Raw genomic sequence first — 144179 nt, 5'->3', positions numbered from 1 at the left:
GGAAAGAACTTATTCTTAAAGGAAAGTAAGACTTTGCTTTCCATCTCACCAGGGCTTCTTGAAGAGTATGCCAGCCTGTCCTCTTCCATCACAAAGAGGGAGAAGTCCATAAGAGCCTAAAGAACTACCTAAAACAAAGTTTACACTTTTCTCAGATGTGTTTGTCTTACTCAAGAAGATTAACACAGTGCAAATATGTTCTTTCTTCATAAATAGTGTCTTTCAAGTACCCTGTTCAATTTAAACTTTGATTGTCTCTTTTTGCTTCTGCTGCTTGTAATTTAAAAGATAAATACAGCCATGCAGTACCCAAACAAGTGTCAAGCCCATACTGAAGAGTGTGTTGAGTGCTACGCTCAGAACATCATTAAAAACTCCCTTCTTTACAAATTGCCTCAGTTTATTTTCCGAGAAAAGTAAAAGCTGTAATAAAGGAAGTGGTATGGAAACTAATGTTAGCAGAACCACACTTTCATTATTATCTGATATGTAGAAGCTCTCACAGTAACAACAGTTCACTTCCATATTTAGCCCCATCAATTTTATATTAACACAGATGTTATTTGCAAATGGGAATGAGTGCAAGTTTTACCTCCCTTTCTAGCCATGCCCATACACCTAAACAGAATGTATGTGGAAAGACAGTGATTATTTAGATTCATGGCTGCGCTGCAAAAATTCATGAATCCCAAAATCCCCCAAAGTCCCCATCTGCTGAGACCTTGCAGCAAATACACACCAAGGGATCTCCAGGCATTTATTAAAAGGACATTTAGAAGGGCCATGTTGCATTGCAAGGGTCAGTAGGGTGCACTAACATCATGAACACGTGTGAATAATGGAAAGCACCCATGAGAAGTGACAGAACTCATAACGTAATAAAGGAGAGTTCAGTTAATTTTTAGATGGGCAGGAATGAGTGTATATTAGAAACATCTTACAGACAACAAAATTAACGCCAAAATCATGTCCCAGATAGTTTCCATTTGCAAGCTGGTTTTTGTCTTTTTTTTTTCCCTGATACTTCTTGATAAATAGTGATTTATGTCCCACACACAAATTACACATTTTTCTCTCTGGACTACATACACTTATAACTGTTCCCAATTGTATTATTTCTCATATAAGTGTTAAAAAATTCTGTGTTATCTGTGGCTTCTGCACCCATTCCCAGGGGGCAGTTAAGACAACACAAGCTGTGCTACACTTTAGTCATAAGGAGGTGTGATAAAAGCATGATTTGTCTTTCTGGTTAGCACCATCCTTCCCACACTTCTCCTTGCAAGGAATTCCCCTTTGCCTCCATCTGTGGTCCAACCTGGAAATTCAATGCAAGACCCTTAAAAGAGGAGCAAATAAAATGCTTCCTGTGGCAGATTATGGTTGTGCCTGCCATGGCTCTGATGCAGCCAACAGACAACACAAATTTCATTTTCACAAATTTCACAAATTGCTAGTGCAGGCAATTAATGACCCTGCAGTGAATCACAATGAACACTCAAGAGAAATCTGGAGAAGACTCTTTCCAACAATTTCTTAGCAGAAGCTCGTGTGTGGCATTGCAGGCAGATCTAACAGGCTCAGTTTAAAACAGAAATATCTTTGCATCTCTGGCTGGGACATATCTGTCACTTGCCAGGTGTAATGCTGAAAGTCTTGTGTTCCTGGTTCTTCCATTTCAGTGCCTTCAGCAAAAGCTTACACTCACCAAATAAATAAATAAATTGAAATCCCCCACGAGGTCTTGTAGTGATTGAGAGACAGATGCATAAATGTTTTGGTAAGAAGTAGATGAAACTAATGTATTGCTAAAAAGCACACTGGGAAATCCAAACTAATGATCTGCACAGAGGTGAGAGACTGATGATACAAACAGCTAAACTGTAGGGAGATTAAGCAGTTTGTGTAACAATGAGCACTGAATATCTGAAAGGCTGCACAGAGATTGGGATCACATAGTGAAGTGGCACAGGGAAGGCAGCAATGAGGTCAGCAAAGGCAGCTCAGGGGTAAACTCTGGCCTGGTGTCCAGTTGCACATAGTAAATGTATGCTGGCTTCTCCTCCAGTTCAAGGATGGTGTCTCTGTGAGGAGCCAGTAAATGTGTTTATGAGGAACATTTAGAGTTTGCTCACTGGATTGCTTACAAAGGGGATTCTGTCTCTTACTGGCATTGGCATTTCTGTGAGTCACACAGATTAGTCAGCTTAATGGCTAGGGATGCCAATTAGCTTTTGGACCAAACCCCAATGAAGTCAACACCACATCCACTGCAGAAAAAGCCAAAACTGCCATTGATTTCAGTAGTGACAGGTGTTTCTCCTAGCAGGCATCTCTGCACTGCAGTGGGATCGTGCTGAACTGCCTGCACCAAGGAAAATGTCTCCTTATGTCCTCCATTCCCTCTGCATGGAAGTGAACAATGTGGGAGAACATCCATCCACTTGATTAATAAAGGAGGTTATACAATACAGACTCCAAAAACCAAAGCCAGATAACAAAAGATGTTACATGGATGAGCAAGAAAGACTCCAGAGCTCAGCAGGACCCATGTGCTGCATTTAACAGAAATTATGGCCAAACTATGGACAGCAAACCTTCACTCACATGGAGATTGTGGAGTCATGGGATGGAGAAGACCAAGGAAGCATTTGAATACTTTCAAGCTTGTTGAATGTTTGGAAGAGACACCAACAAAACTAACAAAAATCTCTTCTTATTAATGTACAACTTTGAGCTCATCAGAAAGAGCAGAGAAAAGTTTGCTTTATTCTGTAATGTAGTAGCAGAATTGTTGCCAGAATAACAAATGGAATTTAAAAAAAGGTAAACTTTAATTTTAAAAAAAAATCTTAATTTTGAAAGTTATGTAACGCAACTATTAGTATTGATTTTGTGTCTGGTTTTGATACTACAGTTATCTTCAAAATTTACCCTTTTCTTACAATAGCTTCAAATACTTTGAAAACTTCCTATGAAAGGAGTTTTCATTGAGGGAGAAAAAGCAGATATCGCTCTAGAGAGAGATAGTGAGAGATAAAGGACTTACGGCAATTAGAAGAACTGCAAAAATCAACTGAGTATAATGGTACTGACTTGTAGAGGCACTGTGGATAAACATAAGGAACAGACAATAGAAATACTCAAGGCAATATGAAAATCTGTTAATTAACTATTACCATATAACATAATTAAATGAGAATAACTTTATGTTAACCACTGTAGTAAAGAAAGGGGAGAAAAAGAATATTCTGAAGATGCAAAATATTGAAGATGGCCTTTCAAAGAATCCCAGGAAGACACACACAAAACACCCTACCCTCTTTGCCATTAAGGATGTGGAACTCTTCAAATTTAATTCACATTTTGTTTGATTTTTACTTTGGAATGCGTCTCAATCAGATGAAGCTGTTCGGCTTTGCATGAGAGCTGCAGAGAGTCGTGGTAGTCCCTGGTGGATGCTCAGACTAGAGAATAGTTCTCCTTTCTGTCTGACTCTCTAAATATTTGAACAGCTCGAGTGAGAATAACAAAGGGGTGAACCCCAGAATAGTAATTATCTTTTAGTATTCACTGCAGCTGGGCAGTCCATTGGGCATTCATTTAGGATGTGAAAGACCTGGGTGCTCAGGTTATGTCATGAGGCAAGGTGAGAAAGGAAGCTGCTTTCCCCACCTGTGAACTTTATCTTCAAGTTCATGACAGTCTGAAGACCCAGGGCAGTACCTAAATACCTAAAACCAGGGCAGTAGCTAAATATTGAGTTTAGGGAATTTAACCTAACAGAGTATTCAGGAGTATCCAAACTGCATCATAGGACACCCTGGTCAATATTAAAAAAAAAACCCAACCCTCATCTGTGGCAGCTGGTATTTAATCTCTGCTCCACATATTCTTTCTCTCACACACAAATACGTGTAGTATGAAAAAATACCCATCTGAAGGCAGTAAAATGTAGTAGCAGAGAGCTTTTCCACAGCCATACTATTTAAATACGCACTTATTCACAAAATTTAAGGCCATACATATAACTGTAAAGACTAGAATTACATAAAGGACAAAAAAAACCTGTACTGATGTCAGGGGAAGGAAGGGTACCTTTAAGACACAGAATTATTAAAGTATTAATTTTTCATAATTCTGGACAGTCTTTTCCAGAAGAATTCAGAGAATGTTTTTTGAAGGTTGAGGAGTTGCTCTGTTCATCTTCTTACCCATTCAAAAAATTGTGTGAAGTATTCATAATTTTATTATTCATCTTTTGCTATTACAGGTTTTCTTACTGCTCCAGCTGCTGAAGCCATTATAAGAAAATATGGCTTTCATAAAGCAGTAAGTTTTGTGCTTTGTGGCTTTGCTGGAAAGAACTGAAGATTTGTCCAAGTGGTGTAATGTAGAGGGATTTTTTTTTCTCTTTTTCTTTTAAGGTGTTTTTTTAGTGCCTTCAAGTAATGGCTTTTTAATGCAAGGTATTAGGTGCCATGAGCAAGGGAAGCATCACAGAGATGTTTCTTAACATGACAATCTAAAACACACTGAGGCAAATCACAGAGGTCAAAGTCAATTCAAATTCAAATTAAATTCTTATAAGGCCAAGCAATCATGCAGCTGTTAATTGTTCATCACGTGGCTGTTTCTGTTGACATCTGACTCTTTTTCTCTGATCTCAACCCTTCCAATCTGGGTCAGTTTAACCACTACAATGTTTCACATCCCTGGTTGTTCTCACAAAAAAATTTAGTGTAACACTGCAGAAGATGGAGTTCACTCAGTCCTAAGAAGCTAAACCCATGTCTGAGCACCTGTGCTGGTTATACAGGAATTGAGAGGTTTTCTCTGTGTTCCCAGAGCACAAGCTTTCTGCTGATAGAGCTTTAGGCAGCTGATGCAGGTACTTTACCTTCTGAGCACTAAGAGATTTGAAGACCTGGTGGTTTCCAGAGCACCACTTCAAATCCCCTGCAGCATCCTGCTTCTGTCAGAGGCTTGCAGACCATGCCAGCAACCAGATTTCCTCAGCTCTCCTTCCATCAGCCACAGAACTTCCCTGCTGGAATCTACCACACTTCCAAGCAATAACAGAAGAACACCAGGATATAATTTCATCAGCTACTGAACAGATTTCAGGATGATCTTTTGCACATTCTGGAGTCTCAAGTTAAATACAGACTCAGTGTAAGAAAAAATTAACCTCATAAAACACTTGATGGGAATTACAGCCTTCTCAATGACCTTTTAGGATGTAACCATATTTATTCCATTTTACACTATGTGTGTATAAAAACTTTGGTCCTTTAAAAAGCTATTTTTATCAAGGCTAAGAAGATCCTTATCTTGCATTTTCTTCATCATGGGATAAGAATCAAAATGGATCACACACAGTTGTAAAGGATTTTCTGCTAAATATTGTATATTGCTGTCATGCTGAATATTCTGGCTATGTACTACAGTTAAATCAGTGGTGTCCAACAAGGTTTTGTTTCAGGATGATGCTACTTGGAACTGTAGAAAACAGTGATGTATTTTAATGAGAGATCCTAGGCTGGTGTGTTTAAAAATTACATATCAGAGTAGCTGAACAAAATAAGCAGGACCGTGTTTTGCTCTCTCCCTTCAAATGCAAGAGTTAAAAAGATGTCCTGGATGGGAAGGCTGGACTCAGAGCAGTGAGTCAGACTACTGCATTACAGGCCTTTTCCTGGTTCTGTAAAAGCCATCACCCCTGTCACTACTGGGGCGTTATCAGCACAATTCTCATTAACAGCCAGATTGGCATAAAATCCATTATTTCACTCAGGCTACTCCAGTATGACCTACTCACATATGCAGAGATCTGCATGATCACTTCATTGATCTGTCTGCCTATTTGTTTCTCGTTCAATTTTGACTGAAATCTGTTAAGCCTGCATTGATTGCAATGGCAGCTGAAGAGTTTTATTAAAAGACAGGGAGAGAGATAAAACCCCAAAACAGCTGAACCTCATCATTTCACACACCCCTGTAGCCTTCCCAAGCTTCATTGCAGAAGACTTACATGCATGCTCACACAGGCTTGCAATAACAGTGACCCTGAAAATCATGCTATTATCTTACCTGGGGAATTTCAGTCACCTAAAGCACACAATTAAATGGAACTGCTGTTGATGTACCTGTTGCTTCACATTTAGAAAGAAATTAGTGTGCCATGACAATCCCCTGCTGGAATGTGATTTTTGCAAATGCTTTAAAATTTGGGACAAACACATGAGAAACATTAAATGCTCTAAATCACAAAGGAAAGTAAAATTAATGCATATTTGACATTAGTAGCTACCAAATCAGAATGGCTACTTGTACATCTCTAGAACCAAATGATAATTTCCACAGGGTAATGTCATCCAGGGCAGGCATTATAAAAATGGAGAAAGAGGCAGTTGGGTGTACAGAGGAATCTGAGAAAGATCCCCCAAACACCTCAGCAAATAAAGAGTTCCAGGTAAGGAGATTCTTCCTTTGTTTTATGCAGGGAAGTTGGAATAATGTTAAGTTCTAATATTCTATTTCACAGAATTAAAAAAAAAAAAAAAAAAAAAAAAGCACCATGGGCTATTTTAGCTGTCAGATAGTCAGAGACTTCAGCTACCCTGGATTTATTCCCTCCTATTAAACCCTGGTTTTCATTCATCTATCCCTCTGGAACACCAGCAGAGGTATTATGCCATGCCTGAAGCAAAGTAACAAGCCTGCTTTGACATCAGGCCATGCTAGATGTGTGCAGCATTGAACAGAGGCTTGTTCAAGCTGTACACTCTTTTTTGTGGAAAATACTTGCCTAAGTGTTTCCTATTTAGCTCTCCTTTCCACAGACAAGTTTCAAACACCACTAGTTGAGGAGCCAGGATCATCACTCTAACCTCTTGCATGCACATTAGCATATCAGTGTGCAGACATTGAGCACTGCCATCTGGAAGGATCAGACTCTTCCCAAAGCAGACTTTGCTCCAGCATATTTATATGAGATATGCACAACAAGTGGGAATGTAAATCATTGCTTTTAGCTTGCTTTATTTCAGTCTTATCAAGTGTCTAAGAGTTGTCAGTCTCAAAACTGAAATATTTTTAGTATTAGTTGTACAAAACATATTTTGTGTTTTGGCTCTCCAGGATTGGAGGAGTATCATCAACTTGATGGGGTATTATTCAGATAGAATGAAGTTATAATGTTTGCTTTTAACTTGCATGCCCACATTTTTTTTTTCAAGGAAGAGACAAATAAAATGAGTATAAATCAAGACATGCTGAGAGAAAATTAATTTATTGGAATTTCACTGACAGTCTCATCACAGATATGAATTTTAGGAAGAAAAACTCATTATTTTGGAATTTATATCGTAAAGATCAAAGAATTTCACTAAATACTATTGAAACATTACTTGCAAATAATTTTTAAGTTCTATGATACAATACTTGATAGGTACCTAAAATGCTTTGTAACAGATTAATAATAATGATACAATGCTCATCACAAAATTTTTAGTGACATTTATTCCAGTAAAATATACTTGGTCAAACAAGTTATTGTTTGAACAGCAGACAAATCTCAGAAGGTTTTACCAGCTCTGGTTTCACTGTCAGCCTTGCTCAGCACCCTGGCTGAGTACTCATTAACTGGATCTTTGGAACAGAGTGATTTAACATACAAGGATTATGATACTTTTCTACATGTGGCATCTCTAATGGAGCTTCAAAACTTTTCACACCTGTTATTTTAAATCAGAAGGTCGGGCTTCCCCCTACATTTTTTGGGATGTGAGATCACCATAAAAAAGAATTTTGATAGGGGCTGTTAGAGACACCAGATGATTTGTACAGCCTTTGTTAGATACCATTTGACAGCTCTTAGCCAAGCAGTTCATCTGCTGTTGGTACTCAGATATGCATGAGCAGGATTCTCTTCAGGAAACACACTATAATTCAAATCCCTATTTTAGGTTGCAACAAATATGAGTTGCTGTACATGCCTGGAGGTTTCCTCCCTTCTGTTGCCTATTTCATGCCAAAAGGGTGCTAGAAATGCACATCTCCAAACTCAATTATTACTAGAGAGTTTTAAGGCTAGGATTTATTTTTCTTTTGTTGGTTTTGGTCTTGTTTTGTTAAATTAGGACAGATGATAACTTCATTCTGTTTTGTCTGTGTAATCCTCTAACAGTTCCACCACCTGAGCACTGAAAAGTGCAATCTGCTCTGTCTCTCTCTCTCCCTCTCTATCTAGCCCATTCACACACACACACATACACACACTATTTTAAACTATTTTATTAGAGCTTATAACCACTTGCATTGACGGTTTTGGCAGAAGTGCACTGCTGGCAATCACTCTGATAAGAAATGACTTGTGATTGTGGTAACGGCAGTGACATGTGAAGGTAGTGACAGCTCTGAAGTCTAAAGTGTTGATTGAAAATATGCATTTCAAAGATGCAAATTTCCAAAACAAGTGACAGTTGCTGCGTTGGAAGTAATTGATACAGCACTGCTTACCATTAGAGCTGGTCGAACAGCAGGATTGCCAGTTCATTGGGAAATTATTTTTTTCGAAGCTCCCCAGTAAATGACCCGTCCTTTCAGTTGGTGACATGGAGTGTTTGTCCATTTTACTGCTAACAGCAACAGTGGAGTGCATTTTAAAAATTTACTGAAGCTTATCAGGGACAGACAGGGTGGTTTGAGAGATACAGCCCCTTTCAGAGCCTGGCTGGCTGAGTTCTCCCCTGCAAATTGTGCATCTTATTAGTGCCCAGTAGGGTGATGGCCACAACCCCCTGCTTCCTGCTCCTCACTTAAATCTCTTCTGCCTCATGTCTCTTCCTGTCCCTTGCTTGTGTTTTGCATTCTTCTGTCAGTGTGGCTCAAAGCAGAGACTTCATGTTATTAGAGCTACACATGCCTGTAAGCATCTGTGGACTATTTTGTGTCTCTCTCAACTACCATAGCTTAAAACTCCCTCAGGTCCTCAGGTGATCTAAACTGGTCCAATTCCACAATTCTGGCCCATGTAGGTAGCCAAAGTACCAAATTTCCCAGGTGTTCTGCTGTCTGGCATGTTTCTTTTGTCCATCAGAGGGACTGTTTTGTGCAGGCTGTGGAGACAGACCTGCAACTTCTGAGACTCTTGTGACATCAGAGACTTTCCTGGATGGCACTTTGCATAGATATAAGAGATTTTCATTCTCTACTTTCCCAAGAAATGGCTTTTGTTCATTTTTGCTCAGGTATGTGTCTTACATGTTTTTCCTGTATGAATATTGAAAACAAAAGACACTAATAATAATTTCTGGCCGTTGCATGGTGTAGAAAATCAGTCTGGAATTGGAGATACCTGAAAGGGCAACTTTTAACCCAACTGGAAGGCACTCAAAGCATCTGCTACATGCTACACATAAACTATGCTTTCCTATATCTCACTGTGCAATTACAGGCAGCAAATGCTGGTTCACGGAAGGGCAGCCACTCCCATCTGTCTTCTCACTTACAACTCTTCAGGTTCTGATGATATTGTGATTTCTTAGCCCCAGCAGAGTGCAGAGCCTCTCATCCATCGGCAGTAGCTGTCAGTACTGGAATCAGCATGGGTGCAGCAGTAGAAATGTTACAAGAAGCCTTTTCTTCCCCTCAAACCCCACAATCAATGTGTCACTGCAGTTCTGTAGCTGGCTCCTCATGGCCTGGGGAAGGCAGTGTCACAGCCATCGTTAGTGTGTCGATGAGCAAGAGATGCTCCTGGAACTGCTCTGACCAGTGGCTCCTCCTGCAAATGCCAATCAATCATTTTTCCCATTTTATTTCAGGCCTCTTTCTGCCTTGGCAGCATTTCTAGCACACAGGGAACATAAATGGTTGGAGATGATTTAGTGTGATAAAGAGAAATAGTTGATTCAATCGGTACAGGGTGCGTTCTCAGGCACTTTCTGCAGCAACATCAGAGGAAGTAATTGCACAGGTGGAAATGTTCCCTTATGTCCTGCACATGAGTTAAAGAAGAATGAAATACTAAAGCTGAATATGTGCCTGAGGTGTGTGTCAATTTACCCGAGGAAAAGAGAGTAAAGATGTTTACAATATTTCACCATTGAGACCAAAATATCAAGAAATATCAAAGTTATGTTACATTCCTGGCATTCAACAGCCAGTTATTCTGTATTATGCTATATTATAATTTTTTGTAATTATTGATTTTATTAAAGATCCAGTGGTTCTCCCACTATGGTCCAAGCCAGCTTCCTGGGTTAAACCATAGCAAGCTTCTTCTTAGTTATGAGAGATTTTGAACAGCCAGCAGACAGATATATGCCAGACAGCATATCTATTTACATGTTAGGATCTAAATTTGCTGAATACAATACAGAGAACAAGATTAAATAACATGTTCTGAGAGTATTTAACCGTTCCACAGTTGGATTGAACATGCATAATGCACACAAAATACGATCTCTGTGTAAAGTCCATAAATTAAAATAGGTTTCCCTCCTTTATCTTAGATTATTACTATCATCACATATTCTTTATAAAGGATATTCACGTGAATGTAACTGAATCCAATAACCTTTTAATGCAGTTCAGAAAGATCATTTTCAGATAGATACAACTGGATAAACGTCCATGTACCAGCTGTGTAAATCTATAGCTGGTTCCTTGGGACTTGTAGCAAAGCAAGCCACTTCCTTCGTCTATGAAATGCACTTTGAGTTTGGTCATTTAACACAGTCTCAGCACATGAACAATACCCAGTTCTTCCCTGTACTGAAGAGGCTTTGAATCACTATATTCAGATGCCAAAAGCATAGACATCGCTTTCAGTCACAGAAAAGAGTCCCAGGATATGCTGCAGATGTTCTTAGAAATGCTGGGTAACAGTGTGGGCTGTGTCTGCAATTTCCAGGACAAACTCTGCTCTCATTTACATGCACATGTGCACTTGCAAAGAAAGACAGGTCAGTGTTTTCACAAGTGAATTTGAGCATCAAATTGTTTTCAAATGGATAAAATGTCCTGCTGAGTCTCTGAAAGCTGCATGTTGCATGTGAACTGCAGGAAAAGGTCAACCTATGGACATACCTTGCCTTTTTTTTTAAACTATTTGTTTACTAAGCAGTTCCAGGATGTAATCACACCTTTATGGTAGTTATCATAGGGATAATCCCAGCTGTGTAATCCTAACTGCCTCTTAATTTTGCTGGCTGTTTAAATACAATGGCACAACGATATATTTTTGTAGCCTTCAGTACCAAATGCAAGGTAATGCACTGAAACCTGCAACACACTGCTGGAAACAAAGCTGTTCCCAAATGTTCTTCTCCAGCATGAATGTGAACATAATTCCCCATCTACAGCATTAGAGGTTATGCATAACCTCATCCATCCATGGACACACACAGGAGAAATGGGCAGATATGGACAAACCTCGTTGAAGCTGCAATTTGCAGTCAGGTATTCAAGGTGTGCTGTGCATGTTCATAACAGGCTCTGATGGAGGTTATTATTCATGCACAGCTATTCCTTCTAAGATTTATGTACACACACAGGTGTCTGGAATGTGCAGCCCAAAGGTCCATGGGTATTGCAAAGTCCTAGCATGTACCTGCTCAAACACGTGTACACCAGTACCTGCTGTTATAGAAGATTTCAAAAAGGATGCATATGAATTCCCAGATTAATATCTCATCTTCATTTATGGGGTTACTTAGAAAGAAAATCAGAAATGAGATCCACTGGGCTGTTGAACAAATTCAATTGAAAATGCCTGCACTTGCTTTATGTGCTTAGCATTACAAGTAACAGCAAATCAAGAAATGAAAGCAGTATGCTTATGAATGAGAGAACAAGTGGAAAGTTTTTTTGATAAAACATTTTTCCTCCAAAAATGCATATTAGACTAAATTATATTTTCCAGAAATATATTGCTTTTGGTACAATCCAATAAAATCGTCAAGATTTAATTTTAATTGAGTTGAAAATATATCATTTTTTCCTCAGAGAGATATCAAACTTCTCAAGTCAGTTAACATGGATTCCTACATCCACCTGTGCAAGCCTAATGTGTCAAGAGAAGGAAGTCTTCTCATGGTTTGGGTTCCTATTCCTATTCCTATTCTTCATGGGAGGTACACCCTGCTTCAGTAAGCAGCTTCTATAAGTGTTCTGCAGCACATCCCAGAGGATAGGTTTTTCTGGAAGGCTGGCTTAAGTAGGAATACTGTAGGGAGTTTATGAATGAAGCTTTACGAGATATCTCAGCGCCTCAGATATATGAATTTCATGGTTTATCTGGATCAGTATTAAATACCTTATTTCCCATTGTCATCCATGAGTGAAGTCTTTCAAATGACAACCCCTGAAGCACCATGAGCATCCCAATATGTCAGAAATAGCTTCCCAAAAAAAAAAAAAAAAAAGGGTGAAGGGAAGGGAACATGCCCAAATATTGCAACAGTGGTTTGTGAATTAACTTTAACTCTTGATGTAAGTCCAGGGGATACTGAGGTAAAATTAACTTGACAGCATTTTGTTGTCTTTTCTCTTACAGTAGTGAGTTCCTTAAGGTGATGAGTAAAATTTTGGTAAATAATTTGGTGGTTTCACTGGCAGGATTTCTCACAGGCATGATCATTGTTACACGCTCACTAATGTTAAATTCTTGTGAAGTTTAAAACCTTTGAAAGTGTATTTTTATAAGCAAAGCCACGTTTTATGAACTAAAGCATATTTTTTTGTGGTCCCAGGCTGCCCAAACTTTGCCAGTATAAGATTCTAGAATGTTAGTGGAAATTTGCTATTCTTTTTAAGCAAGTCACAATTTTCCTCTAAACTCTTCACCCAGAAGTGGTTGATGCAATATAATGAAGCTATTTCTACTGGTATAAGTAGATTTGCCTAAATGCTTTTAAGTCTATAGCCTCCATACAGGATAAATAGGAACAAGAGCAAATATAATGCACAGATATAAAATTATTTACCTCTTATATAGAGGCAATATCTTTTTTTCTTTTAGCAGCTATTGAGAATTATGCATATATCAGTCAGTCTGTGTCTAGCCTCTGTTCATCATCATTAAAGTAAATGTTCTACCTTCTATATATTATTGGTAATAGAGACTGTAATACATGCATCAGTATTTAGGAAGTTTCTGCAGTGTCGACTTTGTATCCCAATGCATTTTATAAGTGGATTTATGTATCATAAATCTATGAAACAAATGCATGCAGAAACACATTTCTGAATTTATTACTTCATTAAGTTAAGCTTCAGTAAGGTTGCTGAGGTAAAGCTAATATCAGGGCATGCTGTATTGTACAGGCTTTCTAGATTTTTCTAAGCAGTAGAAATAAATCACAGAAACATTTCTTGCTCTGTTGTGAAGGCTTATGGGTAATTACCAATGTGGCCATTCTCCCAAACCCCAACGTTTTAGGATTACTTCTATATTTCATTTTCAGCACTAAAAATCTTTCAGTAGCAATAAAAATGTTAAATCCAAAGAAAAATCTAACAGCCCATAAAAAGAAACTGATGGTTTTGTGGTTTTGGTTTTTTTTTAAAGCAGTCATAATTACTTAGAATTTTGCATTTCTAAATCTGCCTTTTTCGTTATGGAGATGGAGATGGGCCCAATCAGAAAGCTCCATATTCTGCAGGGGCCTTCTTCCAGGACCGCAAACTGGGGCCAAAATATACAGAAAAAGTAATAAATCATGGTGAGGAACCAAACTGGTACTACAGTTCCACAGGGAAAGAAAAAAAAGGAAAAAAAGAGGCACTCCTATGTCATTGTTCTGGACACGAATTCTTAATTTTTAAAAATTTTTAGAAACAGCTAGCACCTTGAGGAGAAAACTTGCTTTGTTTGAATTTGTCATCTATGAACATCATCAGCAGAATTGATGACCATGTTGCTGTGACTGTCACTACACACCTGGTCTTGCAGTCAGGGTTGTCAGAATAGAGCCAACATTCCTGGCACGTATTTGGCCAGCTCAGAGCAGAGGCAAAGCTCCCCAGGAATTAGGCATACCTCATGCAGAATATCTCCTCTTGGCCAACTACATTCCAACCTTTATTTTATGAGTTCATTAGTAAATAAAGCAAACACACAAAAAAAGGGCTGAATCCCACTTGTAAAACTAGTCTAATGTGAATTAACTAGTTCATCTCCTTGTTAATTCATTCATGTCGTTTCTAATTTGAAAATTCATAACTTGTAAGTTGTAACTTGCAATTCGTAACTGAGCACCTGTGAGAAAAATAATTACCCAGCCAAGGGTGAGAGTGCTCATTCTTCCTCCTCCATCCCAGAGTGGTGTGAAGAAGGACCAGCAGAGCCCCGCAGGAATCCACATGGTGAATTCCTACTATCTCCCTACTCGTTTCCCATGGGCAACATGGACCATTAGTTTATGGAGCAGAGTGGGTCTCATGCCATATTAGTCGTCGCTGTTGAACAGCTAGCAGAGAGAGAGAAACTGAGGCTCGAATGTGTGGTGAATTGTTCTAAATTTATTAATTAATTCCAACTTATATAGACTTTCAAAGATCACTCAGATTGGGCCAGTTCAAAACCTCCCCCCAGGTTGATTGGCCAGCTTGAATCATTCATATCTTGAGACGCTGTTCCAACAACATCCAAACTTTATTTTTGTTTATAAAACACAGGAAGAAGAGAGAAAGATTTCTCACAGGAAAGGTCTGTGCTCGCCACAATTAGTTAGGAGAATGATCCCACAATCTTGTTCATGTTGTTCCGTGGAGTCCACAGCTGGAAAATATATATATATAATGGCAAAATGGCATAATTCCAGTTTTAAATATTGTGTGGAAACATGCTTGACAGCTACTTGAAGACTTTAGCTCACTATTAGATGTTATCTGCATTTCTAATAGTAGATCTGTTTAAAGAGAAATTAATCAGGTTTTTTTCTGGTTTTGTGCTTTTAAACACCCAACATAATATACAGTTGCATTTTGAAGATCAAGAAGATTACAACTATTCAAGGATATCCTGTTTATCTTTCTGTCCTTGGAGACAAAGTTATCAGAAGTTATGGATGTTTGTGAATTATCAAAAGAAAAATGCCTGTAATGAAAGTTACAGAAAAGACATGTAATGAGTAAGGAAAAGTAATTTAAATTCAAAAGAATGAAATTAGATTCCATAATGAAAGATGCTGTCATATTATATGGCAACACTTTAAGTCACAAAATGACAATATATTCTTACTGCAACAGAGTGATCTGAATTGTGAAGAAATGGAAAATATTTAAAGGAAAGAACTGTGCAAATGTGATGATTCATCATGTTTCTTTTTAGATAAAGACATAACTTTGAGCTTTGAGAAGGAACTGATGGTTCTCTGCTTATCTTTCAGTTGGGTTTTTTTGACAGTTACAAATTTGACAACTTTTAAATCCTGCTTTCTACAAAAATCAGAAGATTCTTCCTGCAAACTACTTATTAACCTACAAGAGATTTCTGCACTAAATGTTTTTTGCTTGCTTGTTTGTTTTATGTCCTACACTATTACTTGTCTACTTTTAATGGGATATAACATTAGGAAGATGAATTACATGCAGGGTTTGCACAGCATCTCAACACAGTGTTGCATTTGAGGCGACATCTATTTTTAAGTACAGCGTTGCATCTGAGTATGTTCCACCTATGAAAATGTGAAGCCACTGAAACCCTAAAAGCTGAGAAAAGATGGAAACAGGAAATCAGAACCTTACTGTCCAATTGGAGCCTCTCTTTCCCAGGGAAAATTCACTGCCAGTACAACGCAAGTGGTTTGGGTAAAAGAGATTAAATTTCTGATAATTCAAAATTCTCATGTTTAAAGAGGTTTTTGTTTAAAAACTGTTCAAAGAAACATTATATTAGGACATACAAAGACTAAAGAGGCTACGTGTATCTCATCCCATTGCATCCAAACCTAACTGTTTGGTCCAAACCAAAGTCTCTGGCCTTTTGGAGAGAATTCCATTGATGTACACAATTTAATGTAATACATGTAGAATTATGTATTTTTAAAAGCTACATTAGCATTCTTCAGCAAGAAACTCATGGTGACAAACCATCACCATACCTTCCAGTCTAGGTAATGCAGATTATAGTAAAATACCTCACCTAGCATACAAGCTGATGAAACCCACACACATACACTTATTTGCATGAGAAGAATGTAGCACTTTTAGCTGCAAAGCTCTCTGTTTAATATCTGTTTTGCCAGCACCACTGAAGCTGGAGTAGTGAAGCTAATTGAGTTAGAAAAGTATGCAGGATAAGGAGGAAGCTGACCTCACAGGGTCCGCTATCCTGGTGGAGCTCCAGATGATGCCCCATGTCAGTATGATTTGGAGGTGAAAGGGGGGAAGAAGAACCCAATTTAAAAAAAAAAAAAAATCAGTCTCCCTAGGGACATTTTAATTAGTGTTTATTCAGTGCCATGTGATTTGGTGTGAAAACAGCTCCTTCAGAATATGGTTGTGTTCACCTGTATTTCTTTCCCTCTCTATCCTCTTTTTCAGGGCTGTAGACAAAACAGTCCCAAAGTAGAAAATAAAGGAGCAAGTGGAGGACAAGGATTTAATGCCATCATTATTGTAATTATGTTTTAAGTCTTCATCACATTAGCTGTTCTAAAACATTCATAATGAGGACAAGAAAAATACCAATACATGCTGTATTCCTAAGGCCATTGGGTTTGCTACAAGCATTGCAATGTGAAATATTATGGACTCTGTCATACAAGAAGTAGTCTGACTTGAAGATCAACTTCACCCCATGGCCTTAGAAATTAGGTTTTTCATGAATAAACAGAGTATTTTGATGCTAATCACCTGTCTCACTGATCTGTAAATGGGAACTGCAGTTTGATCCCAGATGTAGGCAGCAATGCTGAAGTTAAGTGCTGATTTGCTGACTTTACAGAAAAAATTTAAAATATTTTTGTATTCCTAGCAAAATAGTCAGCAAATAAATAATCTGAGCACTAGCTCTAAATATAAGAAGATGTAAAAGGCAGAGTCTGAGTTCTGTTGCCTGCTGTATTTTTTATTCTGTTGAAGAACTTGTAGTAAAATTTGCCTCAATAACTAATTCTTTCACTTATTGTTTTTTTTTTTATTTTAGTGAATGATAATGAAACTAGGATATTTATTTACTAATGTGATGTGGAAGAAGCATCACTATGCTGTGACAATTTGTACTAAGGTGCATATAACACCAGGACATGTGCCCCAGTACAAAAGTCAGCTGATATATATAAAGCCAGATCCTGTACGAATGAAGAAAAACTTTTGTTAGTGAAAACTTGCAACATTTTCTTTGTTATATGGCACCCAATACTGAATTTTTACAGCTGTTTATTTTAGTATAGCAGTTTTATTTACAACCATCTTAGCTATCAATACTAATACTTTTTCTAAACATTGATTTAACAAACTATGATTACAGACAGAGATGTTTTGTAGGTTTTTACTGTAATCTAATCAGCTGATCTAAACCAGTAGGCTGACCTGCAAAAACATGCATGGCTTCATATGTTGCTCATCAGTGCTGTGTGACTAAAGATTCTGCTTTCTATCCCACAGCAAAAGGGCTTAGATTTGCAGAATATAATTTACTAAGATGAAATGTCTTTTAAATTTCACCACATGATCTAGAGCTGGTGATGAGAAAGAAATATGGAGGCTCCACAATTCTTGAGAATCTATAAAACACTGTGCCGGCTTTAGCATTTATCAATTTTTAACTACTGCTACAAGGCTCCAAGCAATCAATTATTTCCCAGCTCAGTGAGAGACTCAGAGCTATACCAGATAAACCAGAAATCAATTTTACTGCCTTGTGGCTGGTTGCTAAATATGTTTCTCCATACCACACTTAAAAACAAACAAAGTTAGACTTTTTAATTATTTTTTTTTATTACAGACATGGCTGAATTTCCTTCATACTTCACTTGATGTTTCAAATTCAGAAAGGGATAAAGCTTATCTTTTTGGGGATATAGATACATCGTCCTTTTATTATTGCTTTCTAAAGAAACAGAGGAACAGATCTATTCTTTTTCATTTTTGAGTCTGGTAACGTATCTGGGAACTATTTTTCATAGTGAAGGGTCTCTTGGCTCTTCCTGTATATCACCTTCTGGAGTTCTCTGCCATGAGGGAAACACTGGATTGGTATAAAGGGTGCAGTGTTCTGCTGAGGAACCATGGGAGATATGATGGAAATTATCAGCATGTTTATCAGCATGAAAAGTAGTCTCCCCCAAGAATGAGCAAAATCTTTCATGATATCTAAAGAAAATTTTATAGGTGCTTTTATTATTTTTACTTTTTTTACTTTTTAATATTCTTTATTGTTGGAGAAGTCTATAACACAGAAGGGCTCCATTCCTCCTCTGTTGTGTTTATCAGTTCACATGTACCTTTGCCTAACATCCACTGTAGCTCCAAGGAGACTGGTTTTGCATTAAAAAAAAATAAATAAACAAAACTAACTATTTCTACTTTTGAAATATTTGAAACTTCTGCAACTTCCAAGAAGTGTTCTCTCTATTCTTTCCCTGTTACATGAAATGGGAAACACTTGTGTATGTGGCTGTACTCAAGTTCTAGTGGATTCTTGTCACTCCTGCATCATGGAAAAACATGGAATGGTCGAGGTTGGCAGGAACCTGTGGTCCAACCCCTTACAAAACCAGGACCATGTCAAGGCAGGTTTTTAGTATATCCAAAGATGAGTATTCCATCAAGCTCTCTGGGCAACCTGTGCAGCTGTTCAGCCACCCTCACAGTAAAAGGGTATTTCCTGATGGTGAGATTAACCTTCCTGTGTCTCTGCTTTTATCCATTGCCTCTGGTCCTTTCCCTAAACACCCCTAGAGAGCCTGGCTTCACCCTCTTTGCACACTCTCTTCTAGTATTTCTATATGTTAGAAAGATTCCCACTGAGATTTCTATTCCACGCTTTTTTAGCTTCTCTGTGAGGCTCTTACAGGACACAACATTGAAAGCCCTCTTAAATCCCAGGTAGCCAATATCCATTGCTCCACCCTCATCTAGTAGGCAAAGCATTTTCTTTTTGAAGATTACATGGGAATTGACCCTTTGCATGTGAATGTTGTATAAAAACTTTAAAACGTAGAGCATATTCTACTTTTGCTGTCTTTTACAGCATTTTGCAACTGCTTTTTGTCAGTATCCAAATAAAAATATTTAAAATAAAAAAATGTTAAAAATAAATGTTAAATGTTAAAATAAAAAAATCACTTAGTAGATGTCAACCTGCATGACACTTTGCCTAAAAAATATTCTTGTTTATTTTAAATTATAAAAATAAGAAGGATGGGAAAAGGACAGACCAGTTTCAAAGCCTGCGAAATTCAAACTGCTTGATATACTTATTTTTCTAGTGAATCCTTTTCTGTTCTGGCCAGCTCAACCTGGACAATGTCTAAGGCCAATGACATTTTGACCAGCAGTGAAAGCACAGTTGACCATTGGTGAGGAGTGTGTACAACTGTAGGAAATATTTTCACTGGAAATGAGTCAAATGTTTGAAGCAATAGTGCCCTGAACTCATTTCAAATGTAAACTGGGCCATGCTCAACTCTTTAAGCCTGTCTAATCAGGAGATTCATGCCCACTACAGGGTCATTATCTACCTCAGGAAAGGCATCAACCACATGTTGTTTGCCTGCAAGTGTTCCTGCAGCACTTTGCAGGGAGAACAACCCTGCTCTTACCTTTTTACAAGCTGAGCCACTTGCCTATCAGCAATAACTCATTTGTATGTTCTTTCCACTCAGCAAATACATAAACAATCCCCCTCTGGTCTGACTTGTAAAGCTATGTTTTGAGGCTTTGCCATCATATTACAAAATAAATTTATTTTCCTGCATAAATTTTTACCTATGAAAACTTTATTAAATAACTGAAATACAGAGTCGGAGTAAAGAGCTATCTATTTATACTTTTTCAAATGTACAGAGAAGTGGCTTAAATTGCTTTATGCAGCCTGTACCATATTGCATTTCATTAAAATTTAAAGTAAATACAGATGATTTACAATTTGATGTATAAAACCTTTTTTTTTCTCCCAGAGAAATGTATATACTCTTTTATCAGATTTCACACTATGTGAAAAATAAAGTCTTTCAGTACATTGTAACCTCACAGTGCCAGTGGCTGTGGCTGCACAGTAGTTCGGCTGTGATGCACTGCACTACAATCTGAATAAGGCCACCAAGGACAGAGGTTTCAGGGCAAGAAAAGATGACGTCTCTGACAGCATTTTTCAACCTGGTTGTTCTCACAAAGGGACTGCAGAAATATGTGCATGTGAGAGCAATAATTTTTATAGAATCATAGGATCATGGAATGGTTTTGGTTGGAAGGGGACCTTGAAGATCATCTGGTCCCAATCCCCCCTGCCATGGGCAGAGACACCTTCCACTATCCAAGGTTGCTCAGGGCCCCATCCAACCTGGCCTTGAAGATCTCCAGGGATGGAGCATCCACAGCTTCTCTGGGCACCCTGTGCCACTTCCTCAAAACCCTCACACAAAGAATTTTTCCCTAATATCCAATCCAAACCCAGTCTCTTTCAATTTGGAGGCATTTCCCCTTTCCTGTCATTACACACTCTTGTAAAAAGCCATTCTCTATCTTTCCTGTAACTTCACTTGTGGTACTGGAAAGCCACAATTAGATCACCCTGAAAACTTCTCCAGGCTGAACAATCCCAACTCTCTCAGCCTTTCCTAGTTAGAGAGGTGCTCCAGCCCTCTGATCATCTCAGTGTCCCTCCTCTGGACTCACTCCAGCAGCTCCATGCCCTCCCTGTGCTGGAGACCCCAGAGCTGATGCAGCACTGCAGATTTTATTCTGAATTGGTTTTTTTCCCGCATGCCTTCACAGTACACATTTGTCTGTCAAAGAAGACTGAATATTTTAACATCGTAATATGTTAAGAGTTGCTCTTCATGCCTCTTAAGGAGAATGACCAGTTCCAAACTTTGTTAGTTTGTTTAAATCACACTAACAGAAAAAAATCAAGAGTTATTCTATTAAAATTAGTCATTTCTGTATCAATATTACATAAAAAATATTAGTTATTATTTATTAGCTGAATACGCAGACCTACAACCTTTAATAGCATTTTATATCACACATAACCTGCATAAACCAGAACCTGGGAAAGTATTCTATACATACACATGAACAGTCAATGGAGAAGGAAGAGACTGAATAACAAAAAAAATTACTTGTTATCCTACTCTATTTAATCTCCTTTACTGGATTTCATATATAAATAAAATCTATTTATTATATATATATATATATTAAACAGAGTGGGTCTGTTTAAATTCTGCCCTCACATCTGTGCAAACTAATTTTAGAGAACTAGTACTGTGTGAGAGTAAATGAAGGCCTAATTTCACCCAGGATGACCACATTGGATCAGATTTTAGGGACATGGAAATTCTTCACAAGCTTTAATTCCATCCAAACAATTTTAACCAGTATATGGTAATTATCTGAAAGTTTTACTTTGCTTTTCTTTTGAGCAGTTGGTGTGATACACTTGTTTACAGAAGACTTCATTAAAAGTTATTAAATTGGGAAAAAGGGGAAGCTTTTCCATCAGGAAACATTAAGCTTGATAGTGAAGCATAGAAAAGACAAGAACTTGTCACCTCAGCTTTAAATCCCCTCTGGTCTGAGTGAATCCACTACAGCAAGCAGTGCACATGGACACCATTTGGGTCACATTGTCACCTCATCTTTCTCTCCCACAACCCTAAATGGCACAAGGGGCGCCAGGCAGGAACTGATGTCCGGGAAGATCCACCAGAACACGAGGAAGAGTTCTTTACTTTGCAGTAACCAAGCACTGGCACAGATTGCCCAGAGAGGCTGTGGAGTCTCCCCAGCTGGGGATATTCAAGAAGCATTTGGACACCACCCTGTGCCAGTGCTCTGCATGACCCTGCTTGGGCAGCGAGCTTGGACCAGATGACCCACTGCGGTCTCTTCCAGGCTGACCCATCCCGGGATTCTGTGATTCAAATCAACTCAGGGGACAGAGTTTGTTCACCCAATGAGAAGATAACCACCTCTGGGTTTTATCTCCCTTATTAAATACGTAATTCTATGCCTTCTTCTCTTTACATGATTAAAATCCTGTTACAGAATTATTAATTTCCTCAAGGACTTTCCACTATATTACTTGTTATTACTGGTTCATAAATACACATTTATTTTGCAACACCAGACCATTGCACTATTTCATAGAAACAGTGAAGCACAAAAATACCATATTGCTTTCAAAAATGGAGCTAATACAAAATTCATAAGGCCTGTGTTTGGAAAAAAAAAATTAATATTTAATGTTAAAGAGTAAAATACACTTTTTATCTTTTATTGGCTTGGATAAAATGGAGTTTATTTCCTGTCACAAAACCTCATCACATCTGCAATTCAGGACCATGTGTCAATCTAGGCTCACATCAAATGACCTAGACTGCTCTGGCATGGCAAAATCGAGTGGCCTCAAGATGGAACCACACAATAAAGGGATAATTCAGGCTGGAAGGACCTCTCTGGTATATTCTTCAGTTCAGACCAGTGCCAGATCACAACAAAAAATGTTGTGATTTGCTCAGGATCATAAAGGACCATTGTACCACAGGTAGAGCAAGTAATCTTGGGCAAACATCAAATTATGATAACTTCCCTTTGTGAAAGTCTAGTGTATTCACTACATGGGACCTACAACATCATAAAAAGTTCTTGGAAATATTATTTTGGAAATCAGCTTTGATTCAAGCCCAGATAAAGAACATCTTCTGCTATAAGCCATACAAATGAAGTGCAGATGAAAAGACAGTAACATAAATTCTATTAAGACTATTGTAAATTATTATAACCTGCTTTTAACAGCTTTTTCTTATGTTTTGTTTCTGGTTTTTTGCAAAGTTGAATTTCCATTATATTAATTTCCATGTGGCTTATGAACCATTTGGGACCTCAAAAAAACCTCTTCACAGAATTTTGTTTCTTTTTGGACAGTATTAACCTCAAAAATACTGATTTCTGTCCTTCAGCCTTTCTCTACAATTATATGGACAAAAAAAAAATCTGGCAAATAATGAGAGGTAAAATGCTTTAGTTGCTATTGCTTGCAAACTCAGTCCCTCTAAACAAGGAGACTGAGACTGAAAAACTCTTTTTAGGCTCCCAGATTTGAGCTGGCTAGCATTGATGTTAAACAGCATTGTTGAGAGCAGTAGCATCCTGTAATCATTTTAGGACACTGGAAAAACAGGTCAACTATGAGGAAGGAAGATTATTTTCCAAGGTGGGCAGTGGCATTGGCCTAAAGCCAGAAAGATAAGGATGGGGTTGTAATTTGCATGTTTTATTTGGAAGCTCTACATTGGGCTACTTCTTAATTAAGCAGTAAATTCTTTTACCCGACAAGGATGAAATTGGCTTTGGACTGCAGCAACAGTGTCTGGTCAGTGGCAACAAAAATGCATGAAAAGCAGATTTTTCTGGTGGGGCTGACTCAGCCTTACTTGTGTATGCAGGAGAGGAGAACGCAGCAAGTGTAAAGGAGATGAACTTTGGGGAGTTTTCCCTGAAAAAAGAACAAGGGCAAAGTCAAAAGATCAACTTGGACAGCTCCAATTAGACTTAAAAGGGAAATATTACCCAATTTCATATAGTATCCCTCAGATTAAGTTGCTGTCACACTTCTGTATCAAGAGATTGGGTTTTGAGTCAGCACAGCTCTGTAGGAGGTCTCAAGAATTCAACCAACTTCCACACACTGTCTTGGTGGGTAACTTATCCACTGACCTTGCTCACCTCTTGGGGAATATCATTCCAGAGACCAACCTAATTTACAGCCAAAAAAAAGAGGTAGACAATCACAGAGAGAAAGTGTGCATAAATTAATTTGAACTAATCTGCAGCAAAGCTCTCAGAGTTCAAGGCAATGGAAGAGATTTTAATTTTTATTTATTATATATGTGTATGTATGTAATTCTTTTGGTAGGAGGGATCTAAAAAACTCTATTTCTTGAGAAGAAGGAATGCACATGTACCTCTGTATGTTAGTGCCAATAAAACCACACTGGATTACTACTGCTATCATGCAAGAAAACTTGAAAAGAGAGTGTGTACAGTCACCCACTCATCTATTTTTAATGTTTCTGTCTGCTGTTAAGTCTTCTGGCAATCTACATCTCAAAAAGGAGAAAGTGCATTCAAGAAAAGGACAAGGTGCTTTCCTGCTTTTTTTTTTTTTTTTTTGACATATCAAATCATTTTTCCTCTATCAGCCATTGAAGCAATGAGGCTTCCACCATTAATCCACATGTTCTCAGGTGAGAGCTGCCCAGGCCCTGGAACAAAGGGACTTTTCTGGCTGAGCTCCTTCTGGTCATCACCACTGCCCTTGATTCATGGCAGAGATATCATGGTGCTGATAGGAAATAAGAATGTGGAGGAATGTTGGCAGTTGAAAACACCTTGTAGGGTTGAAAACCAATTCTATGAAACAAACTTCAAAGAAACTTCCAAATTCAGACATATCAGTTTCATTTATAGTGCTTTTTGTGGGTTTGTGGGAACTAATCTCTTCGCCTAACTAGATTTGTATGAGCCTTTTCTGCTCCGTGTGTTCGAACATACCCCCAAGTCAAGAAATATCTGTATTCTTTGATTGCTTTTAATCTCAGTTTTCCAAGAGCTGCTGAAAAGATGCTTTGCTTCAGCCTATAGCATCTATAAGAGTCAGTGGTTAAACCAAATTTTTGTCACACCGATCAGTTAAACTGTCAGAGAATTAAAGAACTGACAGGAAAAAAAAAGCAGGAACAGTGTGAGAAAAAATCCATGCTGTTTTGATAGGGAGAGCAAACCGATCCCATGGTATCAACATCCCAGTAAGATAGCACTAAGAATTCCTTATCTACAATAGTCCATCCAGTAATATCGAAGCTTACAAAACAGTCTAAAAATGTCCAGTTCTTTGAACAGTAAGCAAGTTGGAGCAGTAAGAAGTTTAGCAATGACATGGATGAAAAACACCACAACAATGTCTTGAAAAGTGCATACTCTGAATTTAAATTTCTGGGGTTTAAACAGAATAGAAATAGGCAAAGCACAGAGAATATTGTTCTGTACCCATAAAAAATTGGTATTGTGACAATGCTTTGACACCTGTGCAATGAGACCACGTGGATGAGCTCCCCAGCTGCTTTCTGACATATTCCTTGAACTCAAAATTTTAACAGTGCCGCAAGGTCTCCTCATGACCAGTGACAGAACTTGAGGAAATGGCCTGAAGCTGTGTCAGGTTTAGGTTGGATATCAGGGAAAGATCCTTCCCCCAGAGGGTGGTTGGGCACTGGAACAGCTCCCAGGGCAGAGGTCACAGCATCAAGCCTGACAGAGCTCAGGAAGTGTTTGGACAATGCACTTGGGTGCATGGTGTGACTCCTGGGGTGTTCTGTGCAGGGCCAGGAGTTGGACTCAATGATCCTTGTGGGTTCCTTCTAAATCAGCACATTCTGTGATTCTATGATAATTAAAAACTTCCTGGATTTTTATGGGTCTTCAGGTGTTTTCAAATCAAATATAAAGAACAAAGCAGGACTAATTCATACCAACCCTCAATGGCTGGACAAATCCCCTGAAAAAGTATCCCCACCCCAAAAAAATCCCAGAAAATGCACTGAAAGGGGGAGTCCTACAGTGCCAGAAAGTAACATTTACAGAGCAGATCACTTAAACTGGTCTCTTCCATCTCAAAGACCCACTGTTCTGTTTTTTCATTCCTGAGTGGTTGAAAAATTCTTCGAAAGACTCACTTAATCATCCTCACTAGAATACATTGAGGAAAACATTTTCCTTTCAAAGAACCAGGACATTTTAAACCCTGAGGAGATTTCATGGAGTCACTTTGTACTCATCATGCCCCTATTTCCCAAGTATCCCATAACCTGCCTGTGGGACAGGTGCATGTGATAACGGCAATTCAGTGCTTTCTTCTTTTTCTTCCCTTTCCTATCAATAATTTCAGCCAAGCACCTCCTCCAAGACATTAGCAAACATTCCTTTACATCAATCCTCCACCTCTGAACTCTTTTAATAGGGACAAGATATCTTGTCCCAAGACTGGACACCACATAAACACAGGGAATTATGTTCAAAACTGGCTGAAAATCTATGTTATGCTACAAGACAGCCTCATTCCATAGATTATTAGTTCCCATTTCTCTTTGTTAAAGAAAATCGGGTTAATGTCACCAACATAAGTGATGGCTTTTCTGGCTGCTGCATTTAGCTCATGCTGAGTACTTTTAAAGCTACAATTTTCTGGAACATTGTAGTCTCATACCTGGAAGAAAAGCAAATGAGAAAAGGACTAGACTCACAAAACAAGAGAAAAGTGGAGGATAAACCCCGTGGCTGGAGAAAACATGAGATGGAAGTTTTCACCAGTTTCATTTTACTTAACATATTCAGAGATTTCCAGCAAGACAGAAAATCCTTAATCAGTCAAGCAGAGTGTTTTAATCCTTACCTTGCTATAAACATCAATACATCAATCAATCCATTCTTTAAAATGATCTAGCACTTAATAGTAAAGTAGCTACACACACTGTAGAATTATCCCAGCCTATGGACACCAAACAAATGGACAAAATGGTCACACCTAATTGTATAATCAACCAACCTCCACTGTACATATTTCTCCTGATTTGTTTCACCCTTTATATATTTCAGCAAACAAAAGAATTAGTGTTCATTGGCTGCACAGTTCTCTTATTCTATTGGTTATATTAAGTCAGGGGGGTGGCTTTGGTGGTACCAGATGATCAGTTGCTTCTTTGCACAGTTTGTCATAGTGGGAATTTTTTTCTGGATGCATCACCCAGGATGTGATAGAACCTCACTAGACCTGGAGTCAGCACCATCCTGCCCTTCTATTCTGTGCTTATCTCGTGGCAAAGTCCTTTCATGGCAGAGTAACAGTGTTTGAGATGAGCAAGTGTGATCTTTAAGTCCTTACAGTCTCTTGTCATGTTTTCAGTGCAGATTTAAGACCGATGGGGAAGGTAATATCCAAGGACAAGGAAAACCCCTCTAGAATTCTTGGCCTGTCTGTGTTTTGGTAGAGTCACATCACAGCACAGAGCCCCACAAAAATGAAAGCACTAATCACACTCCTCTCAGAGCTGGGAGCTCTTTGGAAGATCCCTGTCACTAATCATCTTCTTGCTTGTGGCTAATACAAACTTCCAAAATAAAAAGAAAGCTAAAAAAATAGCAAGTCTAGCTCAAATTAGGAAAGCACTTTGTATGCTGTTATTTTGATTGCAGCCGTGATAGGAATAGGGGTTTATTGACGTAAGGACTTAGCAGAGAGGAGGATGGCAGATTAAGAACAAATGAAAATGATGCTTGAGAATTGCATTCACCAATCCTTATGAAACAGCAAGACACTGCTGCCTCAGAGGTTTCAATAGTGTCAGAAATCATCTTATGTTTTTACTTAAATATTTTAGGAAAGACTAAGGACAACTCCCTCAACAGCCGTACTCACACTAAGGCTCAGCATCCATTTTTCATAAAGGGCTATATTTTGGGCCTGGCTCAGTGATTTGTGACATTTAAAGAAAATAATTTCAAGCAAAGCTGTGAGGTTTTTTTTCACAATGTCTGTTTGCTAAGCTGAACAAAAGAAAAGCCAAGTTAAAATCAATGATGCTTCCTACTCTCCTGAAAGATAACATGCAGGCAATAAACTACTGTGTGAAATGGTGCTGTCAAGAGAATGTGGGGCCCTAATGACTTTCAGTCTTTGTCATATATATCACACCCCCCTGGAGCTAACAAAGCAGAACCAAGACCCTGAAATGCAGCATTAAAAATCCCCCAGACCTGTGCAGACACCATCCATGGAGAGGAACACCACAGGAAGTAAATGTGGAATTGACATAAAGCCAATTCTACTCAAGGCCTCGTCTGATCCACAACCCCCTTTTATATATTGGATGTTGCTGGTGGGGACTGAAAAGTAACAGGGTTTTTTATTGGAAATCAAAAGACAAAGAGAAAGCAAGGAACATTATCCTGTTACTGTGTGACAGGGGCACACACACAGCAAATAAGGATTTGACATCAGTCTGTAGCTGCTGCAGACAGGCAGGTGAGAAGCAGTTCAGTGCTACAGAAGGGGGTGCAGGAATGAGTATTTGCATAAACTGAAGATCTGTCATCTAGAAGGTAAAAAGGCAGAGGCCATGGCATGTGCAGGGGTATGATACTCTCTTATATATAAGAAACCTTTTTTTTTCTTTTTTTGTATTGGAGTTAAAAGTAAGCTTGATGGAAAAGTTTCTTGAAATAAAAGACCATTGTACCACTAGTACTTCCCATGGACAAATTCATTTAGGGAATCCTTCAACTGACAACAACAGAGAGGCATTTACTTAGACTACAAAGTTTTCAGTTAGTAGTTGTCCTTTTTGTCCCTTTTCTATAAGTCATAGGTGTAAGAGAGATTACATTTCTGCTTTTATTTTCTGCAACAATTTATTTAGCATCTCATATCGTTTCAGGCACAACCTGAAACACAGAAGGGCCTGTCTGATCATAAGGAAATTCTTTTTTCCCTGTGAGAGTGACTGACCATTGTCAAGATTGCCCTGGGAGGTTGTGGATTCTCCCTCCTTGGAGATATTCGAAAGCCATCTGGACCTGGTAACCAGCTGTGAGTAACCTTCCTTGAGCAGAAAGGCTGGATGAGCTCCAGAGTGGGTGCAGGATATATTCTGATTTTTTTAATCTGGTGTGCCAAGTAAGGATCTCATTGATGAATGAAATATTTTACACAAAGATGGTACTGGGCTATAATAGCCTGTACTTGTGTATGTTTGAGTTGAAAATGAGCAGTCTGACGGAAATTTCAAATAAAAAGGTGCTTAGAGTATATAAGATTATATGGAATAAAAGGGAAAAAATGTGCCAGATAAAGAGATTTCTTACAAGCATAGTTATTTTGATACAAAATCTTGAGCTAGAACTGTCACTTTGTATATCTTACCAAAAAAATTAATGCTCAATAAAAGCCTGATGGAACTGCTTAGCAAGTAAATTAGTGTGTCTACTTCTCTTTCTTCACAACGACATTTCAAACCATTATGTAAATATCTGAAAATGCCACAATGAAATTCCCATTATTTATTGTCAAATGTACAGTGAACAGTGGAAGAAAAATATCTTCCTTTTCAAACTGAAATAATCTCTTAGCATGTGCCTCTCCCACTGAGATTACTTATGGAAGTTTTTAAAGACAGTAGGGTCAATTCCAAAGTATTTGTCACACACAATTATGGCTTCTCTCTGAAATTGCAACAAAGAAAAGCTGATTATTATTTCAACATCAATCATCCTGACAATTACAAATATTTGCTCCATAGGGGAAGTGGATGCATCATGTCATATTTATACACAGCTTCATGCTATTGGAAACTTAAGCTGTTAGCATTCTCTCTAGGTTTCTTGTTTACTCCTCCTGTATGAAAATTTTACTAATTAAAAAATAGAAGAATCCCAAATGTACTGCTCATTCAACACAAGTGAAGTCTGAGAATGTGGCTGCTAATTTCTCTGCTGTGAAATCACTGCAGTAAGATTTCAATAACTTTAGTGAAAATTGCATTCTTGGAAAATTCAGGAGTGGTGCAGTGCCTTGCTGCACTGAGGTGTGCCAATGGGAATATGAAGTCACTCAAAGAACCTTAGCTCTCTCTACCTGGGATAAACAATATTCAAATTTCCAAGTAAGAAACAAATTCAAGTTTCCAAGTAAGAAAAAAGTGTCTTTATCATTTGTCCTGGTTTCAGCTAGGACACAGTTAATTCCTTCTCAGCAGCTGTTCCAGTGCTATGATTTGGGTTCAGAATGAGAATGGTGTTGATAACACACTAATGTTTCAGGTTTTGCTAAGTCATGTTTCTCCTAAGGCAAGGACTTTTTTCCCCTCCTTGTCTCATGCTTTTCCAGTGAGGAGGTACTCAAAAAAAACCTGGGAGGGAGCATAGCCAGGACAGCTGACCCAAACTGGCCAAAGGGACATTCCAAACCATAGAACATCATACCCAGTACATAAACTGGGGGGAGTTACCTGGAAGGGGAGACAATCTGGGCTTGGGAAGGCAGCTCTGACATTGATCAGCAATTTCATTTGTTTTCCTTTTTTATTACCATCATTATTATTATAATTTACCATTATTGCTGTATTTTACTTTATTTTCAATTGTCAAACTGTTCTTGTCAAATCTTACAAGTTTTACTTTGATTCTCCTCCTCATTTTACCACGGTGAGGAGGGCAGGAAGGGGGGAAGACACAGGACCATTAAATGAGCTTCTGTGTGGTCCTTAATTTCCAACTGAGTTTAAACCATGACTGGTTTAAACCACTATAATCTGAAATTGTAAACAAAATGTCTATTGCTATTAAAAATACTACATTCATATTGCAGAAGGTCACAGTAAATCTGTCAGGTACTTCAAAAATGCATTCCCATCAGCTTATAACTCATTTTACTACTTTTTTGTAGTGTTTGGCTTGGGACTAATGAAAGGGAGACCCATAAGTTATTGACCTTATCATAAAGGCACTGCACTAGAAACAAGTCAGTTGTACTTTGTGTTTGCCTGTACTAAAATGCTAGCATTACCTGAGCTATCCTTTTAATCTAATCTATGAAAATTTCATTTTCTAACTTCTGAAAGTTCTGATAGCTGAACTTTGATTTGCCAAAATTCACATTATTTATGAAGCAAAACCCAGTGTACAAACCTCAGTGTGAATGCAAAATAAGATTGCCCTTCTCAGCCTCTTTAGCAACCCTGCACACACAGCTTAACCAAATCTAGCACAGAGATGAATCTTAAGCATATTTTCTCTTTTGAGAAGGTGATAAAAGTAAAACTTTTTAACTTTTCGCTTTGCTGTCACAGTCATGCATGGGCTGGAACTCCAGCTCTTCTAGAACTGCTGCAGTCTGGTTTCTTATTTTGGCTCCCTCATCATGGGTCTCCTAGACTGCTAAAGACAAACCAAACCAGATCATTTGGCATTAATTCTGATCTTACAGACTATCTGAATACTCTTTAGAACTATGAAATACAGTAGCATACAATTGGAGTTTTGTTGTGTTTGTCAACTGTGGGACTAAAAAAAAATAATACACTCCAGCCACTTTAAACTCTCATATTATTATATCATAATATATAATATTATATATTATTTATGTTTATTATAACCAGGTATGTACCAAGCAAACAAAAAGGAAACACAGCATTTATGCATTTAACAGTGAACATTACACAGACTTTTATTATTTCTAATATAGGTTATATTTTACTTCAAATATGAACACTGAATGCCTTCATACACTATGCAAAAAAGCCAAATTCATGATAGAATTTCTGTTCCTCCAAAAGACCCTTTTGAGACAACTTTAATGAGACAGTCTTCTTGTTAATGCTTTCATGTGGAAATATTCCCAGAATACATGCAATGCACAAAATCTAAAAATAAATAGCTTATTTTAAATTCTGTTTGGTAGATAAATATTTCAAAAGTTTTTAAACATTTGTCTTAAACTGATTGTCCAACCCTCCTCCCTTCCCCTAGCTGGTTCCTCACACCAAAGAGAACATCTGCCATCAGATATGTGATATGAAGTGAAGACATTTAGGCACCTCAAGATGTTTATTCCCTTTTGAGACAATCTCCTTATAAAAAGCCAATGATTGCCCTAAATCTGCAGGTATCTGAAGTGATATTGCTAAAGTAATAACCAACAAAATGTAAAAAACCCCCAATAAACAAACAAACAAAATTTTTAGAGGTTTAGATGGTTCAGGGATCTCCTGTATGCTGTAGAGATGTTTTTATACTACAGCAAGTGTCTCATATGAATCAAGAAATATACATCAGTTTCAGTTTCATTTTCCTGTTTTTCAAATCGTGGGAGATGTCACAGACAAATCTAGTTAGGACTTGAACTTCAGGATTTTCATGTTGCTCACAGGTATTACAACACTGGATGTATATTATTTCTTTTCTTACCACATTTTTGTTTTAATTTGTGTTTATTTTAAATTTTGCTGAACGTAAGGAAATGGGGGAAAAACCAAGCTCAAGCTCAAACCCAGCTATTCAGCAGGACTTTGTAATCCATGGATAATATAGAAAAGATACTGTCCATGAGAATAAAATAGTTTGCTGAGAAATTTTAAATCAGAACGAACTGCCAGAAGAGCAACAATCTCTTTTAATACTGGAAAAAAAACCCATCAGAACAAAGGAGAGGGATATGAGGGAAATAGGAGCAGTTCCAGGGACACATAGTGCTCTGTTATCCTAATTGTTCTGCTTATTGTTCTGTAAACACTCCATCAAATGTTCTCCATGGTTATCAAGCATATGTTTTGAATGCACTCTGTGAAAGAATTAGAAGCACATGCTTCCTTTTCTATTCACAGAAACATGCCAATGTTCATCTTATTGTCACAGCCTTGCCAGAGCTGTCCTTTGGCTGGACACTCAACCCTGCAGCTGTCTTGGCCCCCAGTCTATCTGACCTCTTCCTACTCAGCTCCCCTCTGCTCTTGCAGGTTATAAGGCTGGCGCTTCTTTAAGCCTTCCTTGCACCTTTTCTCTGCCCACCTTCTTTCCCATCACCACATTCTGCAGACCCTGAGCCTTGCAGCTCCTTTTCCTCATCTATTTCTTCTGCATCTCCACCAGGGATTAAGGATGGTCTGGGTTACAGGTGCAGGACAGCTCTGGCTTCAGGGGGATCCATCTGCACCCAAACTTGGCCAAGGATTTCCTTGGTAAGATTTTGCCTGAATTATTTCCCTCTTGCCCTAGGCAGGGATGGCAGAACTGGTTCTGCCACAGAACTTGCAGTGCACATCAGACCCAAATGCACCTCCTGCCTGGCTAGAAACACTCTGAGGGGAAAGAAAGGACAGCTAAAAACATTGGAACAGCTACTGACATGGGTTAACAAAGCAGGGAAAAAATCTGTGGACAAAATGGAGTTTGCTTTCTATTGCACATTCCACTTGCTTTTTCTGTGGACACAAACACAACCTGCTAGCAGCAGGTTTTATCACAGAAAACCTCATCAAGAAAAGGATTTGGGAGAAAATCCTAAAACCCACTTATATCTGACCCAAAATTCATTTAGTCTTTATGCTCTTTATGCTCCAACATTTGCTGTTCCAAAGTACTCTATGGAAAGGCCATCTAGAACAAATGTTCCCTTCAATACTAATCTGATGAGGAAATATAAAATGTCCATGAATAGAAAACCCAGCCTTGAAGGGAATTTAAAATAGCTTCTCCAGACCACCACTTGTCCAGAATTCAAATATCTCAGTCTTATTTCTTTTTTTATTAAAGGTTTGAAAATATGTTTTCTTCAGATGATGGACATATAGGAAAAAATAAGTGTTCCTGGTTTTCACAGGGGAGAAAAAGGTCTGCTTCCATCTTCCAGCATAGAAAATAGTGTTGCAGGGAAGAACACATTAAAAGTAAGTTTAAAATACTCTCCTTGTTTCTGTATTAACCAGTTGCTTGTCAGACTAATGTGCAACCACAGGAATATTTGACAGCTCAGCTCCATCCATGGGCAGCTGCACAAAACTGGTAGGGAAAGAGGCAAAGGAGACCCTGAGCAGAAACCAGACTCTGAGCAGGGTCATTCTTTTCTATTTCTCATGCTTCTAATTTATAACCCAAAACACAGAAATTTAGAAAAGGATATAAAACAATTGTAGTATCTCCCTAGAACTGTTTGTGTAATATATGCCACCCAGTGCTACAGTCAGTGGCAGGAAAACAGTGAGCTCTGGTCTGACTAATTTTCTTAATAGCTTGGAAATTCCTTCTTTAGTGCCACCTCTCCTTTTTGAGCAAAAATAATAACATTTCCATTTAAAAAAATACACACACAAAACCACAAAAAAACCCCAACCCTGAAAGCAGAATAACTTGGGATCTTAGTTAAAACTTTAAAAAAAGAGAGAAAAAAAGGAAAAAAAATATGCTGTCCATAAGTCAAGTAAGAAAAAATACTTTTTTCTTAGAAGAAAAAAAAGAAAGTGGTAAAAGCACAGTCAAAAAACTAATGCAAATTACTACTCTGAGGTCCTTGCCTTTGTCTGCAAACAAATACTATCTTTGCTCAAAAGTACTGTGCTTATATGAATATTATTTAAAGTATAAAAATTTTGATAATGTAATGTTATAAAATATTTCTAAAGTACTTATTTTAAAATTAGTTCCCCAATATGGGGTTTTACTGATAATTATCACAGGTTATGATATTTACAGTTTCAATATTGTTGGAGGGTCTAAATAATATGGTCAAGGCTATTTCATGATTCTATAAATCAAGGATTGTTAACAAAACTCAAAGATAAAGAATTTTTCTTTTTAAATAACATAAATTTTGTGGTTGATTTGATTAAAGTTTATACAATAAGTTGAACTATCACTTTTAGTACTTTTAGCACTTTTAGCAAACCCTTTAGTAAGTGTGTTTGACTTAGACTAGACCTTGCAGGAATCATCAGCAATCATCAGCAAGAAATCATCAGCATCATATGAGGAAGGAAACTTCTTGAATGATGACATAAGTTGCAACATTAAAGAAGGACAACAGCATACATCCCAGTTTTTGAGACAACAGGACATGAATTAAAAATTCGCCTCTTCCACATGATAGTGTGACAGAACAAAAAAGGTTTGACACAAAGAAGACACACAGAAAATCCCTTTCACCACAACATGAATATCCATATAATTCATTTATTATATTTTTTTTCCTCCTTTCTCTGGATGGGAACATAAAACTCAACTTTACAACAACCTTCCCACTTTGTGGGGGCTAAGCCAGGCACACTCCTGAGACTGATGGGATATTTTAGGGCTCTCTGGCAGCTCTCTCCCTCGCCCAGCAATGCTTGAGGGTCCCACTGTAGTATGGAGACTTTACAACCCAGCCTAAAAACAAACTCCATAAAATCAAATATTTAAAAAAATAAATGATTCACAATGTTTATTGTGAATTGTAGTAAGGAAAACAGTTACAGGAAAAAAAAAGATACAATTCCTGGAGTTTTCCTGGAATTTCTCTGCATTAAGTGTCCATGCCAACAGTGACATGAGAAACAATTTAACTGACACCTACACTGGATGATTCACATAGGTCACAAATAGCACTGCTGTTTGCAAAATAAATAAAGCCATATACCAAAATAGACACAAATATGTGGGTTTTTTTTCTAGAAGCATCAACTCTTATTTTACATTGGCAATAACATCACAATGAAATCCATGTCTGTAGCTCAGATGGACATAGTGGAAGTTAAAGGCACTCAGTACCTTGCAGGACAGCACTATATGACACTACAACAAAGCATGATTTTTTCCTTTGTTTTATATAAGACTTTACATCAATGTGTCATTAATCACAAAGTTACCTGTTCTAAGATGAAAAGTTGTTCCACAGTACACAAACTGAATAAACTCTCTGCATGTTTTGTTACAAAACTGAATGAACTCTCTGCATATTCTGTTGTATCTCTCTACTGAAATTTCCCTGCTTCTCTGGATCAGTGCAAAGCCATATTAAAAGACACTGATTTGGTGACAAGATGGTTTTTTTCTGAAAAGGCCCAGAATGAGCAATGCAATTGCAGGGCTTGTCCTCCACTGGCAAGCACTTAACTAACATTGCACAACTGATGTGAAAACTTCATCTCAAAGGAAGAAAAGTTTACACACTCTGGTCTGAATACTTCTGTGGGCATTAATCTGGAGCTTCTCCTTCAAGAAGTATCAAATATTGTAATTTTTTTTCAGTTTAGTTTGCTTCCCTGTAATAATGGAAAGGAAAGACCAGGAGATCAGACAATTAGAGTGTTATAGTGATAAAATCCCTATAGAAAAGTTATTATTTCCCAGTTCTGGGCACAAATCACCTGCTTCCAAAAATAAAAAAAAAAAAAAAGAAAAATAAAAAGGAAAAGAAACAAAAGAAAAAAAAGAAACAAATGCCCTTGCAGCTGGTGGCAGTGAACTTAACAGAAGCAGCTACATCAGCTGCCATGACCTTCTCACAGTAAGCAGTGAAAAGGGCATCCAAAAGCAGTATAAACCATCTGCTAACCCACCAGATTACCGCAGTATTAACAAAAAGGCTCACCACGGATTTTCCAACTCTTTTTTTGTGGCAGGGAGAAAATAAAGCCCATGTTGCTGACTTGTGACTGTGTCACCTGTGGAGCAGAACACTGTGGAAGAGTGGGTGGCTACCACATCACATGGAAAACGCTGCAAGAAGAGTTACCCCGAGGTTAAGGCATGGATTTTGTAACTGCAGAGCCCTCCAAACATGATTCCATCTTTATCCTCAGTATGACCATGGAGTGCAGGCTGATCAGTGTCCATACTGCAAGCTACTGCTGGAGAAAATAAAGAGATGATAAAGCAAATATTTACACACCTAGCAGAAAGATATCATTGTATATATTCCCCAGTTTATTCTGCAGGTAGATCTGTGAAATAAGTTCAGTGCAGGCCCCAAAAAAGAGGGACTGCATATATGTGTTATTACTCAGGTTAGTGCTGTAGTCACAATGAGGAGAAATATCCCATTAAGTTTTTTGGAAAGTTGTTCAGAATGCAGCAATTGGTGTTTTGTAAAATAATTAGTGAGTTTGGGGTTAGCAGATTAGTTCTAGATTTGTGCCATGGAGATAAGATCAAAATTCACCAACATTCATTTTCTTGTGGTGGAAGGAGGAAGACAGGGTGGCTCTAAAATACTAACTATAAATAACAGAATATTCAAAGACATGGCAAAGGCCAAAATGTATCATTTATATCAATGGCTATGACACAACTGACGGAAAAAACAATTTGTCCCTCACTTTGAGCCCATCTGGATGGCCTGTGGAGGGGAGAGGAACCTGAAAATCACAGGAGCTTATTGGAGACTCATAATAGTAAAAGTGCAATGTTTGTATCTAAAATATCACGTGTTTTGAGTGCAATATTTATATATATAGATTATGTAATGTTTTCAAGAGGCCATTACCATCATGTCATTTCAAGCACTTGCAGAAGGAGTTTAACATTCAGCAAAGCCTCCATTCATCCCCACAAGTTCCATGGAGCATTTTATTCCCTCTGAAACCTCCTGTAAAAATGAATATTTATGTTAGAAAGGCAGGCAGCAGTTACCCACCCCACATCTGTGTTTCCTCTTGTTCCCAGCAGCCAGATCCAGACAGCCAGAGGTACTTAATAAAAACATTTAGAAAATACAGGTTTTCATCCTAGTAATTAGCCATCAGCATTCTCCATTTCAAGCCCTCATGCTCAAGGAGAACTCAGACCTGATGTCTCCTCACGACTTCAAAATTTCTCCTGGAAGTTGCACGTGGAAGGAAATATCCTGTGCTGTTTATAGGTTGTGATCTTAACAAGCTCATAAACATGTCTAGGACTGACTATAATTTATCTTGATTTAGCAAGTCAACGAGGATAAAGTGTTCAAAATAACTACTAAGTGGTCCTCCAAATTTCAAAGGTCAATTTTGGTTCCAAAAAGTAGTGGAAATTTTAAAGAAGTGTTGGTTTTTCACTGGAAATAATGATTTTTAGGGACAAAAACAAAGGCGTGCATTTCATACTAGCATAAACACTGGCATATTTCAGCTTTACATGCAGATCATGGAAAAAACTGCAATTCAAACACCATTAACCTTCACTTCTATGATACCATATTTTGCTTGTAGTAAAAGTCACTAATATACTACTGCTTTTGTAATTCTAAACATTAAAATATCTGAAGTCAGGCACTAAAAACAATCCTGAGCTTTCATTTGTCTGGATATTTTAAATGTATATTTTCATTCCTTTATGTTTTCTTTCTGACTTTTGAACCTGCATGACACACATTTTCCAAAGGTTCTTTGGCAGCCACAAGAGGAGATTTTCAGATGTTTTAAAATGAAAGTTGAAAGGCTTTCATGTTCCCATGCCTCCAGGAACTCATGCTTTAACAAACACATCAAATAGGCTGATGCTCATTATGGCAAGGTAAGTTTGTTGTTATACAGATCATAAAACACCTGCAAGAGGCATCTACATAATGCTAATATCTTGCTTAGATTAAAAAATACAAGTAGCTCTGGCAAAGCTTTTCTTCTTTGGTGTATATCCAGGTATTGTAAATCATACACTGTATGGAGATTAGCAATATTTTGGCTCTGCAGGATATCTTCTCATGACAAAATACCTTTCCAGGTTAGTATCAGGGAGACAGTAAAATCTGCCCTTGCAGATTGTGAAAAACAAGATGCCATTAACCATTTGTTTCATTGTGAAAACTTTAAGAACAGACTAAATGAAACATTTATTTTGAAACCATTAAAATAATACAGCATAGGAAGACAAAGCATGGAACAATGAAAACAGTTAAGCATTTCTATGTAAATTAAATTTATGCAAAACATGCTAATTGAGTGGCTGAGGATGGCCTAGAGACCTGTGTGCTCTACTATTGTGGCAAAGTTGGCAATGTGCTTTTGTTATCCGTACTAATATATCATTTTTCGAGCTTCAAGAGCATAAGTTACATTGAAGTTTCAACAGGACCAAAGGGCTCTAGGATAAACCCTACATTAATTATCACTATCAATTGTTTGGGAAATATGTGGAGGGCGGGGTGTGTGCAGATGTGCTCAACTTCCCTGGATTGTCTCAATTTTAACAGTGTGAAAAGAGCAAAGAAAACATCCTTCTCTGTAGTTTGGAGCAAAACCTTTGTTCAAAGCCACGAAAATCTTCCAGTGGTTTCCAAAAACGGGAATTCAGCAAGTGTTTGTTATGACTAGGCAGGGTTTGCTACATTTTTGCCACAATGAACAGAAAAGAGGCAGGATTACAGCAGAAGCTTTGGTGAACAAGGGATTTCATCGCACCTTTCCAGTCTCATTAGCTCAGCTAACAGCTTCTGCTTGTTAAGAGGCTCTGTGGGCAGCAGCAGCAGCAGCAGACAGAGATCCTGATGCAGAGGTACCTGCAGAGACCATGGCTCAGGCTGTCTCCTGGGCTGGAGATGACACTGCAAACCCTGGCTAGGGAATGTTCCAGTTATTTTCATTTTATTCCCATTTCATTGTGATTTTGTTTCACACACAGGCCAGTTTCACACCTCTAAGGCTCGCCTTTTGTACCACAAAGGAAACTGAAGAATTATCTGTCATATGCTGCTTCTACTTACATCCCTTTAACCCCCATTCAGGCAGGGTCATAAAGCTGTGAGGGGAAAAAGATGCCCTTCATGTTAGCAGCCCTCTGTGGCAGACTTTTCATTTGCTTCTATATTTAGTCATTTTGAGCAATAATAGAAACCGAAATTTCACTTCCTGGAATGCAGTGGCTGAAACATTTGAAATGTTTTTGCTGGAGGGTGCTGCTAGGACTTTGTGTGCTTTTTCCCCCTTTCTCTCCCAATCATGTACCCATTTCCTGCTGTACTGCATAATGAACATGAAATGTGTTTTTGAGGGATATACAGTCAACAAGCAAAACCTCCAAGTTGAATAATGAAAGCAACAACACCTCCATAGCTGTATGTACTCATGCATTGCCTTTGCTCTGCCACTGAACACAAAATCTGTTTGATTAAAGGAGGTGGATTTCATGAAGTCCCACTGTGGTGCAAGGCTGAGCTGTGCAGGAAAGCTTTGGGGGTTCAGCAGAGATATCTACACACACTCTAGCACAATGGAGGCTGTGTTAAAGAATTAAGGAGTCACAGAATCACAGGATGGTTTGGGCTCGAAGGGACCTTGAGGAGGTCATCTAGTTCCACCCTCTGCCTTGGCCAGGGATGTCTCTCACCAGACCAGGTTGATCAAAGCCCCATCCAGCTCAGCCTTGAACGTTTTCAGGGATAGATTATTGTCCACCACTTCTTTGGCAACTGGTTCCAATGCCTCAACCAAATAATTAATTTCTTCCTTATAGTTAATCTAAATCTACTTTCTTTCAGTTGGAAGCCTTTCTCCCTTCCTCTATCACTATATGCCCTTGTAAAAATCTCTCACCAGAGTCCCAGTAGAAAATCACAAGAATAAGGGAACAGATCCGTTTTTCCAGAACTGGATCAGTTAGCAACTTAAGCAAGCCTCTGTTGGGTGGTGCAAAGGGAGAAAATTTTTACCTTCTCCAGACAGTAAAAGTGACTGTGGAGAATATATTTCTGTAGTAATAGTTCTTGTCCTTTCTTGGACATCTGAGTCAGACAGCACAAATTTTCTTTCTTCCTTGAGCTCTCCATGGAAGACCACCTAGGAGCTACAAAGCAGATACAATACTAGCCATTAAAAAAAAAAAAACCAAAATTACTTCCACATACCTTCTCCACATTCACAGCACTAGCTGGCATGGAGAAGTTTAGGTTTTTCCTCCTCATGGGGGGGTCATGGCAAACCTCCTGCACAAGAACTGCATGTTCTCGCTGTGTAACAGCTGCCAGCTGACAAGATGTCACAGTTCAGGGGACAGTGCCACAGTTTCATGTCAGTTTGCATAATGTAAAATAGCTAGTAAGAAAGGAGAACATGAGTGTGCCACTTAGACAAAAATCTTCATGTGAAAACAAGGGTTGGCAAACCACAGTAGCTATTACAATACAATATTCTCTTACCAATTTCCTTCTGCAAAACTGAACCTAGAACCAATGCTGTAGTTACAGGCTGAGCTGCATAATCTGAGCTTGTCAGCTTGCTGTGCCTTGCTGCCTGTGGCTTTTTCCTTTTCTCATGCCTGAGAGAAGGAGGATGATGCACCAGCCAGGTTTCCAGGACACATCATCCAAGAAACTGGATCCGTTCCTTTCAGTGCCAATGGGACTGGAGCAAACCATGCAGACCAAGCCTGGAAGTGACAACAGGAGCCAAGACATTTCTAAATATAATTTTATCACTGGGACCCTCAACAAAGATAGTGGGACCCCCATTAACAAAGATTGCTCTCTGTGCTCCAATGTCCAGTTTGTACCATGGGCAAGAAAGCAAGTCCTACTTCATAGATATATTGGGGAATTTAATACATTAAAGATGAAAATTGTGATGTATGTACCGACACAAGTTTCATGTAGCAAGGCTGAGGTAAAATAGACGTAATTAAATTTGACACCTATATACAAATCTCATAGTGTGTGTGACAAACAATATGGCACTGAAGACTTGCACTCTTTATATTTTTTATGTGCTTATCTCTGTGAAATATTAAAACGTTGCTCAGACATGAGTCTAAAACCTTCCTGTTTGCTCTCACTTTATACTTCCTTGATTGCTCACAGCAAATAGCTTGTCTGGTTTACATATTTTGACTTGTTTTTGTGAGCACATGTGAGCACATGAAAACACAACATTGAGTCAAAACTTGCCAGGTCCACATGCTGTTTTCAGAGTGAAAATGCACGTGGCCAGCCTGATCTCCTGCTGTGCTGAATTTTATAGTAATATCTGTACCTCTTTTAGGTATTTGTTACTCACTTGCATGAGCTTTCCTCATGGCTGACTGTTTCAATTTTAACGCTGAAAATTCCTCTCAGGAAAAATCTCCATGGAGATTTTAACTATCAGGATAAACACCTTGAATCAACCAGGATTTTCAAAATTTGGGGTAGTGTACAGATCAGAACAATGTGGTACTTCTTTTTCCTTTTTTTTTTCCCCTTTCTTGTGAGAATGAATTGAGTTCTGTCCTTAAAACTGCTCAGACTATTTTCAGCATGTAAATGATCATCCCTAGGAGTAATGAGTTCATCTAATTAGTTCTTAAATTCAGGAAATTATGTGTCAGTGTGTCCTACACTGTGCTTCAAAGAATAACAGACTTGTGTTTTGTCACCTTTTTTATTGCTTGTATTTTTGTTTGGGGGTTGAGGTCTTGAATAGCTAGTCCAGATTTTTTTCCCTGTGATATTACAGAATCATTTAGGTTGGAAAAGATCTTTAGGATCAGTGAGTCTAACTGTTAACCAAGCATTGCCAAGTCCATCATTAAACTGTGCCATTCCAAATGATCACTTCTCATTTGAAGAAAAAAACAAAGGTTGATCTTTTGCTGTCACCAACTTTCTACCAATTGGAAATATTCGATGAAAACAATGACTGATTAAAAAAAACCATAATTAGCTAAATTATTAAAAAATAGGAGGAAAATAGGAACTCTCTTGTCTGGGAATTTTTGCCAGAAAGAAACAGTCCCTAGGTTGGATTTGTCTGAAGGGTAATTACCATTCCTTTATCACTTCTTTGCATTTTGACAGGTGCAAGGGTAGTGCCTTTGACAGTGACCCCAATTCCTTACACTGCACTTCTCTTAAGCTTTACATCTGCATGGGATCATTTTCAAGATGGAATAATGAAGTAGCAGGCTTAATTATATTTTGCGAATTTTTACCTCATAAAGTTACCACCCACCTCAGGAAGCAGAGTAGACTGAATTGGTTCTATAAATCTTGATAGTTTTAAGGTTTTAGTTATTATTTTGAATTCGTGAAGTCTTAGAAAGTTATTTACAGTGGGATGTGGTGCCTAAAAATTCCTTTTTGTGTTCCTGAAGACTGTAAGCAAACAAAGAATTGTTACAATCTCATCTCTGCTTTGATAGAATTGTAAGTGTTGTCCAATTCTGCCTTTGCCAAAATCTTCTCACTACTCTGTATGTGCTCTGCCTTTATTTATATGGGAGGTAGGCAGTGATCCTGTCTTTCAGTATGGAAAAACTCTTGTATTTATCACCTTGAAACCTTTAAAAATAACATGTGTTCTTGATGAATGAAATGGGGGGGAGAAAGAAAAGAAGAAAAAGGAAGAAACAAAAGTCATTCAAATTTTGTCTTAGAAAAAAGCAAGCCCAAATCAAAATGTTTATAAAATTACCACATTTATGATGCAAATATGTAAATAAATACAAAATCTCACCAAGGGAACCTTTTTCTACACTGATTTAGGAATCTCCCACATTTTAACTACAGGGGTTTTGTGCTCTATGGTAATAAAGGAATGTGGAAATATTAATACAGTTGGGCAGAACGGGATTGACCCTTCTAGACCCAGGATGAAAATCTCCCAAATGTCACAAAGAGCCTTCTATGCCAACTCAGTGTGACCCTTCTGGTGTTTGGTGAGCTGGAACTGTCACTCTCTGAGGATTTTCCCTTGGACTTTGTTCAGGAAGGAAAATTAGTCAAGGAAGATTAGGACACTCCAGACTGCAGAAATTGTCTGAAAGCTCAATGAAAATATAAACTGACCTGGTTTTTTTCAGATTCTAAGAAAGAAGGCTGTGAACTACTGAACACAATTCAAAGGGAAGAACTGATTTTTATCAGTTGATGTCTCCAAACAAAAATTGGGTACTTTTCCCCAGAATAGTTTTTAATCTGACACGATTTAGTGGTAAAATAAACAAAATATTATCTTTTATGCCAGATATTAGACTAGATATGCATCCAGTTTTCACTGCTTTGCCATTATCTAAGGATTTCTGAAGACAAAGTAACTCATTGTGAGATGCATCATCTCCCATCACTCCGGCAGCACTCAGGTGCAAGTCTCGCATTAACACTGATGCACAGCTTGACAGTACATCCAGAAAAACTGAACTGTCATTAAAACTACTCCCAAGTCTGTAGACAAATGAGTGACAACCAGATTTCTGCAGCTGAAGTGCCCAGGTATCTTAGAAATCCAGGTTAATGATAGAAAGACGACTTTTGGAAGGTGCTGACTAAGAGTGAGTGGCAGCTCCTGATTCTGGAGTTCTGAGTCCTTCCCCTTTCTGGTAAACTGATGAGATTCCATTCAAGGCAAGGGAGTCAGAGGGGGTTTTGTTGTCATGTTGGGTTTTTTTTTTCTTTCTTTTAGCAGTCAAAAAATTGTTGAAACAGTCATTTTCTTCTTACTGTGCTTTATTTTTATCTGACAGTGTAGCAGCAGGAACTCAGGGAATCAGTGTATTACTTTTCTTTTTACATGCTACCTTATATAGTGCAAGTTCCCTGGGATCTGATGGTATTAAAAAAAGAGACAGGGAAAAGAGTCAATGGGACAAGTGACAGAGGTCTTTACTGAAGGTGACAATTTTATCTTGTGCATGAAAAATGATTTGAAAGTTCTCAGTTACCTGAAATCAGCATTTGGTGTCTGCAATCCCAACAGACACATGCTATTAGATCCTGGGAGGAGCAAGAATATTAGTCCTCAACACTGAATAAAGCAAATTCATAGGCAGTTTTTAGGATGGCACTGAATTCAGTTGAAAGGCAAGGCTTGATCTACCAGCCTCAGCTCTGACATATGATGAAGAGTAACAATTTCTGGACAATTCTATCATCTGCCCCACTTCCATGCCCAGCCCCTACTCACTTGGGCTATTCAGAAAACTGTTTGGTTTACAAACACCTATGAAAAATAAGATACTGGAGCATTGATTAGTGATAATCCAGTGCAAAACTAGTTCATCAGGTGCAGAAACATTTTCAAACCTGATGAAATTGTTAGCTTGCAGTAGAGCAGACAGATAGATTATTTTTTATTGCTGCAGCACTAAGAAAACTCAATGTGAACAGACTTGTTTTACATGGATAAGTTTAGGCTATCCACACTCCGAGCGCTAAATGTCATCCTTTTTGTCCCAGATAATAAATGAGAAAAATGTTCACGTTTCAGCACAGTAAAACCATCATGTAGAGAGTACAGAGTGGGCTGGAAATGATGACTTCTGTAATTAAGCCAATACCAATCACACAGGAAAAGGGAAATCCTCCCCTTCCCTGACTGTGCTAGTGGTTATGGATGCACTGGTTTGAAAAAGGCTTTGTTACAGGAAAGCATTAGGACTTTGCTCCATAGGATGATACATTGGAAATATGGCCAGCTCTTGCTTTGAAGGCAAGGTCAAATTTCTTTTTTATGGGGTAAGATTAAAGTGGTTGTGATTAAGTTGCCATTTCAAAATGAAGCCTCCTGAAAGGCCCCTGGTTTTTTTTCAGTATAAATTTAGATCTCACACAATCATGGTAAGCTCTTTCTAGCACTTAAATTCGGCGAGATTCTGTGCTGGAATTTTGAAATCCACTTTTCATTTTCAGTGTTCTGGATCTTAATAGACTATCACAGCCGAAACTTTCTAACATCTGGAGTCTGGAAGGGAGAAAATTGTCTTAATCTATATTCTAATATTTCAGGTGTCTTGCTGTGTATATCTTGTATTGATTGGCAATCTAGATATAACTATGCCTATAACTAAGCAGTATAGATGGATAATATTGGAGAAAATATTTTAAGAAATAACACCATGTATACATATTGATATCAATAACACATACTGATTATTCATTTAAATCACATGTCCTTCCCGTGGCCACTTTCAGCTTCTGAATGGCTAAGGCTTACTCTGAGCTCTAGGAAAACTAAGGTCCTGACCATATTTTTCGATCTGGAGTTTCCTTTTTTCCTTCTCTAACTTCTATAACTCATTGGGGAATGAGTGGCATGGCAAGTTGTTCAAGTGTCCTAGCATTTGAGCTAAGCAGATTAGTAAATGCTTAAACTGCCATGCATGACTACTATTCATAAATAAAATATCTCAGTGTGTTGGAAAGGATTGCTGTTCAGGACTCCCAAGTTGTTCCCTCCCCTTGGCTTGTGAGCACTTATGTCCTGGAGAATGAGTCCCTCAGCACTCAATTGTCTTCAGCATTTTTGCTAAAAATCATATTTTCAGGCTTGCCTGAGCAGGGAAGAGATTGCACAGTGTTCCACAGTGAGAATGAGAGTGCTGACAGAAAATGGGGCAAGGCAGTTTGTGTTTAGTAGGATGAATATTTGTGCCAGGGGTTAGTTTGGGGCAAGTTCCGTGCTGGAAATTCACACTCCACCTTTCTGTTGTTCTGATGCACACAAGAAGCCTGGAGCCCACAGACAATGAGCAAAGACAGATTTCAACCCCAGGTAGATTGGTCTGGATATGGGGATGTTTCTCTTACAAACACAACCTCTTTAACTGAAGGATTGTCTCCTAAAGAGCTGCAGCCACAGGTGGCAGACAGCCTGGGGCAGTCAAAGGGAGTCAGAAGAAGAGCCTGCAGTGATAAGCAAAATGTGAAATCCTAAATGAAAGAGAAAACCAAAAGGTTCAAGGGATGAAAGAAGTTCCAGCTAAGCTGTGTACAGAACAGTAACTGCTGATATGTCTATTTGAAGAAAGCATTCCTCACGTGGAAGATTTCTAACAGTTCAGGCTAACAGAACACTTGCAACTTTATCCCAAAGCACAGAGTGATAATTATTATTTCTCTTTGTCTTGAAATGTTCACGGGTATTTATGTAGCAAGAGCTACTATCATCACAAAAAACACCTCCCACATGCCATAATACACAGACTTTTTGAAGACTCCTGATGGTTGGAGCCTGTCATTCACACCCACATATTTGTGTATAGTGAAAGAACATAGGTTATCATCTTTGCAGAACTGAAATGTTCAGTTGTTTACCCTATACAATGCAATTCCTGATTAAATATAAGGAATCCAAAACGTACAATGGACTATGTCATTCAGATAATTATGTGTGATTTTTTTATATTTGGGGTATCTATTAAAAGGGTAAGGCACAGATTTAACTTCAGTGTGGTACCATGGATCATATATACAACACTTGAGACTCAATATTCAAGATGATTAAACGTTATTCATGTAGAAGATTTGGTCTCTAAAATTTAACCAAAAAATAATTTAAAACACGTCAATTAAATTTGAAAGAATCTTTTTGGTTAAATAACTACCTTCTATTTTTTATTAAATTCTGTGTTATCTTAAAAACACTTGTCTATCAGTTGCATTTCTGCACACTCTTGTGTTCAAATTAAATGTAGACACTTTGCTGATTTCTTAGCAAGGCACTTACATGCCAAATGAAATCCAAGCAGACTCTTATAACCCCAAAGTACTATCTGGTACTTTGTTCTTAGCCAAGAGCAGACAGATGCCCTTTTCACCAGTGATCTCTACCTGACTGCCAGGACCACACAAAAACATGGACAAGAAGAAGGAAGCAAAGTAGGCTCCAGGAAAGTCCTAACAACCTCTATTTTCCATTCACTTTTTGTTTCTTATGTCTCAGATGATGCAGGTCATTGATTTCAAGACCTTTTTCTCCACTCCTAATTATTTTTTTTAAAATGCCTAACTAGATGGAAACACTTCATAGGGTTGATTGCAGTTTAACTTTGTTAGTGAATCCATTTCTTGAGTCATATAATAAACTAAAGAGAGAGAGAGAGAGAGAGAGAGAGAGAGGGCTTTTCTTCCATGTAGTCGTCAAACATGGTAACTGCATGACATTTTTAAAGCATGAATTTTAGATACTGGCAATACTAAGCCTGAGCCTACATCTTTGTAAAACTGCAATGCCTTGTAAAACCAGTATATTTCTATGCATATAAAGATTATATAACCACAGACTGTGCCTTTTCTTGCTACTTTCTGAGCGTTCAGCATCTGTGACAGGAATTTGGTCTTGAATTTCATCTCTTTTGTAGGAGGAGCATCTTCAAGAAACCCTAAGGACCCTCGAGGTGGCACTCTGCAGTGAAGCTCTCCTTAGCACAAAGGCAGCACAGGCACCACCCTCTCCACCAGCCACCCAAGCTCTTGATGTGGGGAAAGGAGGAGCAGTGCCATGACTGGTTGCAAATCACTGGGACCTCGAATAATCCAAGTGATATAGAACTGCCTTCAGGCTCTTTCTACTTATTCTGGGGATCAAAGGAGCATCAGTATTGCTCAGGGCTATATTTTAAATGGTGTTTAGATGCTGTAAGATTCAAGTGGGTGCTTAGCAAGGCTGAAAAATTCGCCTAAGCATCTGAAGCCCATTAGTCTCCTGGTTTTCACCCGTAAACCTGTGCACTTTTGTAAAATTTCCCTATAAAGATATTGCTTTGAGTGGGTGTAGGTATTTATTATCACTCATGTACCTACCCTTCCGAAGCTTTGTTTCTGGCTGCTCAGCTTCTGCTCAAAACCCTGAGTGTTTCTGTCTTTCAAACCAGTAAAATGGTGAGCAGCTAGGAAAACTGATGCCCATTATGTTCAGCTGAACAGTCAGAAAGTTAACATGCTAAGAAAGACTTGTCAACAGAAAACTATGAAATTTGTTTGCTCAAGCTGGCAGCTATAGCAGACATTTCTGAATCTAATGCTGAAGGCAACCATCTCTCTGAAATGTGATGTCATGTATGACAGGAGCAGTGTGACAGACTTTCAGGGGGAATATTAGCCTGCCAGTTTTACCACTGGTAGCAAATTTGTGAGAGAGGAGGAAAATATTAATATTGAATACTTATAAAGCATTTACCTGCTTAACTGTTTCTTCTTTTGAATGCCATTCAAGAACTGAAGTGCAGTTTCAAAATGTTTTCAACATGTCACCAAAAAGAAAAAAAAAAAACACCAAAAAATGGAGAAGTGTCAAATCTCATTGCTAAGGACCTGAGCCACCTGGTCCCTTGGGAGCAGAGATTAAGCGAAATGAGTAGGAGACAAAGAACAGCATACAATTTCATCTGAACTTCAGAACCCAGCAGCTCTATTTTGCAATTTCAGATAAGTACACACAGTGCTGTATTCAGTTATAAATTGCTTTTCCACTTTGTTTAAACTACATGGAGAACAGATCTACGCTACTCGCCTACATTCCAATCAAAGTCAACTTTAGTTCTTTCCTGCTCGTTTTGTGCTGCACTTCTGCAAGCAGTGCACAACATATTCCTGAGTATCTGATTGTATTATATTTCATTTTTTATATACATTTCTAGGCCAGTCACAAACAAATACATAAAATGGTGCAGTAACACTTGGTGCAAACAATGTGTCTTTGAATGTAACAGCTACAACGTCGATATCATAAATTATGTGCTGTGTACACAACATTTGGTATTTGTCAAGGCTTTGGTACTTAGGTGCCTATATTAGGATTAATATGTTTCAAGAAAGCCGAAATACTGCAGCAATTAATCAAGTTTCCATAATTAAGGTAACCTTGATTTAAGTAAATTATCCTTAAAGCTCTCAAGAATCAATGGTTTAGATAAAACTGCTAAGTCAGTAACTCTGTGGTCTGTAGCTGGATTCTTGGAGTTGATTTATGGAATAATTTCCATGCCTTAGTCCTCCCCTTGACACCTTTAAAATTCAAATGTACTCACCAGTGCATTCAGCAGTTCTGCAGGGGAAAGCCTGGGAGCCAACCACCCACCTGTAAGGGCTTCTGCAGGTCTGGGCTTCAGCACCAGGGACTGCACAACGTGCTCAGTTCCCTCCTCTCATCTTCTTCCCCATGTGCTTTTTGAAAAAAAAAAACCACCTCAGTGTCTGAACTCATCAGCAAACTCCTAATGGATTTCAAAGGGAATGGAATTGGGTCATACAAAACCATCCTTTGTGTTGAATCTGCAAAAATGTTGTCCATCTCTGGAGCATCTTAGACATGCAGGGGAGTCAGAAATATTTAAACTTTCTATCATGTCATTTAAAATAACATAGGTATCTGTTTTAGGTTATTTAATCAATGATGTGGAATGAAACTATCTAGGAAAACAACCATCATATCCTTTCAATGGAAAAACAACTGGAAGAAAGGAGAACTAGGGAACTATTTTTTGTCAGATTGTACTGCATTTGCTTGGTAAATCTCCAAAAAGAAATGCAAACCAGGGACAGGAGAAACAAACAATAGCAGCCTTGAAGAGATGTGGTGGGAAAAGAGTCAAGGGAAGCAACTGTTGAAATGCTTTCACAGAGAGCAGAACAAAATAAATGCATGGAAGACAAAGTGAAACTCTATTCTACAGAGAATCTAGAAGGTGTTCTGGAGACTGTTACAAGTCTGGTTTTAAAATGTTTGTCTTGGTGGTGAAACACAGAACACACAAACAGGTCATGAAAGGTAGGCATTCTACAAGAAAAACAGAATGTCAGTATGATCTGTGGAAAACTTTTCTTCAGGAATTTCCATCTTCAGGCTTATAAATGTGTATTTACTTTCAAAGGTGACATTGCTGGCCAAATTGTCAGAAGCTGACCTGTAGTGCCACAACTGCTGACACCACTGTTCCACCAACAAGAACTCAGCTGTCACCAAACAATTCATGAGTACCAGATCCCTTCCTATTCACACCCACTGAACTCCAAAAATTAGGAGGAAAACAAAATGGAATATAAGAGCAGAAGCTGTGGAAAGCAGGATGAAGTGCGAAACACTTCTTTTTATAACAGCAGCGTTGAAAATTTTCCCTTTTTCTTTTTATAGAGATGTTTGTCCAATGAAAACAGAAGGAATATAGTTTTAGGGAAACCTGGACCCAATCCAAAGTCCATTGAATTAAACACAATATCTCCTATTGATGCCCATGACCTTTGGCTTGGGTCCTCTGTATGAGAAGTGAATTTCCTGTGAGGAATATCAGCAGGCCATGTGCACTAAAAATACAGCTAATAATGCTCTCCCAAGAAGGAGGAAATAATAAGGGAGCTTGCACAAACAGGTTTTGATTCAACAACACTCCTGCTTGTGCATGGAAATCAGTGGTAATGGCAAAGGAGATAGCTCACCTTCCTTTCAGCCACACTGGAACGCATTGCTAACATGAATGTAACAGTTAATGAGTTGATGGCATCAAATATAAATGTGAAGCAAAACTCCCAAGACTTAATCAGAATCTTAAACTTTCTTTGGAATCTAACACCAGCTCCTTATTTTATTTTTTTCTTTGTATCTAAAAGTAATATTCATGCCAAAAGAGCAAAAAGCAGATGCCTCTTGAATTCAAGTCTGTTAGAAATGTCTCTGCCACATTTGGTGTCTAATGCTGCAGAATGCATAAAAATAATGTGTTTGCATTTTTGACAGTAGATTCTAAAATGTATCATGAAGTACTTTCCAGGAATATCCAAATACAGCATAACAAATTTAATCCTGAAATAGGATTCACAAGAACAGATCTCAATAAAAAAGTCCTGGTTTGTCAGAGAAAAAAAGCCACCAAGAAGTAACAAGCTTAGCTTCATGATCCTAAAGTGCCGCCACTCTTCTGAGTGGGGTTCATCAATGATTTACAAGAGGCATAATAGACAACAGGTATATATCTCTTTATCTGTAAAAAAACCACCCCAAAAAACCAGGAAGGAAATAAGAAAATGACTGGGTATTGGCAAAGAAGAAAATATTTCTTTTCATGTGAGCATTGCTGTGAACGGAGTATCAATGAAGCAGAAAGGTACCCCTAGGTAAGAAGAAAGGCTAATTAGCAGAACAGTGAAATGATAAAATGAAAACGAGATCACCAAAGCAGAATGGAAGTAGGCAGGAAGATATTCAACAAGGTAAAGCCCAACTGCAGCACTTAAAGTTCAATTTATGACTGATATTTTAGCTGAATTGAAAAGCCTGCTGAGAGTGAGATGAAATGGTAATGCTAAAATGAATGAGAGCTTTCTATAGCAAGGGAATCCTCCTCAGCATTCGGAACCACAGAGGACCACACTCATCAGCTGAAAAGCTGGTTCCATTTTCCCACGTGGCAAAACTGCTTTCTGCATTTTAAATTTCACTGCTTCTAAGAAGATGTTACACACTGGGATTAGGCAAACAATTTAGCACAATCCTGTTTAGAACCAGCTATATTCTTTTTAAAAGCAGAAGAGATGCACGTGTGAGTGGTGAAGCTCTATTTCTTCTCACGAATTGTGCAGAATCTGACTTGATGGAAAGGACATCCTTTTAATATATCAACAATACACCAATGATTTTCACATGCAAGGAGGCATGAAAAATTCAAGGATTTCAATCAAAGGTGGATTTAACTTGGTTTAGATATTGGAAGTAACTGGTAATCTAAGAAGTAATCACTAGCTAAGCTGCTCCAGAGGTTAGTAACCCTCATTGCTAGACACTTGCAATTAATTTCTAATCTGAATTTCTAATGTTTGGGTCATGATCATCTGCTATGAGATACATTTCAAAGCTTCTTAAGCTTTATGTGAGAAAAAAAATATAGATGACAGTGCTCAGGCCTCCAATGAAAAAAAGCTATGTCTTTGGATCTTAGATCATGTTTCCCATTTTCTTTGACATTGATGAAAGGCAAACTTTGACACATATTTCTTACTTATTTCTGTCACTTCTTGCTTCAGTTTCAGTGACTTCTAAGGAAAATTGAGCTAATAAGAAAATATGGAAGATGATACTTAGAATTTTCCTGATTTCAGAAAAACTTGTGTGTAACTTCTGGACAAGCATTTCTCCTTCCCCTGAAGGAGAAACTCTAGTTTTCTAAGTTCATCCTAGTTTTTATTCATTCTCGTTTTTGTTCATTCTAAGTTTCTAAGTTCATACTAGTTTTTATTTCTGTATCTGTGTATACATATATATGATTTGATAGTATTTTGACAAAAAAACTGTGAAAAATCCTGAAAAATAATTTTGCAAAGAAGATCATATATTTAAACATAAATCTAAGATTATTAGAACTGTTTAACACCTCACCATTCCTACCAATCTAGTAAAATGGTCAGCAAGTAAGTTATTTAAAATATCATTTTTAAAACTATACCCCCACAAATGCAAAAAATACTAATTAGTTAATATTTTCCACATTTGTTGAAGTTAGATCTATTAAAAGGTAAAAGGAAACAATCCTCATAACAATCTGTGAAAACAGTTACCTTTTTGTAGCCTAGATCTAGGCTTCAGCAGTGTCCCTTGTTTATCTTGACAGTGTTTAATTACCTGGAAGGACAAAATGCACCCAGCAAGACTGAGCAGTGGCAGAGACTAACTGCACAGAGCTGTACAGAGAGGAAAGCTGCACCAGGGAAGAGCACCAAGGAGACAAAGATGCCAAGGAGGGAACCTCAGTGTGCCAATAACTGGTGCTCAGCAAGTTTTTCTAGCTCTTTCTTAGGAGTAAAAATATGTAAAACATTTCTCCCTGGTCCTCATGTGGTTGTAATTTGCACCTTTCTGCTGGTATTTGCAGGGAAGCAGAGTCCCAGTTAGTAAAAACTATCAAACCACGGGAAACAAAGGCAACTAAATGCCTTCAAGCTGAACCAGCAGGTCTCAATATCTACCTGACTGTAGATATCCCCCAAACTCGCTGCAAAATTGGCAGCTGACAAATTTCCTGATATGACAAACTGATGCTTAAAGAAGCACAGCTGTCTCCTTGTTTTCTGGAGAGGAAAAGCATAAAAGTCATTTTGGGCAACGAGAGAGGTGCAGCCTAAAACCCTCAGCTCTGTGTACAGCAAGGAGACAGGACTGGCACAGCAACCATGTGGGTAGCTCTGATTCTGCTGAAATATCCTTGAAAACCGAATTCAATGCCAGGCCTGTGCCAGCAAAGTCCTCACAGATGATCTGGTGTGTAATATATTGTTTGACTGGCTTATGAATCAGCAGATGACTGACAAGGAGAGCTGCCAAATGGGTAATTACATCAGGCTTTGTAATATTAACTAAAAAGCGGGGAAAAATGAAGCCTGATAGAAGTAATTCATAACTTTTATCACTTGTCATGCAGAATCTATAAAGTGCAGTGCCAGAATGTATATTATTTTGCTATAAAGAAGCTATAAAGATCAGTGTTAACTGCTGCTGGAGAACAGTGGTAATTTGTCCTCCACTTAACCTTCTCCTAAGCCCCTGTCAAACTGATACAAAACATTACCTGTGCAGCATCTCCCAGACCATCACTGTGGGAATTGCAGTCCTGCTTTGCCACATGGCTTGATGGGATCCAAGGATGTCACAGCATGGGTGTAATTAGACCTGAGTACCATGAAGACCTGAGCTGTGGATTGCAACTCCTGATTCCTTACAAAAACTGAATTGTGCTAACAGCCTGAATTTTCTTCAGGAGAGTTCTGCCTGCAACACTATCAGCATAGGAACTGAAGATTTATCAGAGCCTTGGACTAGCAGACAATGGCCTCCACTTGAAAAATAATCATGGATGCATTAGTATAAAAAAATGTCATTCTCCAACCCACAATCTATTCAAGGACCACAGTGCCCATTGTCAAAATGAAATGATTTTTTTTTTCTCCAGCCTCTGCATATGGCCTTCTAAACATGTCTCAAGTGGCAAAGTCTAGTAACAAAAAAATCTCCATCACATGTTAATAAATCAAATCCAATTGTTCCACTTTTTCCTGTAATTCATGCCAAAGTGATAATTCCCACATCCCACATTCATATTTGATTTAGAAACATCAACACCTTAATTCAGCTCCAGTCCACAGTAAATAGGGAATGAATATAATTTTTGAATATAGAAAAGGACTTTTGTTCAGTTTAGATTTCCATTATAGTTAGAAATTTTTGAGCAGAGATGTGACTTTTGAAGACTACTTTTCATTAAGTTTTACTAGTAAGAAATATGCCCTCACTGGGGAAATAAAAGTAGAATAAAACCAAAACTGTGACAGGGAGAAATAGTAGTTTGAGAGCAAGAGAAGAGAACAAATGCTCAGTAATGTTTACAAAAAAGCAACTGTTTCTGCTTAGAGAGGAGCAAAGAGGTGTAGCACCAAGTGCTGGGATCGTACTGGTTAATGTATTTCCATGTCTGTGTGCACTTGTATTTCATGATCTGCTAAAAATACTCTAATTAAAGCAGTTGACCTAGAATGAAGTAAACTGAGCAATAAATAGAGCCTATCTAAATCAGAAATTAGAATGCAGACTTGCTACACAGGGTTTCTTAATTCAGTGAGCATGGCAAAAAGCGTAATATAAAAAATAAAACCCTTTGTAAATCATCAGTGTAGTCAGATCCTCACGAGTGAAATATCTCCAGAACAACAACACAAAAAAAACTCAAAAAACAAAAAACAATAAAACCCCAAAACCAACCACTAACAAAAAAACCCCAGATCTGATTCTGCAGAAAGTTTCTCCCAAGCTCTCATATTGAATTCATCAAGATTATTAATGAAAATGCATAATCTTTTAAGTGTTGGTCCTCTGAAAGAAAATCTAAGTCTGCCTTTATATTGTCTGCCTTGTACCAAGCTTACAGGGAAGCAAATGCTGAACCTATGGCTATGTCCAAAGAACATCCACTGAATGAACTAAAAAATTACTTTACTGCTGCACAGGGAAAAGAGGTAGGAGTGAAGATCATTGGCTCACTCCACACGGGACAGCCCAGTTTAGATTACTAGAAATACAATAAGCACTGTTTTATAGGGAAAAATGATGCCTGTTTGTAGCCAGGGCAGAAGAAATTAAGTTATGAGTTTGTACTGCTGAGGAGTAGAACATGATCAGTAGGATTTGTGACAAACATTTGCAGGGTTTTAGTCCTCAAACGAAGATGTCAGTGGCGGGAGGAAAAAAAAAAGAAAATAAAAAGCAGTCTATTCCATGTTTGCCAGTTTTCTCATATGCATTTCTCCTCTTTTGCACCAGGATTGTCTTCTGCCCTGGGCGAAACTGTGAATGCAAAATACACTTGATCTCCCTGACCACACAAGGGTCTGGATTATTGGCAAAATTCTCTGAAATGCAAGCTCAGCTTCATGAGGTGCTGCCCTGTGACTCCAAGCCACAAGGATTTCGTTTTCTTTGTTTTAATGTTTACCTTTGGAAAGGTAATAATGGAGCGAGACAAGAAGATTCCTTATTCTTACCCTTTTCATAAAATGGATGCTTGTTGTTAGCACTCTGTAGTTGTAAAAAGCTATAGTCAATGGCCAACAATTAAAAACTTAGAGTTTTTCAGCAAATATTTTTCCTTTATTTTATGCTACTAAATTTGAAACAAACAAACAACCAAAACCCCAAAAGAAACAGAATTTTTATAAGTCAAATTCCATGAATTAGCAAACCAAGATATTACCGATTCTAGACAGTCTTTAAAGATATGACAACTGGTTTCAGTACCAAATGTCTTTTTTACATAGATGGGAGTTACGTGTTTTGAAAGGTTTTGCCTTGTCCTAAACCAAGGCAGCCAATTGAAAAATTAATCGAGAGCATTAGTGGGATAAATAGACCTAAATATTCAGAGTATGTGATCTATTTCTGAGTACACCTGAAGTCCTTTGGTGAATATACATGTAACCACCCAGTTCTGAGATGACAGTGAAATGCTCTTTGCCAACCTGACAGTCATTTTTTTCCTCTTGTTTAAATGGAATCTTCTGTATTTCAATTTGTACCCATTGCTTCTTGTCCTTCACAACTGGAGTATCTCACATTTCAAAAGCATTTTATAATTTCAATCCTAAATATACTTATAGCCAGCTTTATAAAAATTTTCTGTGTGCAAACACAGTCTCAGATTAAATAGCTCCCAGCCTGGTATTTCCCTTGACATATTTATCAAGTACAATCATATCCCTCCTTCCATCTGTGTTTTGCTAAACCAAACAAGCCAAGCTTGTTTACTCTCTTGCATGATATTCTTTCCTTTCCCTGATCATTCTGCTGTTCTTTGTCTGCTTCAGTGTATATTAATAGTTTGTTAACACAAGCAACCAAAATTGCACATAATACTGAATGAATCTGCAGTGCAGGATGGTACTAACACTTCACCTCTTCTAAGAGGCTATTGACTTGCATATTTACAACTTCAAAATATTGATAGTATTAAGATTAATAATATCCATATCCTCCATCCTAAATGCTACATTCACTTTCAATCAGATTAGATGATCAGCAAGTTCCTCTGTGTGAAAGAAAACATAGAAAGCAGAACCATTAATCCTGCCTTTCCAGACTGCAGAATTGTATTCTAGTCTACAGTTATCTTTGCATCTAGTTTTATTTTACCCATTGTTTCAAAATCGAAATACCAGAACAAGACTAACAGATCTGTGATTTTTTTGAGATTATACATTTTTCCTTTTACTTTCTTAATCACACTCAGCCTGTGGCATATTCCAAAATGGAAAAACTTGAAGAAGACTTGTTCTTCTGTCCCATACAACTATTTTTCAGTGAATGATTCTGACACTGTAGAATAAAAGTTTTAATTTTGCTTAATAATATATTCTAGAACAATCTATGCAAATCCCAAAGAAAGTTAAACATAAGGCAGTTTATCCTTATTCCCACTACTCTTTGAAGAACCCTACAGAACCATCAGATGGTCGAATGACACTCACAATTTTCAAAGGAATAGAGCCTCCCATGTGCTCCCAGTCCCTCCAGCCCACAGCACTTGTGTGTCACCTCGCTCTCCCCAGCGTGTGAATTCCAGCAGAATGCTGTGAATGCCACATTTCCTTCCCTGCTGGGGCTGGCTGCTGTGAAACATCATTTTGAATCATGGTTAATCACCATCTGCTTGACCAGCACAACTGTGCTTTATAGCTACCAGATGGCAGCTGCACTAAGCACACCTTGGTAGTTTTTCTCTACCTAGTTATTAGTGCTGTGTCCTCCAGAAAAACAAAATGTGTTTGGATCCTGTCATTAGTCTGGGTTTTACTTTACTTCTAACAGAAGGTTAACACACAACAGACAGACCTGGGACTGTGCACTTTATTACCTTATTAAAATACCTGGCATTTCCTTGAGTTTAACTATTGGGCACTTTTTGGCAGAGAATATAGTAGCTTATAAAAACAGGTAAGGAGGGAACCACTGATAGTCAAATGCAACATATGGGTTTTTAGACACCATGGTTGAGAATTTCCTTTCTGTGTAGATCAGTTAAAGGTGCTAAATGACACTCAAATATATACATTGTGAGACTTTTCACTGCCTCACACAAATCTTGAAAATAAGACACTACAGTTTCTTCCAGAACAGAAGGCAGTGATGGTCTCAGAAAAGTGCAATGCATATGCAAATAACAAAGACCAAAGAGTCATCTCCTCTCAATTTGCCTTTAGGAGAGACTCCTTAGCATCCAAAAGAGCTTTTGAAAATTATGGGGCTGTGATGTTTAAGTAGGTTTTTTCTTATCCATGGTCAGGTGGGATGCTGTAGCATTTTCACATCAAAACAAAATACACCAGATTTATGTCATCTTACTTACAGGATACTACAAGGTTTTCTACTTGAGAAAATACTTGAAAACAATGGAAATCTAAGAGCAAATACTATTTTGGGTGCCCTCATTTAAAGCAGAGCACCTTTGACTTCCTGTGAAAATATGTAATGAATGTGAAGTGGTTTCTGGAGAAAGAAAAGAAAAATATTTATCACAATCTTCAAAATCATCCTAATGGCAATGAAGTGCTTGGAAGAGTTTTTCTGAATAATGCATATGTATCCAGGTACACACTGGAGCTTTAACTGATGAAATGGAAAAACAGAAGATCATTAATCCTGCAATTTTCATTCTCTCCCTTCCTCATTGAGCACAATACTCCTTAGATCAGGCTGCATTTTACCAACTTCTCAGGTCTTTCAAACAGGCATGACATAAGTGTTATGTCATTTTTAATTCCACACCATCAGAGAGAGAACTTTCAAAAACAAAGTTACCTTTGTTAAGACACACAAATTATATCAAAAGGGCCATAAAGAAATATTTATTTATGGCACTCAGTACTTTAAAAAAACCCCAAGGGATTCATTTGTCATGAACAAAGGAGACTTTTACGTATTTCCTCGAGTATTGAGAACATGACATATTCAATGCTATAAGCAGTAATGAATCCATTAAAGGTTTTTTATTTGTTTGTTTGTTTTTGGGTTTTTTAATGTTTATTTATTCAAGGTGAATGTGACCTGTGTGAGCAACAGGCATGAAGTCATAGTTCTAGAAGTATTTAATTCAAGGGAATATTGGTGGATAAGCATTGGAAAGTGCACTGAACTGAACACAGAGAGAAAAGACAGAGATTAAAAGCTTGGAGGATTTTTTTCTCCTTGTCAGTACCAGTATCTTATAAAGTTTTACCAGTGATTTCACAGTAATTGTAATAATAATTTTATGTGCAGAGAATTATTAGAATGTAACTGTTACAGACATCATTTATTTACATGTATATTTATACATTATATACATTTTATATATATGAAAATAGATTTCAAGACATGGAATAAGCTTCCATCTAGTAAAAACAGTAATTTCTTGCCCATGAATATTTCAGTGCAAATTAAGTCTCAAAATCTGTATCCATGACCATGGCACAAAGTGTGTACTAATGGAATGTGTTGATTCCACAGTTATTGGGAGGCATCAAGAGTACAGAAAAAATGACAAATGTTGGCAACAGAAATAGCAAGAGTGGGAAGAAATTCCACTGTTCAAAAATTTCCCTTCGGTCAAACACAGGCAACAGATTTCTTCTAAAAATTTGTATAAATAAATTTGGAATAACAGATGAAATTAGTGACATTTTCTCAACAAATACCCAGTTAATATAACACCTAAAATTTTTGTATTAGTCAATCTTCTGTTGTCATTTTTCAGATATTTCTTGTAACTAACATAATGAAAAATAGGAACTTGAACCCATTAAAAAAGAATAGTTACTATTTATTTTGATTTTTCATACCTTTCACCTTCAGTGAATACAGTAGTAATAAAACACCATCCCAGCACAATCAGCCTTTTTGTGTATCAAAACATAAGCTGCATGTTTTAGAATAAAGAGAAGGTCCTTGAGGCTCCAAAAAAATTATGTGTTTGATCTCCAAACTTTGTAAATAGAATTGTTGTGTATTTTCTCTTACTGATTTCTTAAAAAAATCCTCTGAATCTCTTTCAAGTCCTTTTGCATTAAACTAAAACATTTGATTACCCATTTACCCGATTTTCTGATCTGAAGGCAGTGGAAATTACCTTAGGTCCACATTTTTTGACTAAAAAATTTTGGGCACTTGGCAAAAAAAAAAAAGTTTTCCACATTTTCTATGTAACAGGTGTGGACCAGAGTTCACATCTAGACAGAACACTTCACCGTTTTGTGTTTCTCCCCATTCTCAGGAGGAGCTCCTCATCGTGGGCTAAAATGAAGGGCAAAGTCTTATTTGAGTTCCATGCTGCCCGGACAAACCCCTGGAAAAGAATGACTAAAATAAAGCCACACCCACTGAGAACAGATTGAACAAAAGAGCTCTGAAACAGCATTCCCTGGTTTGCCCCTTTTGCAGACTTGCCGAATGCTGCTTATTTTCACAATGTGAAAAATAGTGATTTTATTGCAGCTCTGCATAATTCACTCACAGCTTTGCAGGGAAATAAACAATTCCCATTTTCTGTTGTCTGAATCTCCATTAGAAGCACTCATGAGTTGAAATCTGTTTTTCCTTGACTGCAATAGCTCTGCAACACCCTTCCACATAGTAAATTTTAACTGACATCATATGAAAAACATTCTCCCCAAGTTAACAGCAGTTTAAGAGTTAAACATCAGTTTTGTGAATTCCCAGGAAACTACAAGGACTACTTGTTTTTTTTTTTTTTTTGATTACAGGTTCTATCATTTCAAACAAAAATAACTTTCCTCAATACTCTTAGAGCTGCAGTGCGGGATAGGCTGTATCAATTTGATTAGAAGAATATTTTCCTTCCCTTGAGATTGACTTCCTACACATCCCTTGCAGAATGATTCATAGGAGTCAGTCATTTGGAATTGCAAATGTGGTCTGGGACTTCTTGTCAGCTGACAAATGGGTGCAGTCACATTTAAACAAAGAAAGAAAAGATAGAAATCCTACTGTGGCAGACATCAAACTTCACTCATTCTAACCATCACAACTCCAGTTCTTCACACTTACCCATTGTTGTGATTACTCTAATTAAGGAGCTTCACTGGCATACTGGGTCTCTTAGCTCATACTTATGTTATCAGAAGTGTATCTTGACTATCCATGGTAGCAGAAAGTGGTACAGGAGCCACTGTGGCTCACAAAATACACTGTAGTAGCTGCTCTGCACTGCTTCTGCTTGAAATTTTGTTGTACAACATATTTAGCTTGCTTGAGGAGCAAACTTGGAACAGCAATGTGGGAATGTCATTCACCTGTCATGTAAGCTGAACTTAATTATACAATAATTGCACATCCGATACACCGAGAGTGAGAGGAAGCAGCATTTCCTTGTACTTCCCATGACACAAACATGTATTATTCATTCACTTAGTTACTATACTGAGGTTCTGATGCAGGCATTACCATTTTGCTTTAAGGTGCAATGAGTAATTTATTAAGTTGTGATGCAGATGTTGATAAAAATGCTAAACTGGAGTCTGAAATGAATCATCGCAGACAACACATGAGACTGACAGGCTAATTCATGGCCAGGAAAAATGGGTGGTTATTAAGGTTGGGCAGCTCTGCTCTAAGGAAATGTTTGCAATTTTTTCACAACTCAAAGTTGAGATGCTTATGAAGTGTATGTTTTTTAAAAACAAACAAACAAACAAACAAACAAATAAATGAAAATTCTCCTAAAAGTTTGAGGAAAGAAATGGGTAATGGTTCCACAATACATGGTACTGTGCTGACTTCCCTCCACAGCTGGATCTTGTCCTTAAGCCATTGAACAGATTGTTATGCAATAGGAGGGAGTTCATGGAAATCACACCAGAGGTGACAACTAACAGAAAAAGGAAGGAACAACATAAAATTGAAAGGCAAAGATATGCACAGCTTCTCAGAAAATTTAAAGGATTTGAAATTTTGTTTTACATTTGTACAATAAAAATCCACAGCTAATTCATTATGTAATTCTCTGTCTCAAAAATGAGGATTACATTATTCAGTTGCCTCAGATTAATCTAGTCCATCCTGAAACAACCATTGCAGAACAGGAAAGAAGTGTGTAAAATAGACATATTAGTGAAAATCAGCATCCTGAATAGTGTGAAAAAACTCCCCAAACAGCTACTAATATACTTACTTTCAGCTTACAAGATTTTATTCTGCCTGATTGACTGAAACAGAAATGAGCAGCTGCACTCTAAGTGACATGAGCTATTCTGTTGTTTGAATTGATGACAATAGGTCCTGCATAAAAACATAAACATCCTTTTATTAAAAGTCCCCACAGCCCTAAGTGCCATAGGATGAAGGTCTAGCCAGTGTGGAAAGAAACTGCTCTTCAAAGAAAACTCTGCAGAGAGTAAAGTGAGGAAACAAGAGTTTTGTCTCAACCTTTTTATCCAAGAAACTACCTGGCCATATAAGAAAAAGGAGCCTTGCCTGTTGGCTGGCTCCTCTACTCTAAATCTTACCTGTATTGATGCTGCCAAAAAGCCTCTTTTAGTCCAATTTGAGAGAAGTTTCCAGTCAAACTGTAATAAAATTGTCAGACTAAAGTATCATGAAAAGAAATCACAGATTGAGCATACAGAGGACAATAAGGAATAGGGAAAGTTCCTTAATTCTTCATCTGCTCACCAGAAATTCATTTCCTTTTAAACTGAGGGGGAACACAACCAACTTGATCAGTTTGCATGACAGAGCAAAATGCCTGAGCAAATTGTGACAATGGGCACTGCTATACCATCTAAACACTAAATATTGCAAGGAATTGAATGCTCCTCCACAGCTTTCTCGCTTCTCAGACACACCTATAGCAATATACATATACACTATATAAAAATGATTTTTCTATTTTCTAGAGAAGGTGAGTAAAAACAAATTGTGTCCAGCTTCAAATGTCTGAACAGGATATTCCCACAGCCAGCTTTATTCAGCTGAGGCTCATGCCTGGGATGGAACTTTGTCTGCCAGGCAGTCAGTGACAGCGAAATGACACTTGAGTGGATTGACTCATCCTCTGGAAACTCCACTGACTCATAACTCCAGAGGTCACTGACTCAAGCACCCACTTTGGCTCAAGTGCACTAAAAGAATAAGGTTCTTTTCCATGATACACACCAAAGAACACTTTGGATTTTGTGTCATTTTCTGCCCTAAACTCTACAGGCTTTTACACAGAAAAATTTGCCAAACTTCTAATCAGTTTTCAGGACGTAAGAATCTGTAGTATCCTTTTGGAAACAAAGTTTTTGGCTCAGGAAACACCATAAAGCCTATCATTACAGAGTTTAACCACAGCCATTAGAAGATTCACCCAAAAATTTGCCTTCAGCAAAATATAAGTAGCAATATCTCTTTTGTTTAGATAGGGCTTGATTAGACAATACCCTTCATAAGAATATCTGATTATACTACAGGCTGTTAGATTTTTGAAAATCACGGGACTAGTCTTGAGCTAGAAGGAATGTATAAGAATTCTGCAGAATTCACATGGTATTTCTAAGGCCATGACAATTATTTTCAGGGAATATGAGGTGAATTTTTTATCAGTTGCCTTATTTGGATCATTGAGTTTTATTTTAATGTCTGAAGGAAATAACTCATTCAGCACAATAATAAGGATTTATTACAGCTTTGTAGGACCAAACGAAGCAGGGCAAGCAATTGACTGTGGGTTTTGTGCACTTTTTTCTTCCCTTTCTTTTTTTTTCTGCTGGAATGGTATATACACAAGGGTTTTCTGTGCTCTGCATCGACTAATGAGTGAAGCATCAATTCAAGCATACAGAGCAGCTTCATGCATTCAACAGCAGCTCACTCAGGGGCACCAAATTTAGAATTTCTTCTGTTCTAAAGGACTAAAAGCAATATCCTTGTATATATGACACGTATCACAAAATACAGGTGAGAGCAAGAAGCAGAAAGCTGGGCCAGAGAAATGCCTCCAGATTTTTGAAAAGTAATGAGGAATATTTAATAACCACTTCTACAGGAGTTAAAAATTAAGAAAATGCAATGCCAGTTTAGCATCTTATTATTAATTCATCATAATGTGCATATCTCAGGGCCCAGTCAGTTTGCATCAGCAGTGGTGTAGGACAGAGGACAGACATTCACTTACCACATCTCTTCAAAGCTGCAGGAATTCCAGAAATGCAAATGTGATCATGTTTTCTTACAGTTGCTAAATTGTCATAGCTGATGTATTCCTTAATGACATGAATACAGTGAACTACAGCTGCTGGCACTCCCTAGTGCTCACTGCTTTCCTGGCGTTCAAGGACAAACCTGAAAGCATCTGACAGTGAAGGTGTGAGCTGGGAATAGAGCTATAACTCAGAATGTTGCCCTCTCTTGCAATTTTATCAAAGATTTTTTTAATGATTTGGATGTTTCCCAGCAGTGCCAATGCCTGTGGCATCATATTGGTGTACAATCATGCAACTTACTTCAGTTTTGTAGTTTTTGTTAAGAAAAAAATCTTGTTGGTAACCTCAGATCAGCAGCACTAGTGAGAGGAAAGGGCTAATGAGAGAAATTAGGAAGGCGTTAAAAATTCCAGTTGCATTTTGTCTGTCTCTTAGTTTCACAGAGGCGTGTTAACCCATGGATTATTAATTTTGGTGAGCAGCACAAGACAGAAACCACAGACAAGAAACTCCCTTACACAGGTTACTACTGGGACTCTACCCAAAGGGACTGCAGCTCTAAGCATTTGGCATCAAGGATGATGTTTTCTCATCATCACTTTTAAACTGCATCCTGGAAAGGTGCAGTAGTAATGTCTTAACAATGTGAATCAGAAGTCTTTCAACATGTGCTTAAGACTTTAAAATACCAGTGCATTTCTGGCAAAACTCAGTTTTAGTGGCATGGAAGTACTGACAGAGCACAGATTTCTCTCTCCAGACCATGCCATACATTGAACACCTTCCCAAGACACTGATTTTACCTGTTTGCAGAGGTATGTCAGGAATGTGTGGCTGGATGAGTTGCAAAAGAGCCTCTTTTCTCAAACCTCCACCTTCAGCTGAGCCAGATAAAATATTTTGGTCTCAATCTTCCTTACTCAATTAGGAACCTTGACTCACAGAGTTGTCTTCTCACTGCTGATTCTTCACTATTGAAAGGCCACATAGAACACACACTCTCTCCGCAAGCCTCCTGCTTTGTCTTGTGGTATTTCAAGCATGTCTTTGTTTCTTTAGTTTACTATATTTTATCATCACTGCAGCAAAAATCCCAGAGAAGGCCATAGCAACAGGCTGATTTGATGTGGAGAGTGATCAGTCATCCACGGCTGCAAGGAACAGTGAATCCCAATTTCATTTCAAAATCTAATGAAGTTGGCCTCTCAAATCCACTTGATGTATCTACTAATATTAGGCTTAGATTGAAATATAAGATTTCTTCCTCAAGACCTGTCACAATCATTTGACTCAGGGTTGTTTGGAATAGAGGGAAGGAGGGGGAAAAGGGAACTTGGTAACACTTTCAATGACAGAGAAATCTACTGGAATGAAGAAGGAAATAATCTTAGTCTTCATGTCCACAGCAGACAGGGACAAGAAACGAGTGTGGATTAGACAAAATACATAAGATATGGGATACAGCAAACAGGACAGAGGAAGGGGGTTATAATTAAAAAATAAATCAGTCCTCAGTGATAGAGCTAATGAACTGTGGAAGTCCCAAGTCGCTGTCTTTGGCAGTTTCTGAGGAAAGGATAGCCATTAATAGCAATAAGAATGGAAAATCCATCACAGATGATAGAGGGGAAATATTATCATACTAGGCTAGGTGACCCCATGAAGTTCCTTGTAGTCCTATGTCCCTACCAATCTGGCAATTTGTACTCATGTAGCACATATTACACCATCAGTTTAATCATCTATTTCTCACAAAAATAATTATGGATAGACACATAAATAAACAACTGCAGATTTGAAGTAAAGAAACAATATTGACTTGGTCTTATACTGGTATCTGAAAGAAAAACTCTATTAAGTTTAATCCTCTTCCCAAAAAGTATTGGAGCATTTGGGGTGATTTATTATTAAAGTCAACTCTGGGGATTGAATGGCCGTGGTAGGAGCACGTGTTTATTTTCCTTTGCTGCATGCATTATTTATTTCCATTAAGTTTACTTTACTTTCACAGGACTAAGCACTTCTGCTTTCTGAGATGTATTGTCTCGTTACTACTGGGACACCTTACCCACTGACTTCATTGACTATTTTATCAAGCATCAGCTAGAGCCATTGTGTAGTCTGCAATCAGTTCTGCAGTCAAAGATCCCAGGACCTTTGTCAAGCCCCAGTGTCATTACAGCTGCTGAAAAACAGCTTCAGCTTGCACAGAATAGAGGAAAGGGGCAATAAGAGTGGGTATTAATCACCAAGGTTGCTGATGTCTTTTTCCATTCTCTTTTTTGACTAGTCCTCAGCTTGTTTCTGATATCTGAATGGAGTGAGGAGAAGATACAGTGCTGCTCTGACAGCCTGTGCTAGCTTGAAAAACAGGTATGCTCTCTGGAGGTCATTTCCATCCCTTACCATAGGCATAGCTGCAGCTGGATGTTCCAGGTGATTTGAAAATAATTATTTTAATGAAATGGGCACTGCTGATGCCTTTGCTAGCTGTTCACATTTTATGGGTTGAGAAAGCATTGCATCATTTAGCAAATACAGCAACTAAAGTGCAAAGCAGCTGGTTATGATAAGGAAACAAACCAACACAAAGAGCAATGATAATTTAGCTTGTGATTGGAAAGAGAAATAAGTAATTGAAGACAATGATTGTGAATAAGCCTGTCATTTGAAGTGGAATATTCAATTGTCTGCTAAAGCTAATTATTAGCACGTTTCAGCACATGCTTTTCCCAGTTTTATGGCCATATGGCAGCCTTACATGCACTCTGAGCACCTAGGAGAGGTTTAACTCAAATTACCTCCAGTGCTTATATAATGTTTTCTGTAAGAAATCTGCAAGATTTTTGGCTGGTTATAATCCTGTTTTTTCAATACCATCACAGGGAAAGCACTGGGAGCCACCAGGAGCTCTCTCCTAGCAGATCACAGTCAGGCCTTGCCCTGACAGGGGTTGCAGCTGCAGAAACTCCTTTCTCCATCTCTGCTGCTGTGGACTCCAGCAGCTGCTTCCCAGCAGATATTCCTCCTTACCAGGAGTCTGAGTTTGGATTCTGAACACTAGTCCTGAGTCCATCTAGTGGCTAGTATAAGAAAGCAGATTTCTAACAGACATAAGTACATGTATGTGGAACACAAAAATAGTTTTCCCACTATTATAATCATAACAATTTTAAACTATATTAAAAATATGACATTTTGGCATATTTTTGAATAATTTCCTGTCGATTAAAACCTACCAAAAGTACTTTAGTACTAATCTTGCTGAACACTGAAGTTTACTGCAAATCTCTCCTACCATTCTGGTTTCTGAACTACAACTTAGTTTTGCTGCTAATACAATATGAAGGCCATTAAACTTCACCAGCCAGCTGCCAGCTCAGAAAAAGGTGGCACACTGTATCACCTTGATGGAAACAGCTTTCAACTTTCAAAGAAAATAAAAAAAACAAAAACCTAAACAAACAAGATAAAACTCAAAGTCAGGTCACATGTTACTTTACATTTGTAGAAAACTTCTCTTATCTTCTGCCTTTGGGTAGTAAAATTCTACTGTTGACATCCATTAATTTTTCTCTGAACACATTTTTATTCTCTTTACTTTTTTTCAGGCTATTCTTTTCCATTGCTTTTCCTGTCCCATGAGTTCTTATTACTGGAAGCTAAAACCTAGTTATAGTGGCTGAAATACAAATATTAGTCACTCACAGTATAGGGAAAATTGGTTAAAATCTCCACCAGGTGAAAAAGGCACCTTGCATGCGTTGTATACTTTGTTGATCCTTGGCTGAGTGCTCCAAGGAGATGAGTATTGTGCACTTTGGAGTTTTTGAAAGAAATTGCCTTAATGTTTCTATTCTGGAAAAAGCTGAAGAGGAATGAAACTTTTCCCTTTCCACTCCCGTTCCAGCCCTGTCTCTGAACTGCAAGCATTTCCCACAGCACCACCTGCAGGACTATGCAGCTGGAGGTCGAAATTTTAATATACCAGGGAAATGATTAAGCATCAAATCTGGTGTGCTGCTGAAGGATGACAGCAGTGTTATGTCTGCAGATAGACTGACAGTCACACTTAATGCATGTGGCAATTAATTTATCAGTTTGTGTCCAGAACACTTTATGTGCCACATGGTGGAAGCAAGACTTCTTGCTCTTACAGATGTTTGGCTGGAGGTAAAACTAAAAGCCCTTTAAATTTATCTTCAGACTTTTTTTTTTTAAAGAAAAAGCTTAGCTTGCCCTTCAGTCTTGCGCCTGTTTAAAAAAAAAAAAACAAAACAAAACAAAACTATGAATAAAATGTGTTAGTATTTCTAGAATTTCAAGGGAAGAGAGGCATCAGATGCCTCTACAAGAGGGAACAGAAGTTATTTACTATGTTAAAAGCCACTTTCCATGGATCTCCCACCTGGTTTCCAGCAGCTCCTACACAAGTACATCCTACCAGACACCTACTCCTTTACTTGAGATCATCCTTATTCCTTACTACTGCTGGCAGCCATTTTAAAATACATTCTCCAGCTAAAAGACTCTCTTAACTTTGTAGCTGCATATCAGCAAGAGCAGATTACACTCACAGGTCCCACATTACTGTCAAAATTACTTTTCCATTTCTGCTTTCTCATGCTTGCCATTCTCACTTTAATACTGAGTTCTATTCATTTCAAATCCTACTAAATTTGCTTCACTTCAAAAAATTAAATTAAATTACCACCCAAAGTAGCTCATTGACCCATTTACTTGTACTTAATATTACACTTACCACTCCTTCTCGCTGGTCTTAAACCTAAGCCCATTGTTAATTTGTTTACATGCAATATTGTAAATTTTTGATGACAGTTACATGACAATTTCAGTGCTGGTGAAAGAACCTTGTTCTTAATGCTGTATTTTTTGATAGTTCTTTTTGTATTGTAAGAAAAAAAGAAAAATCATGCTGTCTGTCAGAGACTAATCAGACTGAACCACTGTTTATTATTCTTTCACTTGAATTTAAACCTTGAATTTTTTAAACACGATGAATTATTCATGAAATTTTTATTCCATACTGCCTTTTGGTGTATGATTTCTACTTCTGATTCTAATTAGAAATGTCTCACATGCTTAGTCCTCAGCAAGGCTTGAAAACATTGTTTGAAGAATTGTTTCAGATTTCTTTCATTCACTTCCTCATAGTCATAGCTATGACTATGAATTCTGGAGCAAAGCTAGGCAAAGTCAGAAAGGATGAATGGAAAGGGGAATAGCGATGGATGAGGAAAAATTGCCATATTTCTGATCCCTGCAGTGCTTCCATCATGCCTTGGTCCTTCTTATCTGTGGAGCACTTCCTAAACATCTTTTGCTGAGAGCTCATGGCAAGTGGCTGACTTCAGGTCTTCTGCTGTCTGTGCTCCTCTTGGCTATAAGGCCTGGGAGCTAAAAATCAGAAATAACCCTCTGCAATGTCAGTCTTGGATTGTCCCTTGCCTGTGGAAAAAGGTACACTACTAATAGTACTGATCTTCTGCTCCTGTGGTCCTGATCCTACTGTAAAAAGAGCTTTGCAGTGTCACAGCTGCAAACCATACCCTTCTGGAGGAATAAAATGATGGAATCTCTTGGGAAAAGAATACAGACTAACAGGTGATGAAAAGGACCAAGGATAATACAAGCTAAGAGGAGTTAGGAATATACTGTGAAATCATTATAGAAAGCTTCAACTATATTCACATTCAAAAAATCATCCACAATGAGTGAAGGATGAGAGAATTTAGGTCATCCAAGGTTCACTTTACAGCGTGCAGTTTTGTAAGATTTTATTCTTTATCAAACCATGGAAAACCTTAGTTTAAACTCACTAATTCTAGAAAAATTTCACTATTGAAGTTGACGCAGTGTCTCGATTTTTTCCACACACAAAAGGCAGGCATGAATATTTACTGGCTACTTGTGAATATAAATATTTGTACTTACTTGAAGATTATGTTTACAAGAACAAGGAAAAGACAAATAATAGCATGTGACAGGTAGTTCTGTCATGCCCACTTCACAAAACAGTTTTCTTTTAACTCTGAAGTGCTACAGAGGCTTCAGGATTAGAAATGAACTACACAAAACAACTGCAGAGCTGATGCATGGCATCACCTAGCAAAATATTTCTATTGATTTCTGATAAATATGCTTGTTATCTGGTATTTTAGATTAGCATCATTTTTTTGAAGATCTTTCATTACAATTTTCTTGTGGCCTCAAATGACTGGAGTTCACATCTGCTTTTACCATGTTGCAGCACAGGTAATACATACTGAGATAGATAAAAAATGAAGGAGTAAACTTTCTTGGCAAATACCACCTTCTAATTGATCCAGAACAAGTTCTCTAATACACACTGCTATTTTTATTTGGTGCTTTCAAAACACCAAAATAATCAACACAACATAATCAACATTTGACATAGATATAACACTTTTCAAAGCAATTAACTCTCCTCAGGAAAAAAAGAGAATTTTTATATAAAACATGGGCAGAGGGATTGATAGATATTTTACACAGAGTTCAAACAGGCCAGAATTTTATGTCATATTCAACAAAATTTACTCACGTTTACTGTACATAAGATTTTTTAAACTAAACTCTGTGTGAGTGTGGGGTTGAGTAAAAGAGTGGTTAGAAGAAAGCATTGACATGGCTGGGTGGGTGATTTATCAAGCAACCAGTGGAGTTCTTCTGAATCTCTGCCACAGGCCATTTAGCTGCAAATGACTATTTCATTTTCTTCAGTGTGAGTGCATTTCTCTGGAAAAGGAGCTGGGCATTGATTTTGGGCCTCTGTATGGGTATAGGAGTTAGAGCAGAGGGAACCCTGCTAGTTTTTCCCCAGTGAATGGTAAAATATATACAAAATAAAGTGGGGGGAGAGGGCAAGGGTTTGATACCTCTTGTGAGTACTTCACACAATCTAAAAAGTCATGTTGCTGACAGCCACAAATGTAAAGTATCTGAAGTCTCCTTTGCACTACTCTTAGGAATACAGGATGGTTTAAAGAGCTTCTCTCTGAATTTTTTATCTCACTTGTTTACATGGTTTTGCATGCAGAGAAAAAACTTTTCATACAAGTGCCTTGTCTCACTTGTCTCAAAATTATTTCAGTATGACGTCCAAGAGCTGCTTGTGAAAAATCTGATTCCAGTTGGTTCAAATGAAATCACATTAGAAAGGGATCAGGGTGGGGGACAATGGTGTTCTTTCTTTGGCCAACAATATTCTTTTAGTTACCTATCCTTTTGTGAGTTTATTAAGTAATCTCACACCTATGCAAAGCCAAGCAGTGCTTAATTCCAATAAAGAAAAAAGTCTGTCAAGTACTATGGTGCTTTCAGTAAAAGAATGAGGAAAATTGAAAAAACCTATAATTTCAATAAAGTGTTTCTATCTCTTTTAAAATTTTAAGAGAAGTGACAAAACATTGTAGGAAAAATGAATGATCTGGCACATTCACATGTACAGAAACCCTTCTATTCCCTCACCTTTATAAATTACACTCCATTAGAAATATGCTTTGCTCATGCCAGCAGATCTTGATTTGGTAAGGAAAGCAGGTATCACATACAGATCCATGTGGATGAGACCACCACAACCAACTCATGTTGGGCACTGAAAGCCTTTTAAAGTATTTTAACAATCAATGCACAGCTCATCACCACTGGCACAATGCACATTGAGATCATTATTATCCCTTCTTTGCTCTTGCCCAGACTCATTGTAATTCCCATCCTTGGTCCCAGATATGAAACCTTCCTGTTCCCTCCACTCTATCAAGCTAGAAGACACCTGACTCATGAGATTTTCAGTTTTTCACAAATGATCAGCAAAGCATACACATGTGAGTAGGATGCTAGGGGAAAACAGGGAATAAATTAAATCACATATATGCATCCATATACATACTATAACTTCAGCCCACAGATCTCAGTTTTACTCACAAATAATTGCCACAGCTCCCAACACTACTACAGCTTTATCAGCGCTGGCAGCCCTGGTGTGGATGGCACCCCAGCAGCTGTCAGCAGCATCACGTCTATGAAACCAGCTCAGTGCCAATCTAATTAGCACAGTGCTGAAACAGCTGCTGGTGCTGGAGAGCTGTGAATGTTGCAGCTCGTCCTACCTCTAATGTCAGTGGAGATGCAATAGTGGGAATGTTCTGTAAATGTTCCCCGGTGCAGAACAAGCCTATGTTGGCAGTGACCTGGATTTCTCTCCTTGTTGGACATAATACCTAAAGTAAGGTGTCAAACTCAACTCTGTACGTAAAATCTAATTAAGGAACTCCCCATCCTACGTGTTTCCTTAAAACTGTTGATGTCCTGTGTTTCTGATGACAGACTCCTTCCTGTGTCTGACTTTAGCACCGCCCATGATCCCCCTGGTTAGAGAGAGCTGTCCAGAGCCAGGCAATTTCTGCTCAGCACTGAAGAGAACCTGGTGAACAGGCAAAAATTATTCTGGTAACAAGTCCCAAAAGGGCACTACCTGGCTTTAGCATTTCTTAATGAGACAAGAAGGAGAATTCACTATTTTTAAACTACTACCATGAAGTACGGTTGCATATACCTCAAAAGAGGACACAGATAAATTTCAGTGTCTGATGCTTCCCCTCTGTCATTCAGATCAATAAGTATCTGTATCTTCAGAGAGGCTTTCAGGACTTGCCTGAGGTAATTACTGAAATCACTTTTGTCTTTTAAATATGGCAATTATGAAACAAAGACTCAGGATGATGAAAACAGATGAAATCCCAATTAAGCGTACTCAATCAGACAAGAGTCTGTTAAAAAATAAATATTTAAACATACTTTTCCCTGGGGGAATGGCCTCCACCAGTCTGCAACTCACCTGTTGCACAGAGGGTAGGAGGAAAAGACAGGTCAATGAGCTCGTTGGAAGAGGTAGGAGAACTTTTACTGATGCAATTTGCTCCTCAAACAGAGGGATTTGGGAAGATGGTCTCCTCTGTGTTTCATGGGGAATAACCCAACAGTCTTTCCAAAAACAGGGCTTGCAATAAGGACAAGAAAATTTTCAGGAGGGAAATAGGAAGTTATGTGTCCAGAAAACACTCAGGAAAGTTCATATTTTGACAGACTAAATTAAATTTAAAAAAACTCTGCCTGTTCTCCAAGTTAATCAAAGCAACCTTTTCTCTCGTCATATAGCAGAGATATAACTCGGGATGGAGTGTGATTTATTGCAGTGGAAACACATTCCAGACAAGCACTGTCTCTTTTCCATCCTTGCATAGCAGAACAGGATCCTCTTGAGTCCTGCCTCTGCAAAAACAACTGGTGACCCTTGGCTGCAGCTGAAAGCTTCCCACAGTCTGCAGTGAACCGCAGAGCATCAGTGATCCACCGAAAACATCACTGTGAAAAACTTCCTCAAAATCTCCCAGTTATTTCTCACTACTTATAAAAAATTATACTAGAACTTGCCTTTACCTTTGGAGGGTGGGCTGGGGGTGTGCTGTATGGAGATCTGCAGTTCTGGGAGTACATGGCCATTTCTCACTCAGCAGCACTAGCAGAGTCTGTGGGATCTTTGCCCTGCCACATCCCCAAAATGTGACAGCCAGAAATCTCATTCTGGACATGGAGTGAAATCTCCATTCCAGTACATCAGGAATTAAGAGAATTTGTCCCCTAACATAGCAGGCAGTGCAGATGGCCTTCTTCTAAAGCTCCTGCTGGCACAGAGTAGTGGCAGATTGTTCAAAGAGGGATAGATTTGGGGAGCAACAAAGAAGCCAAGGATAAAAGTACCATCCAGCTTTGTTCCACGTGCAAAAGGAAGTCTATTATATGTCCCTTTTGCTTCCTCTGTTGCAGGAAGCAAGAGATTTTAAGGGAGTGAAGTTTAAAGACCAGTGATATAAAAAAGTAAATATTTTGCTTCTCTTGGCTCCACAGAAATTAGGAGTTGTCATTCCACTGAGATTTCTTGAAGAGAATGTTTAATGTAAGGCTCTGATGGTTATGCTACTGCACAGATACAAATACCTGTAAGGTTTGAACTCTCATTTCACTTTTAATCGCTTAGCAGATCCACTGTTCCTGAGAAAACCAAAGATTCTTTAAGCTCTCCTCTGTGGGAATATTTGAGCTCTTGCCTTTATATACCTAGAAGTGATAGACTCTTTTCTGCTAGCTGTTCACTTTAATCCCAGCTGTGTTTGTGTGGGAATGTACAGATCTACATAGAAAAATATATTTTGCCTGTTTTATGTCCACACTCACTGAACCTCCTGTTAATATACCCATGGGAAAAAACAGAGGAAATGGTGCTTTTAAAGTAGATCCACATGGCTACTCCAACCAAAGAAAACTACTCTTTATTAAGACAAAGAGCATAGAAAATCAGAAAACCCAATCAGCATTAAATAATGAAATCTTACAGATGAGAAAGACAGCCATGAAAATTCCTTATTTCAGGAGCAGTCACATGACTTGTCCAACTCTTTCAGTTTCACATTGATGTCACTTCACCAGTCAATAATTTTTCAGTGTTACTTGCAAGTTAACCCAGGTTTATTTTTAAATACCCTCTAAATGCATGTTATATAATTTTCATTATTAAGCTGATGTGTTAGGAAGTATAACTGTATTTGCTTCTTGTGTGATATTAAATTAATTATATGTCAAATAAATTTACCTATGATAAAATTAATAAAACTTAATGAGGATTTTTTCATATTTGCATTACAGCTAGCTTCTAGTTAGCACTGAAATGTCAAATCAGTGAAGAGCCTAGAACTAAGCTTGTGTTTTTTTATTGACAGACCTAAGTAGAAGCACCCTCCAGTAATGCCAAGAGTTAATACACAATCTGCCAGCTAATCTTTACGGTAAGTCAAAATGTGGGAAAAGAAACCTATCTTCAAAAATTTTCCTTGCCACCAGCTTGTATGCTGAATTAATATGCTGATGCTAAATGTCATGATCCACCAATAAAGTACAAATGGAGGAAAACACAATGGAAGCCTTTTACTCCTTTTGGCAGAGGAAGACAACAACATTTTAGCAATTTGGCCATCCCTGCTGTCAACATTAATGAAGACAACACAGATCATTTATTAATTTCACCTTGTGAAAATAAGAGAAAATGTTCTAAATTCCCCAGGAAAAAAAAACAAAACCAAACCAATCAACCAAACAAAAAAAAACCCCACAAGCTAAAAGTGAGAGCAACAGGGCACAAGTGCACTTGATGGGAGCTACTGACACTCTGACACAAAACGAACACAACCTACAGAGCTCATGCAAGAGATTATACACTGACCCTACCATATATCACCTCCTATTTTTTCATACACTCCAGAGCATAAGTCAAACTCCCATTAAACCAAAAGTGGGATTTTTGGTTATATACATGTATTTCCTACTGACTGTGCAGCTCCTTGCTCACAGAAGCTCGTTATTATGCTATACACTCAGGGTGCAAAATGCATAACTTTTCATTAGTATAACTTCTTTTTTTTTTTTCCCACAAAATATGTTATGAAAGTTATTCTATAAATAAGAATAATGTATTCCACTGAGTCATTTTTTGAATGGAATAATAACTAAAAGGGTATTTTTTGTGCTCCCACTCAGAGAAGGGTGATGGAGGTTCCCTGCAAGATACTTCCAGAGAATAAACCTTATCTTGCTATAAATTACCTAGTATCTTTATAATTCCCCATTTAAAAAGACAGAGAACATCTTGTTTAAATCCTTCCCTCATGCTTCAAAAATGTGAGAGAATGGAAAGAATATCTTTTGTCTAAATTATCTGAGTGTAATCAAGGGAACTGATCTAATTTCGGGACTTTATTATATATCTGACACTAATAAAACATGTACAGAGTATTTTTTCACCCATTAAACCATATTTCATGATATAGAAATGTACTGTTCTGACAAAAAATGTAAGGGGACACTCAGAGTTTTTAGTTCAGAGTTCGTTTTCTGCAGACTCACTCAAATGACCTCTGGCTTTACAAAGCCAAGGAAAATACTGGAACTTGGAGGAGTAGCAGGGGAGGAAGGTGCTTGGGCATGAGCTGCCTAAGATTTGATGACTGAGACATCTTAAACCCTCATCTCACTCCAGGGTAGTCAAATCTCTGTGCACCAGACCACTCCCTTCTTGAAAAGTGTAATCAAAGTGAAATGGCTGCAAGAGTGTGTGTAAGGATTTTAGGGGAAATTTATTTAACAAAGTGTAACAGTTACAAAGTGTAACAAAGGACTGTGGCTTGAAAGTGCTGGGTTTGAGCTTGAAAATTATTTCATTCCATGCTCTGTTTGTAAATGATTCTTCAGTGTGTGTGAGTAAGTTTGAGACTTATGCCATGAGTCTGAGCTTATCTAGCCATAAAAATAAGTGGCATGTCTAAGTCAAGGAGATTGTACTGTTACAAAAAGAAAACACTAAATCTCTTTGCACATAGTTTAAAGGCTAAGTTTTAGCCTGTTCTCCTGACCTACAAAATGTCCCTTCTGCTGCCTGTCATCTCACTAGTGGATCCATGTGTTTATTAAATGAGCCATCCCTTTATGAAATGAACTATTTATGTACTAAAGTCCAGTTTCAGGCTAAATTTTGAACCAAAACTAATTAAATATTATTATAGCAGCATTCCCAAAGAGACAATGAGTGATGAGATGTTAGGGTTTGTTTGGCTGTAAACACACATGCACACACATTTCCATGAACCAGTGAGTAGAGGAAGGGAAGGGCTGAAAAAGGCTTACTTATCCTAAGAGAGGAGAAATTATGCCACCTTTGGCAAAAGAAAACCAAGCAAATTACTTCTCCTTGGGAAAATGGTGGGACAGGCATTGAGTCACAACTGCTGTGGCACAGCTGCACATTGCTCATTTCTCAGGGATGAGCAGACAGGCACAGTCCAGGGCTCACCTGGCAAAGGGAAGAGGAAGACGAGACAAAGAACTCCTGGCTCTTTCAATATTAGCCTTCATCTTAAATGCCTGTTATCTTGTAGCTCATTAGGCGGTATTATTTTGTCATAAAGTTCCTTAATGTCACAGAACATCACTTCCAGAGGTGAAGAAGGTTTTGGTAACAAGCAGGGGCTTCTGTGCTTTGGCTGGTGATTAAAATAACCTGCCAGCCTGTAAGAACAAGGCTCTGGTCATAAACTCTCTCTTCTGTGATTTCACCTTTTCATTAGAAGCGAGAACTTTGTTCTAAGACTGTGGCAGAGAGCTGGGAAAATTGGGCTTCAGCAAAATACTGAACATTCGAAAACATGTAACAGAAATTGCAGTGAAATACTGCTCTGTAATGCATTCTAAAAGACTGGAAAATATGGCTGTGCATTGTGTCCTCACATCCAGCATTATATTTACAGAAGTTGTAAGAAAAATAAAAGAAAAATAAACTGTGCGTATAAACTGTGCACAATAAAGTTTGGGGGGAAAAAACCCAACAAATTGGCTTTTCATCTGTTTTACTGATGACTTCTGTATAATTTTAACTCTCTTTACATAGAACTAGAATTCACAGGATGAAGCTTCTTCTGCCTTACTTTGTTCCAAACTGCTGATACATCCAGGCAGATTGATGTTTAAATGTAGTATCAGGGAGAACAATTAGTTCCTAGAACAGAAGTCCTAATTTGAGTGATGTGGCATGGAAACCTCACAATGGCTGAGAGCACCAAGCTATCACCCAATGCCAAACCTCCTGCACTGCTGGTACAACAGCTGAGAGAATGCAAAAATTCATCACTCTACCCAAGACAAAGCAGGCAAGGATAGGTAATTCAACCAAATCCCCACAGCAGCAGATATCTGAAATACTGAATCCGTTATAGACAAGCAAAAGTTCCAAAGAATTTTTCAACCTGGTGATTATTCATCAGGATGTAAGTCAGCCTTGCAAAGACGTGTGCTGGAAAAATATATAAAGGCTTCCAGTTCAGCTAAAATGGGTCATTTTACTTATATCCACATTCCAAGCTAAAACCTATGTGGAAATAAAAAGTAGTAAGATCACTGTTTACTAGAAATAAATTTCCCCCACATCATTTGGTAAGAACTTAGAGCTGGAACAATTTAGGAGTGTGAAAACCACAAAGCACTCATACAATTTACATGATCCAAGCCTCAAGGGGGAAAAAAAAGAAAAAAGCTGTTTTGATTTTGATTTTAAGGGGTTTTGCCCACTTTAATCCACATTTCCTTGGTCATAAATTAGTTGAGTATGTCTTCTTTAAGCACAATTGTTGTTTTCTCCCTTTGAAAAAGGAATACTGTGTATTCCCTATGTCTATTATTGTATAATCTATTGTTGTAGATCTGCTACATCATCAGTTTTTTTCTAAAGCTTTGCATAGTATTAAGGTCATGTTAACAGAGCTACAGCTGCCTGCAACTCCATCCCTTTCACCCTTCCTTAAAAGCTGTACTTGCTACATTTGCCCTTTTTTAGCATATGGAAACTCAGGAACTAAAGATTTATTAAAATAAAACTTACTATTACAAATGCATAGCTATTCATGTGGTTCTATTTAGCACAAAGAATATTTCTTGTCCTTTGCCTCAGCTCTATATATGTGACAATAAATCCACCTAAGCACTATTTCCACCATCTTCACCATCTCTATGTCGTTATCTTTACTAAATATTAAGGCAAAATTAGACTTTACTATGGTTAGTTCCATGCCACAAGTTTAGTGTGTGAGATACTTTTTAAAAGCCTGGACCTGCAATGTGCATTTTGCCCCTAATAAATAATAATAAATAAGAGTGTACTCGGGTTAATTGGGTTGACAATAAAAGAGCTGGTGACACAGATACAGAAAAGGATTCTGTATAACTCATTCTCTTTAACTTATAAATAAATGATTATTGCCTTTTCCCTTTTTTTTAATAAATGAACTGACCAAAGACATTAGCTCTGTTTGTGAACATTCCTAATTCAAAGACAACAAAATAGCACATTATCTAAAGCTTAAAACAGCATCACTTATATAATATAGTGGTTAGGAAAAACACAAAAAAAAAAAGCATATGCATAACCATTTAAGATCAAGCCAAGATACCATCAAAATACACTGGTATTTATTCTATTTTCCTGGATGTATCATTCCCACGTGGCCATAACTCCATATAACACACATTTCTACTGATCATTCTACTGAAGTGTGATGCCTAACTTGATCAAAACACTTGAGGTCAATAATTGCAATGCTGTTTAATATCATCCTCTGTCTCACTTACTTTACTACAAGTATTTTATGTGTTGGGTTGAACTGTGTTTTCTAGTGGTGCATGAATCCATCCAACTAGTAAGCAGTAGCATTTACTAGGTTGCAAGCTAAAACTATTTTGAAACACATAAAAGGGGCTTATGTCCCTTAATTTAATTTAAATATAGATATGCTTTGGTAACATAACATCTCTTTATAATGCCTTGAGTATCACTTTTATGCAGCATTTACCATGTGACAGACATTAAATCTCTGGAGAGCTCATGGATATTGCCAACATGCTCTTTTGCCCCCCCTAAAATATTAAAACTCAGACTTGAGGAGTTGTTTGTTTTGTCTCTGAACAACTCTTCCTTGGAAATAAACTGCTTGATCACTAGCTGTGATCTGCTCTGTGTTCCTTGATGGACCTAGTGTACCCAAAATGAATATTGATTGTTTGGTTAGAGCACCAGCCTGGAACAGAAGGGTTGTCTCTCTGCTCTGATGTCCTTGCTTTAATCACTTCATGAGTCTTATGGTGACACAGGGCTGAGATGAATTTCCCAAGACATTTTTTGTTTCCAGATGAAAAATAGCATATGTGAGCTTTACATTATTATTAATAGCACTAAAACTGAACATCCTGACAGTGAAACCATTATTTTCTAGATAGACAGTTACAAGTATTTCTCAGTTACTCTCCTTTCGTAAAAGACACATAAACTGTGAAGTTTTTTAAGATTATATCCTCAAAAACATTTAATCAGGTTCAGCATCATGTGTGCAAAGCTGACTTAAAGCTGTTAGATTTGGCACTGTAAAGAAAGAACACAGATTAGATTCTTCCATCTCTCTCAAGACATTCTTCTCAAGTAGAACAAAACTCTGGTGATTGCACTGCAAGCAGATCTTGTCAATACTATTCTATGACTATTATTTCCTGTAAGTGTTGTTAGTTTTCACAGAATAGAGTTCAATTAATATTTTTGCAGTATTCACACTCATATAAATTATTCAGATAATAATGGCAATATTTTCAAATAATTACTCCTTTCTAGATGTTAACCAGTCCTAGCTGCAGACAAAGTAGGCAGAATTTTTCAGTCTATGCATTACACACACAAGTTGTCATTACAATTTCATCAAATGTGGACATTTCTATTTATCTTTTTTTTTATGAGCCTTTGACCTTGATCTTACTGTGAGTAAAATGAAGTCTCCTCCAAAGTTTCTTGTAGTTAGAGGGAATATTTCCACTGATTTCTTGGCCTTAGGATGAGCTCCTGGTAATTCTGACAGCACACAGCCAGCCATGTTCAGCTTCAGAAAAGCATCCCAACTCATGAAAACCACTAAACAGGGACTTGTTTTAAGCAGCCATTTAATTAATTTCCTAGGAAGAAAAGAAATGGTATTTAGGCTTATTTTAACCCATTAAATACACACTACACCACTTGTGTCACTGTCAAAAATAATTTTAACTCATGATCAAATGCAAATCTCTGCTTGACCAGCCAAAACACCAATAATGTCCAAGGCTAACTACACTTGTGTTATAGAACAAAATTAATAATAACAAATCCACTCGAAACAGTAAAGTTGTGCCAACATTCCTATCTAGGACTTCCTCACACAAACACATTTCAGCCTTTGTATTTTGATAATAGTTCCTAGCTCCTCACAGGACTGGGAGCTTTTGCTCTCTGCACAGAGTGTGTGAAGCCCTGTCCAAGAAATCAGCTGATTTATCATCTGTTCTTCAGTCAGGGTCTCTCCTGCACTCACAAGAAAAGACCTGGTGAGAAGTTTTCCTGCCACTAAGAAACCCAAACTTCAGGAAATGCAAATCAGACCCATATCACCAATCCCACACAGAAGGAGGTAAGAGAGATTTTATAATAGCTGGTGTATTTTCAGTCTTTATCTCAAGATACAGTTTTTCAGACCATAAGCAAAACAAAAACCAGGGCTAAAACACCCTACCAAACACCACAAAATCCAACATAAACATCAAAATTTTTTTGCTGGGTATCATCAAGACCCGCTTTTTCATTTTCTAAAAAGACTTCCATTTTTCTAACAATTTTATTATTTTCCAAAGGAACAGAAGTGTTGTAGATGCTTGCCTTCAAAAAAGGCTTTAGTGAATAATTCTAGCTTTAAAGATTACAGACAAATTATCTTTTTCTTCTTTCCTACTGAGATTCTGGACTTTTCTAAGTCTCTGGATTTCATCTCCCACTATGGGAGATAAAAAATAAAACCTTCTTGCTTATGAATTTTTTAGATGTGAAATGCAAGAGTAAGATGAATAGAATTTTGAACACACTATTACACTATGAGTTATCACCCCAAAAATGTAGGGGACACATACAAATACTCACATATTTAGCATGATTGTTAACCCTGTGTTTCAAAGCTGTTATTTCTTGATGCTTTATTCTCCATTCCCTTGGTCATAACTTAATATGACACAACCTCCTTTTCATTGTACTTGTTTGCTTCCTTCAGAAAGGATGAAAAATCTCTGCATTTGTTCTTTCTGTTTATACACCAGTAACATATCTATAGCTCCTCTGCAATTTTTTTAACTTTTTTGCCTTTAATTCACTGAAAGTGCATATTTCATATAAACCCCATTCCCCCTTTATAAACTCTAAATAACTATTATATCAAATGCTGTCAATTGGATGCAGGAATTTCTGATATTTTGACTTATGAAGCAAAAGCAGAGAGCTGAAAGCTTTACAATGTGCATTTTGGGTCTAATTGTCTGAGTTATTTAACTTACTACCTCACTTCACATTGGGAATGATAGGTATGGATCTACAAATTAATTAAAATGACAATTAAATTAGATTACCTTCACATGTCTGTAGGAAAATTTAAAATTCCTGTGTTTCTCAGCTTTTAAAAGTATTGCTGTATTTGCATGCAACATATCTGAAATGTATTTTGCCTATTAAAAATGTAACCCTCACACAATAATACAAAGCATCGAGTGAGGCATATAAAATCTGAGATGTGCTCACCTAATCCTATGGCCTTTATAGTTTAAAAATCACCTACTAAAAAGCTTCACTCCACCTTTACACCATCTTTTTAGGCATTTACACACATCCATATGTTCCTCCTAGAGCCTTTTCTTCTCCAAGCTAAACAGCCCCAGCTCTCAGTCTTTTTTGAGATTAGAGATTCTCCAGTCTCTTTGTAATCTTAGTGGTCCTTAGGAGGTGATCCTTTCATTTAAAACATCTTTCTTGGCCTCCTTTACCCTCCAGAGCTTTGACCCTTTAAACCATCAAAATATTTAAATATTCAAAAGGCCTTAAATTGCCAGGAAATTACATCTAACTAAAGGACAATGTCAACAAAAAATCAAAAAGCCAGACTAGACAAGCAGATTACTTGAATTGGTACAAAATGTTCTCTCTGGTCTATCTTCTTACTCTCTGCATTAAGAACAAGCATGCAAATTTAAAACCCTCCTGGCTGAGGCAATATTCCTGTTTCAGGGTTTTTTTTATTCAAACTACTTACAAGTTCTTAAAGGATATTACATGTAAATCAAGAAAGATAGGGAATATGCTACTGTTTCACTACATTTATTACCATGTATTTCATGGTAATAAATACAAGAACGGAATGAAAGCCTATTTTTATTAGCAAGAAAACTGAGAAATTCAGTATTTTTTCCTCTGTGGAACATCCACTAACATTCCTGCATCTTTTCAAACAACCCTACCTGTAGGCTACACATGAAAACCATTGATGGGGACTTTGTAATCTCAAAGTAGAGTGGGGATTTTTTTATGCTGCCAGCATCTCAGCACCCTCAGGAGACAAAGGACTTTCTCATATAATGCTGAACCAAACATGGTACAGAAACATCTATCTTGTGACTTAAATAGGAGCACAGTGATGTGTTTTGACTATTTTTAATTTACAAGAGGGTATAATCTCTTCACACTGAAGATAGCAAAGGGAGAAAACAATGCAATAATAACAATTCAAAACCAGTTCCTTGTTCTGTTCTTTAGACCTCTCAGAATGTTCAGACTGGGTGGAGTTTACAAAGATTAAGCATGAGTGATTTCTAAACAGGAGATTTCCAAAAGGGGAGAAGAACATGGAGCTGGAAGTCAATCAGATCCTCGACACAAAACATGCATATCTGAGGTAATGAAATCAAAAATTAAGAAAAAAACTGTGTTTTGCTCTTGTCACCAACGGGTTCAGGATTGGAACAGGAAATCGCTATTTCCTGTTCACCCCTGTAGCATGCCACCACTATTTTTTTCTTTTTTGATATGTATCTACCTCCAAGCAAAGCTCAAAAAGCCAACTGTATCACTGAGGATTGAGAATTTGCTTCACTTCTACTCCTGCTGATTTCCCCAGGTGGGGAAGAAGAAAGCTGGGAAAGCCCTTGGCCCTGCTGTTCCCTGCTTTTTGACATGTCTGCCTCTGACCCTGAGTAAGGCTGATGCCCATGAAGTTCATGTGTGCCTGTATTTCTTATAATTCCTGTTATGACTCAGCACTGCTCAGAGCCAAAAATAATCAGCTGCTGCACATTATTAAACCACGCAGAACACCATGAGGTGCAGGACTGCAATATTAGAATATTGCTAAAATAAGGGCCTTAGGCAAACCTGATTTTCAGAGGTTCCCTGTGTTTCAATGTGCTGGTGTGATGAAATCTAGCAGATATGAATACTTTGTAGTTTGTTTGGGGTTTGGGTTGCTTCCTTTTAAACAATAACAACCAGCAGAATCATGTTGGCAAAAATAATTCCTCATGGACTCCTCTGGATGGTTAGCTATTTATGCCACATGGGTCTGGGTTTTATCCTTCTGGGTATTCCTTCCCACAATTTAACATAGAACAGCTTTTTGCACTGAAACAATAGATTTCAGGTAAGAACAAAAAAAGCTAGAAACTTTGAAATATCCTTCATACCTAAAAAAGATGTTTATTTGACTGTTGCACTAAAAATATCAGTATCTATTTCAGCTAATTATTAATACCCTTTTCAAAGCAGCCCTGTGTTGGCCAAGGAAGAAGGGCAAGTGCAAGTGATTGAAGATAAAGGGTCAGCCCTCCTCAAAACAACCTACTCTGCCCACAACACTGATGATGCCTGACCCAAGAGAAGCCTTGGATTGATTAAAATGATTCAATGCAGAGGTCGAGATGCTGTTGCTTAAACTGGGAATGCCCCAACTCTCAAAATACCACTTGAGCTACATTTGGTCAAACACATCTCCTCAACCTAAAAAAAAAAAAAAAACCAACAAATCACATTTTGGGCACAAGGTTACATTAAGCTTGCCAACCAGAATCCATTCTAAGTATTCCCTTTCCATTTCAGAAAGCCATTCAGTCTTCCATTTAAAGTGTATATAAATGCTTTCCTGATTGTTTATGGATTTAAGCACAGGCTGAAGCCTTTCTGCCTCCCCTTGGGTTTGAATACACAATTAAAACACATGCTGAACTCCATTTTGAGCAGCACTTCTGCTCTGACTCCAGGCTGTTAGTCAATCCTATTTCAGATGGGAGACATTGCTGAAATATCTAAGGGAAATCTGAGTCAAAACTCTGTCACTGCATGAGGTCTCCTCTTACTGATAAAGAAATTGCAAAGGTATTGTTCATGCTTCTCCCTGCAAGAGCATCATCTTTTTTGACACACAAAATACTCCGCTTCTATCACACAGAGAACTCCAAAAGCAGCTTCTAGCTAGGAGCCTCAGCTATTTGCAACCTGCTTTATTTTTAACATACCCAAAAACTATACAGAGCTCTGAGCAAGAGACATACGGTGTGCTCTATAAAGAGCAAGCAATTGCTTGCCAGCAGAGTTGTTATGATTAATTGCCAGTTCAACAGAAGGTAGGAAGTTCTGAAGCACAGAAGAAGGGAAAAAGGTGGACTGGGAAAATTTGAGAGGGTCAAGCAATTTAACTGGCTTGAAATTATTTGGTAACCAATTAATGCATAAAAGAGCATGATAAAGGTGGGTTAATTCACAGTGCTTGGTGGGTAATTGCAAGTAAATGATGTGCATTTCAGACTAAGTAAGGTTTCTTAAATTTCTTCTTCATGTAGGTGTAAAGGTGAATAAGGAGAGAAGGTAAATGGAACTAATCTAAAAGTAACAAGAATTACCTATACTTGCTTATAAAAGTAAATACAAGAGACTTAATATGAAGCTAAAAACAACTTTAAGAAATCAGCTGCTCTTCAGTTGCTTCAGTTCACACACACACACTCATATTAAAAGCACAACTAGCCTACAACGACAAAATTACAATTTTAATGCATGCCACCCTTACTCAAATGTGGTGTGATCTAGTTTGTAAAAGTATTTTACTTCAGTTCTTTGCTTTCATTCCCTGCACAAGGTCTGTGAGAGCTTTTGAATAAACAGTCAAGGCATGTTCATTCTCCTCAAAGCAGCTCTGAGGATTTCAAATCACGGAAGAATTTAGGCTGGAAGGGAGCTCAAGAAGACACCTAGTCCAAACCCTTGCTCAAAGAAGGTCTAATTAGATTAGGTTACTCAGGGTTGCCCAGAGAACATCTCCAGTGATGGGGATTCCACAGCCTCCCAGGGCAACAGGAGTTGTAGACAACCGGTAAGGTCTCACTGAGACTTTTTCTTCCTAAGGTCGGGCAAGTCCAGCTCACTCAGCTTTTCCTCAGTCACTGTGTTTCAGGCTCCTGACTATCCTTTTGGCCTCCTGGATTCCCTTCAGCATGTCAACAGCATCCTTCTTGTACAGAGAAGGCCAAAATCAGGCACAGGATTCCACCTGAAGCCTCACAAATTCCAGGTATAGGGGCATGATGACTTCCCTGGCCCTGGCCAATGACTGAAGCAGTTGGCTGTCCTCAAAGCACTGGCAATCGCATTTGTAATTTACTCAGGGAAATAAAAAATATCTATATTTCCTACTACACACTCATGGATGCTTCTGCTGATGGATTCTGTCATTTAACTGTGATGTCCACATAATTTAGACATTTTGTTTAGGATTACCACGTTTAGGAACTGAGGATGAAACTCAACTTTCTCTTCAATTCACTGAAGGGTTTCTTCCCTCTTCAAAAATAGTATTAGTGATTCTAAAGAGCTATAACAAGGCAAGGCAACCCATCTGAGGTGGAGCATGAAATTACATTTCTCAAATATCATTAAGACTGGGTTAATTTTGTACACTGGCCATTCTTGACTTTGGTCACAAGAGTGGATCCATTTGCCTATTTCTTGGTCAGTGGGTTAAATCTGGTCATGATGACTTTAATCATTACTCTCCTGTGAAAGGCTGTGATTAGCCAAAGGTGACAGGAGCAGCGAGAATAAATAGCTTATTACTAATTTGTGTCAGTTATATATGAACTCAGAGCTTTCCTTCGTTCTCACCTATGTGAACTCCAATTGCTTTCAGCAGGCATGCCCAAATTTGCTATTTAACATGGCAATTACTCTTTTGTCTGCCTTTCTGACAACTGTGCCTTCTTTGCACTGGTTTTTTTCCTCTCCTCCCTCTCTGCTGTGTGACACTAGAGAGGTGTCTATTTTACAGACAGGAAGGTACTTCTTTGCCAGGATTTGATATTCCTCTTCTCCTGTCAGTACTTATCTTACATTTCAAACTCCTCTAATAACTTTCTGGTTTTCCACATTTGCCTTGCATGTAGATATATAGAGTAAAAAAAAACAAAAAAAACCAAAAAAAACCCCACAAACCAGCCAAACTTAGTCAACTATGTAAATTAGACATTTTGCAAACTGATTCTTTAGAGCTGAATAAAAATGTTATTATTAGCTTGCCTAGCATATGTCATGGAGACCACAGCTGCATTTCATGCCAAGTGCTGAACACCTTTCAAGGACATAACACTGTTAGCAAAGGCACCAATTCATCAGAGGAAGGTTTGTCCAGGTTAAGTGGAGGATTTTCATCACTTAGGAAATTTAAATCAGTGTGTGCTTCTGCTCAAACCCTAGGTAGCTCAGATGAAGTGACCTGTTTACGTTATCAAGTAATTTGCAGAAGGCCAGACAGGCTACTTACAGTCATCTTCCTGGGCTGAAAATGTCCACCTCTAAACAAATGAGAGGAATGTACCCAAGTTATATAAAGCTGGAAAAGAACAATTCTTACCATGGTTATACGTATGCTAGATTTATGAGTGATGAGAAGAGTTGCTGTATTTTTTTTTTCAGTTTTGTTAGAAGGATAAGAAATAAGAGTTGAAAAACACCCCTGAGAGAACTAACTTTCTGGAATAAAAGTGGTATTCGTTTTTACTTCTCTTTTTTTTTTTCCTTTCCCTAGCTAAAGAAATCATCAGCTAGTACAGAATGATGGATATTATTTTCTTAGTAAATGTACAGCAGTGCAAAGTCTTTGAACTCTAGACCTCTTGTAACAGAGAGCTAAAGCAGATTCTCACAGTGTTCTATTTTAATCTGTTCTGGATCAATATAAGTGAACACTGAATATTTCTATCCATTTCATTAGGAAGGAAAAAAAGACTTGAACACTTTGCTTTTAAGTCAGATAAGCCAAAATTCAAAATTATCTTCAGATCTGGCAAATTTTAGCAAATATTCTCTATTTCTAATTCTGAATGGGCTTAGGTCCAGAAGCATAAGCATAGCTCATGACAACCAACTTTCCTACTCAGTTTATTAATCTGAAATTATGGAACACTGCAATTTTAAATCAGAAACCTAAGAATGTATCATCAGCCCATTTTTTTCCATATCTGTTTAAAGAACACTTTGGAAAGCATAGTTAACTTCTGTTTCATATGTTAATATCATATTAAATTTCTTTATTGCTTTGTGATGTACTGAAACTTTGAATTGGCTTCTTTATTTTATTTCAAGAATTCTTTTTTTCTTGTAAGCTTGAAAAAAAGAATCTTCCACTTAAATAAGTCGATTGCAAGCAGTTTCAGTAATTGAATCCCTAGATATTTGTCTTTGTGCTGGGAGGTTTCATTTAACTTTTAATGGATTTTTAATGCTGAAACAGTTTCATTTTAAACTGTTGTCATAAAACATTTTAGAATTTTCTATTTTTGCTGCAGGATTTTTTCCTCAAAACCTTTTTTTAAAAGCTGAGGTTTAAAATGACATTATTACAAGAAATACTATAAGACGTTCTGAGAGATGAGAATGATTTCTAAAAGACAGAACTTTTAAGGCTATCATGCTGTCAATCTGCTGCAGAGTGTTCACCAGAAATACAGGTTTTACATTTAAATATTAGTAATAACTGGAGTGCACCCTTCCCTGCTGGAGAAGGACAAACCTTCCATGACTGACTCCTCTATTAACCATTCACACAGATTGCTTTTTTAACATACAGTGAAGAAAACTGGGATTTTTCTCAAGATATAGGACAAGTGACTGGATCATAACAGCACAGATAGCACAGATCTGCATAGGGAAATACCCAAACTACCTCAGGTATCACAAACCAGAAGTTTATTCCTCACAAAACAATCACAGAAAGGAAAAATCACACTTGTTTTAATATGAAAATAGGGGGGTGGTTTGGCTACTTACTTATATAATCTGGTCCTTAAAAAAGATCTCCTATTTTCATCATTATTGCAGTGAAATTATTTGCTCTCTTTGTGCATTTTTCAAACTCTCATACTTCAATGAGCAAAGATCAGAGTATGATAATCTTCAAGGAAGTGCTGGTAACTCACTCTCATGTAAAGCTGAAAAATCATGTAATCAGGACTTAAACACATATTGATAGGAATTTTTTTCTTATTTTTTTTCAGCAAATAATTTCTAAAAGGATCTCAGCTATTCCTAAGCAGATTTCCTGTAAAAGGAATCCAAGTTAAGACATTTTACACCACACAGAACATGTTCTTAAGTTCCTGTGTTCTGTTCATCCTTTGTCCTGCTTCTGAGTCATAGCAAAATTGTTTAACAGGAAGAAAACCTGTTTTAGCTCTTCCTTGTATCACTCAGCTAATCCTTAGAAAGGTCTTCCTCTGAAGTCAGAGAGCAGCTACAATGAAATCAGAATTCTGGCTTTGGCTTCATTGTGCACATTCAAAGAGTGTCTGGAAGATGAATAAGGCAGACTGATCCTTACAATGATGCATAGCCATTCCCAGACATTTTAGCATATTACATTATTCCAAAATCTTTTGAAAATACCAGCTTTGGGATACCCATAAGGTTTTTAACAAGGAACACTCTAAATGCATTTTAAAACATTTTGAGCCTTATATCACTGAAAAGGAGACATGAAAAATTGAGTCACTCTGACTTGGCCATGAGGGCATACATTCATTTCTGACATTTACTGTTATTCCCATGAAACTCATAAATATTGCAGACAACTAGCTGGTTGAACAAACATTGCATAGCTTAGCTTCTCTTATAATTTAAGGGGTTTAAGTTAGGATTTGAAAAATAAAAACTTTTTCAACATTTCGCATTTATTACTTTTCAGACTTAAAATGGAAAACCATGGACTCCACCATGTTCTGCTCCATCCAGAGAACAGCTCCTCAAAAAAACAATCCTTGTTTCAGCTAATCGGTTCTATAATATCACAGATTGATGTGAAATATCTTTATTACCTTGGCCATATAATTTCATTCACCTTGTTTTCTGATGCATCATTTAATTATTCAAGGCCATCACAGACATTTTGCATTGTGCAGCAATGAATCCCACAGTTTATTTTTACTTGTCAAATATATTTTCCAATACTTTTAAAATGTGCCTCTTCTTTTTCTTTCTCTCTATTCACAACTACAGTAAAAAGACTTCTTATTTTTCCTGCTATCATTTTAGCTAGTCCCACTATCTTAAAATCAATGACATTTAGAAAAGTGTGTCAGATGCAACAACGGCATTGAAGAGCATAAAGCTGTCAAATGTTTGATTTTCCTCCACTCATTTGAAAATATGTTATCTGTATTGTTCACTTCTGATGGAGGCTGGGCAGAAACTGATACTGTTATTTATGTTTGCTCCTATAGAGATGTTCTGCCTACTGAGCATAGTGCTTATGTTCAGTAACTGATGTATGGGATTATTTTAGGCTAATATGTGCTTATTTATTTCAAGCTGGATTTTCCTGTCTGGTACTTCTGTTTCCTTCTGAAATGTTTCTTAGTTCTCCATAATTTTCACCATTGCTGCTGAAGCATTCAGTAGTATTGCTTGCTCTGTCTTGTCTTTTTCTCCACATCAGCTGTCTGGGTTTGTTTGGCTTTTTATTAGAAGTTTAATTTTTATCTAATGCAGATTTGGACTGTTTTCTCTAGTACTGAGACAGAGCCATGTGGTTTTTATGATGAGCAGTCCTGCCTCACAAATCTAAAGCTTCTAGAGGTTGAGATGGATATTGATATGAGCTTGACTATTGCATTTTCAGGAGGGTTTTGGCCTTCACCAAATGTCCTCAAGAAAATTAAGACAGTATAAAAAACAAAAGTACTTGCATGGGTGAATAATAGGGTAAAAGACAGGAAATAAAAGGTAAGAGTAAATGGTCAGTAAGTGGTCAGAAAACTGTTCATCACCTTTATAAGCAACTTAGGAATAGGTATCAATGAGAGGTGAGGTATCACCGTTAACAAATGATAAATTATTCAGGATGGAGCAGCTGCCAGGAATTGCAGAAGGTTCTGAATAACTGTTTAAATGTATCTTGCACCAAGATACTGCATATGCAGTTTTATTTACCTCATCTCAGAACTGAAATATGTTCATAGAAGAACGAAGATCACAGGTGAGGAGTATTTTCTATATAAAAATTAATGTGCAGACCAGGACTCTTCAGCCTGGCAAAGATCAAATATGTGACAAAGGCATGTAAACCCATAAATGTCCCAATAAACTTTCTGTTTATTTTCTTTCCTAATGGATTAACTACAGTTCATTAAATGAAGCTGCCAGGAAGACAGTTCACACTTAAAGGGTGAATCTTAAAAAAAACACATAGTTAAACTGGTAGAAACCCTTGTTACAGGATGCTGTGAATGCTAACCACTTCCATGATCTCAAGGGAATGTTGTATAAAATCATGGATGGGAATTCCAGCTGTATGTTGAAGCTAAGAAAGCTCAGATTAAGACACAGTTTTTAAGGTCATTAAGTTTGGAAACCCTTAGCAGAGCCACAGCACGCTGCTGCTCATTGTCAGCTCTGGAAGAAATGTGGCTGTTCTCAAATCCCAGCCTTGTGTGCTGACACCACAGGGAAGACCCACAGAAAGGCTGTAGGTTGGATGTGGAGTTACCAACAGGATAGATTTGCATTCTAGCCAAAAATCTGGGCACAACTTCAGCCTGAAGAGCCCCTGAAGCCCCTGAGCCCCTGTCCTAATGTGGTTGAGGAAACACAGCTCAAAGAATTGCCAAGACAGCCCCATGAACTGCATTCAGAGAGAGCCTTCCAGTGAGAGTCAGGTCTGTGTCTGTGGGATATCAGGGTAAATATTTAAGATAATAAGTGTAACTTCATAGGCTTCCATATTAAAAATGATCATATAACTCTTCATCAAGAGTCAGCTGACATATGATACTTTTAATTTCTGAGCAGAGTAATTTTTCGAATGCTAGTAATTTTGAAATTGGTATTTATTTATCCTCTCCACAATGAGGATCAATATATGAGGTCACAAGCCCACCTTTGCCAGTCTTAGTCCCAGTAAAACTGAGATGATTGTGTGTAGAACAGCTATGGTTCATATGAGTGAGAGAAGTAGAAATATGCCATGAGTATGCTTTATTTCTTATTTCTAGAAGTAAGAATGTTCAGATTGTGAAGAGTTCAAAACACAAAATTTTCCAAAAAGCTTGCAAATTAAGGACTGCTCTTTTAGCAAAGTCATAGCAATCAACTTAACAGCAATTTTATTCTATCCAGAAAGGTCAAAGAGTTCTAACTTTGCAGAAACAATATTGCTGGGAGACAACTTCTAAGTATATTTTTGTCATGAAGAGGCTTTAATCTCTTAAATGTCACACTTTTTCTTCTAAAAAAGTAATAAGCAAAACATAACTACAGAGAAAGAACATCCTTTCTTTCATTGAAACAAATGTATTGTAAAGGTTTGCTCTTGAAAATGTGTGTTATCCATTGGGATCTTGATAATGTTACATTCTTAATGAGTTTAATAATTTTTGCACCTCAGTACAAAGACAGAATTAATTTATATTAATCCCAGTAAAGTACAGATCACAGCCAGACTATCAGTTAATTCCTTTTTCACAGGACACTGCGTTGGCAAAATTGTAATCTCAGTGAAGGAATAGAATCTGTTTCAAAATATGGCCTTGATTTTGTGAGCAGTTACCCAGTGCTGTAATCTCACACATCAAACCCAGTCTATATTTGTCTCCCTGTCTGTAACAAGATGATAATAATTTACTTCACAGGAGGGGTAAGGACTGATGGGACTGATCCAGTCAGCTCCCATCTCTGTAAGCTGCTCTATAGTCAGAGGAGTTCAATACCTGGAGGAATGCCTGGCTGAGCCCAGTGTTAGCAAAAGGTTTTGGAGATGAAGCATAAAGTACTATTTTTAAAGGATACATTATTGAGCCTTCAACTGTGAAATCCCTGCTGCTATGTAAAGAAAACATTAATTTTCCTTTAAAAGAACAGTGTGTGGGTTAAACATTTCTGGTGGCAGGACTGTACACAGCTTGTGGGCTCCAAGCACAGATATAAAATCTAGCCTAGAATGCTGCTTCACATGCAGTAACAATACTCACACTCTTTGGTTTAGCTAGATACCATGAACTTTGGAGCTGACATCCCTTGATGTCTGACTCCTGTAGCAACCAGTGGGCATTAAAGCACCTCACAGGAGCTGGACTTTATGTCTTGTGCTTGCTGCTCAGCTGGGATGGAAATTTAGATTACCAAAACCTCCTTCCATAGAAATTATTCAACTCCTGTCTAACTCTGGAAGTGCTTCAAGTCCTCAGTGAGTTTGATTTTTAACTGTGGAGCTCCAAGGAGACATCCAGGCATGAGCAGAAATTTCTCCTTCTTAGTGTTACTAACTAACTCAGTATTTTCCCCACACAAATTCCAGCCAAGTCCACAAACTGTCCTGCTTTTTTTCCCTGTACTAATCTTTCAAGCAACACCAAATGAACCAGCTCATAATGCCTTAAAAATAGGCTTTAAAACAAAGCCAAGGGAAGATGGCTTTGTCCCTCACCCCATCCATTTAAATATCAGCTCCATTTTTAAAGATTTTATCCAGGGAGACCACAGTTCAGTCCTTCCCATCTGGTGTGGTCAAGTCCAGTTCCTCTGGTTTCAGTAATCAGTCAGGATATTATGTGCAGTAAGGAACACATATTCCCTATATTTCCCTAGAAGCTCTGCTCATGGAATACACAGCTAACTGAGGACAGTCTGTGCACTGCTCTGTTGTTGTTTTTCTCTTACTGACATGAGATACAATGGACCAGCATTCAGTGGAGAGTCCACATATATACATTGTGGCTAAGGAAACCCAACTGTAATGCTAATTTTCATCTGTTTCAGGTTGATTAGCTTCCTTTCAGTTACAATGATATCACTGACATCAGAGAAATGGAAAAAATCAGCAACACAGACTGCATTTACATTTCATCCCAAAAGTTTGGTCATGAATACACAGCAGAAAAAAATAATGCTTTGGGTCACTATGGTTATATTGCTGTCTCTACCACATCTAGCCCATCCAAACTACTTCCCCAGGTAATCCTGTCCCTGGTTATCACATTGCCTTTCTTCAGAGTTTTTGAAATTTAAACTTTTTTAACATAAACATGGAAAAGCAAAATGCAATCAAATTCTCAGTCACTTAATTCTCTTCTTCTGGTGTTTTGTTCTGTACATCTGTGTTATACTTGAACCAGAAGGGACCTGCCACTTTTAGTGTCAGAAACTTTTGAAAAATTACAGAGATAGAGTGATATTAATTCTTCTCTCTGTGGCTGTTTCTCTCCCATTTAGGTGCAAAAGCACTGCTGGTACAAAGTACCAAAACTCCTGTCTATTATATTAATGACAGTGTTATCTCTTCCTCTCTGGTCAAATACAGTGTTTCTCTGTCTCAAACTTTGATTCTCATGCTATAATTTCCCCGTAGGTGTCACTCATCTGACAGCATGCATTCCAATTACACTTCACTTTCTTTTGAGTGAAAAAAAAAAAAAAAAGAAAATCCCGAGTCACACATAAAATATTCATGTCACAATCTCTGCAAAAGTAATGGTGTCCCTAAAGTTCAGACATCACCTCACCCCTGGGGATTGTATATACCAGTTTAGATGGCACACACTGTTTTCAGACACTGCTGTGGATCAAACACAACTGCTGGTTTGATTTTCAAGCACTGCCAGTGTGTACCACGTGAATAAACATCAGCAATGTAAATTGTCTGAAAAGCTGGTATATCTAATCTCATTGCATAAAAAGAGGGAGTTTTTTTTGTTAAGGAAATGATAGAAAAATTAAATCTAGAAAGCTTTCATGAGAGCTGTCAGGCAATTGTTGCAGTCTTAAAGAAGCTGGTGCACAGTCTTCCCTCTGTGAAAATCACTCCTTTCTTTGAAAGTCACTCCTTTCAAATCTGTTTTACCTATGTAGCTCAGCATGGAAACACAGGCAGCTGCCTGGAACTGCTATGGCAGTCACGAGAAACGTGATCCAGCTCCACCAAATCCAGAGGGTGTGGTCTTCAGACCTCACTGGGGTTTCAATCAGCTCTGTGACAGACCAGGTATGACAGTGGCTTAGACTGCAGCTGACTCTAGGAGGGTTTGTGTGGGAGGCTGAGCACTCATGGTCTCATCCATCCAAACTCTCAGCTTCACTTTTAGGAGCCACAGCTTGGTCTGAGCACTTGTGCATGGCAAGGACACCATCACCTGTGAGAGCCCACAGAGGACAGCACAGGATGTTTTCCCTTTGTCAGCCTGTCATCAACACGGCAGCACCAAAAACTCCTTCCCCCAAGGCTGGCAGAGCTACCCAAATGTGAAAATGTTGGCCCTGTTTGCGCTTGTAAAACCTCTCCAGTGTTGCTTTAGAATCACAGAATCCCTGAGGCTGGATCGAACCTCTAAGAACATTGAGTCCAACCACCAACCAACACTGCCAAGTGCACCACTAAACCACATCTCTAAGCACCACATTTACATAGTTTTAAACACTTCCAGGGATGGTAATTTCACTCACTACTGCTTTGGTGCATTTTGGGACATTTTTCTACCCATACTTTAACCATTTTCTCTGCTTCCACATGTACTAGTGTTTGGCAATGCTCTGGCAGGTTAATGTTTATATTCTATCCATGCAGATATTCACTTCTCTGATGCAAAAAATCCTGTGTGGTCTGACCCACTGCTCTGGAGCCCATTTATTGGCTCAAACCCATAAATGCTGCAGTTCACTGAGCTATGCTTCTTCAGGAAACACCCAGAGATATAAAGAAAGACTATGGTACAGCTCTTTTGAAAATGTTAAAGCAAGTATTAAACAGTGTTGACACAATTAGAGCCCAATGGGGTTTCATTCTTTATCCAACCCCTATGAATAAAAGATACCTTTAATTCATATCTCTGGTTTCTAACCGTTCCTTATCCATCTTAATAATGTATTACCTCACCCATATTTAGAGAACTTTAACAATAGTCTATCAAGGGAAACTTTGTCAAAGAGCTTTCTACAAACTGAGACATATTAGATCTATTAATTTATTTTAATACTTCACCTTGTAAAAGCAACCACTTCCTTTCTCTGTAATGGTGAGAGAAAAAAATGTTTCAAGACATTACGTTTAGCCTCATACTGCTCAGATTATGTAACGTGACAAAGAACATTTTTTTAATAAAATCTGTCAATTTGCACTTGCAGAAAAAAATGTACTTTGGTGGTTGGTGTTCTTACCTCCTATAATGTACATTCCCGTTGAAGCTTCAAGTCCATCACCTTAAACAGCTCCTTAACACTGAAAAGAAAATATGGTAAAGAAAAATACCACTATCTCCACCTCCTTCTGAAACTGAGGGAGATCATGGATTACTTGCCTCTTTTGTTTTTCTCAACATACAGTCTCAGAATTAAATATCTCACATTACAAAACAGAAGTATATTCCAAACTCCTGCAGCTGAAGAGCAAAGTTTTACCATGCTATCCATATGTTTTCAGAATTTGGAAGAGGAATAAATTTAATTCTAAATTCATTCTATTTCTCAAACCCCAGGTGTATGGATTAATAAAATTAATTAAAATGACTTTACAGAAGAATCTGTTTTCAGCTCATTGATTCAGCAGAAACCTGGAGTTGAACCCTGTCATGGTGGCTGGCATCTGTAATTTCCATAACATTTGGTTAACTCTGCATAAAATGTTAAGAAGTGTCACTCCAATTTCTGATAAATGGAAGCAGCTGACGTTTGAAAATGTTCTGTGGAAATGCCTGGCTGGCTGTTCACATCCAGGCTGAGAATCAGCCATCAAGCTTGAAGGCATTTCAGTGACATTAATGTTTGAATGTTGACTGTTATGTGAAAACAAAGGTTTGATTCCTAATTTGCTTCCAATGGTTTGGTGAGGACTTCTCTTTATATCTCATAAATTCATACCAACACATTAGGCTATGAAAAATCAACCATGAGCCCAAATTAATTTTCGATGTAGTAAATCCACCTGAAGTCAGTGGAGTAAAATGAGGTATAACTTTGACTGAGTAACTATATTTATGATAGCTAAGTCGAAGTTTAGAGGCTTGTTATTTTCTGTTACAAGTTTTTTGTTCTGACAGAGAATTATAGGTAGGCCTGTCTATTTCTAAAATATTAGTGTTATAATAAATTAGTGTCTAACCTTTTCCTATTATTATTATTGAATGAACTCTCAGAAACCATTTCTAGTTTTTCATGACAGCACCTAATTACTTAAAATCATATTGGTGTGTTTTATTAGGGGCCCAAATCCTGCAGAAGATTTCTCCCTCTATTTCAAGAAAGCACAATTTCTCGGATTTAAAAGAACATTGTTGACACCTTTCTTTTCCTTTAAAAATTGAAGAAATTTCAGAGTGCAGCATTGTCCACATGTAATTTTAATGAGTTTGTATCATCATTCCTTCCTTTCCAGCTGGTTGAATGTTGCCTTTTATATCCTTATTGTTATCAACTACTCAAAAAAGCTCTCAGACCTCAACCACAGCTCATGTGAACAGACTTGCTCCTACAGCCTGTGGTACCTTTGATTTGGGAATGGAAACAAGACAGAAAACCCACATGCCAAAACAAAGAAGCATTTGGAAGAGGAATTTTCTTGTACTAGTGCTCTGTGACTGATACGTAGAATGCAAATACTGAATACTAATTCAAGGTGGAAATCCTTGGAAGTTTTTTTTTGTTGCTGTTGTTTTGTTGGGGTTATTTTGTTGGTTTGTTTGGGTTTTTTAGGGGTTTTTTTTTGTTTTTTAAGTGTTCAGGTCAAGGTCAAGATCATTCTTATATTCCCTGAATAACTGTGGTGGGCTGACCATGGCTGAATGCCAGGTGCTGACCAAAGCTTCTCTGTGATTTGCCTTCTCAACAGACAGGGAAGAGAAAAACCAATGAAAAGCTTGTGGGTCGAGATAAGGTCAGGGAGAGATCACTCACCAAATATCCACAAGGGAAAAACAGACTTGACTTGGGGAAATTAATTGAATTTATTATCAATCATATTAGAGTAGCGTAAGGAGAAATGAATCCACATCTTAAAAATCCCTTCCCTCCGCTCTTCCCTTCTTCCCAAGCTCAACATTATTCCTGACTTCTATCCATCCCTCCTCTCACAGGGGCCCAGGAGGTCAGGGAATGGGGGTTGTGCTCAGTTCATCACTTGCTAGCTCTGCCACTCCTTTCTCCTCAGGGGCAGAACTCCTCACTCTTTTCCTGTTCCAGCATGGGATCCCTCCCATGGAAAACCATCCTCCATGAACTTCTCCAGAGTGAGTCCTTCCCATGGGCTGCAGTTCTTCATGAACTGCTCCAGCATGGCTCACTTCCACAGGGTGCTTGGGCTTTAGTTCCAGCTATGTCTAAAAAATATTTGGCACTGTACTCTTTAATGTCACTCACTGGGGTGTTCTAGGAGCATTATAAGGCTGAATATTTCTAACTTCAAGAAAATAAAAGAGTGGTTTTTTTTTTTAATATCCTTCTTTCTTATAGAATGCTTATAGTATGCTTATAGAATGTTTATAGAAGAAGACTTCTCAGCCATGTCTTTCATTTGGTTCTTTCAAATTCAACCTTAGCAGGCACAGTATTCTTTCATTTAACACACCAAACTCAATGTACTGTAATTAAAACAAAGATAATCTTATTTTTGTGTGAAATATATCTCTGAATTTTATGTTCTCCTACAATGCAGTTGACAAACTGAAAGTTTACAAATTAAAAGAATGAGATGATTTTATTAATTTTGCATTCTTACTCTTTCATTAATTGAGGAAGGAAAATAAGAAAGAGGTACCTGATCCAACAAAGACTTCATGTGTTTGAAGCATCAGAAAAAGATGCTTACCTTGTTTCCACTTACAGTTTCTGGTCCCTCAGGTGTTAAAAGCACACACAAGTCTCCACCACAAATCAAGGTTCCTGCTTTGAGATTTAGCATTATAATAAAAGCAATCTGTTTGTAAGAACAAATTTTCCAGGCCACAAGTGGCATGTGGCTCTGTATCATCTCCAGGAAAGGAGAGAGGCTTTTTAATAGCTACTCTTTGACACCTATATTAAAATATTGGTCTTTGTATTTAATGGATGGATAACTGATGAGATCTATTCAGATTCATCTCGGATCCTGCTCTGGAAAACTTTCTGCAGAAGATACCCATTAGACACTCTAAACAGAAGCCCTGTGATTCCCAGATAGGTAAAATACCTAATTATGAGTTAAGTAAAATAAACTTTTCTGTAAAGTTTTCAGCCTGAGCATAAGGTGGTGTTGCCTGAAATTGAATCCTCAGAGGAAACAAGTGCTCTCAGACATCCATGCTGCATCAAAGTATAAACTTGCTAAAGAAAGTGTAATTGCTTGGTTCCAAGAGACATGTAGAACTTTTTTCTTTTTCCTTTTTTTTTTTTTTTCTTCCAGAAAATGTTAAGCAACTTAAATGAGAAACAGACAGGATCCACAACAGAGCTAAATTTATATTACATTTTGAACCACAGCACAGGAGTCACTTACAAAGCACAGAGATTATTTTCTTTCAAGTCTTCCTCTAAAACAAATAATCTTGCCCCCCACACACACTTGTTGGAAGATCAAAAAGCTTATTTTAGCCTTAAAATCAAAGATTCCAGGAAATCCTGCGCTTGTTCATCCCTTCAGGTCAGGTATTCCAGTAGTCATATCTTTTAAAGGAGGCAATACATGATCCTTCGATGAAACAGTAAGGTAAATGACCTGCCCAGAGGGATTTTCTTTTCCCCTAACATTCAGAATTATTAGACAGGGTTGTGTTTGAAGGCCTCACCTTTATGGCCTATAGAAATAGTTTATCTTTTGCTTCATTCTGTTATAGCTCTATACTTCTTCTGGGACCAGAATCAATACAAAAACTAAAATAATTCAGGGGCCTGCAACTAGGCTGGCTGGATAAAATTTAAGTACTAATAAATTAAGCAAGAACTCTTAAATTTTCCATATTATTTCGTTGACGGGAGAAGGCAGCACATGCACAAGCTGACTGATATTTGATTTCCAAAAGAAAATCTGCATTCTGTTTCTTGCCATATCCACCTGCTCTACTCCACATCATCAATTTAAGCCAGAAAACAACATTCCAATATTTCCTCTGTATTTACAGCAATAGAATCACATTCTCCTCAAGTGATTTTAAAGTTGTATTTTTAGAAGATGTTTTTTTCATTTTACATTAATTCTGCTAGGAATGTATCAAGGATTCCTTGTTAGGAAAACTTTATTTTTTTACTAAATGTCAGAAACTTTTCAATAGCAGCTATGGCAGCAGTAGGAGAGCTCTTTGTCTGATCGTGAAAGTTGGGTATTGTTTTCACAGAACAAGAGGAAAAGTTAAAGAAAACACCGTTTGGTTTTTTTTTAATTCTCTTTCTCCTCCCTTCTGGAGTTAAATTACACCTTTTTGTTTCATTTTTTTATTCTTGGTTTTTAATAACAAATAAAAAATGAAGGCAAAAGACCTGCTCAGATTGTTGGGGTCAATTCTCGGAAATATAAGGGAAGAATTAAATTACCCAGCAAATAGGGATTTTTAGCATTTGTGTATGGATTAAAGTCAATAGGCACATTTGCTGAACTTTTTGCATACAGGAAGAGTCATTCCCAGCATCAGCCACATCACACAGACATGAACACAAACACACACATCACTTAAGGGAGAATGAAAACCCCTGCAAAGGAGATACTAGGACTTGGCTTCACATCAAAATTGACTTTCATGAGGAGGCTGCCATCTTATTTGGCTGTCATTAGTTTGCACTATGATGTGACAGCAAAACCTTCTCATTTATCCATCCAATCATCCATCCATCCATGGGTGGAAAAATTCAAATATCCCCTCCTTATATCTGTGACTCCTTTATAAATAAACTTGCAGAATGCAGTCCCACATCACCACATAAAACCTTTGCCACTACCAAAAAAAAAAAGAAAAAAGTACATGAGAAAGCCATATACAAGTGAAAATTATACAAGAGAAGCTTCAGAATTAATTACTGCAACTCAGACTGTGGAAAAACTCACTTATCAAGTTAAGAATGATAAAAGGAAAACAGGAAAAGCAGAGAAAAGCAAACAGAAACTGTTGTAGTACGAATCTGCCGTTTGGGAAGGAAAAAGCTGCTAAATCCCTCATGTATTTCTGTAAATATACAAGTATTTTGTACTGCTTGCTAAAGAAAAGGTTACAGCTCATCATGAACCAGAACCACTGTTAAGAAAGCAGAACACAGACATAAAAAGGAGGAAATTTTTACTTCACTCTAACGGGAATTTAAACCTAAGAAAAGCATTTCAGATGTAAAGGCACTAATCAAACAAATACTCTGACCTTGTATGACAGATCTGTGAAGAAAGATCATTTTAAGCTCCTTGACTAAGCCAATCAATTTGCCACCTTGCCCTTCCTGTGCTTTTTGTTTGGAAGTGTGCTTCCTTTTAAAAAAAGCTGGGATCAGAAAATAAAGGGAAAAATAATGATTCACACTCTTGGAATCCTTTAATTGCAGCACATGTATTTTTCTAGCACAAACACAGAGTTCCACTTGACGTTCTATCGTGTATGGAAGAAAGAGAACTTCTCTGCCTTTAGTTCATCCAACTCAAGACAACAAGGGATTCAGCACTTAAACTTGGCACAAAGAACAATTCACATTTCTCATTTATTCAAGTCCTTCTCTAATGAGCATTTGAAAAGAAAAACAAACATATTTGTTACCAAGAAAGGCCATGCAAATATTTAAGGCGCTGTTTGGATGATGATTTTGCCATAGGAATGGAAAATTACAGTTTCTTTTCACTTCCAGCTGCTGAGTCCTGAGGAACAGCTAACTTGGAGCTGCATTACAGGATAAAGGAAAGACACCGGGACAGCCAAGATTTGTTCCTGCACACAGATTGCACTGATGCAGCTGATGCAGCGAAAAAGCTTGCTCTGTTTCAGGTTGGTTAATAGGAAATGATCATTTAGATTACAGTTCCCAGAGAGATTTCACCCCTAATGCATCCCCTATTGTGGTAAGGGTTGTAATCCAGGATGGAGTTCCTGCTCAGAGCACTCACAGTGACTGAGTACTGAGGGATTTAGGGAATCACTGCGAATCAAACAGCACAGCTGATGCACACTGCAGCTCTCCAGAGTCACAGTTCAGTGTCCCATCCAGTGGGCCACTCAGGCAATCCCAATCTGCAAACATTTGGAATTGTTGGGGGTCTTAGCCCTTTTAGTCTCTTAGGATTTTTCCAAAGGTTGATCTGGTGTTTATTAGAAGTTTAAAAGAAGGGTGTTTGTGTGAGCTGAACGATGAGCTGGTTGGTCAGTGTACCATTGCAAGATTCATTCCTAGGTGAGAATAAGCTACCCATACAGATCCAATTATGTAAAGTCATGGTTATTAAACAGCTACTGAGTTGGATATAGAAGTGTGTGGTACTGGAATAAATCCCTTCATCATTTCCTTTTCATCACCTTCAGCAACACTTGGCTGTTACTGCAGCTTATAAATACTGAGGAAGTTGTACCAGTTAGAAATAAATTTGCTCTTGCAGTTTCCTGATTTTGATAGGCCACCAATTTTTTGGAATAAAATGTTGTTCTTTACACAGGTATCCCCTCATATTAATTCTATCATTATTCCATCATGAATCCAAGCTGGGAAAATAGTTTTTCTTTCTACCATCATATTTGTTTACACACCCTTGTCCACTGTTAAGTGCTTAATGGCTCTTTCTCTATTTGTCTCCTGGGATTGTTCCTAACAGGTAAGTGGCACTTACTAAAGCTAAAATAGGGAACGTTGCACCCTTGCGCCACAGACATAAAACACAATGCAAGTTCAACATTCTTTACAGGGGAAAACAATAGATCTTAACAAGCAAAGCAAAACTTTCAGCAGCTTCCTATCCAGCTCACAAACCACTTTGCTTCAGCAGGTACAAGATGAATGACAGATAGCACTGAGCTAATTTCAAGAAAACAACACCAAAACCAAAAACCCCAAATGGCCTGTTTTTCCTGAAACCACTGAATTTACACATTCATTTGTCATTATTATGTGGGGCTGTGTCTTATTATTTGGTTAGTATTGTTATTCTACTGCTAAATACTACATCAATAAAGCCATCTATCACATCATTATCAAAGCCTAACCTTGCAAGTAGGTTAAAATATTGGTGTTAATCCAATCTAAATGAATTAACATTTTATTTGGACAGTGGATTATAAATGCATTCATTTCCCACACAATCCACACTTTCTTGTTTTATTTCTTTAGTTTTGTTTTACTGCCCCAGTATTAAAAGGATGTGCTCCCACCCAAGCCCATGGTGAATCATTGCACTGCCACCTCAGGTTTATCTATAGAAGAAGAATTAATCAGGAATTTTGTTAAGAATGATTGCTTTCTGCTTACATATGTAGAAGCCCTATGCTGGCAAAAGCTACAACTGGGTGGTTACAGTAGAGGGCTTAAGTGATTACAGCTTCTCAGTCTCACTGGCAGAATGTTTCAATAGTTAAGAGAATCCCAGACCACAGAATTTCCTCATAAGGAGTGGCAGCCAACTAATACCATCACTTCTGGTGTATTCTGATAAGTTTCTCTTATTCTTCATTTACATATTTCTCCTACTCTGCTAGCAGACTGCAGAAGCTCCCTATTGTGGCAGCACAGATGAGGGCTTCACTGCCATTTCTGAATCTGTTTTCTGATAACTCTTTTAATCCATGCACTAAAGGTGAAGTTGATATTTATATGTTGATTTCACTGTGGAATCTATAAATTGTTTATTAGATGAGCACTCACAACTAGATGCTGCACATGGATCCAGCCAGCACAAATCACTGGGACTGCATTCAGCAAGAATGGCAGCACCACGAGGACAGGATGCCAGAGGAAGTTCTCACTTTCACTGCAGAGCAGAGAAGTATGGTTAATATAGCAAGAAGTCGTGAAGTAAAACAGATGGAAGAAACATTCTGAGTGTTAGGAAGGAAGAGAGAGCAGTAAGTAGTAAAGGGAGATGAATAATTTTGCACGAGCAGTCAGCATTCTGGTCAGACTTATGGGTCAGATTTAATAAATATTCATTTTCCAATCCTGTCTGGTTTACAGCTAAGCCATCAATACGATTATTGTCTCAGAGAGATTAGTTCTGAGAATGGGTGTTTATCATTTTCCTGATTAACTCAAAACATAAACTTTAAAAAACCCATTGGTTTTTTGTTCTACATGGTTGCAGAAGGGATGAACCAGCTAGAGGGCTCTCAGTCCTGTTAATTCCTGTGCAGAGATGGCAGCAAGCAAGAGGCTGGGATAGTCAGAGGTTGATCATTCACTGAGCTCCATCCACAGCCATGAAGAGTCCTGTGGCATTTTAGCAATAATACATGATTGCCATAACAATAATTTTAACACAATGATGACAACAATGCTGTGCACATTAACCAAAGGATAATCACCTTTTCTAATTCTCCAAAAGGTGATCAAGGCTTTAGAGCTGTTTATCCAGATTGTAGGATCAGTAAGGTGTAACAACATTGGAGTTTGTGCAACTGAAAACCACGAGCATCTGTACTGGTGCTGTAGAAATGTAGGATCGTTTGAAAATGTTCTTATAAATCTCTTTATAGGCCCCAAATTAGTCAAGAACACATAATATCTGCTTTTCTCTGACAGCATCACCTAGGAATTTTCAGATACCTGACAGCATATTTTAAAACTGTCTTATCACCATTGAGCCTATCACTTGCACATTTTGTGGTTACCTATCTGAATTATAGCCAAGGAAACTCAATCAAATTAGCAAAGGATGATAGATTATTTGAATAATTCTTTTCTTAGCAATAAACTCTTCCAAGTTCAATTTGAAATGACTCATCTACTACCACTGCAAAATCCCTCTCAGATAATATCTGACATAAAAATAGCATCAAGGGTTCAAGTGGAGAAAGACAGGTTTGAGACCTATTTGGCTCCAAGGACCTGATATAGCAAAACCTTTAAAGAACTGCTTTCTTTGAGTGGAAAAAAAATCTTGTATTTAGTGTCCTGGAGGTGATGACACACTTATCTGTCTATTTAAGAATTAAGAACCACAGAAACTGGGTTTCTGGGACTGCCCATAAACTTTGCAGTCCTGCTGATTCAGGAACTTCAGGATTTCTTCTGTTTCCCCTCAAATAACTAAGAATTTATCCACTGACTCAGACTGATATGTGAACAGACTGGTAATGAGCTCTCTTCACTTGAGGGGAGCCCCTTACTGATGGGAGTATGTCTGGACATTCTTCCAAAGACCTTTATTATCTCTTTTGCTGTTTGTGCTGACTGCTCCAGCATTTGGATATCCCAAATCCCAGCTGCTGCCTCCCTATGATGACCAGGATGTGATGCTCCCTCACCTAAAGGTTCCTTCATGCCTGCTCTAATGACAGGCAAAGAATCAGTGCCAATTCAACAGGATGACTGCAGGTGGACTTGAAAAAGAGACTTCATGTGCTTTTCCAGCCTGTGAAAGGATGTAAATCACACTATCCTGTTTCAAAGTCTATTAGAAGGTAGCAGTGATGTATAGTTCAACCTAGCACCTTTCACAGTGACTAATACACAGCTTCCCTGCTGCTCACCAGCATGACTGGTGATAATGGTCATGATGAATATCCACGCAAAATATCAGAGGGTTTTGGGAAATGATTCCCTTTGACTCATTAAGTACACAGGCTTCACCAGCAAGATAATGTGTCAAAAGCTGTTTCTGAAGAAGGCAAGCTACTTCTTCATTTAAACAATCCAGGATAATTTTATGACTGAACATGCTTTGGCTATTGCAAATGCAAGGCAAAAGTGAATGTTCCCTCCTTTAAAAGTTGGCTTTGCAGTAGTCAAGAAAACATTAGAATTACTCTCACTGCAGTCATATCTCAATTTTGTATTCTTAGAATTTTGTGATTATAATATTTTCTTTCAAAACTTAGTCTCCCCAGTAGGAAGAGCTACAGGAGATATGCTACCTGCATGAAGAGACAACCATGCAGGAGATTTACTTGTAACCTTTAACCTGAAAATGCAAGAAGTATTTCTTTCACTGCTTAATCTGACATAAACCACAAACCTCAAATATATTCAAGCCTGAAATATGAGGAAACGAGTAATTGGCATTTATCCAAGTGTCTGTGTTAAATGGGTGCTCAGCAGAAATAAGGAGTGGAAGGCAGGCAGAAAAGCTACCATTGCCTACGTGATGCTCTTTTCTCCCAGGGAACTGTAAGGAGTTTGGACAAGAAATGAATAAGCAGAATAAAAGCACAGAAGAGCCAGTGTAGCCAGTCTCAATTAAGGAGGGGGATGGGGAAGTGGGAAGGGCTGTGAAAAGGCAAGAGCAAGAAAGGAAATAAAAAAGATTAAATACTACATTAATAATTGCGAAAAAATAATCTTTTCTCTAAAAGGAATTGATTGTATAGAGCCATTCATCTTCTGACACTGTCAACACACACTTCTGTCTCTGCCTTAGAGAAGCTTCTTTAATATTTATGAAGGGCCACTGTCATTTTCCCCCTCTGCCTTTCTGGTTGCATCCTTTATGACTGACTGCTTGTTGCTAATGTCAGAGCCCTCAGGGAGAGGAATCATCCCCCCCAGCCCCACCAGAGCTCTAGTTTGAGGCTGATGAGTGTGAAGAGGGATGGCAGCTTGAGGGACTCTGCAGCTTGAAAACATGTCCAGCACAGAAAGGCAAGGGCTGCTCAGTAATCAGCTCTTTGTGGCTTTTACTTCCAGTCTGTGAGGGAGATGTACTGCTGCTTGCATTTCCTCCTAAATGGGAAAATAAAGCACCATCTCACTGTATTTTAATTGTTCCAAACAGAAAAAGATGAACAAAAAATGTTGTGATGTCCTTGGAATTAAAAGTACCACATTTATAGTGCATTATAAATTAAGCACATCTTAATTTGCCCTATTGCAACAGGAAGGAAAAATTATCCAAACTTCATCTGCCTTTCACTGTCCATTATAAATGCATTAATAAAAACAGGCTTACCAAGTAATCTGACAAGGCCTAGAGGTGATAACAAATGGTAATCCACCTTTACAATGATTTTACATGGATATGCCAGCACAGCCCTTGGAAATACTGCTTCCAGTTCCAGCCTGCCAGTTCAGCTATGGAGAGCTTGAGAAACACAACCCTTAACAAGAAAAATGGGAATTTCCTGCAAACACAATTCTGAACATGCAAAACAAGAGTGCCCTGCAAATGTCCCTGGTAGATACTAGAAGGAATCCCTCTGCAAACACACCATCAATGCCCTCATCTGCCATCCTGCGTTCAAGCCACAACCAAATATATTTACCAAGTGACCAAAAGTAACTTGCTGTTCTTGGATGAAGAGCTTTATCCTGCTGTGCTCCAGGCTGCTTTAAAGACACTAAAAATACAGACTTCATGGCTACGTGCTGGACTGAGAGAACTGTGCTTGTGCTGCATTGTGGCTCAAACTTAACATGATATGTGATGTCAAAGCTAGAAAATTGGTTTGTTTCTTAAAGTGGACAGGAGATGGGATTTAAACTGCCTTAGCTGGAGTCCTATAATCAGTCATCCAAAATAAATTTTATTATTTAAGACTTATTCAGAGGCAGACAAGCTGAAAACCTATTTTTATAGAATAAAAATGTTTATAGGCTCCCATAACCATTTAAATTGCTTCTTCATACATGTTCTGCATGGTGATTTCTTTTGTTTCATTTGTAAGACATTCTGTTGTGCTTTGTGACTGTTCTCAGCAGTTTGGAGCTGCAAACATTACACACTGGGGGTTTCTTATTTGCTAACAGCATCAATCTAAGACTACTCTATACACACCCTGTGATAAAAGAATCACTTTGGTACACAGGTTTGAATGAACACAGGATATCCCACCAAAACTCTCCAGCAGCCCCTGACTGTGTAGATAGATGTTTGCTAATGCAAATAGATTTTTGAGATTTTGCTATAATTTCACTGCAGATGGGTGCAAGTGAGGTTTATCTGTGTCCTGAGCCAAGCTGGCTGGCAAAAACGTTAATGCAGGTATGTGGCTTTGAAACAGGAGATCCCACATCCCTGGCCAGGTGCTCAGAGCTGAGAGCAGTGCCCAAACCACAGCAGGTTGGGCTGTGTGAGCTCCCAGCTGCTCTGTGCTCACAGCACAGGGTTGTAACCATCTGATTTTGGGTACACAGGGTTACCAGGGCACTTGGATTCCTTGATCACTTCTCCCATGCAGACTATTCATATTCCTCTGTAAAACGGGGCACATGGACATAGTATAATATTCACTTCTCCACTGCTTTATTTGCCTCAAGGGCAAAGTCCCAAGGGATGTCCCACAGCATCTCACAGAACAGCACTGGAGCCACAGCAGATTTATGAGCTTATAGTGTTTCACTGGACTTTCCTGAGAAGCTCGGCTACAAATATTTCCTCTCCAGACCTACAAATACCTCCTCGCCAGACGTGGTATCCTAGTGTGGAGGAAAATAGCATTCAATGGAATAAACTTCCTGATAAACCTGATGTAAGGTGTGTAACAATATTTTCCAGTTTTCTACTGGAAATCAAAATAATCATTTTTCAGTAGAAGATTTATTTTTAACCTTTTCACAGCAGCCTGTTTTCCTGAGTTTGGGAGAAAAAGAAGAACAGCTAATAGCTATTAGACATGTCTTACTGGTCAAAAGCATTTTCAGGGAAACCAGCAAACCCAACTATTTTTATCTCATTTCATGCCCTCGTGGGTTATGAAAATGAGCCAAGTCTTTTAGAAAGCTGTATTGCACTTAAATTGGCTTTTGCTTCAAAATGCAAATCTTCCCTGCCAACACATACAGAATGTAAAACTTGCCAACTGGATGACAAGCAGGAAGAAGAAGATTGCAAATGATGTTGCAAAGACAGGAGATAAAATACACAGCCTAGTAGGATATACATGTATAAAGATTCCTGCCATGTATATTTACTCCTGTGTAATCTGGAAATGACTGAAATAATGACAACATTACTTTACAGATGTTATGTATTTAAACATTTCTTTTTTTTTTTTTTTATTTTAAAGGATTACAGGGAATCACAAATAAATGACTTTTTTTCATGCTATCCCACTAAGGGGAGCAAAAATAGTCCTTAACTACTGTTTTGGTTTTGCTTTCAGGTAGAAATAGGGCTTCATCTCTGAACTCATCCTATTGCTACAAGTTTCAGTCATCCTTCTTCTCTTTGTGAAAATGTGAGGACCCTAACCCCAAAAACACCTCTATTTGCATCTCTGGACAGATTGATCCAGAGAATAGATCAGATCTTAGATATTACTCAAAGACTTGCTCATCTCCCTAACGGATTGTATTAAGATGAGTCAAATTCCACTGAATTCAGAGCTTTCTTTAATTGATTTCATGGGATGACAGATATGTGTGATGATACATTCATCAGTTTCTGGTATTAGAAAAGAAAACAAGTGTTTTTAATTGACTCAAATAATATATATAGCACCAAAAAAGTTCATTGCTGTGTTTGGGAAGTTACTTCCTTTTTTTTTTTCTCAAAGAAAATTTTTGGATCCACAAAGTTCAAGTGAATTCCTTATCTACCAAGATGAATTTTGTAATCTTTACTAAATATTAATGCTGAACAAGAATCACCACTTCTCTGTCTTTATAAAAAATAGTTGTCTCTAGAACGTGTCAGACAATTGTTGGGGTTATTTTCCCTTTAAGATTGATTTAAATAGTTTTAAATGTGCTATCACCCTTGAAATATTTCATAGGAACAAAGACATAGAGGTCAGGAGTGTGTCAAAATGACATTTAAATGTCAAACCAGTACTTGCTTTATTGAGATATGAAGTAATGTCTGCCTATTCACTGAAAAAGTGTTTAAGTCTATTTCAAATTTTCAAAGACAGCTCTCCAGTAATGATGTCTTTGAGTGATTTTGCAGAGACATGGAACAGAAACTGAATAGATTTGGTAGCGGGGAATAAAATTAGGAATTATCTACTGGTCTGACATGGAGTCAACATCACCACATTTCCTCTGTATTTGCACACAGTGTGAATTAAAGCAGAGAGAAATCAAATAAGGAACTTACCTCTGTGAATCACTGTAGCTGAAAAATAACAGAAAAGATCAAATGCCACAAAGTTGGGGACTGAAAAGACTTCTTTACCACAGCTAAGCCAACATTACTTGTACCCATTTACAATGAAAGGTAAATACAAAGGAAATCAGCACTTTTGAAATGCAAGCATAAATAACATAAATAAAACTATTTTCTTGCAGGCAGAATATTTGGAACTGCAGCCTGACTTTATATCTGTCAAATTAGAGTGTGCCTTACCTGCTGCTCCCACCTTCAAGTGCTATTTTGAGGTGGAGCTCCTCCTCATGGTTCAGGCCTTCCCAGAAGGGAGGAGGAGATGGATTTCAGCTCCATCAAGCATTGACAAGACAGGTCAGGGTGGCAGTGAAAGACACACAAGGACTCTCCTTCTGGTCACAGCTTTCATCCTCATTGCCATGGGCCAACCCTGCCTTCTGACACATTTTCAAAAGTAGGGGAAGAACCTGCAATCCCTGAAAGAGATGCAGAGCTTCTCCTCCATGCCTTCAGTGACCTTGTAGGAGTGTGTGTTTGTTTTGGCACCAGGGGATGAGTTCTATTTCCATGGCTGGGATGTCCTTGGCTGCTGCAGGACCACCTGGGTGGCCACTGATCTGTTCTGGATGAGATGCAGGTTCCTGTCTGCCGAGAAGAGAAAGGACCACAGTCATAATCACACTAATTTCTACCATGCAGGTAGCAGAACAGCTGTCTGTTAATTACCTTCCCTGACTGGTAGCTTAAATTGATTTTGGACTAGGAGTACACAAGTTAAAAAACAAGTTGTATACTCTAGTGTAAATCTTGTGCCTTTTTTCTCTCCCTGCATTGTTTGGGTTAGAAAAGGGAGAGGATGGAAAGTTTTCATATCTTCCTTCCCCCAAACTTATAGTTCTTACCTCAGAAATTCATACTTTGAAGCTGTTGATTATTTAATGGACAATTATTGTGTGGTTTTTATGACGTATTGAGAAATTGTGATCTTGCTGTGCTGTGCAATACTTTCAAATTATGGGACAATCTGCATTCCTGCTGCGTTGTTAGGTGACAATATTTGGGTACCTCAGCTGACAGGAGGACACTGTCCTTGCAGTGTAGTACACTTTATGCTGGCTCTGGCAAGCGCAGCCTGCAGACATTAAATGCTGCAGACATTCAAAATACCCGAAGAGCATTTTTCATCCAGTGTTATTTCTCACAAATATGCTTAGGTGACAGCTTGTTTAATATACACTGAATAATATGGGTCGTGCTATTTGCCAGCAAGTGAGAGAGCTCCACCAGCCAGCATTTTATTAGGTGAATTACTATTTAGTGTTCCCACCATCGTAATATTTACATTTCCTTTTTATTTGGTGGATTGCTAAGGCTGCACTGTGGCATTTAGATTAGCCCTGCACGAGGGGCTGTGTGAAAAAAAAAAAGCACCAAGAGGGTGCATCCTTGAAGGTCACACAACACAGTGGAGAGCACAAAAAGTGCTTTTCTTCAAGGGCTGAGGGCTCTACCTTAATTCTGGGGCCTGAATCCAAAAATTGTTATGGGCACTGAGGCTATTAGCTACTCTATCAATCCCAGCTTCCTTTGACTAGAAGAGGATCAAAAATCCCCTGAATTCAAGGGGCAACATGTTAAGGTTTAAAAGGGGTCAGCCTCAGGATTACCTGGATGTAGGTTTCTTGTATAGGTCACTGGGCTAAGTCATGACCATTTTTATGGCAACTACAGGACAAAGGGGCTCTTTATTATCTTCTCCTCCCCAGCTGTATGGCTATAAAAAAACCTATTGCCTTATAGCCAAGCGTAATTTAAAGAATTTGCACACAAAAATTGGGCAAAGCATCTCAAGATCAGGATTCTGGAGTTCTGGTTCATCACATGTCATACATATCTCCACATATGAAGTTCATCACCTCCTTATCCAATTGCAAACAGCTCTGCAATAGCCTGTCCAGAATACTTTATGGATTACAGAAAGAAGAAGAAAACATAAATGGCTTCTCAGTACCTCCAGATTCTGGGTGTGTTTGTCCCACGAAGAGACTTTCTCACAGCAGCACCCATGTGAGAATTCACACCCATGGCCCAGGGCAGTCCCACAGGAGATGCTGTCCCAGAGACAAAAGCAGCAGAGACACATCAGCACTGCACCCCAAGCACACTAATCAGAGCTGGCACTTGCTAGCACAAGCTAACACAGCTCTGCTCTGGGCTGACACAGCTCCCTTGCTCTTGAACACACTCACAGCAGTCTGGGGATCTCTGCTAGAGCTCTGTTTTAATTCAGACATGACCACAGACATGCAATATCAGGCCCATCAAAATCTTTCTGTCAGGATGTACTCAAGGACCCAGAGGCAGTGTGAAAAAAAATGTGGATTTTTTTAAAGCATGGTTCTGAATGGCACCATATCCATAGACTCACTGTTCATCAGACAAATGATTCAGATGATCTGCCTCTTTTAACTATTGTTTTCTAATCCTATTTTATTCCATTCAGTTTTGCTAATGTAATAGGTTGTTTCCTATTTTCCTGTGCCATGACTGGTTGTGAGCATGTGTCCAGCACAGAATCTCAGATCTAAATTTTCAAATTTTTTTCTCTGGAATAGACCCGGTATTGCAATTTTGAATTTGGGCCATAGACAGCTTTTTGAACCCAATTTGCTTCAGACAACAGAGACTTTCTGAAGTCAAGAAATTACTTTTTCTTTTTTTTTACAATGCAAATTAAAACCTGGTTTACTAAGCATTACCCACCCCCGACACACCACTGCTCCACCACCACCACCACTGCCAATAAGCATGCTGCTAAGTGCTGATTTTGGAACCCAGAATTCCAGAAATTAGTAGTGATGAAAGTAAAAAGCACAAAGGTCATATTTTTTTCATGAGAAAATTTCCCATCCATTGGTGCTCAGCTGAGTTCTACTGTCGGGACCTTCTAGAGTCTGATCCACTTAGAAGAGGCCAACTGATGTCTCAGGCTATTTCCTCACAAACTTTGTGGCATCTCTGACTTCATAATTCTACTAATTACATGGTAAAGGACTTTTGTTTGTTTTTCTCTCAGAAAAAAATAAAAGTCTTTTTATTGAAATCATGATTTTTTTTTAATGATGGAACTTGATACTCTTCAGCACTTTCGAGAATCTTCACCTAAGTAGTGAAGAACACTACATAAATCCCTTTCCACCACTAAGGAGACACAAATACCAGTAGACATAAGTGAAAAAAATAACAGTTTGCTTAAAAAAAAAAAAAAGTAGTATTAGTACTAGCAAAAGGCCCAAAGGAAAATCCAGAGGAAATTATGGGCTCCTCTAAGTGCATAATAAACTTACTCAAAAAGTTCTGGTCCTTTAACAGATTTCTCAAACCAAATACATTATTGCATATATTATTTCCTTTCTCTTTTTAAGGAAACTTTGATATTCAATTTCTGGATATAACTTTCAAACATTAGACTCTGTTGAACTTGTAGGTTCTAGAAATCTTGTGACTGACATCAGTGATGAAAGATGGTAAACAGTGTAATTATAATTCATAAATCAAATGTACAGCTAGGAGATGCTAAAAAAAAAATTAATGTGGCTCCTAATTAACTTTCAGTAGCAAAGAATAAAATAGTTTAGAAAAAGTTTTAACAGAAATTAATTTGTCTCTTCTTTCCTTCAGAAATTAATAGCGAAAATCAATTATCTTTGCAGAAAAATGCAAGATTCATGTTTTTGTCAATCAATAAAGGTCTGATTACACCAAAGAAACAATTAAGAATACGACAGCAGATCTAAACCAGCATTTTTTATTATCTTTGCTGGAACAGAAATAGAATGAACAGCAGCACTGCAGAAGGACCCAATGTTTAACCAGTCTGTTGCTCTGTCACAGAGCAGAAATTCAGCTCCAAATAGAGGCTATAAGTGCCTTATTATCTATTACCTTAGCTAAGCATCTGCTTGCAGAAACCTATCTGAGAAAGGTGGAGTTTGAGAAATGGTTAGAAGATGTTTTGCAGATAAAAAACCCAAATAAAAACAATCAAATAAAAATTGTTTCTCCATAGAAGAGTAAGTATTGCCATGAAATAATTTATCTAGTTCCAATGCCACCATTATGGGTGAGACAGTAAACGACTGTATGTAACCTATACACAGGAAAAGTAAAAAAGCTCTTTTTGGGAGGCCTTTCAGACCTTGACTATCATCAGCATGACAATCAGTGAAGCCACTGCACATCCTTACCCATCTCCAGTCCATCCTGTGCCACCCATGGGCTTTCTTTGGGAATAGGAATCACAGCAAGGAATAGGCAAAATACACTCCCTAGTGTTAAGGCCATTTTAGAAAGTCTATTCATTTCATAAATCATCTCTGGGGGATATATCCAAGATAGCTTTCCTTAGAGAAAACCAAGCTAGCTGATCATCAAAGTTACAGGCTGAAATTTACGCATAATTTGGCAAACTTCATCTGATATTCCTGAAGGAAATGATGGAGCCAATTTTTGTAGACAGATTATTGTTTTCACTTGAAGAAAATGCACACACAGAGTTTAGTTTCAGTCCACTTATTTCAAGATCTCCTTGTCTTGCTTGTTGTATTTTCAAGGGTTGGCATCCAAGGGCTGTCATGCACTTCTTAATAATTATGACATCTGGTCAGGTCATTTTTCAGAACTAAATGACACGCAGCTTTCAGGTTTTCATTGTCCACCCTGGAAAAATAAATGCTGAAGCTTTCCTTTCATGTATGGCAAAAGCATTTCCTATCAAGATCACTACTCTTCCTGCTTTACTGAATTGCCATGTGACTGGAATGCATCACAACACACAAACCAGACAAGAAAAAAATGTTTCTGCTCTCAAGAAGGTTAGGTATGCACTACATGAAAGAAAAAATAAATCATGTGACTCCTCTATGAACTTTGGAACAAAATCCTGACCTGTGTTTCTAGAGGATTGCCTGCTAAAGATGTGAGATTGGTATTTTTTCTAACACAGCCATGCAGACATTTACAAGTAATTTGATGAACTGATTGATTTGGCCAAAAATCATGCCCATGAATCACAAATGAGAACAGAACCAGCAAGCCTTTTATAAACTGTGTCTGCTACCAGTGATCAAGGCAGCTTATAGACCCTGATCATAAAACTTGATTTACTTGTGACAGCCACATAATCACTCTATTTGGGCTGATGTGGTCACATTTCCATGCTAATACAATACTTTCAAGAAAAAATTAATAGTGCATTTATTTATTATCTTAAGATATTAAAAAAAACCACCTTGCATATATATTTTACCATGACTCTCCTCAGTATTTCTGTCCAGGGAACACTTTGGGACCCTGCAAAGTGCTACCATTCTAACCAATCAGCTTTCTTGCAGCATGAACTGCTATTCATCACAAGAAAACATCTGCAATCTATTCTTGTATAATTAGCATGCATTTGTAATGCTGTAGATACTTTTATTTCTGTGCAATTTCCATGCTAATGCTGAAAGCAGAGAGACCAAACTCCTCACTGCTTGATGTCTCTCCATGACTGAGGTTTCTCCCTCAGCTCAGCTGAGCACCTTTGGGATGTGGAATGGGAGAGGGGATCTTTTTAAAGGATGAAAGAACTTTTCTTTTTCTCAGGCTCAATCTGTCTTTAAGAGAAAAATTTAGCCTATTATAACACTATGTAAAGCCCCGTTTTCTTTTTTAAATGGTAATTACAATCAGTGCACTTCATACTATTATTTGCACTGTGTGACATTAAGTTAAATTCTTTTTCAGTTAATTTATCGTTTGCTACTGATCTCTAGTGCCCTTCAGACACTCTTGAAAATAATTATTTAGGTCTCTATTAAAATATTTTGATGAATAAAACCACTGAAGTACTAGTTGATGACCACCAGCTATATTTTAAGCAGAAACAAACTTGGAGCTTTGGGGGTTTTGTTATTTTTAACATTACTGGAAGAAACTGGAACAAAGCTAATGGTGAACAAGCTTTCTAATGCTCTCTAATCTTGTGAGTCAAAATAACACTGACTACATTACTTTACACATAGGCACTCTTTTGGAAAGCTCTTGCCTGATTGCTATATTAAATTATGGAAAAGCCAGATTAATAGAATCACACAAAGGTGATAGCTCATCTCTCTGCCAAGGCAGGGTGGTTTTAAATCCTTAATACCTCAAGTCCCACATTGATTATTGTAAAACAAGGTAAGGTTGTATACATTTTACTGTGTAAAAGACACAGTTCTTGTCCTGACCGTCTTTCAAACATGAAAACTCTGATGCCACCAAACTCTTGAACAGAATTGCATGAATTTTGATAAATTGGAGCCTGAAATGAGAACAGATCAATTATTCTTGTTGGTACATCCATCTAGGAGAGGGAGAAAAACAAAGAAAGAAAAAATAAAATATTGCCCTATTTTGGATTCAAAATGGATGGAATCAATTTGAGAGGAAAATATTTTAAATTGGAATTAGAGTATCCACAATCCTTGTTAAAAGGTTTATCTCAAATATCAGCCATGAGAAATAGTTTCTTGTAGTGGCAAACTTTTGAAAACAGCTGTGGAAAAATTCAGTTATACAAATCAAAAGCCAGAAACTGCAGATTATTAATAATACAGAGGCTAGTTTTAGCTTGGTGATTTTTCTTCATCTGTGTTCAGGCTGCTGCTGAAAACCATTCTCACCCCCTGCTCTGAATTGCAGGAGATCAGAGAGTTAATGACATTACCAACTTGCAGTACATTGCAGAGTTTCTGTTTCACAGCATGTCAGCTGTACTCATTCAGCCATCTCTGCATCCCAGCACCTGTAACAATATACAGCACGAAAGTAATATTGAGGAGCAGATTTAATCATAGTTAAATTTCAAAACTAGAAGTTGCCTGCTAATCTGAGTGTTTCTGAGCTGCACTCTAGATCAGCGTGTTTAAGATGAACAGGAATGCTTTTTGCTATGACAGGATCAGCTGAAGTGAGGGGAGTCAAGCGAATGGGATTTATTTGCTCTAATCTTCCTGAAATCAAGTGTGCTTTATGTAAGTAAACTGTGCTTGTGAATGGCTATGTATTCTCACAGAGCTCACACCTTCTCTGTTAATTTACTGTTTACATAAATGACGTGTACTTATGTAGGACAAAGCCAGTAATTTAATGTTATGTTTTCTTCTGTGTTACAAGAAAGGATGGAAGAAACTGGCATATCCTTAAGGGAGCACATCACCAGTGCAGTGTCAAATATCATCACATCGTGACTAATACTCCGTTTTGCATCTTACATATTTTTATCTTGCATTTGTTTTGTGCTCTGTGAAGTTAGGTTTCTGAGTGGGCACTTCAGAGCAAATATAAGCCTGGATGCCTCAGTGGAGTTCAAGAGTACTTTTTTCTCCACAAATCCCCTCCCACTGCCTCCTTGCCATCCCCTCAGAGCCTGAGCCTCTCATGAAAGAGGCTCCCTGAGTCATTTAACACCTTTCTTTGAGAAGGCTCAGCCTCTATCACCTTATACATGTGAAAAAGCACCAAGACAGCCTCCTCCAGATGCACTCGACACAGGCAGTCTCCTGAACTTAATTCCCTGCTTCTGGGAATCTCAGAAAATGACTCACCTATTTCTTTACCCCTTCTTTTTATCTCTCCTCTCTCCTTGCGCTTTTCACCCGGCAATGAGTTCATCGGGGTAATGCTTACCAGTCAAGTTGCACAGAAGGCTCCAAAACAGACCCCCTGGGCTTGACAGGCCCTTCAAGTCAAGAAGTCTCTCTCTGGAAAAGCAGCAGAAGACCATACCTCACACCAACTCCATTGCAGTGGCAGGCAGTCGATGGAAACACAATAATATCGATAAAAAATGTGCAAGGCCTATGATGTCCTCTCTTCTGGGGCCACAGCATCGATGAGATGTCACTGACAAACCACCAGGAGTTGCCACAAAGCTCTGACACATTGATTTTCTGAAGCTGGGGTCTCCACCTGTATTTCTATTAAAACAAAAGATCCAGGGATTCTTCCTGAGCACCTGGGAGCTGTTGGCTACGGAGTCAAGCAGTTCAGAATTTGTGCTGTTTAATTTCAGCCCTGCAAACTACCCAAAGCTCCTGTAAAATAAGAGTTCATTGGGGTAAAATTGACAGTGAAGGTACTTTCTGCAGCTAAGCTTCCAAGTCAAAATGCTTATTTCTAAAAAGATGGGGGGAAGGGCAAGGGAAAGTGAGCTAAAAATCTGTGGTCATGTTTTCTACATTGCAAAGAGTTGCTCAATAGAAAACTCCACAGCATAAGATTGAATCCTTCTCTGATGTGCAGCCTCACCTAACATTTTAAGATGCAAGATTTCAGGATGCAATTTTATGTTCTTTCTGAAAGATTTCCAGATTCACTGGAGACAAACCAACTTGCCTTGATATTAAAAGATTTAAAAGTTGGATTTCTAGCTATACCAAATTTCTTCGACATCCTAGTTGTGAATGAAAGAAATGCAATTAGCATGTGAAAATTAAAAATGGAATGTAGCAGTGTAGGGATTTGACACCCTTGTCTGTGCTCTGTGATGATATCTCAGCTGCTTTGGCAGAGTTGACTCTTGACTACATTTCAGTGACATTATGTTTGAAAATATCCTGTCTAGCCATCTCCCTGTGTCATGAGGTTCACTCAGCTCCTCAGAAGAGATACTCCAAGCATCTCTGACACTTAGGTTGTGCCACACAAGCACAATAAAAAAAAGGACTTAGAAAATCAGACTATCACCCTTTTTCTTCACAGGTATGATTTTACGCACACACACACACATATATATATATATACAGGTTTATTTACTTAATGAGGCAGCAGTCTCCAGAAGGTAGCTAAAAATTAAAATGCAGCTGGAAAAACAGCTGCCTGAATCGGGAAGGGTTAAGAGACAGAGCTGCTCTCATGCAGTCCAACATACTTAAGACAAGCAAACAGACAGTCAACAAGTGCCCTTAGTTTTGTTCTTTTGGGAGAACTGAGATGGAGGAGACAAAATGATTTGCCCTGTGAAAAAGTGGGGAAGAGCCTTCTTCCATGAAAGTCATCCAACCTCAATTTCCTTAGTCCAGCCTAGTAGCATGCCCTTGAGCCAGTACTGGTCAATTTTACTAAAATTTTACAGTCTTGAAACAATATTCCATGATCACTCCTGCGACACCAGAAAAGTCTTTACTTGCTGAGCATAAATACATCCTCAGCAGCCCTTTCACAGAAATAGATCTGAAACTCTGAAGCTGCAGGAAGATCCAGTACTTCAGGGACTCATACTCCCAACCAGCAGTGCAAGATTAGTATCAGGCTCAAGGCAGAAAACCAGATATCTTCTTTTAGGGAAAAAAAAAAAAAAAAAAAAAAAAAAAAGTAGAAGAGTTTGTATCAAAAAGGTCCTTGTTTTTAAGCATATTCTTCTTTTTCTGCCTTATTAATAAGAAACACTGATGGAAAGAAATGGAAACGAAGGAGACAGAAATACTGAATGAGAGTAATATGCTCAAAAAAAACCTTTCTTTCAAAGGAAAGTCATAAAATATGTAGCCCAGTTGTTCTTTACTTTCTAATCTGGCTTTCTGATATAATGAAAGTTCACCCAGAAAGACACTTGCTCATTCATGTGCTGGTTCTGTCAAAAAAAAGGGGAAATGCAAATAGCGGGAAGAAGAGATCAACTTAATCCATTTCAGCTTAACTGTGCAGGTGAACGCAGGAGGAAATTATATAAACTGAAATCTGTGGAATTTTTCTCTCTTTAAAAACACTCCTTTAGACAGCAAATATTTGTTGAAGATTACCCCATATTTTTGGCACTCCTAATTAGCGACCAGAACACTGGGGTTATGCCACCACATCTGGCCCTTCTATTTGCTGAAAACATCAACAACCATGCTGCTGTCCCCACTCCTAATGGGATTTAGTGCCACGTGCCCTGTGTTAAATGCACAGCAGCACCTTCCCCTGCAAGCAGCAGGCAGAGCCAGCCTGTCACTCAGGGACACTAGTCCTGGTGGCACTGGGTTTGCAGAGTGTGCCAGAGTCAGTCATGTATACGAGCATCACCTCGCTGACAGCCACAGGGAGATATTCAGGGCAATTAGAATGGTAATCAAGAATTGACATCACCTCCTGCTCAGCCCATGTTGTTCAATGTGAAAATAAGCTCAATTAGTTCTGCGTTCAGGGTTTGGGTTCACATTAAGTTGTGGAAGCGGCAATTAATTCGGGCTTCTCATTTTGGTGGGTTATTAAAAAAAAAAAAAAAGAAAAAAGAAGCATTTGGGTAGTTGTTTTCACTCTTAATAAGAGCACAATTTACTCTTAAGGTCAGAAGTGTGACATATGTTCTGTCTTGTGTTACAAAAATAATGATGTATCGGGTCATCTGAGCTATACAGGGCTGAGGGGAAATAAGGAGAAAGCAAGACAGAGAAGCAGCTCCTGGCTGGGTGTTGACGTGATTCTCTCTTTCTGTGCAGCCATCATTAAAATGCCAGGCTGCTAAATACCTCAGAAAATAAAACCTCGCACTAAAAAGAATTATTTATTGGTTTGGATTGCAAAACAAAACCCTCTTGTAGAACAGGCATTCAAAATAACTGTTTTGATATTCAGGCGGCACCTAGCAGCGAGACAGCTTGTCAATGCTTCCTTTATAAAACACTCATTTCTTAAAAAGCATCGCGTTTCTTGTCAGCTCAAAAGAAAAATGGTTAAATCAGCTTGTCTATTTTTGAAATGAAGATCAGCAAAAACCAAATCAAAACAAAACAAGATGTTTCAACTGTTTTCAAGTTCTATTTATATTTTTTCCCAGCAAAGAAAAATTTTATCTTCCAGAGGAAAATCCAGGAAAGCCCGTATTAAGAATGATTTTTTAAAAACCTAATACTGCTGCTTAAACTGTTTAGTTGTCTCAAAGGATGGACTGTGAAGTTGTATTAATTTTAAGAATTAGGAAGACATCAGCAGTATCATTTCCCATTGTTTTCTGGGAAGCACATTGAGGAGCACCTTCTCAGTCATCTTTTCACTTCCCATACAGAGCACTCAGTTTGCAGTGCTATTTTCACTCCCAGAGGCAAAGCAGCCTTCAGAGAGGTGTCTGATTGCCCCATACCCCCCAAATTGGGCAAATTGCTCAAGTAGCAGGGTAATTTATTCCTCTCCAAATGAAGTGCTGCACACCAGACTCCAGGAGAAATTCCCAGCACCTTACTCCATGAAATCAATGAGATGATTTCCAGAGCAAGGGTATAGGAAGACAGGAGAGTTTCTGTCAGGTGAATTGCTCCATCAGCTAAAATGCTTGGAGAAGGAATCAGCATGAGCTTGCTGATGTACTCTAACCCAGTGAGGGAACTGCTGCAGTGCCCATCCTCCATCAAAACATTTTTGGTGGTGATGCCCACATTAGTTTGGAAATCTGCTCTTTAATCCACTGCCACTGGTGTCCAAAGCAGCACTAATTCAGTAGGGATGAGAAGGGAACCAGGCCAGCAGTGCTTCTGAAGGGAAGCTATGGCTGAGACTAAAGGAATACTGCATCCCACAGAAAATCCCTGCTCCAGAAAATATTTTTAGAAGCCTCCTATCAAGTATCTCCCTGTGCAGAGGCACCCCTGGGACCTCCTGTTTTACTGTAGGTCAGACCTGTCTCTAAAGGCCAGTCCTGACAGGCTGGATGCTGATAGCAGGCCAACAAATGGAAATCTGTGGAGCTTTCTTTCACTTCTTTTAGAATGATGACCTTCCTGAAGCCTGATACGAGGTACAATGTATTGATATTTGGGGTTTGCTCGCTGTGATTTTATTATGCTGCCTATCTGTAAGAACTTCACGGCATAACTTTTGTTGGCTAAGGATTTTTTATGGTATTTTGGTACAAGGAGTGTAGTGTGATGTAAAGTACAGCTATTAGGAAATAGTGGCATCCACTTAAAAACAGCAGAGGTGATGGCAAGCAAAAAACAAAGAACAGAATGTTCTTCCATTTTGTCACAGCCTTTCAATGAAATGCTTGATAAAAAGAAGAGAGAGATTCCTCAGGTTCCTGGGTGTGTTTTCATAACAACCTTCACTCCTGTAGCTTCCATCAGTCTTTGTTTTCCTATGGAAAAGTAAGAATTATAGCTTTCATCATGGATTGGAGTATAAAAGAGAGAAGAACAACAGCCCCTCAAAAAAATCCAAACTACGAAACAAGAGAAAAACCAAAGTAAATCTAAGTAAAACAGGGGAAAAAACAAAAAACCTTCAAACAACCAAACCAAAGCCCAGCCATCTAAAATGCCAAGGTTAAAGAGGACTCTGACTACTGTGGGTCAGCCAAGTAACTGAGTTCAAGAGTATAGAGCCACAGGTAAACATTTCCTAGGATCTGAGTTTAGCAAGTAGGTGCTTTTAATTCCCATCTCTTCACATGCCCTCAGCAGCACCCGGCAGCCCCATAAATAAGAAAATGAGTTTATGCTTTTTCCCCAGCTTCCTTTCCACCAGATCATTATGATGGCTGCCAAGTAAAGTGGTAATATCTGTGGATCACACCATTTTTCTCCCTGGGAAATATCTGCAATCTATTTCTCATTCTAAGTCCCAGGAAAGAAGGAGAAGCAGCAGCTCCAGGAGCATCCCTGTGGACTTACAGTTACCATGGGATTCCCAAGATGTTGTGCTGCAACATGGAGATTCCTGCTGCCTAATCCCTACCTAACCCATGTCTTGACCTGAATTTCATCCACCATACTCAGATCTAAATATTTAAAGACACAAAAAGCAAGAATTGTCTGAGGGAATGACCTAAAAGCATGGATCTGAAAGCAGGTTAAAGAAAATCTCTAAGCTGGCAGGTAGAGATGAGGCACTTGAATTATTATTTATAGTCATGTAAGCTTTATTGCATTCTGTTCATATTAAAACACTTCATAGATGACATTTAAATAAATATGGTGTTTTATAATTGTGCATAGGCTATACTTGTGAAATATTAGAATTTCTAGTTTGAGCTACTTTGTGTGTTTGAGAAATTGGGAGGAGGCAAAGATGTGTGACTATTTCTAATTATCTGCATCCTTTCATTGTTTCACGTGAAAGATTCCTTTGCACAGGAAAATTTATTTGTCAGTTTGTTGTTGAATCCAAATGTCCCCTTTGCAGCTTTGAGCTGATAAATCCACATGACAGCACGCTGCTGTGCACACATTGGAAAACAGTGTAGCCATCCGTGTGAGGGGACACATTTCTGTGAAGGTTATAAACCTTTTGATCAACCCAAAGGCAATTAAATCACGCGTACTGCTGGGAAGCATGGCCATGTTGCTTCTTGAGCTGCTCTGGCTCATACAGACACACTGCAGGTACCTGCAGAATGATCCCACTCTTTCTGGTCCTGGGCTACTTCCTGTGTCCTATAGTGTGGTGTCCAAAAGCCTCTCTCCCCCTGTTTCTGAATTTTGAAAAGAAAAGTTGTGTCATTGCTGGTGAGCCAGAAGCACGGCTGGGGGCTGAGGAAGAGGGCACTGGAGGCAGTAAGTCAGTGAGGAAAAGAGCATCCTTTGGTGCTCTTGCCTGAGGCTTTTCTCTTGTCACTAATTTCTGCCAAGCAGAAGGTTTAACTCCAGAGAAGATCCCATCTAATTGTCACTATACTTCTGTCACTGCTGCTGCAACTGTGTGACACTGCTGCACATTGAAGTAGGATGGCACCAAACACAACTGAGCAAAAATCTGTTCTACCTGAGGAGTGCCTTTTATTGATGTGCTTCAGTCAAACCATGGCTCCAAAGACAGGATCTCCAAGAGGGAATGCCCTGCATCCCTGGTGAGGTGACAGCACTGGCAGGAATGGCTGCCACAGGACAAGGGGACATTGCAGATTACACAAAGGTTTTTGCCACCAGTGAATGAAAATTTAAAGAAAACATTAATTTTTGAAAATGTTCTGTTTTTATCTCACCTACAGAAAGAAAGTAGTTTCAACTACAAACCAAAAGAGATTCTTTCTTCCTTAACATTTTCTACTCTAGGCCTTTTATTGCAATCAAGTCACTTTCTGGGAAAACACATGTCTGGCAGAAGACAAGTTTTGGAATATTCACCAGAAGGGAAATAATCCTTTTCATTCAGCACCAAGTCATTGTGAACTTAATATACAGCAAGGAAATAATTTTGTATCTGCAGCAAGTAGTCTCTACAGTCAGGGAATTCAGAAATTTTCCCTGATGGACTTACACAAAAGATATAACTTGTTTAGTCTAGCTTTTAAAAGGAACTGTTTTCCTGAGTTGGCATTTCCTGGTAGGAATTTGCTGATGATACTTTCTAACACCCACTGTACCATCATGCATTAAGAGAGTCCATCCCAAATGCACTCCAGCAGTACAAGAGTATCAGCTGTTTGCCTCTGTTTATCCAGCTGTCATTTTTACATATGACATTGTGGGTCCCAGGCCTGCTTTGGTACAGAAAAAGATTGCCTGGTTTTTATTTTTCTTTTTCAATTTTTTTTCCTTTCTTGTTTGCTCCTGACAAATAAGAAAGTCGAGGAATAATTAAAGCACAGACTGGAACAAAAATAACCTCCTAGTAAACAAGTGTGCTCGAGCAAAATAAATGATAATTTATTTTACAAGCAGAGATTAAAGGAGCTTGGCTTGTTCAGCTTCTCAAAACAATAGCTAAGAAGGGATATGACTGTTCCCTATAAATATATCTGGGTATGTAAACATGAAGGGAGAGAAAAATTACTTAAGCAACCAGTAGGATATTGGCAGAAGGACAAATGAGTATAAACGAGCCATGAATTAATTACAGTGAGAAATTAGGATAAGTACCTGGAAGTAGAAGCGCTGCTTTCAGGCCAATTCATGGAAAAATCAGCTGCCCAGTTGCTCTGCATCCAGCCTGAAAAAGAATAAATTGGTGTTATGCCTCTCCTCAAAGCTCAGGTGTGGGAATGCATGGCTGTGTGCACATTCTGGCATTCATCCCATAACACTTACTGGGGAGCTATAAAGTTTGACTTCATTTGGCACGTGGAAAGGAAAAATTCAGTGCATATCCTTATGCCATCTCATTTTTCTAGGACTACTTTTAGATTCCGTGGGGTCGGACACTTACTAGCATTTCCATAGTGGAAGAGAATGAATAAGGAATCTGCCCTGGACTACCACATCATGAAAATCCCACTCTGCCCCCAAAATTGAGAGCACTCCTTTCCCCAAGAGGGAAAACACGCTCTGATCAAAAAAAAAAAAAAAAAAAAAAAACCCAAAAAAAAAAAAGCCCAAATAAAAATTTTATCCTGGCACAACCAAAAGCTTTTAGAGACATTATGCTCCCCCCAGGAAGTGCAAGTTCTCATTTTCCCTACCATGAATCATATTTGAGCTTTTTTTAACAGCTAGGAAAATTAGGGGGTTTTTTAAACAAATATTTCTTAGGCTTGATTTTTTTATTCCCTACCCACTTGTAATCGGCCTGTAAATGGATTTTTAAAATGACAGTGTTCATCCTAGACTTCAAATTATTCAAATATGTCCAATAAATAATTCTTCTTCTGCAGACTATTTGTAAAATGCATATTTATCTGGAATTGAAAATTCATGCTATGTGGTTAATTAGCCTTCACAGAGGGCTTAAGTAAGCCTGAAGGGTGCCTAGGGCTTCTCCCAGCCCTCAGCACAGGGATGCATTTCCCCTAACTGAATTTACATTTCTAAATTTTTTTTGGACCATTTTATCTGGAAATCATGCCCCTCCTCCACCCCCAGCTTTCTACTCAGAAGAGTATTTGTTTGTTTTGATCAAGCTCTCCCAGAATAACGAAATGCACTCCTGCTCCCTCCCTAGGTTAAAGCACACTTAAATCTGTGTCTTAGAGACAGTTGAGAACAAGTTATCCAGCAAAAAAGAGCATAAAGAAAGTGGGTGTCTTCCATTCAACTTTCTTGTTAGATGCTCAACTTTGAATTCAATTTTCTCCATACTTATCTCTTTTATTTTTCATTATTTCTGCCTACCCTGGGCATGCTTAGCTGTACAAAATTTAGACCTCTTGAAAAGCAAAAACATTTAGCCAGTATTTAACATCACTAGGATTCTTTCAACACCTATCACACTTATTGATAATACCACTTTAGGTTTCAACGAAAAAATAAGATAGATAATTTATAAAAAATGAAGGAAATTAGTTCAGTTCCATGGTCTTGGAAATCACTCATTATCTTCAGTTAAAAATACTCAGTTTTTTTCTGAAAGGAGATAATACACATCATAGAATTACTTTTGACTCATTTCTCCCTGGTAATTTTCATCAATATTTATAAAATTCATTTGCCACCATCTTGACTTTTGAAGAAAATACAAATTCTTTCAATTGTCAAAGCTTTGCTGGAGCAATTTTGGCTGGAATATTTTTTGAGGAATGTTTTCAAGAGCGAATTTGAGTGGAAAGCTCTGGAACCTGTCAGAACCTCCAAACATGTCATGGTTTTGTTGTTCTAGTGCTGTGAAAATTTGGGTGACAATCCCTTGAACAGATCTCTGCTGCACTGGATTTTTCTCATGATTTAAAGTTGCTGACTGATATTTGGAAGTATCATCATCAGCCATGCTCAGCTGTGCATACAAAGGTGAATTACTGTTCAGAGAAATCAGAGGTTCTGCCAAAAAAATAGCCATACATGCATCTAACTGCTCTAACAAAAGCTCTTGAAATTATATTTAAAAGAAAATAAACCACCTTTCAGATCCTGTGGGTCTATATCAAAACATTATTGCTATCAAGTCTGAATTCTGGCTTAGTAAGGAAAGTAGGACCAGAGAAACTGAGAAAGCTGGTTTAGGAGCACCTTCTCAGCAGGGTGTGTTTGTTGACATTCCTAGAAATGCTTTTAAAGACAAAACTGCTGACTAGCAAATCTCATGTAATTCCACCTAGCATTGAATCCCTGCCTTTAAAGGTGCTGCTTTAAGGAATGAGTCACAAGGTAGAAGCTTGGATCACCTGAATGATGTAATTGCTGAGAAAGAGCAGGTTGGGAGTGCACAGACTCCACCTTGGTGTATTTCTGCAGCTGACAAAAGCTGCAGTTTGTTATTTAGTTAAACCTGGCAGATTAATGACCTATCAAATTAGGGGTATTGTACACTGCATCAAAGTCACAACCAACTTATTCAGATCCCTTACTTATTAAATCAAATCCATAACCAAGCAAACCACAGACACCACTAGAGAAAAGCGTTGCCTGATCCACCACACTGAGCTGCTGATCAATATCTTCATCCCAACCATGCTCTTCACTGTACTGAACTCATGCAGGACAGCTGGGATAAGTTGCTTCAACATAAATATTTCCTCCCTAAAAACATGGTCCATAGTTTATGCATCATTCCTAAAATAATCTCTGGAAATTATCTGTAACTCTCATCAACAGCTACCTAGATCATGAGAATATGGGTTACGAAACCCAGGACAGCCTCACTTGGAAACCAAATACAACATCACAAAATCTCTGAGCAAGCTGTAAAATAGACTTTGACAGGTTAAGCTCTCTGGTCTGTATAGCACATGTATGCAGAGTTTAATGCCAGAAGATTTTGGAACAGCTAGGTGAGGTGGAGAAGAATCAATATTCCCATTGCATGTACATGGCCAGCACAGAACCTCATAGCAGTTGTCCTTGGAAGCTGAGCTCTGGAAGAACAATTTCCTGGATTAAATAGTTAGGTGCAATATTAATACTGAGGGCTTGGTCTGATTCTTAATTTTTTATTTGGAGTCACAGACAGGCAATTAATTTAAATTAGGTAGGATCAGAAGGGATGCTGCTGCAGCAGATTTCTCATCTGTTAATTTAGAGCTAGCAGCAATGGTATCCAGTCAAGTTTATTGTAATTTATTGGCATATTCAGCCTTCTGCTCAGAAGAAGATCAAATGTGGAATTGATCAGACTTTTGAATATTGCTTTCTCCTTTCAATTTTCCCACACTTGCTTCCAAGTGTCTGACACACAAACACAGGTGAAATGTACATCAGAAGCAGTAAAATTCCAAGATTGCTAAAACTGATCAAGATCTGAGTATGTTGGGTATTAGTAGAATTTCTTTCCTTTTATTATTTAGCTTAGTCTTAGTCTACAGTTAGGGATCATTTTAATTTGAGCATTTCTTGGAATAAGTACATTCTCACAGCTACAAGCATATGTCCCATTATTTGAAACTGGACTTTGTTTTTTTTCAAAATTATATATCAGTTCAGAAAAAGGGTAACATTGGAGGTAAAAAAGTGGATAGTGATATCCTATGTGTCTGCATTTGATTTAGCAGATGGTAATTTTGATTCTGTAAACGAAGTACATGACATTAGTTTTGTAGAAAGCCACATCTGACTCCAAGGGTTTGGTCTCTTGCTGAACAAACAGCATTCTGCCCAAAAGACTGCTTTTCTTAATTTCCTCAACACCCTCAGCACACAATAAAAGCCTTACACGAGGAGTTTGGCATATTAAGAAACTATTTTTCTGACTTGCTGTTCATCTTCCAAATGTTATCTGATTTAATCCTGCCTGTGGAGCAAATTTAAATATGCAACATTGCCAAGAACTCTGACTCCCCCTTACTCACCTGCGTCCCTGAGTTGCTCTGCATCCATATAAAATCTCCTCACATGAAGGATATGGACTTTGCTAGAAAAAAACCAGGACTCTTCTACTATTTTAGCACATGTCTTGTGGAGAAAGAGAGAAATGAGGCTGAAGAAAAGGGAGGGTCAAACTCTCCTCACCAGTCCTGGTTGCAGTTCAGGAGAACTTCAAGGCCACACATCTTGCCAGCTAGGAAAAAGAGTGACAAACATATTCAGAGTGACCTTTTGTCCAGACTGAACCCCTTTAACAGGAAGACTGACTCAGAAGAAGCAGAATTAAACTCTCTCTACCGCTGTAATTCTGCCCCAGGCAGCAGAAAGCCAAAACCCAATCTGGGAATTCCTAAGTCTTCCTGTAAAGAAAGAATTTTGGTTTTACAGGAAGGCAACAAAGGTACCACAGCAAATTGATATTGTTTTGAGGCACTAATTTTCACTGGTAGCCTTTTGTGCTATTTTTGTCTTTACTAGAAGAAGTTGCCTTGCCTGTGCCACTTAAATTGACTAAGATTTATTACATTCTCCCAGCAATTCCTTTAATGTGCCTTCAGAGCATTATGTAAAAATTGAGTAGGCAGAAGAATCTGCTCCAGAGCTGCTCACAAACAGATGTCCTGCAGTATCCTTCCAAGCCTCTATCCCCTGTTGGAAATATCAGAGCTGCAGTGTCCACCCAATGAGGCTGTCAAAGTCACCTCTCCTCAGCAAGGACAGCAGGACACAACTTTCATGGAGCAAGTCCAGCAGTAATAACATCAACCCCAAATTAGGCTCTTGGGTAGCAAGGCAAACAGCCAAGTGAATACGGACATTAGGGAGACAAAATTCCACAATTATGACCCACTGCTGGTTTTTGAGGGAGAGAGATCTCCATCCAGGATTTCTATGAGAGGTTTTTATAAGCAAAGTTGAGTGTGTTTTACTGAATTCCTTAGAGATTAAGGAAATGTTCTTAAAAAACACTAAATTACCTAAAGAGCCTAGTTAAAAAAAAAAAATAATCAACACTATTTAATGATCCAACCTGTTTTAAAAAATAAATATTGTACTTCAATATTACACATATACAGTTGAATTAATTCACTGATCCTCTATGCCAATGATGGGAAGGATACATTCTCTACAAAAGGATGCATGCAAACAAAGTTATTAGATAGTCTAATGTGCTCAGAGGAAAGAGAAAGCATGTTTCTCCTAAATAATAGCTTAGATAAGGAAATCATGTGCTTAAAAATGACCTTGGTGAAGGACTGAAATTACAAATCAAACAGGAAAGGATTTTTTACATTGTTTAGTAAGAGAAAGTTGTTATCAAGTTAGGTATCAAATAAATAATGGATACACTTCATTCACCAAACATTTGGGAATATTTCTTCTGTGACTTTTTACCTGGCTTTGGGAATTAAATCATCAGGTGTGTGTTACGTAGAAGCTCTGCTATATATCACACAAGTTTTTGCAGTGGTTTTATTTTATTGTGAATATTTTTATGTATTGCACTATCTCAAAGGAAACCCATGACATAAAAACCCCACACCTGTTAAACTCCCAGCTCTTCAGTGTGAGTGAGGACAGTAGAACACAGCTCAGAGTAAAAAGATAGATAAATTGTGGATATATTGAATTTCACAAGGGTTTATAGAGTTCAGCAGGAAGCACACCTGGGTGAGAATTATTTTCAAATTTAACCCCTTAGGTGCTTTTTTATTAAAGAAAAGATTCTCACAGAATGCAGCCTTAAATGGTGATGCTACAAAGATTTTAAAACTGTACTGTAGAGCTAAGGGAAATATCAATCTGAGAGGCAAACCTCTTCATTCTCCTCTCTGAAGTCAATTACAAAGTAATAAAGAATCTTCCTAGTGCATACTATGTAAATACAGACTAAAGGAAAAAGAAATTGCAATGTTCTGGTGGTTTAAGACTGCAGTACTATGTTGGCTAAAACTGAGCAAGTGAATGCCTTGGTACAATTATTCAAAACAGATTATTGTCTTTTCATGTTATTAAGTGTTAAAAAAGATATGTCAGGTAGTCTTAGAGCCAAACTAAGCTGTTTTAGGTTATCTCTAGAGATAACTGAAAGATCAATATTCATATTTTAGCATATGTACACGTGTAAATAAATACAGTTATCCTTGTATAAGAAATAGCTCTATATTTGAGCAAAAATAATTTAAAAGAAGATTATTTTGGGGTTATGAATGTATTTTATTTAATATTGACTTGATTTTCTATGGAATGTACTTGTTCCACTGCTTTTTGCATTTGATTTAGCAGATGGTAATTTTGATTCTACATGTGAGGTGCATGGCATGGTAGGTGAAATGCCTGACAAATAGGGAATTCAACTGAATAGGAAGTATATTTTATTTCACAATTCAATGTCTATTTAAAACATTCTTGTTCAAGAGGGAAAAAAAGTGTTTTAACATGGCCTGTTGATTTCACCATCAGCTGTCTTTCAAATACAGTCACATACACTAAATATTTAATTACAATGTTTACTCACTTTCTCTATATATATTTTAATGTCTCATGCATCCAATATAATTTTTAATTGGGAGACAGGTCACTCGGGCTCCCTTTGTCCTGTTTGGTTCCCTCTCTTTGGGGAACACAGCTGACAAGGAGCTGCTCGTGGCTCAGCAGAGAGAGCTCTTGCTGGCTAGAACTTCAGAGAAAGATAGACTCTTAGAGAAGGGAAAAAATGGTCACGAATGAGGGGGAAATAAAACCATCAGGGCAGAAAATAGCATTTAAGAGAGATATCTCTGAAGATATACTGGGTCAGAGGGCACAAACATTCCAGCTCCAACAAAAGGATGTGGACTGGGAGGGCATCCCTCCTCAGGAATGTCAAGAGGACACAAGCTGATTTATAAGCCCAGAAGCAGTGGAAAACATAACAAAATTCTTGTGAGTAAACAAGAGAAAGATTAAATGTTTCCTTTAACCTCCTCAAAATACATTAACGTGGTTCCTGGGTAAAATAACACTGCTCAAAGTGGACCAGGTCACTCCACGACATTTCATCAGCCAAATCCAAGGTTTCCCAAGCTGTTTCAATACTATAAAAGTGTTTATAGTCTGATGAAACTGGTTTTATTTCTCTACCATAAAAAAAAAAGCCACACAATGTTCGAAAGAGCAAAGGCACTGCTTGATTCATATTGCTGTAGGAAACCTGAGAGAAGCCCAGGGGAGATTGGAAAAGCAGCAGTGATGAGGAGAGCACACAGTTATTGTAGTACAGCACACCAAAGCTGTTTAAGAAGCCATGGAAAAGCTGTAGCAGATGAGCCTGGAGGTTATGATGAGGGCCTTGGACCTGGAAAACACATTTTCCATGAAGCTCCAAGAGCAAATATCGTGATTTGGAGGCAAAGCAAAACCCATGAAAAGGAAAAGAAAAAAATGAGCTCAGAGAAAAAGGAAAAGAAAAAAAAGAAAATGGAGATTTGGTCCTTTCGGGTCAAATGCTATGTTCATAATGCCTGAGATCCCTTTTACACTATCATTTCAAGGAGAGACAAAGATAAAACACTTCAGTAGGCAATATGAGTACAAATCTGAAAAATGCCTCAGATCCAGGTTTTCAAAGATATCTATGGACAGAATAGCTACATTAAAAAAAACCTCAGGTATGAAGTGGTTTCATATCTCGCTTTTAAATTCATCAGTGCCATGTAGGTGATTTTCAAAGTCTTGCTAAAAGCCCAGCTATATTTTTAAGGATTGAAGTACCTTGGAGAACATGGGCCAACATCTCTTAGAATCTTTTCGAAATGAAACGCAATTTCTTGTGTTCATGGGTCAGCAATTTTAATTCTTCCTGCAGCAAAATAAAGGGCCAAAAGCAGAGTTTAAAATAGTAGTATAGTCCAGTTGTGGGATTCCATGTAAATAAACAGAATCTGGAAGAAATACTAGTTATTCTGAGATTTCTACCAGGAAATTAAGTGGAGTAAAACAAAAGAAGAAATTAAAAATGTGCATTTTATCCATTTGTGCCTCATTATTTTAAATTATGCAATTTGATAGCAGAATTATAAAAATGCATCCCTCCCAAAGGTTTCTCCCCTAAACACCCCCCAAAAAAGTCCTGTGCAATCCAAAACTGCTTTTCTCCTGCATCCCCTAATATGTCCTACACCCAGTGATGGAGCTGGAAGCAGCCATCAGGCTGTTATTTGATCTCCCCCTCCTGCCACTGTCTCTCTGAGCTCCAATTGGGTGTACAGAAGGGTTTTTATCACACAACCTAGCAGATACCTTAAATAAATGCAATGTAAAATGCAAGTATGCTTGACAACATAGCTACAAAGATCAAGTAAGGATCATTATAAAGATAAAGTCACACTAACTTTGACTGCAAAATTATTTAATTGTATCTCTTTACTAATATTCTAAAAAGTGGCTATATGGAGAAGCATTTAAATCATCAGAAATAGGAACAGGTGTTATGTTCACGCATGCATATTGCACCTGTATCACTGGGAGGCTTTATTATTTTCCTGCCTTGGCAGTCACAGCAGAGGCAATGTGCTGTGGTGTACCCAAGATTTCAGAAATTCCCAGGTGAAATTACCTCTCTCAGCACACTCAGAACCACAGCAGTCAGGTCATCACATTTGCAGCATAGTTACTGCTCTTCCATATTTCTGATTCATTAATTTTTCTTTATTCACTCTACCTAAAATTTAAACCTACTATCAGATCAGTACAAGCCTTTCCAGTGTTCATTATTCAACCCTCAAATGCTTTTCCTTCCTTATCCTTTTTTTCTCTGTCTTCCCTAGGTGTGTTAAGCACTTTGGAGATGCACTGTAAAGGCCCTTGCATACAACAGAATTATTTTCCAAGGTTCATGCTTAAACTACCTTTCTTTACAGTACTAAGTAAAAATGCCTGGAGTTGTAAATGCCAAAGTAACTGCAGGACATAGATTTAAACAACTTCTGTGTCCCAGTTGGATCACCCAGGTCCCCTACACTGATCATAGATCACAGATCCACCTTCCTGAGTAAGTGATAACCATGACATATTTCTGTGATTGGATAAGACTTTGGTTTGTATGTTTGCCACTAAAGTAAAGTTAAAGCAAATGCATTTCATTAATGTCCCACAACCCCCTAGAAAACATTTATTCTAAAAGACATCGCACTGCAGTGACATTAGAGTTGTATATATAAAAGTAGATATATGCACAGCTATTTATATTTGTATGTATATAATGTATTTTGAAATATATTATATCTATATAAACCCCTAAACCCATCAGCACGAGGTTACACCACCTCTTTGTGATGATTAATGCCTTTGGCAAACTTGACATTGAATTTTGTCACAAGAAAATTGCATGAATGTCTTTAGTCAGGAGGCACACCACGTTTAGACTCATTTATCATAATTAGCTTAAGCTATTTCAACATTGTAATGACAGCAAGGGAATCAATTTAATTGTTTATTTATTTTAGAAAAAATATTTTCCATGTGTCATCATATCTGCTTTGCACTTGACCTTTTAATCAAAAGGCTCACAGTCATTTCTTTTCATCCCATATTTTACTTACTGATTACTTTTGCTCATGATTTGTGTGTTGCCTGAGTGCTGAGTAACCAACAGCCAGAAGGGTGACTCATTAGCACAAAACACAATTATTGTGCTGTTTTAGGAGATAACTGGGGAAAAAAAAAAAAAAAAACCTGATGCAGGACTGACCTCCCTGCATCTCCCCTAAGTCTGTGGAGCTGCAAATCAGAATCAGTGATGGAAGACTTCCCAAGGAACTGAGGGGAAGTGCCTGAGCCCATGTCAGAGATAATGTTGTAGTTGGGCTTTAAAACCTTTCTCTATTTTTTGTGATAGTTGCAGCAATTAAGCTACAGGAAAACTCAAAATCTTTCCAGAAATATAAATCCCCTTCTTCAGGAAAAAGAAAACCAATCAAAATACAAAATCAAACACACAGCAAGCTATCTGTTCTAAAGCTATCTTTGAGAAGAATTAATCAGAATAAATACTTTTTCAAAAAACAACCTAGAACACAGAATAAATTTTACATAAGCTATACTTCAATACAGAGTGTAAAGCCACAAAGGAAAAAAAAGTTTACCAATAAGCATTTTGCAAAAAAGAAGTAACTTACTCCCTTGATGTTGCTGATCAGTGTTGCCTTGCAATGCCTCCTTACCAGGTCAAACCTGAAAATCAGATTTCTCATTAAGTAAAGATTTTTCCAGCTGAAAGAAAAGGAAAGAAAAAGTAAAGTTTTTAGAAGTTCACCCAAAGGGGTCTTTCAAAGGCTGGATTGGAAAGAAACATGGTTCACTATGAGTACAGATAGTTACAGAAGCATCATAGGCAATGCAGTTCTGCTCTTACTCAGTATAAATGAAGAATATTGATAGTGGAACTCAATTATGAATGACAGAGAAAAGCACTGAAAATTAATCTGAATAAAATGAAGGCTATTGATCACTGTCAACACCCATGAAAAGCCCCCCCTCAAAAAAAAACCACCCCAACCAAAACCCAGCTCAGCAAATTTGGGGAGATAATTGAAAGGCAGAACAATCAATCTGCTTTAGTAACCATTTGTGTCAAACAGAAATCAGACAATAGAAGTCAGGTAGAAAAGAATCAGTCTAACAAATCCACGTTTTATAACTAATGGGACCATACAGGACATCCATCACGTAACATATGGGTTGGAAAAGAAGTGCAGAGTTTGAAGAAGCCATTTCTACACTGTCTAATAAAACAGCTTGAAAATGTGCAGACTAGAAACAGAGCAATTAAATTCAAAAATTTTAAAAAGTGAGACAGCACAACTTTCATCCGGTAGGAAATACAGTATATTTGGGTTCCAACTTGTGATTAGAACAGTTCAGTTGTATTGCTGGAAGTCTATTAATAGAAAATTAATCACTGATATAGATGCTGAACAGAGGTTCAGATACAACAGGTACTGCTATTCAATTGAGGGATTCTGGAGGACACAGATTTTTGCCTGAAACCCCTTCTAAAGGAATTTTATCTGCACCTCAATTTCACTAAAATAGGAAAGATAAAGTGCATTTTGTGTGTTCAGCCTGAGTAAAAGAATGAAGGATCCATTATTAGACACAGACAAAACCAAATCTATCAACAGCCTTTGTCATGATTCTTGTTATTTTTTTATATTTATTTGCACAAAGGTGCTCTCATTAAATTTATTTTTTATTATCCTGTATTACTTATAAATAAAAATGCTGAATCATAAAATTGTGGTAACAAATATTTAAATTATTAGGAAACACATTCACAATATACCATCTTGAAAGTATGGCTTTTTAATGCCTTTTTAAAAATATTACTGTCACAGGGTGGAATTTCCTTACATTTTTAAACTATAAAAGTACTTGTAATATGGCCAACAGAACCTTAAGAGGCAAAAATATAACTCCTAAGTTTACATAATTTATGCCCTAAAATGTTGCATAAGGTCTTTAGGCAGCATTTAACTTTCCTTCTCCATATTCTGGAGAAAATTACAGATTTAAATGGTACTAATGTTAAGGGCAAGATTAGTCTTAAATGGATCTGATTATAGTGATTGGAATTTATCCCTTAGCTCACTACTCCTCTGTGAGGCACAGGTCTGATTTTGCCCATCAAGAGATACCTTTGCTAATACAGATATTTGCTAAAATGCACCAGAAATATGGCCTATAGTTTAACTCCTCTGCAAAGTATGTACAACAGGTCTCTTAATAACCACCTCAGGAAAATATCATAAGCTCTACATCCCTTTTATTGTTATTATTTATTATTATTATTTGGTTAGCTCCACACCTTAGCACAACTGGCCTTCTTTTCTCCCACTACTGGCCTGAGAGTTGAGGAGGAAAGGACCACTAAGCTAGGTGCATTTTCTACTTTCAAAATATAAAAAAAAAAAATCAAATTCTCAACAAAACATAAAGACAAAGAGAGAACTTCTCTGGAATTACCTTTAATCTATGGGAGAGGTGTCCAAATGCAAATGAATCTGCAAACCTCTTTGCAGACCTTTGGGAAATTTGGTACTTCCAAAACAAGACCTAATAACCCAATTTCTGCGAAGGGAATGCCATCCTGCAAGAACTGCTTTTAGAGGGCTGATACTGGGGCAAGTTTGAGAAAAAAAAGCATTATAAAATATATTGAAATTTATAGTACAGCAGCGTGTCAGTGATAAAAATGTAGGTAGCCCTATAAAATACTCACAGAAATACCTATATAAGGTCTCCACACCATGCCAAATTCCCAAGCATTCCACTGAAGAACGGCATGGATTTCCTTCCCCACTCTCCAACCTCCCTCCCTTGGATGGGAATCAGACCATTGCAGCAGCTTGGTACTTCAGAGGAGGGAAAAGGGAACGAGAGTGAGCTGCCAAAGTGGAGTCAAAGCATCAACAGCAGGAGAAAAGGAACACGACCTGGATTTGACACACTTCAATTCACTCTGTGATATTGCCCACTTCCTACCTATTACAAAAAAAAAATTTGTGAAAGTCTTTATTGAAACTAATAGCCACATGCTTAAAAAATGACAGAAATCAAAGACAATTTCTTCATGTCTGTCGCTCATGAAAATTACTTTAAATAATTTTTTACATAAATAAAATGTAAATCTTGTACATCAACTTGAAAATGGCTAAAGGGAGTGTGGAGTACAACCAGATGGTCCCAGTGTCCCCTTTCACCTGGCATGAAGAGTGCACATTAGCCATGAGATTTAATCAAATTCAGGTTACGGACATTCTCCTTTCTCTATTCCAGATTAAGGAGAAATACTGAAATATTAAATTCACTTGAAGAATGAAACTCAACTGAACAATTGTTTGTGTCTTTGAAAAGGGCAGCTTTCACAGCAACAAAAGATTCAAAGGAGCTCTTTCCATAAATTTAGCATCTCACAGAGACAATGAATGGACAGAGACAATGAATGGACAGAGAATTCCACTTGTCAAATAATTTTTTTTTTTTTTTGTGGCTGCTCTGTCAGATTGCAGCTGGTAGAGTTGATAAACAGCCAGCCCAGAAATCTCCATGCTTTTACCACCCCATTTGGGAAGCTATTTGCGCCCAAGATGCAGTCAGTCAGCCCAGACAGCTGAGCAAAATAGACTCCTCAGCTCTCCTGAAGCTGCTCCCCTGCTGAGCCATGCAGGCCACATCACTCTGCAGAATGATCTTGGTCCTTTTCTCCTTGTTGAAGCAACAGAATGTACCCAAACCACTTTGACAACTAACTCAATCACCCTCTGTCATAACTATTCTCCTGCCACACAAACCTTCTGATAACATTGCAGCATAAGATTGCAAAATGACTGTGCATTTTGGCATTAGAAAGTGGCTTTGACTTTTTCACTGTCCTCTAAATGATCTCCCCTTATTTTTCATGCTGGTAGTTGCCTTGGTTTTGCTTCATGGAAGGGAGGTTCTCTTACAATTAATTCTCTTACCTTTGAGCAATGTCCAGTGTAAAAGGCTGACCTGGGTTATTTAGTCATTTTGTATAAACATCAGCTGAAATACCAGGACTTGGTTCCAGCCTCACTTCTCCTTGCTTTACAGAATCACGAAGAAATAGCCTTCATTATTTTATGATGTGCCAGGACAATGACAAAGTTCAAAACACATCATCCTGTGCATGAATTTAATTTATTCCTCTGGATTTTTGGGAAACTGTTTTTGTCACAAGGTCATACCTACATACACAGTCTATATGGGATTTTTATTTTTTTTCAGAACTAGAACTCTGCCTGGCTCTACTAGATGTCTTTCCCTCACACTTGCAGACTCAAGCCTTATCTAGTTGGAGTTTTTGGCAGATAAAACAACCCCATTTGACCAAATGTTCCATCTCATTGTTAGTTCAGCAGAGATTAGAGTCACACTCTTCACATTGGGGTGGCTCATGTCTCATCAGCACTTTCCATACAAACTCTGTCTTAGAAATTCATTCCAAGATGAAGCATGATTGACATATAAGTTCCATACTTTCAAGTCTTTTATAAAAAAGTTCAAAACACTTTGATTATTTTTAAACTGGAAGAAGAATGAAAGCAAAATAAAAACAAAACTCAATTCTCGTTGTTGACTATACATACAGCACAAAGTCTTTTTCTCTTTGAGGTTGAAAGTCATTTCACTTAGACTCTGCTTATTAGAGTCACTCTAAGTCTTATGTAGGAGGAATGAGAGTTGCTGGGGAAAGAAAATCTGAAAATTAGGATGAGGACACAGAGAGCACGGCAGAGTAAAGGGGAAGCTGAACTCATTTTCCTCCATTATAAGAGCTAATGGTGTGAGATAAAATGTGGGACTGCAACCTCAGTCTTACCTTTGAGTCTTAACTTTTCCTGGGTGGTGAATCTCTTCTGTGACAGCAATAAGGTGTTTGCATTTCAGACAACCATCCTGAGTGGCACAGATTGCATTACCACAATCAGCATTTCAGGTTGAGTAGATTAGCATGCAAAGCAGACCAGTGACCTGGTAGACTGCAACCATCTCAGCAGGAGTTCTGATTCCAGCACTGCTTCCAGAAGGCAGGCAACTTAAAACTGTTCAGCCAGGAAACCTGGCAGACTCTCCATTTCCTACAGGCAGGCTCACTGAGGAACTTTCTAGATCAATATCATCAAAGAGAACATACAGAGGAGGCTCCCTTCTACTTCCAGTCTGGAAGAAAACACACTGAGAGATACTGGCATTTGCCTTAAAGCCTGGTTTGAGACACATTCCTCTGTTGCTGAGAAAAAATCAAACTGCTTAGGAAAGCAGCCTATTAACACTTTTGATAGAAGCCTTTGCCCAAGCTGCATGGCAGAACTATTTTTCTCAGGCAGGTAAAGCCCTGTTGAGGAAACCAATTGACAGACTATATTCCCAGAGTGAGGTTAACTCTTGATGTGGCTGGCTGGATGATGTTCTTCCTTGGCACTTGCCATATCAAAAATACAATGAAATGAAAATAATCACTATACTTTTTATCACAGATGCCTAGAAAACCTTTCAATTTGGAGGAAGAGCTTCCAGCTTCAGCAAATAGCAAGTTCTCTGCAATCAAGGCATCCAAGCTGCTGATAAAGACAGAGCTGGCAGAGAGCAAACTTCTTGTAAAAAGCTTTTGGAGGGCTTATTAGTTTGGAGACTGCAGATGTAATCCAGTTTCAAACATCTGCAAAATCACAAGGCTTTGAAATTGCCTGAAGTAACACCTTTCTGGCTGACAAATGTCCCATTGGTGGGTGAGAGAGAATTCCCAGTCAGGAGCTCTCTGGGATCTATTCCCTTGGTTACTCCCGCCTGGCCCTTGGAGCATTTTCTGCTACAGCAAGTGTTCTAATACCTCAGCTCTCAACTTCCCTCTTCCTGCTACAAGAAACCAGACAGGATTCTTTTTTTTCTTTAGTTGTCATGTGCTCTCTCTGCCTTTCTGCCAACAGCAGGGATGTGCAATGGCCCTAATGAATTTTGCAGGCTCCCTTGAAACAGATCCAGCTCTTTTAGCTACTTTATCTCGATACAAGTTTCATCGATTCCCTTGCAGGCCAGTGAACATATCACTAGAAAATCTGACCTAGCAACTTCTTGCAGTATGGATTAGCAGTGAGATAAATTGTGATAAAACCTTATTTTGCTAAGTTTTAAAAGAAAAATAATTGGACTATGCACAAAGCAACCTTCTTCAGCAATAGGAAGAAGAAAAACTGTCAGGGAAACAGACAAAGTCATGGTGCAAACATGCTGTCAGACCTCCAGAAAAAATTGGAAATTTGTCCTCAAAACCTTAAACAGGTCAGGGGAGTGCCATTGACACTGTTCTGTACACACATGGGAGTGCCTTCATCTCCAGAAAGAAGGCTGGTATTAATTACAGGATATCAAGGAGTTTTGGAAGGAAATAAAAAATTTAACTTGAAGTTTTTCAATACCTGTTGTTGGTACTTTTTTTGTTTTCTTACCTCATTGCTGTTTCCAGTGTATTGCTCTTCTCTCCATCCATGATCTTCACATTTTTGTGTCTCCAGTTCTCCTCTCCACAATACCACAGGGGCTGTGAGTGAGCAGCACGTGGTCTGGGGTGTTTCAGTAGGAACACTAAATTGGGGATACCATTCTTAAACCACATTATTCTATCATACAAGAGTTGAGACTTGTGACAAGAAGCTGTTGATGTCCTCAAAGATTCTGCCTGCCCTGAGCCCAGTTTGACCTCTGTGGAGTGGCTCCAGGTGCACTGACCTGGGAGAAGGGTTTGCAGAAGATTAGGAAGAGAGCTGCTTCTTGTTTCTAATTCAAAATGGCTCTTATGAGCACTAGAAGCACAATTATCCCTGGTACTGGTTTCTCAGCTAGTATAGAAGAGAATGAGGGAGAAGTTTACCGTGAGAGGCAGTCAGATGCCTAAGTTTAGGCAACACAAATAACGGTGAAGCTACTGTAGTCCAAGACTGCAGTGAAACCTCTGACAAACATTTCCCAATCAGCACACACAGAGTACTCCTCTACAGAGAAGAGCACTGTGATTCAAATTATTGGGGGAAAAAACCCAACAAAATGAAGTAATTTTGTGGCTATTTTTGCCAAAATGCCAACATCAAAACAACTTAATCTTCCGAGATAGCATGCAGAGCCTTGTGCTGACAACATATATTTCACACTGAGGTTTTACATTTTGTATGTAACAGCATGTAATCCACTGCAGTTTTATTCCTCAGCCTTAAAGAATTTCACACACATTAACTAATTACTCCTGACAAGACTCCACTGAGGTAGGTGTGAATGTATAATTTGCATTTTATAGGTGAGGGATTTTAGAGAGAAGGAAATATTCCTGTCTCACACTTCTGTAAGCCCACTGAAAACTAAACCTCTATTAACTAAGGGAGTTCCAGACTTGACTAAAGCAGTGTCAAGGTTTAGTGCTGGACATTTTGTTCTTTTCATTGATTTCTGTGCTCATTCTAAAATATCACAGTAACTTCCTCTTGTTCCTGCATGAAAACTTTCAGAGAGGGTTCCTTCCTTTCCTGAGTAGCTGCTTGAAACCTGACACAATATAAGCCATTGAGGAAATCATGGCTTTGGGTTTAACGCTCTTAAAAGCTGTCAAACACTTTCCAACTAGGCATGGTTGGAAGCTTTTTGATGGATGTGCCTTCTCTGGCAGAGAAATTCTGAGGGATGACACATCTCTGGCAGAACTGCTGGCAGGGAGCAGGCAGGTGGAACCTGGTGGTCTCTCTGGGGTGACACCCAGCAGCTGGGATGCCTCAATTCCCAGCTGGGGAGGCATGGAATTCCCAGACTCCTAACCCTGACAGGTCCTCCCTTAGCAAGGTGCTGGACTCCCTAGGCTGCTGAAGGAGACACATCTTCAGTCTGCTGTGCTTCCCACCACACACTTGGAGCTTCAGGGCAGATTATACAATTGATGAAGTACCTGGGAACAAATACAGAGCCATTTGCTTAAAGGCCCACACAAGGCATTTCACTTTGCTTCTCACATAAAACCCCTCCCCCTCAAAATCTCTTGACATAAGAATTTTTTTTAAGTAAAATATAAACTGTTTCATCCCAATTCAATGCTTATTATACATATATTTCTCAATACTAAAGAGAAATTTCTGTTTTCATCAATAATCCATTCAGAAAGATATAATATTTCTTAACTTACAACATCTAGAACTGCATTTAAGACTCCTAACACTTTTTAAAAATTGCTGACTATGTTTACTGATACCCAAACTTTGGATCAAGCTTAATTCTAATGCTGAAAGATGAAATTGGGAAACTTAGGGAAGCAAAATGAAAAAAAAATTACTTATTTCACAAGGGAAAGTTTCAATTTTTTTTTTTCTATTATCAGCAGTCTGTATCCAGCTATGAGAATAATTGCTCATGCACACCTACATCAACACAGCTGAACTTGATGAGGTTTTTCTGGATGGAATTTTTCTTATTTGGTCTTGGAACTCAAGAGATTTCTAATTTATCACACCAAAACTATTGCAGCTTCTGTGCTTCCAAACTCATGTTAAATTTTTTTTTTTTTTTTAAAAAGAGAAAAAAATTATAAACATTACTTAAAATATACTTGCTTGGAAAGTAGCAGTAAGCATGAAATTGAGAAGAAGCTGGGAAGGACAGGAAAGAAAGATGAGACAAACAAATGGGATTCCCCCCACTACGAAACAAGAGCTGAAAAATAGGAGTGGATATTTAACTTAGTTTATGTGCATTAACAGAACATAAGATAGATGTGTTTCCTTGCAACCCACAAGTCTCTGCAGCAGGTGTTCTTCATATTCTAGGCAGGCAGCTGAAATGCCACCCTGTGGTAGTAGCTGAGGGCTTGTAAATAGTTTATTTCTTTTAGCTTTTGTGGAAGGTGGAATGGTTTAGGTAAGTGAAATCTCCCTGATAAATAATTTCTGCAAAACCAAGGCATGTGTAAAGTGTTCAATGTGTACATTCTCTTTTCTTGCTTGTATTTTGCAAAATACGTGATGAAAGGTTTATTTACTGTGATTTTTCATCCCTCTGGAGTCAAAATGCAACTCAACTGCTGCCTGATTTCTGTTCAGAAATGCAAAACTACAAAAAGCCAAAGAAATCTTCAAATATTAAAGGTTATAAACCCACCTAACACAGGCAGGGCACTTCAGCATTTTAATACAATGCACTGAGAAACAATGGACCAGAGAGCATGCAGCATAAACATTCAATTTTAGCAGATGTTCTCTTTGCTACATTCAAGCCTTTTACTGTGCCCTGAGATATTTATGGAAGGCTCACTTCCACTGCAATCCTGGGTGAGAAGTGACACTAGGATGTGCAGCACCACAAAAAACAGCTCTGCAAGCTGACAAACTCCTGTGGTAAAGACCCACTGGAATAAACATTGTGTGCAGGGAAAAGAAATGTGATAGATGTCAGTGAAAACTGCAGGAAATGTACTGTCTGCACACAGCATTCCCTGTGGCTAAACCTATCACTCCCATTGGCACATGAAATGCTTATTCTCTGGGGGAAAAGCAAAGCATTAGACAGCCAGATCAGAAGAACCACACAGAGCTTCAAAGTTCTGCAGCAAGATGAGAGCAAAGCAGGCTTTCCATGGTTGGTTGGGAATGGATGGAGTAGCAGCTGCATTGTGAG

General features: G+C 38.0%; 2 long non-coding RNA genes across 4 annotated transcripts; both read right to left on the bottom strand.

The window, feature by feature from the left end:
* Window positions 1–35710: 35710 nt before the first annotated feature.
* On the bottom strand, window positions 35711–96582 carry LOC146439104 (uncharacterized). Of its 3 annotated transcripts, none has more exons than XR_014850669.1 (4): window positions 96339–96582; window positions 80575–80767; window positions 40391–40524; window positions 35711–39295 (listed from the first exon to the last, which is right to left on the bottom strand). It is a non-coding gene; the product is annotated as an uncharacterized LOC146439104 (long non-coding RNA). The 3 variants fall into 3 exon arrangements; XR_014850670.1 differs by lacking the exons at window positions 80575–80767; window positions 96339–96582 and adding an exon at window positions 67844–68032 and having other exon boundaries at window positions 35711–36029; window positions 36359–39295; XR_014850668.1 differs by lacking the exons at window positions 80575–80767; window positions 96339–96582 and adding an exon at window positions 67844–68032.
* A 13265-nt stretch (window positions 96583–109847) lies between these two features.
* LOC146439103 (uncharacterized) lies at window positions 109848–117318 on the bottom strand. The gene is made up of 3 exons (XR_014851225.1): window positions 117050–117318; window positions 112310–112409; window positions 109848–110943 (listed from the first exon to the last, which is right to left on the bottom strand). It is a non-coding gene; the product is annotated as an uncharacterized LOC146439103 (long non-coding RNA).
* Window positions 117319–144179: the final 26861 nt, after the last annotated feature.

Source organism: Lichenostomus cassidix, chromosome 3 (assembly GCF_008360975.1).
Source record: "Lichenostomus cassidix isolate B80296 chromosome 3, HeHo_3.0, whole genome shotgun sequence".
In the NCBI taxonomy this organism is placed as follows: domain Eukaryota; kingdom Metazoa; phylum Chordata; class Aves; order Passeriformes; family Meliphagidae; genus Lichenostomus; species Lichenostomus cassidix.
This window is presented reverse-complemented; position numbering and strand designations above follow the sequence as displayed.